Source organism: Rosa chinensis, chromosome 2, assembly GCF_002994745.2.
Source record: "Rosa chinensis cultivar Old Blush chromosome 2, RchiOBHm-V2, whole genome shotgun sequence".
Taxonomy (NCBI): Eukaryota; Viridiplantae; Streptophyta; class Magnoliopsida; order Rosales; family Rosaceae; genus Rosa; species Rosa chinensis.
In genome coordinates, this window is record NC_037089.1 from 30,476,567 (window position 1) to 30,608,385 (window position 131,819).

The 131,819-nt window shown below is 38.8% G+C and overlaps 10 protein-coding genes and 7 non-coding genes across 33 annotated transcripts; 4 read left to right on the forward strand and 13 right to left on the reverse strand.

Annotated features, from left to right (window-relative positions):
- Positions 1 to 11,521: 11,521 nt before the first annotated feature.
- LOC112187575 lies at positions 11,522 to 18,007 on the reverse strand. 4 transcript variants are annotated; one of them, XM_024326431.2, is made up of 6 exons: positions 17,225 to 18,003; positions 16,946 to 17,080; positions 16,623 to 16,705; positions 13,829 to 13,922; positions 13,591 to 13,690; positions 11,522 to 12,002 (listed from the first exon to the last, which is right to left on the reverse strand). In XM_024326431.2, exons 1-5 carry the CDS (start codon positions 17,399 to 17,401, stop codon positions 13,601 to 13,603), a joined length of 579 nt encoding a protein of 192 aa, XP_024182199.1. In that variant the 5' UTR covers positions 17,402 to 18,003; the 3' UTR covers positions 11,522 to 12,002; positions 13,591 to 13,600. The 4 variants fall into 4 exon arrangements, 3 of the variants coding, with proteins under 3 accessions (XP_024182199.1, XP_024182201.1, XP_040370422.1); XR_002931133.2 differs by lacking the exon at positions 13,829 to 13,922 and having other exon boundaries at positions 17,225 to 18,006; XM_040514488.1 differs by lacking the exon at positions 11,522 to 12,002 and having other exon boundaries at positions 13,829 to 13,951; positions 17,225 to 18,007.
- Positions 18,008 to 33,014: 15,007 nt separating this feature from the next.
- LOC112184096 (protein ALP1-like) lies at positions 33,015 to 35,889 on the reverse strand. Its single transcript, XM_040513363.1, has 6 exons — positions 35,467 to 35,889; positions 34,623 to 35,368; positions 33,962 to 34,510; positions 33,794 to 33,850; positions 33,625 to 33,721; positions 33,015 to 33,523 (listed from the first exon to the last, which is right to left on the reverse strand). Exons 2-6 carry the CDS (start codon positions 34,677 to 34,679, stop codon positions 33,015 to 33,017), a joined length of 1,269 nt encoding a protein of 422 aa, XP_040369297.1. The 5' UTR covers positions 34,680 to 35,368; positions 35,467 to 35,889.
- On the reverse strand, positions 34,748 to 35,808 carry LOC112187574 (uncharacterized protein At2g29880-like). Its single transcript, XM_024326430.2, has 2 exons — positions 35,467 to 35,808; positions 34,748 to 35,368 (listed from the first exon to the last, which is right to left on the reverse strand). Exons 1-2 carry the CDS (start codon positions 35,806 to 35,808, stop codon positions 34,748 to 34,750), a joined length of 963 nt encoding a protein of 320 aa, XP_024182198.2.
- Positions 35,890 to 39,251: 3,362 nt separating the features above from the next.
- LOC112187572 lies at positions 39,252 to 44,410 on the reverse strand. 6 transcript variants are annotated; one of them, XM_024326425.2, is made up of 9 exons: positions 44,037 to 44,405; positions 43,843 to 43,944; positions 43,617 to 43,776; positions 43,344 to 43,523; positions 43,062 to 43,196; positions 42,735 to 42,817; positions 41,476 to 41,569; positions 41,239 to 41,338; positions 39,252 to 39,788 (listed from the first exon to the last, which is right to left on the reverse strand). In XM_024326425.2, exons 1-8 carry the CDS (start codon positions 44,303 to 44,305, stop codon positions 41,249 to 41,251), a joined length of 1,113 nt encoding a protein of 370 aa, XP_024182193.1. In that variant the 5' UTR covers positions 44,306 to 44,405; the 3' UTR covers positions 39,252 to 39,788; positions 41,239 to 41,248. The 6 variants fall into 6 exon arrangements, with proteins under 6 accessions (XP_024182193.1, XP_024182196.1, XP_024182194.1 ...); XM_024326426.2 differs by lacking the exon at positions 39,252 to 39,788 and adding an exon at positions 42,334 to 42,416 and having other exon boundaries at positions 39,796 to 41,338; positions 41,476 to 41,568; positions 44,037 to 44,410; XM_040514486.1 differs by lacking the exon at positions 39,252 to 39,788 and having other exon boundaries at positions 39,796 to 41,338; positions 41,476 to 41,561; positions 44,037 to 44,408.
- A 3,371-nt stretch (positions 44,411 to 47,781) lies between these two features.
- Positions 47,782 to 47,904, reverse strand: LOC112191090. The gene has a single exon (XR_002932808.1). It is a non-coding gene; the product is annotated as a small nucleolar RNA SNORD14 (small nucleolar RNA).
- Positions 47,905 to 47,981: 77 nt separating this feature from the next.
- LOC112191048 lies at positions 47,982 to 48,084 on the reverse strand. The gene has a single exon (XR_002932764.1). It is a non-coding gene; the product is annotated as a small nucleolar RNA Z103 (small nucleolar RNA).
- Positions 48,085 to 48,154: 70 nt separating this feature from the next.
- On the reverse strand, positions 48,155 to 48,278 carry LOC112191055. The gene has a single exon (XR_002932771.1). It is a non-coding gene; the product is annotated as a small nucleolar RNA SNORD14 (small nucleolar RNA).
- Positions 48,279 to 48,381: 103 nt separating this feature from the next.
- Positions 48,382 to 48,481, reverse strand: LOC112191047. Its single transcript, XR_002932763.1, has one exon. It is a non-coding gene; the product is annotated as a small nucleolar RNA Z103 (small nucleolar RNA).
- Positions 48,482 to 48,607: 126 nt separating this feature from the next.
- Positions 48,608 to 48,732, reverse strand: LOC112191079. Its single transcript, XR_002932795.1, has one exon. It is a non-coding gene; the product is annotated as a small nucleolar RNA SNORD14 (small nucleolar RNA).
- An 86-nt stretch (positions 48,733 to 48,818) lies between these two features.
- Positions 48,819 to 48,930, reverse strand: LOC112191087. The gene has a single exon (XR_002932805.1). It is a non-coding gene; the product is annotated as a small nucleolar RNA snoR99 (small nucleolar RNA).
- A 120-nt stretch (positions 48,931 to 49,050) lies between these two features.
- On the reverse strand, positions 49,051 to 49,175 carry LOC112191068. Its single transcript, XR_002932782.1, has one exon. It is a non-coding gene; the product is annotated as a small nucleolar RNA SNORD14 (small nucleolar RNA).
- A 1,574-nt stretch (positions 49,176 to 50,749) lies between these two features.
- Positions 50,750 to 57,724, forward strand: LOC112190602 (26S proteasome non-ATPase regulatory subunit 12 homolog A). 2 transcript variants are annotated; one of them, XM_040515631.1, is made up of 13 exons: positions 50,750 to 50,916; positions 51,379 to 51,440; positions 51,549 to 51,743; positions 53,255 to 53,362; positions 53,451 to 53,462; positions 53,499 to 53,555; positions 53,658 to 53,714; positions 53,822 to 54,018; positions 55,134 to 55,233; positions 55,982 to 56,094; positions 56,219 to 56,372; positions 56,467 to 56,544; positions 57,208 to 57,724. In XM_040515631.1, the coding sequence occupies exons 2-13, from the start codon at positions 51,438 to 51,440 to the stop codon at positions 57,424 to 57,426; spliced, it is 1,293 nt and encodes a 430-aa protein (XP_040371565.1). In that variant the 5' UTR covers positions 50,750 to 50,916; positions 51,379 to 51,437; the 3' UTR covers positions 57,427 to 57,724. The 2 variants fall into 2 exon arrangements, with proteins under 2 accessions (XP_040371565.1, XP_024185820.1); XM_024330052.2 differs by having other exon boundaries at positions 50,751 to 50,916; positions 53,451 to 53,555.
- Positions 57,725 to 65,589: 7,865 nt separating this feature from the next.
- LOC112187601 (ethylene-responsive transcription factor ABR1) lies at positions 65,590 to 67,227 on the reverse strand. The gene is made up of 2 exons (XM_024326468.2): positions 66,860 to 67,227; positions 65,590 to 66,423 (listed from the first exon to the last, which is right to left on the reverse strand). The coding sequence occupies exons 1-2, from the start codon at positions 67,134 to 67,136 to the stop codon at positions 65,732 to 65,734; spliced, it is 969 nt and encodes a 322-aa protein (XP_024182236.1). The 5' UTR covers positions 67,137 to 67,227; the 3' UTR covers positions 65,590 to 65,731.
- Positions 67,228 to 69,635: 2,408 nt separating this feature from the next.
- LOC112186617 lies at positions 69,636 to 83,761 on the forward strand. 6 transcript variants are annotated; one of them, XR_005805856.1, is made up of 12 exons: positions 69,636 to 70,364; positions 70,727 to 72,500; positions 72,682 to 74,079; positions 74,261 to 74,607; positions 75,126 to 76,852; positions 77,167 to 77,605; positions 77,871 to 78,033; positions 81,494 to 81,597; positions 82,182 to 82,273; positions 82,346 to 82,440; positions 82,562 to 82,651; positions 82,747 to 83,761. XR_005805856.1 is itself a non-coding variant. In XM_040513894.1 (11 exons), the coding sequence occupies exons 1-10, from the start codon at positions 70,117 to 70,119 to the stop codon at positions 82,420 to 82,422; spliced, it is 6,369 nt and encodes a 2,122-aa protein (XP_040369828.1). In that variant the 5' UTR covers positions 69,636 to 70,116; the 3' UTR covers positions 82,423 to 82,440; positions 82,747 to 83,761. The 6 variants fall into 6 exon arrangements, 3 of the variants coding, with proteins under 3 accessions (XP_040369828.1, XP_024180853.1, XP_040369829.1); XR_005805855.1 differs by having other exon boundaries at positions 82,346 to 82,651; XM_040513894.1 differs by lacking the exon at positions 82,562 to 82,651.
- An 851-nt stretch (positions 83,762 to 84,612) lies between these two features.
- LOC112186618 (26S proteasome non-ATPase regulatory subunit 12 homolog A) lies at positions 84,613 to 89,417 on the forward strand. The gene is made up of 5 exons (XM_040513896.1): positions 84,613 to 84,714; positions 87,602 to 87,714; positions 87,838 to 87,991; positions 88,086 to 88,163; positions 88,870 to 89,417. The coding sequence occupies exons 2-5, from the start codon at positions 87,650 to 87,652 to the stop codon at positions 89,086 to 89,088; spliced, it is 516 nt and encodes a 171-aa protein (XP_040369830.1). The 5' UTR covers positions 84,613 to 84,714; positions 87,602 to 87,649; the 3' UTR covers positions 89,089 to 89,417.
- Positions 89,418 to 107,968: 18,551 nt separating this feature from the next.
- LOC112187519 (ethylene-responsive transcription factor ERF110) lies at positions 107,969 to 110,130 on the reverse strand. 3 transcript variants are annotated; one of them, XM_024326360.2, is made up of 3 exons: positions 109,787 to 110,124; positions 109,249 to 109,691; positions 107,969 to 108,805 (listed from the first exon to the last, which is right to left on the reverse strand). In XM_024326360.2, exons 2-3 carry the CDS (start codon positions 109,502 to 109,504, stop codon positions 108,114 to 108,116), a joined length of 948 nt encoding a protein of 315 aa, XP_024182128.1. In that variant the 5' UTR covers positions 109,505 to 109,691; positions 109,787 to 110,124; the 3' UTR covers positions 107,969 to 108,113. The 3 variants fall into 3 exon arrangements, with proteins under 3 accessions (XP_024182128.1, XP_040371510.1, XP_024182127.1); XM_040515576.1 differs by having other exon boundaries at positions 109,249 to 109,708; XM_024326359.2 differs by having other exon boundaries at positions 109,249 to 110,130.
- Positions 110,131 to 121,947: 11,817 nt separating this feature from the next.
- On the forward strand, positions 121,948 to 124,103 carry LOC112187959 (UPF0235 protein C15orf40 homolog). Its single transcript, XM_024326942.2, has 3 exons — positions 121,948 to 122,199; positions 122,297 to 122,385; positions 123,788 to 124,103. The coding sequence occupies exons 1-3, from the start codon at positions 122,031 to 122,033 to the stop codon at positions 123,920 to 123,922; spliced, it is 393 nt and encodes a 130-aa protein (XP_024182710.1). The 5' UTR covers positions 121,948 to 122,030; the 3' UTR covers positions 123,923 to 124,103.
- Positions 124,104 to 131,819: the final 7,716 nt, after the last annotated feature.

The following is a 131,819-nucleotide window of genomic DNA, read 5'->3' on the forward strand; positions in this document are numbered from 1 at the left end:
AGGTGTATTAAGATTGCAATTGTGCATGACGTTGCAGAAGGTATCTTTTGCCTCCTTGATCTTTCACAATGTTTTGAATTTCTAATGGTCTAGTTGGAAGAATGTAGTTCAAGGGGAGTCTGTATGGTGCCCAGAGTATTTCTCTGGGTGGCCAAATAATTTTTTTTTTTAGAAAAGTGTAGGCAGAAAGAAAAAAGAAAAAAGAAAAAGTTTTATACAATTTGTTCTTATTCTACACATGCAGAGCTTTGAAAAAAATTTCATCATCTAATTTGGTCTTGTTTACTTTATACAATCTGTTCTTTTCTTCTTCTTTTATTTGGCAAAATGGAGGCAGAAGGCCCGGAAAGAAAGAAAAATGAAGAAAAAGAATTCTATTGGGGAGCAATAGGCCCCTATTGGGGGGCAATAGACGTTTTTAAATTGATATAATTTCTTCGTTTTTTTCTTTAAACAAAGTTTTATTTGTCTAAATTTAGGGAGATTAGTTCATATTCTGACAACCGAAAGTTCTATTAGAGGACAATAGTCATCTATTGGGGGGCAATAGATGTATATTGAGGGGCAATACATGACTGATAGTCATCTATTGGGGGGCAATAGTCGTCTATTGGGGGGCAATACATGGCTGATAGTCGTCTATTGGGGGGCAATAGACGTCTATTGGGGGCAAAAAAACTTTCCGGTGAGATTTTCAGCAAATTCCGGTGGGTGGCAGCCGGTGACAGGAATCCGGCGGCCGATGACCGGATTTCGGCGAAGTCTCCCATGGTTTCTCTCTCTTCCATTTTCTCTATCTCTCTCTCTAAGTAACAAAGGGGTGAGGGGTAAAATGGTATTAAAAAAATTAAAACAAAAAAAAAATCTTAATGGGGTATTAGGGAAGACTCCCTTAGAGTGTATTGGGTAAGAGAGAATTAAAAAAACTTAATGGGGTAAGTGGGAAAAAAAATCCCTAGAAATGGGGTAAATGGACAAAATCCCTATTTTAAAAGCCTACACAACTACAAATCTCAGCGTACACTAAGAAAACTACCTTGAATCTCCCTTTATCAATGCAAATTGTGGTACTCCAGGAGATTCATTAACTTGGTGTAAAAAGAAGCCATAGCTGTGTAAACTAAAGCCCACTAAAAAGCAAGCCTAAAGCTAGGCCTAAACCCACTATCTTTCCCAAACACATTAGGGAGTTATATATTGGAATTTAAGAACTAAACTTTAAAAACCTTAAAGCCCAAAAGAAAACCCTAGCCCTAGGTCTAACCCGTGGCCCAACCCAACCTAGTCCAGTCATCTCTCCCTGTGTAGAGACGCCATATGCACCAAAATGAGCCACCGCAACCACCACCCCGCCACGAGCAAGCCAAAGCCACGAAGCCTAAAGGAACCGCCACCAGAAAGCATCGATGAAGCCTGAGCTACGATGCCTGAAGGAACCGCCACCAGAAAGCATTAATGAAGCCCGAATAAGTCATCCCCACCGCCGCCGACTGGACATGATCTGAACACAACACACGCCATGAATCCCTTCGAGGTGATGCCCATGACCTCTATGCCTTAGAAAAGAAAGAAAAACCGAACTACGTCGCCACCATAGGCAAACCTTAAAGCCAGCAACAATAGGGTATTAACACAACCATTCCTGTCTGGAAAACGATACAACAACAGCGAAGCAGAAACCGCCAATGTTGTTGTTGACCGCTGCCGGATGAGGGGAAAGATCACGAGATTCCTCTTTGCCTCCTTGCTGTCATCGGGATTCCTTCTTCTATTGAAATATCATTATGCTTTAGTAATTTGGCTAAGCAAAGGTTGGGAGTTCATATCTGCTCTGAATTCTTTAGTGGCGCAAAGTATTAATTAATGCCAAACCTAGTTCTCCTTTTTGTTTTCTCATCCTTGTTCCAAAGAACCAACTTCATTTTCTTCATTGCGCTAGTACAAGTAAAGCTCAAGAATTCCTCATGCCTTGATAATTACCATATATAAAAAAAAAAATTGCTTGCTTTACCTGGATTTCAAATTCTGTATCATTGCCTCCATCCATTGCAGTCAACTTTAGTGTAGCAATCAATTTTCCAACATCAAAGTCTCGACGCCAACAATAGTTGTTGTCTTTCAAGTAAGATTTTCTTTCTTGAACTTTGGAGGAAGCCTCCTTTTACCTAGCACAATGATATCTTCTTTTACCCATAAATTAATATCATTTAACCATTCAATATCCTTCATTGAGATTTATAAAAGCAAGAGGGCTGATGATAATAAAATGAAATCCAACAATACCCGAGCAATCAAGTTAACACTCGGATTACTATTCATTTAGAATTAAGGTTAACGCCCGGAGCTGGCTATCCCAAATCATCCTGGCTGACTTATGGTGTCACCTCTAAAGAAACAAAAGTAGGAAGGCCTCTGGGGGCTAAGAATGGATGAAGATCCGGTAATGGCTGAAGTTGTGGTGGAGGAAGACACATGTCACAGCCTAGTTTGCATAACAAGATATTGTCCACTATGGGCCTCTTCCTCATGGTTTTGTTCTTAGGCTCCCACCCAAAACGCCTCTTACTATGCCTCTTACTATGGAGAGGTGAGTCTGCACGTGTAAGACACAACACCTCCTCTCTCTTGGGCTGGGCGATGTGTGATTTCACAATCCACCCCCCTTAGGGGCCCAACGCCCTCATTGGCACACTTATGGCCAGGGAGTGGCTCTGATACCATTCTATCACAACCTAGTCCACATAGCAAGATATTGTTCGCTTTGAGTCTCGCCCTTACGGTTTTGTTCTTGGGTTCCCACCTAAAAGGCATCTTACTATGGAAAGGTGAGTTTGCATATATAAGGCACATCACCTCCTCTCCCTTGGGCGATGTGGGATTTCACAACACCTCTATGGGTCTTTTTACTGTGGAATCTGGGGAAACCCCCATTGCATAGGTAGGTGCTAGGTTTCGGTGAATAAGTTAGGGCACCTTTCTCTTCTTTGCCTTAACATTGTCTAGGTTTGACTCTTTGGTGTTGTTACTATGGTAATTTCATTTATGTTGCTTTAGGGTAGCCTTGCATGGCTTAATATTGGCGTGGCCCTTGTGGGTAAGTCATATTTATTTTTACATACCATTGGTTCTATAAAAGGCTTGACATTCTATTCTTTAAAAAATAAAAAATAAAAATAAAAACACATACTCTCTTCTCTGGGGTATCAACAGTGTTGTGTCATACCAAAGCTAAAACTACATCATTAAGGGTTTTTATTACTTAAAATTGTATAAGGTATGAAATAGTTCTCTATTAGTAACAACTAAGTTTTATGATAAGAAAAAAAAAGTTTCATAATTTCAGTTAAGTTACATTGTATTTATACACAAAAAATAGTTTTACGAAAATGCGGAACATTTTCAAAATGTTGAGTATGACAACAAAAATGGTTTCATGAAAATCTGAAACATATTTACCAATGTTAAGTTTGATGACAAAAACGGTTTCATGAAAATCTGAAACATTTTCAAATGTTAAGTTTGACAACAAAAACGGTTTCAGATTTGAATTCCTTATTGCATAACATGTCTTTTGGCTGAAATATGGAGATAAATACTAAGAGATTTCAAAGATATATTCCCATATTCATTATTGGATTCTACTTGGTCCTAAAAGAATTATATTTGTTGAATGATGCAGAAGAGATGACATAGAATGATTATATTGGCTCTTGTTATGTAATGAATTAATTAATTTCTTGAATTACCAAAATGAAGTAGAGTTGAAAAAAAAATGCTAGCACGTCGTCCCATGTATAAGGATGCTATTCTCAATGTTAATTTACCATTCAACATCCTATCCTCTCTCACAAAAGCAAAAATTCCTTTCTAGCTTCCATAGTTCTACGTTTTCAACCAAGGAGGAGAAGAAGCTGTGCAATACATCATCATCCTAGCCATCCTTCCCCTTTGCGCCGCCACCTTGGAGTTGTTTGCTTTCAAGATCTTCAAGCCAACATCTCAAAGTGTTGTTCTTCATCCCTTCATGGGATATTTCATCTTTTTCTTTAAAAACTCTTTAGTTTTTCCTTTATTCAATTTGTCAACTATGTGTAGTTAGTAAACATGACGTTAGGGGAAAAATTTAAAGCTCCACTTATGTGGTTGATAGTATAGTTATGTTTTCTAAATCTTAATTGCTATGTTGCTTTTATGAGACTGTTGAATTTGAAGCAGTAAAGGAACTAAAGCAAGCAACCATGTCTTGAGCAATTCTTTCCAAAAACAAAATAGTTTGATCAAAACGGATGTGACCTGGCTTATCACAAAAAAATACTTAGTTTCCTTTGATAATACATATACGCTGATAAGATTATCAAAGCTCTTTACATGGCGGATGAAAAGTAGAAGAGAGTGAGCAGAGTCCTGGGATGCGACTTGAAGGTTTAAGCCATTAAGCAAAGAGGATGAAAACCTTCGGGATAACCAAGTAGAAGTGTCCCTCGTAATCAATGCATTTCACTAGCCATAGAATGAAATCGAACTCTGATCCGGTCAGTGAACGAGCTACCGAAAGGGCTGAATTATAGTCTTCAAACTCTCTCAATGTCCCAGATACTGGCATATTTTCCATGACTTCATAAATTATGTATTTGTAAGGCCACTTGACATTCGACATCACTTTATAGTGAAAATGCTCAATCTCATGGAATTGATATGGTTGATTTCTAAGCATCTCGCGTCTTTGTTTTAGTTCCTCTACGATTTCTTCAGTGGGATCCATGGGAAAAAGAAGCTGCAAGGTTGGAGGAAGTGAGGCTGGAATGGGGAGTAATTAGAGGTTTTTTGTTTTCATTATAATCTTTTTCTTTCATAAAAAAAAAAAATTAAAAAGAGAAAAAAAAACATACAGATCGTGTATAGTACGTGAATAATACTTTTGACTTTAAAAATATAAAAAATTTAATGAGTTCATTTAAAAAACAATGTAAGTATGTATTTTATTGGTCTGGATCCTAGGACACCATATTTTACACATCTTGTGAGCCGTTGGATTTAAGAACGTGACATTACACATTTTCAAAACACAACACCAAGTGATGTGGAAATGACATGACATTACACATTTTCAATCAAAAAAATTATAATAGATAAAATTTTCTTTATTAAACGAAAAAAAAAATCAAAATTTGAGGAATACTGTTCTTATCAAAACTACAAATATGTTTACCCAGTCAGTTACATAACAAGAAAATTATGCTCAACCACCCTAGGATGTAAATACAATGGTGGAGAGAATTACTATTAAGTTGAGTTGTTTTGTTTTCTACCTTTGAATTTACATCCAAAGGTGAATGAACGTAGTTTCTTTGGTCAGCAACTGACCATGTGAATACCACTGTTAGTAACTATGGATATCAATAATATTTACTGGGTTAGTTACTGATCAAGAAAATTATGCTCAACCACCCTAGGATGTAAATCCAATGGTGAAGAGAATTATTATTAAGTTGACTTGTTTTGTTTTCCAAATTTGAATTTATATCTAAAGGTGATTGACCATATTTTCTTTGGTCAGTAACTGACCATGTGAACACCACTGTTTAGAACTATACACGGTCAAAAGTTAAAGAAGAATAAGAATAGTAGAAGAACAAAGAAAAAAGAAAAGGGAAGAGCAACTTGCTTTTAGGAATGTTTCAGTTTGTAAATGAAGTGGAACTCCTATTTTTCTTTCGGATGTTTGAGATTCTGAACTTTGTAATCCTTGAGTTCTCTTATTGAATAAAGGAAGAACTTCTCAAAAAAGAAAAGAAAAAAATGAAGAGCAGAAGAACAAACACCAAATGCTGAAAAAAAAAAAAAAAAAAAAAAAAAAAAGAGAAGGTCTTCTCCAACTCCAGACTTTCATCTGTCTCCTCCTAACTATTTTAAACACATCTTCATGTTGTTCTAGTTATATTTATACGAATATTGGTGGTTGGTTTTGTAGTTTTGAGGGTATATGCCATTTGATTTTAGAGAAAAGGTATTGCATCTTAAAATGTTTATCTCATCTTTGATGGTCCCCGCGTAGGTACTGCCACTAAAAATGGATACCATACAAATAAGAAGGACAAAGAGAAATAATCATGATTAACATACATGGTCAATTTCTGCAGGAATTGCTTTGTTTTTTCCCTTCTTCCTGGAAATGTAAGATGATGTTTGTGATAAAAATTGGGGACGATAATATGTGACTGAGGATGTGTTGAAGTTTGGATCCAGTAGTCTAAATTGGATCGTCTCTTAGAAAGCAAGCTCATGCATAACCTCTAATTGTATGTCATATTTTAGACATATTACAGAGAATAATACCACTAATATATATTGGGTTGTAGTTGGTAGCGTGAGATTTTTGGATTGTATTTCACATGTTACTTAGGATAGCAAATTGACAATTATGCCTTTGAATTTTGGTTAAATTTTCGAAGCTCAAATTGCATTATCACTTCGTACTTTATTTTTTTATTTATATTTTATTTTGAGTTGAACCACTTTTTTCTGAAAAAAATATAAATTTCATTAACTCATGCCAAGATGGTCATTACATATCCTTCTACTGCCTTCAACTAGACAGATCAAGAAGTTTTAGTAAGAGATCTACTGTGATACATAGAAACAGACCATCTATATTCGAACTAATCGCTCACTTATTGAAAGTGAGCCTATAAATTATGGAGAATAGTAAGACATAGTAAATAGACCCCTACCTCACCTACCTATATTTTTTCCTTGACCTTCAAGCTAGGGCTTAGGGGTTTACCTAAATACAGAACAGTCAAGATCTCTTAAGCAGATACTTTCTTCGACTTAGAAATTTTGTTCTTGGAGCCCAAAGGCCTACCTCTCTTCTTCTTAGCACTTGGCAGCTCCTTTGCAGGCTTAGGCATCATGACTTCAGCAGGCACCAACATGCCTCTAGGAGTTTCAACAAGACCTAAAGACTTGGCACTGAACTTAAGAGGAAAATTCAAGCATTTTTACCTTTTTTGTGGGAGCTACCAGACTTGTTTTCCCTTTGAGAAAATCAGACATCATGAACTTTAATTTTTTTTAGGGAGGAAAACAGCGTATCCCGCTTAGCATGACTCTCAGCCTCAACCAGTACTAGACAAGGGTGTCATTATCAATGACCGGCCTTGCTTCTGCGCTTCGAATGACCACCGATCATTGTGGTTTGCTTGATTCAGCTCCAGCAATTAAATAGTGTGCAACCCATTAGTGGTCATGGAACCGAAATGTGCCCTCCTTGAACTGATGACCTTTCAAGCCCAGAAACGGGCAAGTAAGGACCAATTTGCGAGCCACAGGCTAATTTGTTCCCTTCACTGCTGATGATGCAGCAGCTAGATTGCAGGCACCATTTTCATGGAAAACTTGATCACATATGCTGCACTTGCCCACCAAGTTTTTGAAGAAGAAGTGGATCGACTTCTTGCTCAACACCCTTAGCAAACTTTAGGGTTTTCTTCATAAAAAATGGTTTCGGGATTGAATGAGAAACTCGAACCCTAATTTCCGTTGTTGCATCAAACAACTTCCGATCTATATCCAGATATTTTTCGGCCACCGAAGCGACATCAGCAATTGTTTTCCTCTATTCATATGCAGGTGGCATATTGGTTATTCGCACCCAGAAGAAGAGATCTTGAATCTCCATTGACTACAGAGGTGAAATCCCATCATAAGGTTGCAACACCATTAAAGCCATATTAAAGCTCCAAGGACCACCCATCAAAACCTTTATTCAATCACTTCGGATATCGAAGGAGAACAGCAAGCAGCTTGGAGTACACTGCTGGACGTTGAAGCCTTGATTGAAGACCTAATCTCGGCGAAAGTGTTGCATCAAATCCATTGCCATAGTTGGCTTTGTGGTCAGAGGCCATGCAAGGAGGTACGATTGGGAATTTCACTACGCACCTCCCTCAGACATGCGAGAGATGTCCATGACCTCATTACTTGCAATTCCAAGTAAGCTGGCAAAGCTTTTGGTGACAGAATCGATGGTTGACATGATGGACGGGGAACTAGTGCATAGGCAGAGAAATTTGGAGGCAAAATGACCTATACAAGAGGTCAGATTTGGATTCTAGGGTTTTGCTAGCATTCGTGCAGCTTGAGAGCCTTTAGGGCATTTTTTGCTAATTAATCTTTTTGCTGGGTTGAACAACTTCCTACCATATAAAGCTAAAGAATACTTTGACTTTTTTTTTATTTTAGTTTTTTTTTTTTTTTATAAGAGTGTTTTTTTTCTAGTCAAATGAAAAGCTTAAATTAAGTTTTTACTTTTTTAAATCAAGGAAATAACTTCATATATTAAAATTTAATGGATTTGATTACAATCATATTGTAACGCAACCAAAAAACATTATGGAGCATTATCAAACTAAGAAGAACTTGTGCTAGCCTCAATCTAGAATAGTCATTACGTGTTCGACTTAACCGTTGGGAATCTAAGAGTTCTTAATCAATTGATCGATCTGATCCGACTGAGAGATTGGCTTAATTGGGTGTTCGCCGAAAACATCAGCGCTGAAGGGCTAAAGGCAGCCTGCAAAACGTGAAGAGAATACCTCCATTTAAAAGGGGAAGTTGACGTCGGCTGCCATGAGAGAGAACCCAAGCGAGGCGGCTAGGTTTTGGACCATCGTAGATTTCGTTTAGTTTGCTTGGTTAAGCTTTTACTTTTTCTTTATTTTTTTGAACTGGGGATAGCAGCCCCATTAGATGTTATTATTCATAGCATTGTACGACGAGGGGGATGTGGTGCGTAAACCCCGTGTACTAATACAACCATCCTCAAAGAGAACATCCTCAATAATAGAGGGTGTCTCCAATCCAAACATCATCATAATAAGAATAACTAGCAAAGTGTGCTAAACGATGAGCAACACTATTTGCTTCACGATAGATATGGTGTACCGAGATGAAAGAAAAAACATCCATATACTCCTTACAATCATCCACAATCCTACCAATTTCAGAGAAGTCCTCATTAGAAGTGGCTAGTGCAAAAGCTAGACTAGCACTGTCAGTCTCCAATTCAACCTCGGACCATCCCTCGTGTATGGATAAAAGCAGCCCAGCTCTAACAGATTCAGCCTCAACATGCAATGCAGAAGTAGCATTAGGTATATGATGGGCCATTGCTGCCACACACACTGCATCACAATCTCTTACCACCACCCCTAGGCCATTATGTTCAGTGCCCAATTTAAAAGCACCATCCACATTTATCTTCAGCCTTCCACTAGGTGGACAAACCCATCTTGACAGAGGACGGTTCGTGGCCTTTGATGCTACTGGGTGCAGTTTTCGGAATTCTTCCGAGTGATGAGCAGCCCACCTAGCCATGCACAAAGGATTATAAACCCCTCCTCTCCATGTAATTCTATTACATTCATACCAAATTACCCACAAGCACACCAAAAACTTATCCACCTGGGCCCTAGATACCGAACCCACAACATCTCTAATCCACCATTGAAACATATCTCCTGGCTGTTTTCTAGGTATAAAACCAACCTCACTAGCATGCCAAAACACATCAAGTGCTTCACAATCTTTAAACACATGCACATCCCTTTTCTACACGTTTGTCACAGAACAGACAATTGGTATCCAAAATGCATACCTTTTTCTGTAACGCATCGCGTGTAGGTAGGATACCCCTCAGGAGCCTCCAAACAAATGAAAACCTTGGGTGGGACTCTCGCTCTCCAAATCGCACTCCAAACCTCACTAGCCTCACTATTCACTCCATCAGAGGAAGAGGCCGCCGTAGTATGAGTTGCCAGTACTCGTGCTACATTATAGCCACCCTTAACACTGAACACACCCTTCTTGCCATAATGCCAAACAAATCGATCCGCTGCTGGACGTATACTTGAGGGATACGTTGTATTACTTGTATAATATCCACCTCCACATCTATAAATAGCTCCTCGATCACCGGCTTAGCCCACTCCTTCTGTTCTTGATCGATCAAATCACAAACCCTCTAGTCTTCTGTACCTTCCATAGGTGATGAGAACGGCTTGAAATTATATGGCAGCGGCAGCCATGCATCCCCCCACACCGACACATCTCTACCATCCCCAATTTGCACTCTCAACCCCCTAGCCAACGTCTCTCTACCAGCCAGGATGCTACGTCAAGTAAAAAAAATGTCCTGTCCAACCTCAGCATGCAGAAAATCTGAGTTTGGAAAATATTTCGCTTTAAAAAGCTTAGCCGCAATGGAATCCGGCTTGGTTAATATATGCCAACCTTGTTTTGGAAGAAGTGACAAATTGAATGAGACCAAGTTCCTAAATCCCATGCCCCCTTCACTCTTACGCACACACATCTTTTCCCAATTCAACCAATGGATCTTCTTATCATCCTCCTTCGACCCCTACCAAAATTTTGCCATTAATTGATGAATATCATGACATATCTGCAGAGGCAATTGGAAGCAACTCATAACATATGTGGGAACTGATTGTACCACAAATTTCGAGAGGACTTCCTTGCCCGCGGAGCTCAAAGTCTTTTCTCTCCACCCCTGTAATTTCTTCTTCACCTTCTCCTTTAAGAAACTGAATGCCTCCATCTTAGAGTAACTCACATCCATAGGCAGCCCTAAATAAGTCTCATGTTTGTCCACCCTCTATACTCCAATAACAGACGCTAGAGTTCCCTGTTTCTCCACAGGCACATTACGACTAAAAGCAGCACTACTCTTGTCAAAATTTATTTTTTGTCCAGATGCTTCCTCATAGCTCACAAATATACTCCTCAAGTTCTCATAGTCCTCCATCTCCGCCTTAAAGAAAATAAAGGAGTCGTCCGCAAAGAACAAATGGCTTATACTTGGAGCCTCTCTACAAATTTTTAGGCCATGTAGAGCGCCCTTTTCCTCCGCCTTCAAAATCAATCTCGATAACACCTCAGTGCACATAAGGAAAATAAAGGGTGAAATGGAATCCCCTTGTCTCAAGCCCCTCATTGGAATAATCTTACCTCGAGGTTCACCATTAATCATGAAAGAGTAGCTCACCGTACGTACACACCTCATAATCCAACCCACCCATCGTGCATGGAAGCCCATCCGGTGCATCACCGCTTCAAGAAACGGCGAGTACCCGGTCGTACTACGCCTTGCTCATATCGAGCTTAAGGCCCCAGAGCCAACCTTACCATCCCTTCATCTCTTCAGAAAATGAGCAATTTCATAGGCCATCAGTGTGTTGTCCGATATGAGACGCCCAAGCATGAATGCGCTCTGAAAAGGTGAAATAAAATTTTGAAGAAAAGGCTTCAGTCTGTTCGCCAATACCTTGGAACCAATCTTGTACAGCACATTACATAAACTAATAGGTCTCAGTTGACTGGTTAAGCTTTTACTTACGTGTGCTAAATATAAATAAATTTAAACTAAAATGATAAAATGGTACTTAAGGTGGATATAGAAAAATTAAAAGTGGACACCAGAGCCCCGGTGAATAAGAAAATCAACCATAGAAGTGCAGTTACTTCTACCAACTCTTCGTTTCGCATACACATATGTCAAATCAATAGTTATCTTCGATCCATTGCAACATAAAAGTGGATATAATCTACTTTCAACATATTCCAGTTGAATACTTTAACAATTTCAGAAGATATTTTGATACATGCGATCCCTCGGGCATATATTTTTGCAATGTATGCTTAAGTCGATAGAACATCTCTTCTTGCTAGTACCATCAACCTTGTGGAAGCATATTGGCTGCTGAACTCCATCCACGCTTGAATGATCCTCAGACATGCCCAGGTGACCAAGTCTACCCTGATGCATCATGCATCTGTGATCTAGGGTTTAGCGAGACGTTTCGACCCTTGGAAACTAAGGTGCCATGACGAGGTTCTTCCTTGGGAGGTACAGTAGGACTATTTGTAAAGAAGCCTACGTCCAGTCCATATATGCCAGCAGCAACAGCATTGAATCACAATTCCTACAGTATAGTCAAAGCAATTGTGTGGGAATGAGTGTAACTTCATTCTCTTGTTGACAAGCACAGAACAGAAACAACAAGTGTAATAATATTAAATGAATCTAACAAAGAAGAGGAGGCTTTTATGGGTCCTAAGATCAAGATAACTACTTTGAGCCCTGCAATCTAACCTACATTTAACAGGCCACCAACCATATCCCACACCCTGAGATTGACAACCACTTAGGAAAAATAAATTAAAACTAGTTACCAGAACCAATTAGACTCACAAGACTTAACCAGAACTACTGATGAAAATGTCCTCAGAAATCAAATTTTGTTTGTGTGAGAATAAGTGAAATTTCTCGTGCAGGGTAGAGAGGCAGGAAAGAAAGACGACTTAATCAATTGGCTCTGGTGGCTAAAAGTAAGCAGAATGGGGATCTTCGAAAGAAACAAGGCCTTGCTTGAGGAGTGATTGTGGAAATACCTTTTGGAGGAGGCACCTTTGTGGCATAGGGTGATAGGAGTAAATATGGACTAAATGTCAATGGCTGGGATGGCTAGACCCATGTTAAAGGTTCAAGTCAAAGCATGTGAAAAGACATACCTACTGGAGTTTTTTTCCTTTTTGGAGTGTTGTAAGTTAGTGGTGGCTGATTGGAAGGGGAAAAAAAAAAAAAAAAGAGGGCATTGTTTCCCAGATCATAGAGGCTGTCAATCAGGGACAATCAGAAACTGCGAGGTTTGTAGATTTTAAGTCTTAAGTCAAAGCATGTGAAAAGACATACCTACTGGAGTTTTTTCCTTTTTGGAGTGTTTGTAAGTTGGTGGTGGCTTGGAGAGGGATGCTAAGGGCTTGAATTTAGAAATTTCAGGGACATTTATATGTAGTTCTTATAAGTTTTCTTCTGATTTCATCCAGCTGATCAAATTTGAAAGCATTCGTTCTAAGGTTCAAGTGCTTACTTGGTTGGCGGCTCATGGGAAAGTTAGTACTTGTGACAATATCCTTGAGGTATTGTCAAAGATGGAGGCCATTCCTTCATGTTAATCCTCAATTGTCTGTTGTTTTCAAGGTAGGGGAGAGGGTGGTGACCATTCCAAGCGGGTGTTGAGTTTCTAGGTAGGCATTTAAGGGTACAAGAAGAGGCAAGAAGATCAAAAGGTGAATGAGGGATGTTGGCAGTTTCTTGGGTTATTTGGATGAGCGAAATCGGGATGGGTGTGTAAAAGCTGTGGGATCCAATTAGTCGGTGCTCTATGGGCATGAGTCTCTATAGAGTTAGACATTATATCTATCAGAATTATTGTTACACTGGAAAACTACAGGTAGGTGATAAACTGATGTCATCTTGGAAATGTGTATTTCCTTGATAGTATTGTTTTATTTTGGAATGTATCATCTACTGGATTTTCTGTCTTCACTAATAGAATTTCAGTTTCTTCTCCAAAAAAGAATAACTCAAAAGTGGGTGCAGGAATATATGATAATGCCAGAGTGAAAAATGACATAGGAATTTATAGCAGTATAGACTATTAGTATCAATGAGAGAAGGTCAGGTAATTCAACAACATGGAAAATCAGCTTTGTGATGGTGTTTCACACCTTGAAATGTTCATCTTGAATTTCCTGATACCCACTGATTGTACTCATCCATCCTTATAATAAAGGAACTACAACTTGGGGTGCCTCCTCCTCCATATGCCTTCACATATTGTCACCGACATTATTAGACATGATGAAAAGCACCAACAACAACAACAACAAAATTCTAATTTATTGAAACAAAACAGAACCAAAGACAATTACTGATCACACTAATAATGGAGCATTGAAGCCACACCTTTGCGACTTCAGAGGTATCGGTAGCAATATCAATACTCCTTAAGCACATTTTGAGGTTTTTCCGTTGCATGTATATAACAGCTCCAATAGGCCTTGCATCAAGAATGAATTTACTCTTGGGCTCCATTTGATGGAAAGATTTCAAAAGAAGGATTAAGACTTCAAAACATTCAATATAATGGATTTGATTATGACATGAATTTTCTTTTTTCTTTTCATCTTTTAGTTTAGAAACATACTTTCATTAAAAAAAGAAAAGAAAAAACACACATGAAAGTCAGGAAATAGGGGAAAAGGAGTTCACTGGACTGTCTGGGCAGAATAAAAATTAATTGGAAACTAAAGAGATATGACTAGATGCAACTGGGGAAGGAGTAATTTAAAAATTCTTTCATTTCTTCTTCTTACTCAATTATAACATAGTCTAAACAAGCAATTTAACCTTATAAAATCTCTAATTTGGACACTTTATCCATATGGCCTTAAGGAAATGATGATTATTCCTGAAAACCTACATGGTGGTAAATCCTCCATTAAATATTTAGTAACATGTAAACTATAAAAGGTAAATAAAAGCAAATAAAGAGCCATCCAACTTTCAGGAATAGCATATATGAGGCCAAGAAACATTTCAAATGGAAATCTAAACTCCAATCACCCAAAGCGTATGCATGGAAAACCATAAGAGTACATGATATGCCATCATTTTACGTTCACAAATGACTAATGTATGCAAATGCCAGTAGTTTCTATCTGACAAGTTTCAAGAAGCTAAACCCCCTTTAAAATGCTTTTGTTTCATCTCAAAAAATTAATACTCAACCAAAAGTCTGTTAATAACACCATGAAACATAAAAATTTTATCTCTGCCACTACCATTGCTTCCTAACTAGAGGCAGATCTTAGTCTGGATGATGACTTTAGATTGTAAAAATTGAAGTGAAATGAATTAGAGAAGTTGATTCCAGACCCAAAAAGGAATTTAATGCAGCAGAAAAGAGGAGAAAGTAAATGAGACATCAGTGAGCCAAGCCCTTCAATAGAGCTTCAGTTCTACTCATCAGATTTTGTTGGCAAGAAATTAGGCTCCAAGAGAACTGACCCAAAAACTCGTAGAAATACAAAACTTGCTCAGAGAAAATTTAATAGACAAGCTTCTCCAAGACCCAATACATTGACTCACATTAAGACTTGACACCACCTTTAAATCAAGTCCTAGAATTACTGATTTATTGTTTTGTTTCTTACTGATTATCTTCTCCACTAACACAGGTATGTCACTCTGGACCAAAAAAGGCCTCCTTGTTAGATATGAACCAACATCACAACATGGTCACTCTTGGGGTCATAATATGGATAATTATTCTCCAACCAAATTGTTCGGATAAGAAACAATCAATTGAGCAATGATCGAATCATTATTCACAGTGTGTTTTTAAAGAGGAAAGAGACTAGCTGTCCTCTTTGAGACTTGAATGGATTGGTATAAAATATCAAAAATAAATAGAAAAGAGAACCTAAGGGTTAATGTTAAATATTATCAGGAACTATGTGTCTGTGTTTAAAAAAAAAAATCAATGTTTGTCATCTAAAACTATCAGCTGCTTCTTTGAGATGGATGCAGAACTCTTGAATTCCACTTCAAACCTTCAAGAAGGCATCCGTAAAAATACATTGATCCGATTTATGAGCTGGAAGACCAAAAAGAACTTGAATTTCCTTTCAAAATTGCAAACTTATTTAATGAAATGGATGTGTTTTTCTCGGCTATAGTTCTATTTCACTTGAATTACTACTATTTACCATCCTGCACTTCCAGTCTTTCTACGTAGGTCTTCTTCCTCCTTTCACAAACAACCTTGAGTAAAAACTGGTGTTGACATTCTCATCCCTTGCCCATTCAACTATGGCTCTCTGCCTATACCTCATTTCTTCCTTGAAGGCCAAATTTCCCAAACGGAAGTAGTTAGGACTTCCTACTCCCTGCCTTTTATCAATATCTAAGACCTCTTACCTTTCCTGAAAGGTTAGCTCCTCTATTTTGCCTCCACCATCCTTTTTTCTCTTTCCTGACATTGTCAAACACCTCTTCACTCCACGACCACAATACCCACCCCAATCCATTCCAACCCCCCAAAAAAGCTGTTAACATCCTAATAAACTTGTAATCAGCAATTAGGATAGCCAACAATGATTTTATTCTCTTAAATTCCTTTCTAACTAAGTTGCTGCTGCTTTAGCAAATTCCAACAATAACTGACAGAAGTACTATAAAAACAACCCTGACATCAGAAATCGAGCATGTGGACAGGGCATCAGGCTCGGTGTTGGGCAGGCAAAGAGGATTTTTAACCTCGCTACTGTGATAATGCATGACAGCACTACTAAAAATGCATCCTTGCATCAGTAAAAATGTGACCTTCAGAGCTGTTTGAAAATGTTAATAGAATCAATCCTGCCATAGCTCAGGAACTTCTAAACTGTCTCAACATTCTAACTATGAAACCTAAATGAAATGCTCGACGTATCTTATTGAAAGCCTTGATGGCAAAGAAATGAATATAAAGTTGCATGGCTCAGAAAAAAAAAAGTGTAAAAGGGCCAATCCAATTAAAACATCCAGTTAACTAGTACTGTGCATATTGTGGGACCAGATAATGACATCAGTCCATGAAAGACCCGTAAACCATTTCAACATTTGATGTATTAGTGAGCAACTGAGCATCACGTGTAGAAATCATTTGTGTAAAAAATGTATGAAATGGAAATACAAAGTACTTTCTCTTAGTTACCTAAGACCAGCAGCGGCACTTTTCACACTAAGCTGCTTGCCAATTTCAACGCTTAACTCGGAATTCCCATCAGCTCTCACTCCCTACAATGAATAAATATGTGCTTAGTTATTCACAGGATCATCTAGAGAAAAAAGTGAAGGATTCAGGAAGAAAGTAGTAGTTCTTAATCCCATTAAAATAAATGGCACAAAATAATTGCATGTCAAGCAGACAGACACTAGAGACTGTCCTAGCATACCAATATCGAGTACAAAAATCATAAGAAAGTAGCACCTGCAGAAAAAGAAAAAATGACTTGAAAAGGAGGAAAAAAAATTCACCAGACACTCCCCGTAAAATCCTCTGCCCAACCTTATTTTGAGAGCTTTATCCAGTAACTTATTTGCAGCCTTTTGGTGAGCAGAAATGTACGACTTTTCCTTAGCAATAACATCCGTAGCACTTATCTCCAGTAACTGCATCAAGATTGATTTTAAACAAGTCAACAGTCAGAACTGAATGAGAAAAACTGCAAGCAAGTGATGGATATTTCAGGAGGAAGGGTGTGTGTGTTTGTGTTCAAAATCAAATAACCATCCCAACAGCACTACATTCCAAACCTGTTCATACATGTATGGCTTAGTAAAGCAATTCAACTTTGAGCGCCATTCACTAAGTCCAATATTAAAGGCCCTAATATCCGGTAAGCTCCAGCGACGGAGATCTCCATCCTCAATGTACTTGAGCACCATTTCCACACGATCCCTCTCCTCAACTTGTAACAAAGTTGCATCCATTCCCTAATTTCAAAATGTGAGATTGTCCGGGCAATCCTCTTCGGAAAACTCACTCGAAAGCAATCACCCTAATCAAAACTCGAAACATGAATCATTTCGAAACATCACAACCACAAGTACAGAGTCCAAGAAAATCAAGGAAATAGCACCACTCCAGCCCTCGAGTACACTGTAAAACCCTAAGAATAGAGTTGAAAGGGCATTTATGGATGATGAGAAAGTTAGAGAGAGAGGGATTGGATGGGATCTGAAAAAGGGAGGGCGAGGAGAGGGAGGTTGAGGCGAGAGTGGAAGAGGTGACCGAAGAGAGCGGAGAAGGCGCCGGAGAAACAAGGGTAGTTGTAGAGAAGCAAGCTGGGGACTTTTTCGTCGGAGGCTTTGGCTAGAGCCTCTAAGTACGAGCCATTGCTGCTGCTGCTGAGACAAAGTACGGTTCTCCTCCATTTTCCAACACGAGAAACAGTTGCCATTCACGGACTATAAATTGCCAAATTGGAAATCAAAACAGTCTTGCTTTGCAGCACTAAAAGTTCTTTTTTTTTTTTTTTTTTGGAGCGGCCCAAACAAAAGAAAAAGAACTAATGTTACGGCTACTCCCGGTTGTTGTAGGTGTTTTAGAGACTTTAGCTTGTGTAGCGTGAACAGGAGGCTCTTCAAAAGCAAGGAGGCCAAGATGATTCTCAATTGTATCATTAGAGCATCTCCAACAACAGCTCATATAGAGAAGTAAAAATTAAAATCTCCAAAAAAATTTTTGCTCAAACTCCAACAGATTCTCTATTTTACAGATTCCATAATTATTCCCTAAAATCATTCCCTTGTTCAAGTAAATCTCTATTTGTGTGTCTGGCCCAAACCATAGGTTACTTGATCTAATGGTAATATGGTTTAATTAGAAGAATCTTTTTTTGAGGGAAAGGAGGTTTAATTAGAAGAATCTAGATATTCATATTCAATGTATGATTATCTTTTCTTGTATGATTCGGATTCTATGCATTGTAATCCTCCATATAAAGAGGCTCCTATTATCAATGAGAATACACAGCGATTTTCTCTCAATTCCCGTTTCTCTAAAACACGTTATCAGCACGAAGTCCTAACCCTGAAAACTCTAATTTCGTAGCCCTCAAATTCCCCTTTTTGAAGTTTTTCATTATTTTCTTCTTTTTCTCAGGGACTTGCAACTTCCATTCTTCTATCCACCTTTCTTCTTCATAGGGAAGACCAAAAGCCAAACTGTGGGGGGTTCGTGCTCACTCCAAACTTGGAGCTTGTAGAGTCCTCCAAACTTAGAGTTTGTTGAGAAGAAAACGATCGACCACAAACATCGTTCTTTCGATCTAATCCAAAACCCCTCTTGGAATCGGATTTTCTTAGAAGCGACTACGCTTAGAAATTTTATAGTTTTTCGTGGTAGCCTTTTTCGCTCTGAAACTAACCCTAATCTTGTGTTGTTTTTCAGGATGAGTAACCTGAACAAGTTAAACTTTGTTCCACTGGAGACAACTGGCACAGGATACCATAGTTGGGTCCGAGATGTGCGCCAACATCTTAAGGCTGATGGACTTCTGGAAACCATCCAAAAGCCAAGTCAGGACGTGCTTACTCCTCAACAAGATGCTGCTTTTGAAGCAAATAGAGCTATGAGAGAGCAAAATGAAGCCAAAGCCATCATTCTCATGACAAGGCACATGAATGACGCGCTCCAAAGTAAATACCTCAATAAGGAAAACCCCAGAAAACTATAGGTGGAACTTGAGCAGAGATTTGGCAACGTTCGTGACTCACTGCTTCCTGATTTAGAAGTGAGATGACATAGCCTCCGCTTCTGTGATTTCAAGTATGTACTTGATTATAACTCAGAAGTCCTTCGTATCAAGTCTTTGACGGAGTTTTGTGGCAAAACCATAACTGATACGATGTTGATCGAGAAAACTCTCTCTACCTTCCCTGTCTCTGCATTGATGATTTCTAAGAATTATCATATTGATGTGAATGCAGGACGTATCATAAGGTTTCATGAGCTTATTAGTGCCATGAACGTAGCTGAGAAGCACGACAATACCCTTATGAAGAACTATAACGCTAGACCTGTGGGAATCAAGTCTATTCCGGAGTCTAACTATAGTCGCACCCCCAAAGGAGGACGCAAGGATCGAAACCCTAAGAAAAGGGACAATTATGGACGTTCTGGTCCATATACTCGCCCCAAAGAGAGGTGTGCACGGAATCGTGGAGGTCAACGTGTGAAGAGAGAGAGAAAGGCGGAGCCTCCGACCATGGTGGTGACGCCACCAAGGGCAATGTTTGTCCAAATGGCGCCCCAAAGGCGCCTCGATCAAGGGAGCTAGCCTGACCATAATGATGTTTTTCTTCGATGTGGATCAACTGGACATTGGGCCAAAGCATGTAGAGTATCCCAGAATGTTGCAGACGCATACAAGGCATATCGTGAAGCAAGGGAGGCGCACTACATGGAGCAAGAAGATCAAGAGGATGACGTTGCTCTTAGGGTGGACAACTTCAAGGGCCAGAAACTGGCGATTTTGATTAAGTCCTTTTTATTTTCCAAGAGATGTAGGCAATTGCCATATTATTTTTGTAGTAGGTGCCAATGGTTTAATCTTTCTTCAAAGTAAGCGTACTCAATAAAAATGTGATGTCTAGGAAGGTTTTGAGATTAGTGGTAGTTACGAGAGCCTTGCTCTACCGACATCTCTCTACTCACCTAGTCACATTTACATTGGAATTACCAAAAAAAGTTAGACGACTACCATTGTTTTGCATTAGCTAGTTTTTGGATTAGATTTTCTCTAGTGAAAGAGACAATGATGTAATCTTGTTGGCTTATTAATAAAAGTTGAGTTCCTTAATTTCTTTATGACTCCTTTTTAATTATGAGCTTTTCTTTTAGGAATGGATTCTGGAGAACTACAATGTCTTGCGGATAGTGCGACTATGCACACCATTCTACGCCATAGGCAATTATTCTTAGAGATGTTGCCTACATATTCCTATGTGACTACGATGGCTGGGCCATCAGGTTTTGTTTAAGGACATGGAATGGCTCAATTCCTATTGCCTAATGGCACCTTGATTAAAGTTAAAGAAGCTCTCTTTGCTCCTAAGGTAAATCGAACCTTATTGAGCTTTAAAGATATAAGAGCCAATAGATTCCATGCGGAAACACATACTGAGAACGGAAAAGAAATGCAAAAACCCGATGCATGCAACAATTAAAGAAAATAATCCAAATGATATTCAGCTCATGAAAGCCGACTAGTCCTGCTAGTCACAAATACCCAAGTAAAAAGATTGAAATTTTGATGCTCAAGAAAATATGACCAGCCTGCTGGTTAAATGAAATCGAACCGGCCCGGCTAGTCAAATAACAGTAGTGTATGGGCGAGCATAAAGTAAGCGGAGAGGAGTACTAATAGGCTAGCTAGCAATAATATAAATAAGACGACCCAGGTATGGTGGATTAAAATCAAGTGAAAATCGAAAAATCAATAAGGCTTCCTCAATATCTCGCAAATGAAATATGATAGGAGCATTTTAATGTGACGTTTTAACTGCTATTTCCCTACATCTCCTGCGTTATTTCCTTAAAGAAACCATGTTTAGGAAAGTTTCCATTCTTAGATTCGGAAAGTTCCTAATTGTAGAAAGTTTCCGTTTTGTAGTTTCTATTTTTCATTTTTAGAAAGTTTCCCATTTTAGTTTAGGAAAGTTGTCGTTTCTTGTTTTAAGAAAGTTTCTATTTTTGGTAACAGTTTCTATTTTCAGGTCCTTGGAATAAATGAGTTGAAATGAGCTCATAAATGGAAACAGGAGCTAGCCAACGTTGGAGGGAGTAAAGACAAGACACAAAGGGTTGCATAAATGAGCAGAAATGAAGAAAAGGAGTTTTCCTGTTTCAACCAGGAAATCCTGTCCAGAAGAGGAAACCCTGCCAAAACGAGACATTTGAGTCAACCAAGAAGGGAAATCAGAAAAGTGAAGTGTCATGGAGTGAGAGAAGCTTCTTGAAGACCTTAGAAGATGACGTGGCAAAGAGGTGATGCAAGAAGGCCCAAGAACTCTCAAGAAACTTTGGAGTTTTGGCAAAATGGATCAAGGCCCATGGAATTAGGGTTTGTGACGGATAAGAGAAGAATAATATGCGTTTTCCGTGATATGCTAAGAGAGAAACGAGGAGAAGGCGTGAAAATAAAGAGGAGAATAAAAGATTATGCCAAGAGATTTTCTAGGGAGATTTTTAAGGAATGAAATATTCTTGGAGGAGTTAATTTTGTGTGATTGCAGTGAAAAGAGAGAGAGAAAGGAGGAAGCCAATGTGAAAATCAGAAAAATATCAAGGGATAGACGTTGGGAGAAGAAATAGGGAGAAGTTTAAGGAAAGAAGAAGTGTGTGCAAGAAGAAAGAAGTCCAAAACAAGTCTAGGTGCATCCCTAAATTCCCTAAAGGAATTTTGGCCAAAATTCATGAAGAAAATCAGAAAATCCTTATATAATTTCGGCAAGGATATATATTAAAGGAATTTAGACTTATTTTGGAATTTTGTGATTGGTTGGAAGACACACTAAAGCTTACTTGGCGAATTCTCATTGGTGGAAGCTATGTGGAATTTTGTTGTAATTTCGTGGAAATTAATAGAAGAATCAAGAAGCTTGGAGAACCCTAGCCGTGCCCCTATATATACTCCTTCATATTTGACATGGGAGACACACACTACACTTTAGAAATTCAGAAAAATTCTCTCCATAAACGTCTAGCCCCCCTCTCCATTCTCTAGTTCATTTTTGGCGTTTCAAGCAAGGCAAGGAATTAGGAAGAAGAAGCCGTGAGCATCGCTCCACCATCCACCTTGGAGCCGTGAAGCTTGAAGATTTGCTTTCAAAGTTCAAGTTCAACGTTCAAGTTCTTCATTCCCATTTCCATTCACGGTGTAATTCAACCTTGGCCCTTGTAATCACTTTTGATTTTTCCTTGCTTGAATTCGTTGGTTATGTTCTAGTTAACAATAACATTTGAAATAAGAGTTTAATTCCGAATTCTAAGTTTGAATAAATTTCAGATTCCTAATTTGTGATTCTTAAGTTGCTTTTGTGAGATTGTTTAATTAAATTTGTTTAATCGAAATCCTTTATGTGTTAATCTTGTGGGCTTCAAAACATATAGGGTTGATACATAATTGTTGCTAGATTTAAGAACATGATTCAACTTATTGTTTTGTGAACTTGAATCAAAAGTAGTAAAGGTTTTGGACAAAAACCGAGTTTGATTAAAAAGGATTGCAATTAGATGGACTCTTTCATGCTAAGTTGTACACTTGAGTTGATAGCCTTTCTATGTGTTCTTCATGCGTCTAACATGTTATGATTGTCTAGCTTTCTAGAGCTTGAATGCATGTTTGATATGATTAATCTTTGTGCTTTCACTTAGGTTAATTAGCATTGGAAAGTAAAAGATGAGAAATTATTTGCTTCGAATATTTCACATGATCAACTCTTTCTCATGACTTAAGATGAACAATATTAGGGTTGAGTCGAATTTGATTATGAATTTGGTTTTGATCTTTGTTTCATATGTTCCATTCTTGTATTTGTGTTTATATATTTTCTTTACTTTGTTTCTTTTAATTTTTGAAAACCAAAAACCCCCCTTAATTCGTAAATATGTTTATACGTTATTTTATTTTTGTAAATAATTTACTTTGTACTTATGTTAATTCTTTATTTGTCCTACTATGACATGCATGTGTATCCTCAATCTCCGGAATAGAACGATCCCTACTTGCTTATACTACTAATGATATTTTTAGGGTTAAATTATATGCTTGCTTTGAGCGTATCAAAATACAATTCCCAACCATACTTGGAAAATCTCAAAAGAAAACAAATGAATCAACGACGTGTCCCACAAGCCAAGATATTCTAGAATCCATAAACCAATAAACCAGAAATGATAGATAGATATAATTCCATTAAAAAAAAAATCATATTTTCGGAAATCCTCCAGAAATCACAAAATCGACGAATAAAGATATACTTAATTTTGAAAATCATATCAGAAAATAACTCGTCAAAAATCATCATAAATCATAAATCTAAGTCCGACCATCGTGAACTCCTATCCAAAAATCATGGTGGAAAACCAATCAATAAACCAAATTATAATCCGAAACCAATTCATTTCTTAAATCAATTTATAATCCGAGATCAAATTATATACTCGATAATTGAAACGATAAATGAATCAATCAATAATTCAGAAAAATAATTGCATGCATCATTTAAATCAAAGGTCCACTCACAGTATCCAGCTAACATGGCCAAGTGTAAGGATTCTCGTCGAGTAATCGGTCGGTACCTCATCTTGTACAAAATTATATTCCATAAACAACAAATCGGCAATTAATTATGATTCTAAAACAAAACCGAAAAACCCCACGTAAACTAACATCTCCATTTCTTTCCGGATTTAACCCAAACTTCACCACTGATATCAATCTATTGATTAAAGTATTCCATCACAGGAACAAGGGAAATCCGAAGGTCGGATTCCCATAAATCGACATCCGAAACTCTAAACTTCAGAAATTCACAATCGATAACAAGTTTTTCCCATTTCTACCAAAATCACATTTACAAGTTCTACATGTTACAAGTAACTTATCCAGCTAAAAACCGAAGCCTGCCCATGCGCCTCCATGCACAACCTCCACCTTTGGCTACCAAATTTCTTGTACAACATCATCTCAACATTTCCAACAAGTTTCTCAATTGTGACAAAGTCAGAAAATACCTTGAAGTGGCCGAAAACCAAGCAACCAAAAACTCTTATTTGCACATTCAAATATTCCAGCCGTGATTTCTTCCTCCACGCTTCAATTCGCTGCAAGACATTTGAAGAGCATGAAGGGTGGCTCAAGGCGCTTCCAAACAACCTAGTTTGGTTGCTTGTGGGGGCCGAAAATGGAAGAAAATGACGTTGACCTCCAAGTTGCAATAGTAAAGTTCTTGGTTTGATTTCTCACTTCTCCAGTCAAATCGTCATGAATTCCAACTATGGGCTTGTAGAGGAGGAGGACATGAACTCAAATACACCAGTGGCGCGCCAGTTGGATGTCGGATGGCGGAGAAATGCCAGAAAAACTAGAAACCCGAAGAGGGAGAGGGAGAGGGAGAAAGTCGGGGGGGGGGGAGTAGGTTTCCTGAATTGAAAACTTACCTTGGTAAAAATCCTATATATAGAAAAGTTATCATGAACAGTAGCTTTCATATATTAGGCCATAACTTTCGCATACGAACTCCGATTTTTAAGTATCATATGTCTACGGATTCGGTTTAACGTTCTCTACGACTTTCATGAAGAAAATTTTCTCAAAAACTGATCCAAACAAAAAGTCAATTTTTAGGGCTACTGAAAATATCAAACAAAGTAAAAGGTGAAAATAATTGTCGTTTACTGCCCAAATGACTAGTAAACCGATAAATTTAGGATTCGGGATGTAACATTGTCTTTATTGGTTTATGGTGTTTGCAGTTTTTAGATATGCATGTACAATCCTTTTTTTTTTTTCCTTTCTAATGAACGATTCATTTATTCTTTTAGTGCTCTAGAGGTTTTTATGATATTTAGTCCAGAACAGAAGGGACGGTCAATGATAATATTTGAGATTGTAACTAGTAAGTAGTAATATTGGTGTACGCATTTCTTATACTCGATTGAATTCCTTGTATCATTTGTTTGGTGTCTGAGTATGATAGTTTCAAGCTTCATCAAATTGAGTTATAACGTGATACAAGATTACAAAGAGATTAGTACCACATAGTGTTGGTAAATCTTACCACATTTATACGTATCACATAATGATGTAATATTAAAGGTGTAAAGCCTTAGAAGTATGTCATTTCTCATTGGCTGAAACTCACACCTCACAGATCACTAGCGTGGGCCGCAAGGCAATCTCCTAAAGCAAGACCTCAACTTTTCCCAAAGCCCAAAACCAAGAGCTGTAGTCTCCTAAAGTTTGAGCGACAATTTAACCAACGGAAAGTCTTCAGTAGACGGCTGTGTATAAGGTCTGTACTGCCGTGTATGTAAGAATTTTTGTTTAACCACTCTCTCACTGTAATTAATCAGGAATATTAGTCTGAATCTTCACCACCTTCAGAAAGAGACTAGAGTTTGAGCTGCTTTACAGCAGCCAAAAAAAAAAAAGGCATCATCCAGCAAAATATTATTTGACCTCAATCTGAAACTATTTTAATCTTTCATTCAGACTAAAGTAGAGTCGTCACTAGACTCTCCATTATCACCGTTCTCATTATTCTTCCAGAGTTGTTTCTAACACAACACTGTCCTGGTAATCCATGCAATCATAAGTGATGAGAATAGATCTGCTTTCTCATCCTCAATCATAGTCAAAAACCCAATCGAACTACTAGTCCATGTCTTCAGCGCACTTTGCTCCAAAGTCAAAATAAGCTTCTCAATCCCAGAGTCCCTAAGCCAGTTCTCAATCTCATGCATCAAAATCTTGCACAAGTGCTCAAACCCGGTTGCCATAAGTGGCAGTTCTGCCACCACACCATGAATCCTCATATTAGCAGCAGTGATAGTCAAATATAATGAAAAACAAGAGATAATTTTGACTAAATAACTCAGATATCTCATTCACCTTACAAGAAGGAATTATATACAAATTACAATTGTGCCTAATAAGAAAAGTACTACTCCTAAGGCAAGTAGTAAACCTAATAATACTATAGATATTACAGAATATTACAAAATATCCACATAAATAAGATAAGTATGACTCACGCCAACACTCCCCCTCAAGTTGGCGCATACAGATCACGAATGCCCAACTTGTCAAGTGAGTTATGAAATTACTCGATATTGCCTTCGTGAGAAAATCAGTTAACTGTTCTTCTGAGTGGACAAAAGGAAAAGAGATAAGCTTAGCATCGAGCTTCTCTTTAATGAAATGTCTGTTAACCTCAACATGCTTAGTTCTGTCATGTTGAACTGGGTTGTGAGCAATATCCACCACTACCTTATTATCACAATACAAATTCATGGCTCGTTTGGGTTTAAATCCCAAATCACGAAGTAAATTTCTCAACCAAAGTAATTCACAAACTCTATGAGCCATACCTCTATACTCTGCTTCAACACTTGACCTAGCCACAACCTTTTGTTTCTTACTTCTCCAAGTAACAAGATTACCACCTACAAAAGTGAAGTAACCAGAAGTAGATTTTCTATCCGTAACACAACCTACCCAGTCTGCATCTGTATAACCACTAATATCCAGATGATTATGCTTTGAAAACATCAAGCCTTTTCCAGGTGTAGACTTTAAATACCTCAGAATACGGATCACAGCTTCCATATGAGTTTCACTTGGATTATACATGAATTGACTCACAGCACTAACTGCATATGCAATGTCTGGCCGAGTATGTGAGAGATAGATTAATCTACCAACTAACCTCTGATAGTGAGTCTTCTCTGTAGGAGTTTGAATAGGGTACTCAGCCGGGTTATAATTTTGCTCAATGGGAGTATCAGCAGGTCTACATCCTAGCATTCCTGTCTCTGTCAACAAATCAAGCACATATTTTCTCTGGCATAAGAAAATTCTTGAACTCCCCCTGGCGACCACAATCCCCAAAAAATATTTAAGAGAACTAAGATCTTTCATCTTAAACTCTTATGCAAGTAGATCTTTTAATCTTTCAACCTTCTCTGAATTATCACCAATAATTATCATATCATCAACATAAATAATAAAGGCAGTTAATTTACCTTCACAGCGTTTCAGAAACAATGTATGGTCAGAGTTGCTCTACTTGTACCCAAAATGACGCATAGCTTGAGAGAATCTTCCAAACCAAGCTCGTGGTGATTGTTTGAGTCCATACAAGGACTTATTTAACTTACACACAAATCTACCTCCTGTGCTTGCATCATATCCTGGTGGTAGATCCATATAGACTTCTTTAGATAGCTCTCCATGTAAAAAGGCATTCTTCACATCAAACTATTGCAAAGGCCAATCTAGATTAGCTACTAGAGACATCAACACTCGAACAGTATTAATCTTTGCTACTGGAGCAAAGGTCTCCTCATAATCCACGCCATATGTTTGAGTATATCCTTTTGCAACAAGTCTTGCTTTATACCTGTTTACTGAACCATCTGCATTATTTGATAGTGTACACCCATCTACATCCAACAACTCTCTTTCCTTGTGGAGGTGGCACCAACTCCCAAGTATTATTCTTCTCCAATGCCTCCATCTCTTCATTCATCGCTTGAGACCATTTGGGATCCTTGAGAGGATCCTGCACTTTACTGGGAACACATACAGAGGATATTTGATTCACAAAGGAAGCATGGGATTTGGATAATCGGTGGGTGGATACAAAGTTAGCTATGGCATACTTAGACTTAACATCTAAACTTGGTTCATATTGATGAGGTGGTTTACCATGGGTGGACCTAGGAGGCAAAACATACACACTATCACCAATATCAGAGTTAGAAGAAACACCACTAACCTCAAGATTGGGACTCTCTTCAGGGATTGGTTGACAAGGGTTATCTATATCTAAGAGGGGTGGAGGAGCTTGGCCTTCTTAGAGGGTAGACCATTCGGCAATTGTCTCTTCTGTTTCAGAACTCGCAATGCTCTGTTCGGCAGTTGCATGGCGAAGGGTAGACGATTCAGCAATTGCCTTTTCTGTTTTGGAACTCGCAATGCTTTGTTTGGCAGTTGCATGGTGAAGGGTAGACGATTCAGCAATTGCATTTTCTGTTTCGGAACTCGCAATGCTCTATTTGGCAATTGCCTTTTCTATTTCTGCAGGAGTGTCATTGGCTTCAATGGGCTGAATTTTAATCTCACAAGACTTCTCTTCCAAAAAAGTGTGTTTCTCCCCCTGAAGTGAAGGATTGATGGGAGAAAAATAACATGCATCCTCATAAAAGGTGACGTCTATGGCAACAAAAACTTTATGTGCAAGAGGATGAAAACACTTGTAGCCCTTCTGATTAACACCATAGCCCACAAAAACACACTTTAATGCCCTGGCATCGAGTTTGGACATTTAATTCTTAGGAACATGGACGAACACAACACACCCAAAGACACGAGTAGGGAGATTAGAAAACGAAGGGACAGACACATGATTTGAAAGAGCAGCATAAGGGGTTTGACCATTGAGAACAGAGGAATGTAGCCTATTGATGAGATGACAAGCAGTGAGAATTGCATCTCCCCAAAGATACTTAGGCATATGAGCACTAAATAAAAGAGACTGGGCTATGTCAAGAACATGACGATTCTTTCTTTCTGACACCCCATTTTGTTCAAGGGGTTTGAGGGCAAGTAGTTTGATGAATGATCCCATGAGAATGAAAGAATTGGTGAAACTGAGAATTGACAAACTTCCCCCCATTATCAGAACGAAAGACTTTAATATTGGCTCCAAATTGATTTTGAACAAGAGCAAAAAATTCTTGGAAAGCAGAGAAGACTTCATATTTGTGTTTCAATAAAGCGACCCAGGTAAGATGGGTATAATCATCAATAAACAAAACAAACCAATATTTACCAGACAAGGTTGACTCACGGGAAAGTCCCCATAAATCAGAATGAATAAGCTCAAAAGGAAAAGAACTCCTAGTAATACTCAAAGGATAACTAGTACGATGACTTTTAGCTAAGACACATGACTCACAAAGCAACTTAGACTCATCAATGCCCAGAAACAAGGATGGCATAGATTTCTTCATGACACTAAAGGAAGGATGTCCCAATCTCCGATGCCATAGCCATAATTCTTCAACTTGATTAGTAACCCTAGTTGAAATCAAAGCTGCTTGGACTGCCTTCTCCAGCTTCAATTCGGCGAACATGCAATCCAGATGAAATAGTCGACCCCTCAGATAATCCCTGTCGATTATTTCCCTAGTGAGGAGGTCCTGAAAAATCACATACAAAAAAAAAATGTTACAGAACACTGAGATTGAGTATTAAGCTGAGGCAAAGATATAAGATGATGAGAGAGATCAGGGACATAAAGAACATCATGTAGTGTCAAAGAAGGGGTGAGACGAACATACCCTATTCCTAAAATAGGAAAAGAATCACCATTAGCATTGACAACAGAGGAAATAGAGGGTGGATTGAGAAAAAGAAAGAGACTACGATCATAGGTCATATGGTCAGATGCTACAGAATCAATTATCTAAATATTGCCACCAGTAAAGCTAGAAATTTTTAAACCAACTCCAACCTTACCATTACCACCGCAACTTACGGATGCGGTATCCTTACCAGCAAAGTTGGTGTGATCTTTTGTCACCGCATAGGAATCTTGGTCTTGAACAAGATGAACAGCAGCCTTTCCCTTGAGTTTGTTGTCCTGAGGTCGAAGCCTATGAAAGTAGCTTGCTGGAAAACCAACCAACCTGTAACAATTTGCTTTGATGTGGCCTGGATTCTTGCAGTAGTTACAAGTCAGATTTGAGGAGAACTTGGGAGAAATGTCTTGATCTTTCACCATGGTGAATACGCAGCGGAAGGAAAAACAACAAAGTACTTGGAAATATAAGAAGGCAACGGTGATGAAAGGATCAAAGGACAAGGAACAAATCCAAGCACAAAGAACAAGGGTCAATGATCAAAGAACAATGAGTCAGAGTCCAGGATCGGATCTCTGCTTTGATACCAAGTCAAATATAACGAAAAACAAGAGATAATTTTGACTAAGTAACTGAGATATCTCATCACCTTACAAGAAGAAATTATTTACAAATTACAATTGTGCCTAATAAGAAAAGTACTACTCCGATCCTAAGGCAAGTAGTAAACCTAATAATACTACAGATATTACAGATCATGGAATATTATAGAATTTCTACATAAATAAGGTAAGTATGACTCACGCCAACAGTGATCACCTTGTCTTGCTGCTCCAAAATGATGGTCTAGGTTATCACCACATTATCTATAACCTCTTAACCGAGGATCTAGCTTAAGTGATGATAATCATCAATGGTCCCTCGGTTAAGCGGTGATATGAATGGTTCAGGTTCAATTTCGGTCTCCTATAAATAGTTAGAGAAGGTGGTAGGGTTTGCACTCCTCTAAGGAAAGGGAAAAAAATATTTTGGGTTTGCTCCAACAAGTGCAATGGATATGGATATGCCGACTTACCTCCAGTTTAGGGCTTGATATGTTCTAATTTAATTAGGTTTATTACTAACGTTATTCTTGCATATGCTATTTCTACTTTAATTAGGTTTATCACTTTCCTAATTTTCCTTATTGTAAGAGGATTGTATGATTATATAGTGTGTTCTCCTCGGGAGAAGAACATACGCGCAATAATATTATTCTCTCACATACGTATTCTTTTTCATATTGTTTGACTGTTCGATGGATAGGCCGATCTACCTAGAGTTTTTGGTCCGTGAGGATGAGCAGGTTCGGAATCGGTGGTATGTGATTGAGGAGAGAGGTGGTGAAGAAGAAACAGCAGCAGATGAGTTGGAGGGCTGGGTCCGTAAAAGTGAAACAGATAGAGTCAGACAATTGCATCTTCCCCATTTAGATTATGAGCTCCAGTCTAACAGTTTCGCCGTCGCTGAATCCCGTTTATTCCTCATCGGTGGCTATTTTCAACCTTACGACACATCTGATCCCGAACTATTTGGCAGAAGTGAAGCCGTCGGATTTCACTACATTGACTTGAATCGGAGCGACCCCACTTGGCAATTCACGATGTTGGACGAAGCATATTTCGCCGGTGCGAATGAGGGAGCGATTTCCAAGGACGGTTGGATGTACACGGTGGGAAAACATCTGGGCCGCTTCCGTTGGGATGACTTCTCCACCTGGGAAAATTTTTGCTTGCCCTTTAATCCGTCATATGCAAAGGTGCTTGCTGTTACTGAGACCGAGATTTACCTGTTTTGCCCTTCATTCGGGGGTGGCGGTAGTATAGCCCGCGGTGATCTGAAATCTAACTGTTGGAAGACCCTTAATCTGAATTCTCCGTGTTCCCGTTGGTCCTCCGGCGTGGTAGTGGGAAACAATTATTTGGTTTCCTTTGGAGTTCTGGAGCGCGACAGCAGGCAGTACCTGGATTATCTTCCGGGTGTATATATTTATGATATTCATAACGAAACATGGCTCTCCGAACCAGTTCAGGGCCTCCCAAATGATGGGATCATCCTCCCCACCCTAGGCCTAAGAGAAGATGGTGAAAGTGTTTTTCACTCATCCCTGATGCAAGTCCGGAGAGATGAACTGAAATTGGCTTTGGTTTGGTCCCATGAGGTGCCCAGCGAACAGACTCATGTTCATTGGTCCAAATTCATACTCCACAGCAACAACAACCACGGTGCCCCAGACTTCTATGCTGAACTCTTATCTCATGGAGTCTGTTTCGGTGGTGACACCCTTTTGCTCAATAGCACAACAGGATAGGATTATAAGCACCTTAATTACCTCCATCACTTTTCAATTCTCTTTGCAGCAATTCTCTTAGTTGCCTACAAACATCAGCTTCTTTACAATTTGCTGGTTGCCTTTCGCTTTGGTTGTGTATTATCTTTTTTTTTTGGAAAGTTTTTGTTGTGTATTATCTAAAAGAAAGAAACTGTTTTATGGTTTTTGCATGGTCTGTGCTTATGTTCTGCGCAGTGTATGCAAGTGGGGCTCTAAATAACTTTCATATCCCCCTCGTTCCATATGGAAGTTTTTGGGCCTGTTGACTCTATTCAAGATAATTAAAACCAGTTTAATGCCGATCAAAAATATAGGAAATATCCTCGCATTTATGTCTTCATTAATATGTCTGCAATTAGCGTTGCGACAAATCATCATCACAAAGCAGTTAGTGTGATTATTCAACACTCAGATGAACCCTTTATAGTTCTGTAATCAGTTTCCGATTACATTTTTGTTTATGTAGATTGATTGAAATATACAAGAAGTAATCGAGTTCAATATTAGGTTGAGTTCAAATTTGGCTAGCTTGGTTATCATCATTTTGCTGTGTGGTCGATTGTGGTTGTAGTTGATAGTTAATTGATACCATGGAGAACAATTTGTGACATTAAGGGGGGTGTATTGTATTTGGATTTGTGTGGAGTTTTTTTAAATGATAGACTTTTTCAAAAGTCCATGGATTCTATAAAAAGTTCATAGACTTTTATTGATTTTTTAAAAACCATTGACTTTTACTGATTTTTAGCACAGATTTTTACTGATTTGTAAAAATCTACAGACTTTATATGAATGACTTATGTAGATTTCACAATACTTATAAAAAAGAAAAACCAAGCTAGTTTATTAGGCAGAGAATAAAATACGATGCCATAGCTATGTTAACTAATGACCATTAGCGTAGGAATCAGAGAATCTCAAATAATGTCATGAAACAAACATATAAGAAAATAAAGGAAAAGCCTCCGAATATAATCAACCAAACCAAAAGATATCCAAAAAAGAGAAGGAAAAAAAAAACACATTGATGAAGTTTCATGCCAAATAAGCAGACGTCTTTGAAATACTGATATGATTTATTCTTCTCCCTCATTTTCACTTTCTTGATTGTCATTGTTTTCATTGTTGGCATTTGGTTGGGCATCTGTCCACATATGAGTAGCAATACTCATTCTCCATTCATTAGCATTCTCTCTTTGCTGATCTTGGGTTTGAAAATCATCCCATTCAAAATTATCTTCGTGATTGTCTATCGGATCTTCTTCTGGTTCAGGAGGAAATTCATCTGAACGACATTCCTGTCGAAGAAAATTGTGCAGTCCTGCACAAGCCAAAACTAGTTCTGCTTGTGTCTTATATAAAAATGGTGGTGCTGATTTGAAGATTGTGAAACGCGACTTAAATGTTCCAAATATTCTCTCAATTACGTTCCTCAAGGAAGCATGGCGAAGATTGAATAACTCAATTGCATTGACAGGATGATTTCCTTCACCACCAAAATCTTTGAGGTGATATCGAGTACCTCGAAATGGAGCTAGGAACCGACGTCGATTTGGGAATCCACAGTCCCCTAAGTAATATTTACCTAATAATAAAAAACATGTGCAATTAGTATGTTATATATATGTTATATGACATAAATTGTAATAAGTACTCTGAATTTTTTTTATGCACGTAAAACTATACCTGGTGGCACTTTGAGTCCATTTAGTCTAGAAATCGCATCATTCAACACTTTTGAATCATGAGCGGAACCCTCCCATCCACTAATCACATATATGAACTGTAAATCAAAGTTACAAGCTGCTAATACATTTTGTGATATCTTCCCATGGCGATTTCGATATCTGCTTACCTCACGTCCAACTACCGTTGCAGGAATATGCGTGCCATCTATAGCTCCGACACAATCCTAAAATAATGAAAAAAGATATCAATAGCTGAAAAGAAAAAATGAAATAATATCTTCATTACTGTACAATGAAATAAATAATTAACCATCCATAAAAGTTGCATTGCTTACCTTAAAGTAAGGATAGAACCTTGTACTTTCTCTTATGTTAGGTGGTATGGATTCAGGTTTAGCCATAAACTGTGGTGCTATTGTATTCAAGGCCTTCAAGACTTTGTTGAAACTTCTGCTAACAGCAAAATGAGATCGCTCAAATATCAGCCGAGCTTCACTGTATCGATTATTTTGGCCGACAACTAGTAAAAAGGTTGCAAGCATTTCTTCAACACAAATGTGTCTTGTATCCCGTAAAGGTGTTTTCGCTTTTAGGATGCTACATAATTTTCGAAACACGTCAGGATACATTCTATACACATCTCTAAAGATTTGAGGGTCTCTGTCCAATATGTTGTGCATATATATGTATCCACTTGATGTCACTGGTCGACGAGTCAGCGGACGTCTAATATGTTCACCACGTATGCTGAACACAAGTTCGTATAACACATAAATCACTGCTTGTATTGCCATTAATAATATCTTAACAGCCTCGTAAAACTGCTCTTCCTCTTCATCAGCTCCATACATGTCCATTTCAGACATTGCTAATAGAGAAAGCACCTAAACATATTTATAAAAAAAATATATCACTATTCATATTAACATTCATTCAAAAGCAAATCAAAAATCATAAATATTCAAACAAAAAATCAAATTGTAATTCATAACATACCAGTTTAAAATCATTCAAAACAAGCTGCAATTCAAACAAAATAAAATCAAACTCCATAACTTAAAATTAATAATAGAACATAGCCTATTGCTTATTAGGTGTCGCTAGTGGAGATTGACCCACACCTATTGCATTTGTTTATAGGTGATCCAATTATGTCGTTGTTCAGGAGTCATCTTCAAGAAGAAATCTTGCTTTGCTTTAGTATTAAGCAAATCAAGAGCCATAAAGCAAGCCTCATCAGTTAATCCTGGGGTCTCGTTCATAGCATCCAAAAGATCACTCTCTCTTGATTCTCTCTTCTCCATTAAGCCACAAATTTTATCAAAACTTGTGACAATTTTACCAATGCCACTTGATAAGTTTTCTAAAACCTCAGCCTGACTAGTTGCCCCCTTTGAGCCGCTATTATTTTCATAGTCAGTCCTACTCCGTTTTCCTTGAGTCCTGCTATGTGGTGGAGCATCTACATTGGTACCTTGGGAGGGTTGTTGTGAAAGAGATGGCGAGTTTTCTTGGTGTGATGACTCATTTTCACTTTGCACGAACATGTTAGTATTTCGATCAAAAACTAATCCATCAATTCCCCAAGGTCCGTTTTCTTCCGCTCCAAATGTAGAGGCATCTGTATCATCACCTAAACTGATTGAGCCCATTCCAGTTGCAGTTCCATTTCCAACTGCAATTTTCAAGTCCTCATAGTCTGGAAAAGTTTCTGACCGAAAGTGCCCATGCGTTGGATGTGACTAGTAGGGAAAAAAAAATACACGTGTCAATATGATGATAACCATTTGAAATAACTATAAATCTAAATTAGAATAAAATGAAAAAGCAATAAGCTCACCTTCAAATAATCTGCCCATACTTCATCATCAGCAGTGAATCTCTTTGTGATCGGATCCCACCCAAATCCAGAACTATGACGCATAAGTTGAGAGTAATTGGTGTATTGTTTCTTAAACCATTTCACTCTACTTTGGTAATGACTAAAACTTATTTCACAACCAAGTTTTTCCTTCAGTTTAGGAAGTAGCTTCGCCTCTACTGTTTGTTTGCTTATCACACCATTAATATCACGCAATCCAAGTTTGGCGCCTTCAACCATAAGTTGAAGCAAAACATTGCTCTCTTCAGCATTCCAAGTTTTGTAATCTTTTCTTTTACCATTCCCTTGTGAATCTCCCATCTATACGATTGCGTAAAAGTAATCATACATGCAACTTTTATCAATCAAAACATTATAATTCAGAACAATATAAACATAAGGGAAGTATAGACTGGAAAAAAAAAAATTAGAAGTCCAAGGTACATGGCTCCACAAAGAAACAAGAAAGATATTAGACCCCAAATGACAACCCTTCTGTTATCAAGACGCACAACTATCAGGTGTGTATATCAATATAAACATGCACCAATATCCTGTTTTCATACTCTCCTAAATTGCTTTCTGACACAACAAAATAATAAAGTAAAGAAGAGTTGCTGGTATCCTTCATCAGCTTGAATCTATTCATATTAAGAGCAATGATTTTGGCTACTAGGGATAAGGAATCATTCTGGTAAGAAGCATTACTTCAAAACGTATGCAAGGTTTTTTTTTTTTTTTCTTCTTTTCTTTAAACATGCATTAAGCATACAAAAGGAACCAACTCAGACAATTGGGTGCAGAGACAAAAATAGCAAATTTTGATACATTGTTCATATTGATTATTACCTAGCCAACTTCTCTTTGATTAATTTTTCTTTGTTTCATAATTCATTCAATTACATTTTGATCCACACTTGTTTGTTTTTTATAGCATGCCATACAATATGATTATAAACAGTACTCATAAATTGCACAAATCAGACTCTCATAACCCCAAAACTTGATCACGATCTGTTTCCATGGGAATTTGAAGGAGAAAATAAAAAGAATCTGAATCCTAAAGAAATTGAGGTCCATAAAGATGACAAAACTGAATCAAGGTACCAGACAACTGTCATCATGGCAATTTGCCCAACCAACATGAATCAAAACTCCAGAACAATATTCCTATCTCTCAGTTGACTACAAACTTAGCTGAATTAACTCTTTGAAGATTCAGTGATCCTATTTACTCAACCTACTACTCTGTAATCCCAAAGTAAAATTTCTAACATTAAAGCTCTGCTCAACATACACATAATATTCTCAAAGCATAAAAAAGAACACTAAAATTTTAGAAAAAGAAAATAAATAACCTGACATAATTTTATCAGCCATTGCCGACTTTAGTGGTGGCCAACATTGGCTTCAAATTGAAGGGTTAAAGCAAAATTTGAATGAAAATTAATAACTCTGTATAGATTCACCCAAAGCTTGAACCAAATCGCACCTCTGACATTACTATCATTTTAAGAAAGTTGACATGAGATTGTCAACATAAGTCCTATCTCAATGCAGGGTAAAATCACACACACTATTAGGTATAGAAAAGAAGTTCTGGCATGAAGGAAAAAAAAAAAAAACCACCCACCGTTTGGCTAATCTACCCGAACTTAAGAGCCACAAGGGCAAAGCAGTAGCAAAAAAAAGAGAACCATGCCATATAGGACAGCAACAAATACAAAAGAAACAGAAAACCTAGCGAGAAAAACAAAGAAGAAGAAACATACGCAGCAAACAAGCGACAACAATAGCAATAACCGCAATAGTATGCAGGACTATGATCGAACCGTAAAAGCATTAGGCATATACATTATTTGGCTTTGTTTTAGGAGTTGATGATAATATTAGGGTTCCAAGCATCACAATTGAAAAAAAAAAAAAAAATCAAATTCAACAACAACAATGAACATGTTAGGTATTAGAGGTTGATATCACAAAATAATAGAGAAAAGAAAAAAGAAATCATGAAAGAGAGATGATGGAGGACCAACCTTGAACGCGCAGAGAGAAGAACTTTGACAGACTTTTCCACGCTCAAAATCTTTGCTCTGGTGGCTGGAAAAATATTGGAATTTGGTATTTATACTTAACACTACAAAGTCCATGATTTTCCATGATTTTCTAATTCCGTATGTATGAATGATATTTTGAATACCCCTAAACTTCTATTCATTTTTAAAAGTCCTAATTGAATACCCCTAGACTTTGGTGGAATTCATAAAGATTTTTTAAAATCCTAATTGAATACACCCAGACTTTTATGGACTGTTAAAAGTCTCTATTGAATACACCCAGACTTTTAAATTCCATGGATTTATTTAAAAGTGCCAGTAATTCCATATACAATACACCCCCCTAAGTCTGCAACTGTCTCGATTAATGTGATAAACAATGTGGTCTTTTGTCAGAAAAAAAATAATTCCTATCTCCTTTGTGACAATCATCATTAACTTGATGCCTATGACTAATAGCCATATTGCGAGCTGAGATATTATTTACCTTTTTGAAGGTGAAGGGGAAAAAAAATACAAGTAAACATGAATTTTTCATCTATTATTTTCGATTGGTTGAAAACTATAGAAGTTCCTCCAGATATGTACAAATCAACCACAAATAGTAACATCTTTGGCCACAGATTCTTGATCTGGAATTAGCGTGCATATCACAAAAACTACAATAATTTATGTCAACTCTATCGAAATTATGTACTCGATCAACGTGCTCTACATCAGAATATATTAATTTGTATCTGATTCCAAGTTATTCAAGAGATGTCGTGGAAGTCAATTTAAAGGTTTTCTTTTGATTTTATGGCAGTGGAACTGCTAAATGAAGGGGCGGCTCTAGTAGATGGACTAGGAGAACTTGATGATGTGGCTCAAGAGGGAATTGCACGATCAAGGCATGATGAGTGGTTTGTGCCATCCATTCACATAATGTCACAATAGGAGCGGGAATCAGCTAGCGGGATATGTAGATTGGTAGAAAAAAAGACGGCAGAAAATAAAACACAAAAGGGTGTGTGAATATCATATCTCAAAAAAAAAGGCGCATAGTTCATTGTTTACGGAAGTGTAGAGCTGCAAGACAGGTTTGGAAGCATAGCTTTTTAGCTGAGGTGCAAGGTTTGGCAGTAAGCTGGTTTCATTGATTTGTTTGATCATGTAGCAGAGTTTGCTAAGGAGGCATCACATAGTGAAGTAATTTAATTTTGGAAAGAACCAGGGCCTCTTTGGCTCAATGATGTAGTACTGATGATTTGTCCAGTTGACCGTTAAGGCGTGGTACTCTTTTTCACTTGAGCCCTTGGATGTATTGTCCACAGACTATTAATGAAATTCATTTTCTCGATCAAAAGAAGAAAAGGAAGGGAGGTGATATTCACTGATAAAGTTTTCTAAGCTAGGATTGTTGTCCAAAGTTAATCTTTTCGATAAGTCACAGACAAAGTGATTGCACAACATTTCAGGGATAGTGATCCAGATTGTCCAAAATTTTGAAAATAAAATTCCTTTTCTTCCTAGTTGTAGTTTGCTCGAGCATTTTGTGCTCATAAAATTTCCTCCTCACGGTACAAGTTTTTGAGTTCATGATTTAAGATCATTATTACTATGCTGCAAATAAACAAAAAAAGGGACAGGCATCAATTGTTGTTGAATTATATTGTCTTGTAGATCTTTAAACTTTTTGAAAAGATTACCAAAGACATCCTTATTCCATAAATTAAAAACAAAAGCAAATTTATTGCATAAAGTGACAAAATTCTTAGGGTCATTGTCATCAACTCTTGCCAGGTTTCAATAACAAAAGGTTTTGAAGCCCTAGCTTCAAACTTGAAAGACGAGCACTGTTAGCCTTGCTCTAAGAGAAACACAGATAGGTCCCTGATCTGAACCGATAATAGGTAGATTTTCGATTACCATATCAGGAAAGAGATTAATCCAGCTGGCATTAGCACAAGATCTGTCTAGATTTTCATAAACAACTCTTCTTGCTGGTACCATCAATCTTGTGGAAGCATAGTGGCTGCTGAACTCCATCCATGCTTGAATAAACCTCGTCATATGGTTCCAAGACAGCCCAGGTGACCAAGTCGGCCCTGATGCATCTGTGATCTTGGGTTTGGCAAGACATTTGGAACCCTTGGAGACTAAGGTGCAAAGAAGAGGTTCTTCCTTGGGAGGTACAGTAGGACCATTTGTAAAGCAGCCTTCTTCCAGTCCATATATGCCACCAACAGCATCAAATTACAATTCCTGCAGTATAGTCAAAGCAATTGTGTGGGAGTGAATGTGACTTCATTCTCTTTTTGACAAGCACAGAACAAAAACAACAAGTATAAGAATATTAAATGTATCGAACAGAGAAAAGGAGGCTTTTATGTGTCCTAAGATTAAGATGATTCCCTGACTACTATAAATGCATAACCAGTATAGATATATCTAAATCCTTTTATCAAATTACCTACGGTTAAATTCTTTTGTTAACTATCAATGAGAACTGAGCACTTGAAAAGAATTCTAAGACCCGCAGTATCTTACCAATGGGGAACCTATTCACTCAGAGCCCTCATATATAACCTCAACTTGTGGTACTTGAATGATATGCAACCAATCTCATTTTCCACAGTTTGATATTTATGATCTAACCCATATTCTGACGAGCCACTCACCATGTCCCACACCTTGTTATTGACAACCACATGAAACATTGAAATTAAAGTATTTACCCATTATACTCACTAGATTTAACCAAAACAGACTGCTATTCTAGTGATGGAGATGTTTTATGAATCAAATTTTTGTTTGTGTGAGAAAGAATCAGATTTCGGAGGGTAGAGAGGCAGGAAAGAAAGAAAACTTGATAAAATAGCAGAAGGGGTCTAGGAGTGGATGACTTGGTTGAAAGACCGTGCTTGTAAGTGATTATGGAAATACTCTTTGGAGCAAATATGGACTACAAAGAATAGAGTGCTAGACCCATGTTAAAGGCTCCAGTCCAAGTGTGTGAAAAGACATATCTACTGGAATTTTTCCTGTTTGGTGTGTTGTAATTTGAGAGCATTCGTCCTAGGTTCAAGTGCTTACTTGGTTGGCAGCTCATGGGAAAGTACTTGTGACAGTTGAAAAACGAAGGCCATTACTTCATATTAATCCCCAAGGGTGTATCGTTTTCAAGGCAGGGAAGAGGGTGCTACCATTCCAAGCAGGTGTTATCAGTTTATAAGTACGTATTTAAGGGTACGGGAAGAAATAAGAAGATGAAAAGGTGGATGAGGAAATTGGCAATTTCTTGGGTTTTTCGGATGGAGTGAATAGGACTTTTATCACATAATAGCAGATGGGTGTATGAAAGCTCTATGGTGTCAGTTCCTGTAGAGTTTAGACATTGATTCTATCAAAATTATTGTTAAATCAGAAAGCTACAGATAGGTGCTAAAGTGATGTTATCTTGGAACTGTATATTTCCTTGATGGTACTGTTTTCACTTGGAAAGAGATGCGTGCTCTATTGGATTTGGCTTCACTAATACTGTATCAGTTTCTTCTCCAAAAGAGAATAACTCAAAAGTGGATGCAGGTATATATGAAATTGCCCGTGTGAAAAATGACCCAGGAATTTATAGCAGTAATAGAATCAATGAGAAACTAAGAAGATCAGGTAATTCAACAACTTGGGGAATTCACACTATGATACTGGTTCACACCTTGACATGTTCATCTTGAGTTTCCTGAAACCCACTGATTGTACTCATCCATCCTTATAATAAAGGAACTCGAACTTGGGGTGCCCCCTCCTCCATATGCCTTCACATATTAAGTTAGAAGTTCCATTGTTAGATATGATAAACAGCAACAACAACAAATAGTCAAATACCCTTATATTTATTGAAACAAAACAAAACCATAGACAATATGTCATCACACTGACACTGAAGTCACACCTTTGCAACTTCACAGGTATCAGTAGCAGTATCAGTACTCCTTAAGCACATTTTGAGGTTTCTCCGTTGCATGAATATAACAGCTCCTATAGGCCTTGCATTGAGAATGGAGTTACTATTAGGTCCGTTTGGATGGAGTCATTTCAAAAGAAGGATAGGTATATGAGAACAAAGCTACAATTTATTAAAAAAGACTACAGAACATTAAATACAATGTATTTGATTATTGACATGACTTCTCTTTGTTCTGTTCATTTTTTTAAATTAGAAACATACTTTCATTAAGAACAGTTGGAAGTTAGGAAATAGAAGACAAGGAATTCACTTGACAGACAATGAAAATATTCCATAAAAGCTACATGGTATCTTAACATTTGATGAGTTGTAAACTATAAGTGGTAATTGATAGCAAATAAAGAGCAACCAACTTACAGGCAATAGCATATAAGAGGCCAAGAAACATTTCAAATGGAACTCTAAAATCCAATTACCCAAAGTGCATGGAAAACCAAGATTACATGTTAAGCTATCAGTTTTACTCGTAAATGACTATTATATGAAAATGCAATTAATTTCTTTGGGTCAATAACCAATACGATTTGAACAAGTTTCAAGAATGAAAATTAACGTGCTTGCATTTCATCTCAAAAGTTACTAAACCAAAAGTCTGTTAATGACACAGTGATACATGAAAGTTTCTCTGCCAGTACCATTGTTTCCTAATAACTTCAAAATGTAGAAATTTAAGTGAAATGAATGAGAGAAGCTGATTCCAGAACAAAACAAGAATTAGAGAACCTAAAGGTTATCTGTAAGTGCTATCAAGAACAATGCATGACACAACTACTAAAAGATCACCCTGGCATGAGAAAATGAGTGAGCTCCAGAGCTGTTTGAAAATGTTTGTAGAATCAATTCTGATATAATGAGGGCCTCCAAAACTGTCTCAACAAAAGTCTAACTATATGAATGCCTAAATGAAACGCCACACATATCTTATTGCAAGCGTTGACAACAAAGAAACGAACATAAAGATCATTCTAGTTGTATGGCTCTAGAGCCATCTGATTAGAGATATCCAGTCAACTAGTAGAGTGCATAGTGTGGGGCTCGATAACCACATACACTCCAAGTCCATGGAAGATCGATCCATAAACCAATTCAACACTTAATGTATTAATGGGCATCTAAATGTATGTGCAGAAATCATTTTATATCAAAAATGGAAACACAGGAGCACTTTCTCTTAGTTGATTTACCTTAGGCCAGCAGCGGCACTTTTTACACTAAGTTGCTTGCCAATTTCATCACTTAACTCGGAATTCCCATCAGCTCTCACTCCCTACAATGAATAAACATGTGCTTAGATATTCACAGGATCATCTAGAGAAAAGAGTGATGGATTCAGGAAGAAAGTAGTAGTTCTTAATCCCATTAAAATAAATGGCACGAAATAATTGCATGTCTAGCAGACAAACACTAGAGACTGTCCTAGCATACCAATATTGAGTACAAAAATCATAAGAAAGTAGCACCTGCAGAAAAAGGGAAAAAAAATGACTTGAAAAGGACAAAAAAAATATTACCAGACACTCCCCATAAAATCCTCTGCCCAACCTTATTTTCAGAGCTTTGTCCAGTAACTTATTTGCAGCCTTTTGGCGAGCAGATATATATGACTTTCCCTTAGCAATAACATCCGTAGCACTTATCTCCAGTAACTGCAGCAAGATTGATTTTAAACAAGTCAACAGTCAGAACTGAATGAGAAAAACTGCAAGCAAGTGATGGGTATTTCAGGAGGATGGGTGTGTGTACTTGTGTTCAAAAACCAAAAATAACCATCCCGACTGCATTACATTCCAAACCTGTTCACACATGTATGGATTAGTAAAGCAATTCAACTTTGAGCGCCATTCACTAAGTCCAATATTAAACGCCCTAATATCCGGTAAGCTCCAGCGACGGAGATCTCCATCCTCAATGTACTTAAGCACCATCTCCACACGATCCCTGTCCTCAACTTGTAACAAACTTGCATCCATTCCCTAATTTCAAACAAAACCAAACCGAAACATTATCTTAACATCCCATTGACCTACACCTAAATTACAAGTGAAACACTCAAAACTACAACTTACATTATGACATTCAACATCAGCAAGCTTAGCAGAGAAGTAATCATACACAGCACTAGAGCTACTCTTTTCAGTATTCACTCGAAATGTGAGATTGTCCGGGCAATCCTCATCCGAGGGCATCTCCGGTAGTACAGATTTTCGATGATCGAAAGCAATTACCCTAATTAGAACTCGAAACATCAATCATCACAACCATAAGTAGAGAGTCCAAGTACCGGAAACTCACTCGCACGAAGCTCTCCTTGCAAACTCGACCGCAAATCCTTTGGGGCCAAGAAAATCAAGGAAGTAGCACCTCTCCAGTCCTCGAGTACACAAATCATCGACCCTGTAAAAGCAAAGTAAATAAGAATGAGTTGAAAGGGCATTTCAGGATGATGAGAAAAGATAGAGAGAGGGATTGGCTTGGATTGGATGGACCTGAAGGGTTCGACGGAAGAGAAAGGGAGAGAGAGGAGCGGTAGGTTAAGGCGAGAGTGGAAGAGGTGAGCAAAGAGAGCGGAGAAGGCGCCGGAGAAACAAGGGTAGTTGTAGAGAAGCAAGTAGGGGACGTTTTCGTCGGAGGCTTTGGATAGAGCTTCTAAGGCGGCGTCTGATCGGAAGCTTCGGGTATGTGATAGAGGAAGAGGAGCCATTGCTGCTGAGACTGCTATGCTTCTCCTCCATTTTCCAACGGACGAAACAGCCATTCACGAGAGACTCAGAGTGAACAGGGCCAAACTTCTCCAGTCCCTGCTTTATACCAAACCTTACGAAGTCGATAGTTTTTCTTTTTTTTTAGCTCAAAAGCCCCAAACTTTCGACTTGTAAAAGCGTCTGGCCCTACACCTGCGTTCGAATCCCGTCAACATTGACTGAAGTTAAATCTCGATCTATTATCGGTGATCAGCGAAGAGAAAACGTTCTAGCATGATCCTCTAACATGCTTAGTCTCTTTTTTATTTTTATTTTTTTTGAATAAATAGGGACCAACCGACCCAACAACAAAGAATAGAAAAAATACACTCTAGGAACTACTGTCCTATATCTAGGATATTCACACAAGTCATCCAACAAGAAGGAAGTAACTTGTGCAGGAGGTTGCTCTATAACATGCACTCCAATCTCAACATCCGCTCCAGATTTAGAAAGCACATCAGCAACCTGATTAATCTCACGATATATGTGGCTAACTTCACAGTGAGGAAACTGTCTAATCAAAAATTGCAGCAGTCAATAAGAGTTTTAGAATGATGTAAATCATTCACACCCTGCTTGATCATGTTAACTAGAACTTCAGAATCACTTTCAACCATCAGATATAGGCATGAAAGATTATGAGCCAATCTTAATCTAAGAAGAAGACCCTAAATTTCAGCATTAAGAATAGATCCACACCCCAAATTAGCACTAAATCCAGAAATCCAATTACCGTAGTGATCCCTCAAAACTCCACCAGCTCCGATTTGTCCATTCCGATTTCGGGCACCATCAACATTAAGTTTGTAAAAGTTGACTGGAGGTTTACTCCACACCATGCTAATATTGATTCTACCATCAGAATTGGCCTTGGTCACATTAGTAGAGGTCCATTCTTTGATAGCATCAATGATCAATTTGCTAGGATTATATGGAAAATGGAATTCAGGATCAAAAACCAATTTGTTTCTCCATTTCCATAGAAACCAACAAGTGTAAACAAAAACTGAACACCATTTTAATCCACCATAACAATCTCTCTTACAGTGAACATTTGCAGAAATCCAAGCAGACCAATCAAGATCCTTGGTTCTAGCAATGATATCCAAGCATATAATACCATTCCAAACCGCTTGAGCCACAAGACAATCACAAAATAAGTGGAGTAAAGTTTCAGATTGTCTTTGACAAGCCGGGCAAGATGAAGAGCCATAAAAAATACTTCAATTTAGGAGGGACGGGCAATTTCCACAAGAAAAACCAAGGAAACTTGGCAAGATTTTCCTCCTGGATGATGATAGAGTAAGTTGATTTCACAGTAAAGTGGCCATTGCTAGTACCATTCCAAATAACTTTATCCTAACCACAGCCCACAAAACCTGGAGACACTTTAACGATCTGATTAACAATATCATCACTCAACTGGGATTTGAGGAATACCAAATTCCAGCTATCACCACTCCAACAATCCTTGATTTTCAAATCATTATTAATAGTAGCAGCATTAGAGGCATATGGACTTAGGGGACCAATAGATAGCCGGGTATCATTCCAAAAATTGACAGAACAACCATCACCAATTCTCCAAATTAAGCCTTTCTTTAAAAGCTACACTCCATGAACAATACTGCGCCAAGTACTTGAGCTGCCAGAGGGATACCTATACTGGGGGTGAAACAGAGGAAGCTTCTTAACATACTTTTGAAAGAGAACTTGACTCCATAGACCTGAATCGTCTCAAAACATCCTCCAACCCACTTTAGCAAGCATGGCTTGATTCATTTGTCTAATTCCTTTAATTCCTAAACCACCATACTCCTTAGGTCTACATACCAAATCCCAATTCTCAAGTTGAGTTTTCTTCTTGCCATCACAATCTCCCCATAGAAAATCTCTGTTTTAACTTTTCAATAAAATCACACAAAGAGGCTGGAATTTTTATTGTTTGCATGGCATAAACAGGCATAGAGGAGGTGACTGAATTGATGAGGGTTGCTCTACCTGCAAGATTCAACAGCTTACTCTTCCAACCTGCAAGTCTGCATTGAACTTTATCAATTATAGAAGCATAGGTACGTTTAACAACTTTGGAGTGAATTAAAGGCATTCCTAAATACTTCCCCAAGTTATTGGTGAGAGCAGAGCCACAAATTTGACTAATATGACTGGCTAGAGTCTTGCTTGTGTTGGGAGAGCAAAAAAGCACAGATTTGTTGTAGCTAACTTCTTGCCCAAAAATTTCAAAAACACATATCAAGACAATTTTTTAGAACCTTGGCTTGTTCACAAGTGGCTTCAGCAAATAGGATCAGATCATCTGCAAAAAATAGGTGGGAGATAAAAGGTCCAGAGCCAGAAGCACGAACAGATTTCCATTGCCCAGCCATAAGATGTGAAAGTTTTTCCATACAAAGGACAAAAAGGTAGGGAGACAAGGGATCACCTTGCCTAATAGCCCTGCTAGCCTTGAACTTGATGGAAAGTTCACCATTGAGACAAACCTGGAAACTTGTAGAATTCGCACAATCCATTATTAGTCTGACCATTTCATCAGGGAAATGCGCCTCATACAAAACAGATTCAATAAGGTTCCAATTCAGTCTATCGTAGGCTTTGGAGAGATCAATTTTCCATGCCAAAAAGCCTTTTTTACCAGAAGCTAACAAGCTTAGTCTTTGAACATAGAGAACCTCTGACATGATCCTCTGACATCTTGATCATATTGATGCTACTTTTAATATTGCGCTCACCAAAGATATGCGAACTCTGTTTTAGCGGGAAAAAAAAAATTAAGGCAGTCAACAATTAGAGCCAAAAGGGTGTAGAGTAAGGTCAGGTTTTTGCATCAATTGGACAGGATGGATCAATCGATTCAATCTCTAGATTTGAGACCCCCGTTTGCTAGGGTCTAATTTCCCTTTTTTGTCACTATGTTACTAAGGTTTTTCTTTTCTCAGCCTGAATTGGGTTCAAAAAGAAAATTTTTATTCTTTTTTCTTTTTTTTTCAAAAAAAATTTCTAGTCTTCATTGATAACAAGCAATGAGCTAAACGAGTTTTTTTTTTTCATCCAGAATCTCACAATTCCCGAACATTTGGCAACAATGAGTCTTTTACTACCAGAAAGCAACAGTAAATTGATCAGTTGTGGGAGATGAAAGAGATGATCTCAAATTGACAAATTGGATAACCATTGCATTTGCATTTAAGACATAAATTACAATATTTTCTGCCAGGAATCTGGATTACATGAATCAAGCATCTAGGTTCTAGTGTGAAGATCAATTACAATAACTGTTGCTCTGTCATTTGTGAAGATCAATTACAATAACTGTTGCTCTGTCATTTGCTGCTTCTGAATCCCAATCAAAAATGCACTTGATAGGTACTCTTATGGCCACCCTCAACTTCATAGCCTGAGAAGATATGAAACTCAAATATTCCAACAACGTTAACATACATAAAAAAGCATATATATTCAAAAAATCAGCATCAGACATCCAAGGAAGGATAAAAGCAGCATAAACTCTCAAGCCTGGCGAAGGCGAAAGCTCTTAGGCGGCCACTGCGAATGTTTTGAGAAACAAGCCTTAGAGTTTGTCATCATTGCTGAATGATTGGTAAAACTATTAAACTATTAAGACCACAAATTCTAAAGTTTTTAAAAAACAAAGCTTGTCAATTGCAGATGGATCAGAAACACCTGGCTTGGTATCTCTGTGTAAAACAGAGATGTAAATAGCTCAGTTTGTTCAGCTTCGATCATCTGGGGAAATAGTCATCACTTCCATCTGTATTGTAATATTGAACTTTAAAAAAAAAAAAATTGAAACCAAAGCATGTAGGGGAATTAGGAAAAGCAATCTCAGACATCCAAGGAAGGATAAAGCAGCATAAGCTCTCAAGCCTGGCGAAGGCGAAAGCTCTCAGGCGGCAACTGCGAATGTTCTTGAGAAACAAGCCTTAGAATTTGTCATCATCAATAGCAATTCAATTAAACCATCAAAACCCAAAGTGGCACCTAAAGAAATACAGTTCTAACAGTCAAAAGAGAGCAATTCAAATTTTCAAAACCGATTATATACTAGATGGATCAGATACACCTGGCTTGGTATCTCTGTGTAACAGAGATGTAATAGCACAGTTTGTTCAGCTTCGATCATCTGGGGAAATAGTCATCACTTCCATCTCACATACAATATTTACCAATGAAAATTGAAAACCTAAACATATTTTGAAAAAAAAAAAGGACTGAAATTAGGAATAACAAAGATCAAACATCAAAATTGGAAACAGCAGAAGTGGAATAAAACCAATCTCAGACATCCAAGGAAGGATAAAAGCAGCATTAGCTCTCAAGCCTGGCGTAGGCGAAAGCTCTCAGGCGGCCACTGCGAATGTTCTTGAGAAACAAGCCTTAGAATTTGTCATCATCGATAGCAATTCAATTGAACTTCAAAGACCCAAGTGGCAAAATTCAAAATTACCAAAACAAAATGCAAAATCGAAGCTCATTATAGAATTAACCTATACCATCCAACAATGATCAGCAAGACACAAAAAAAATAAAAGATAGCTGACAAAGTGAAAAAGGATGGAGTAAGATTAATTTGGGGACCTGTTCAACCCTAAAGCACCCAAATCAATGCTAGAGGAGCAGACATAAAGTCCCCAACAATTCAAATCCCCTAAACCTTAACCCTAATTGAACAATTAGATATACAAACCAAAAAAAAAAAATGGTGAAGGGAAAGAGTAGTCTCAGACATCCAAGGAAGGAAAGAGCAGCATTAGCTCTCAAGCCCGGCGAAAGGCGAAAGCTCTTAGGCGGCCACTGCGAATGTTCATGAGAAACAAGCCTTTGGATTTATCATCATAGACTCAATTGTACAAAATCTAGAAAACTAAACCACTAAACAATTCAAAAACACATAGCAACAAGCAAGCATGAAATTCACGGCGGCAGATTATCGAATCTATATGATGAATTACGAATGAGGAGGCAAACCCATTGAGACGATTAGAACGATATAGCTTCAGGAGGTGGTGCCTTAGGGTCTAGGGTTTTGCGGGATTAGAAGGCTGGGTCTGGAAGTGGTGTAGTGAAAGAGGGGTGTATTTATAGGGGGAGCGGGGGTTTAGGGTTTTGCCGGATCGGACGGCTAGGAATGGGTTCATGGAAGTGTCTGGATTATTTGAGAACTTGGGCTACACCGAAGTCAGCTTGTCATTGGGCCAATATATCCAAATTCCAAAGGGTATGTTGAGACATACCCGAGTCCGACTACATATCCAAATTCCGAAAGGTTCGAGCTATAGTTTTTCTTTTATTTTGTTAATAGAAAAATTAATTGCAACGTTTTCACGACTGTAAGGATCAAAAATAAATTTTCTCATATTTTATCCTACATGGCAAAATATCATGTTTATATGGATACGGTCGCATCATGAATGTTTTAAGTATAGTTGAATGTTTTTGTTATGTCTCGCATGGTCGTATTATATCATCTATGCCGCTTAGATTGATACTTGTCTTCAAAAAAAAAAATTGGCCAGATGCGACTGCACTTAATCATAGAGATTTAGGTCCATTTGGTACGCAAGCTTAACAAATAAAATTGGCAGTATAAAATTTTCAACCCAAGATCTCTTATATAAATTTGAACTCATTCTACAATTGAATACATTTGCCTTAGAAATACAACTATTTCTTCAAAAATAATTGCAATCAAAAGATCTCATAGGTCAGTCTGATCGGCGAATTTGTTGTCTCCACAACATCTCAGGCTCTTAGTTACTCCTGAAGTTTTTGAGTATCAATCTTCGGTTAGGTCGCTTCTCCAATATTTCGGATCACAATCACTTTCTCCCAAGGATAATAAGTAGCATAGTTAGTAATTTTTCGTATTATATGCAAATAAAATATATACTTATGTTTTTTTCAAAAATATTTCCGTACTTCTCGTATTTTTGAAGTCAAAATTATTATACACGTATTATATATGATTTCAAAGTTCTTTCTGTATTTTACTCATATTATTGAACGAAAATGAATATAAATTAATATTTTAAAATTAAAAATTTTAATTATTTAATTATTAAAAATATTTTGCTGAACTTTTCAACAAATTATTTAATAAAATGTCTGAATAATACACGTACATATTTTTCAAGTATTATACACGTCCCGTTTTTTACTAACTATAGTAAGTAGGTTATGAAATTTGATGGTGAGTATAACAAACACGTGACGAATGCAAAGCATCGACGGTTAATGTCTTTTGATGCCTCAACTATATTGAGAAAATCGCATATTTTTGAGACTAGAACAGCTTTTGCAAATACTCGATATTTCAAATACTTTGTTGTATTTTCTAAAAAAAAGTGCTTTGTTGTAAAACAAAAATAAAAATAACAACTTAATCATACCCAAAAAAAAAATACCTTTCGTGTTCAAGAGGTTGTTTTGGTTTAAAAACCAAAACCACCGGCTCTCCCGTCAGAACACAACGGTGCTCAACAACGAAAAAAAAACAGGACCGAGGCAGCAGAACGATAGCTACAAAACCCAGATTCAAACCAACATAGAAATTCGCTCAAGTATTTGCTTTACGGAACTAGAGGTATGCTTCATCTCTCATTCTTGTTTTTTGGCCGAATTGAGATGAAATTAGCTATTTCAATTTCCTAAAATTGGAGAACTAGAATCAACTTGTGTACTTGAGCTGAGCGGGTCTTGAGAATTTCGGCGATTTGAATTAGAGTTTCATGAACTGGATTTGGTTTTCTGTGGTAGTCTGGTTCTTGGAAAATTCAAAGCAACTGAATTGCTTACAATTGCTTCAGTCTTGTGTTACTACAATCACACTTAAAACCGGTTATATTTTAGTTTTTTTTCTTTAATTTTTGCTGATTATTTGTTATTTTATTCAGAAATTAGGGCTACTTTATCAGTTTTCTAGGGATATAATCATAATGCAATGTGTTTGACTGTTTGTTTTAATTTTTGATCTTGTCATTGGATCATACTCTATTGGCTTGTTGTACTTTGTCACTAATTGATGCTCTTCACTTGTTTCTTTCAGGTAAGAGCTTCTCCTGGAAGGCGTCTGCGAAGGTTTCGTTCACCGCTTGATCTCGAACAATGGTAAGGCAGTTAGCCCCTTTTTCTGCAGAGCTGAAAAATGGAAGTTTTAAAATTTGTTGCTGTTGATCCTGAGTTGTTATCGTTTCTGTGAAATTTTTGAACTTTCAGGAAGGAGGAAGTGACTTAGATGCCCAAATAGAGAAATTGCTGAATGTGGAGAAACAAATGAGACTCTCTGGTGATGTGGCGGGAACCAGGAAGGCTGTCACTGACATTCTTGAGCTTTGCTTTAAAGCAGGTGCTTGGAAGACCCTCAATGACCAGATTCTGGTCTTGTCCAAACGCCGTGGTCAGCTCAAGCAGGTGCCTATTTAGTAAAACTTTGATTGTTTGGCATCTATGCTGTTTAGTTTTGTGAAGTTTAAGGTTGTATTAGTACCTAGCTAGTTACAATGTCTCTTTAGGTTTCATCCGGGCATTGAGCCCAACAAACAACTATCACAATACCTCTAGGTGTAGGAAGACCAAAAGATCATCAAACAACTAGAACTGCGGTAGAAAGGAAATAGGGGGAGTAGTAATGCCTTGAATACCCAGTTCAAGCGAATGACCTAGATGGGGCATGCCCATCTCCAGAAGCCTTTAAATATGCTGCACGACCAAATCCAACATTTGCGTTAGTCTACATTTAGAAAGTAGAGTTCTTCCATTGCCCAAACAAGAGGTTGACCACAAGTTTAGATTCAATCGCTGTACCAATGTACCCTAACGTTCAGGTACTCAAATTCCCCCTCCTAAGCCAACTTAAGCCTATAGTCTAACCAACAGCCAAGCTTTAAGTACTTCACCAGCTCCCAAATCAACAGAAACAAGGAATCCAATCCCCAATATCTAAGCAATCCTCCAGCTACAGTATAACCAGAAGTATCAATTCTGGATCCATCTACCTTCTGTTTAAACAAAACCAGTTGGGGGAGGCTTCCAATTAATAAAAACTTGCTTGCAAGGGGGCTTGCTAGAAGATGACTCATTGCCATCCACCCGGACTACCAGTTGGAAAACAGGGAAGTTAAATTCAGATTCAAATACCCAACTGCATCCTATTTTCAGATTAGCACTCAGAAAAGTACTTGAAGTGCTTCTTTAAGGAAGCACATGCCAAATACTTGTATGACTCAAATAGAACTTCTAACATTTTTTGGCAAACGCTGCCAAAAGCTCTTTTGATAGTCTGAAAGCGCTTTAGCCCATTTTAGAAGCAATCCCAAAGGGAGTCAATGCCTTTCAATTGCTAGAAGCAGGACTAGAAGAATCAAGCATCCACATCACAACCAGAGCCTTTAGATACGAAACATATTGGCCCGCTGATTGGATTTGGATCCCTTCAGCTTGTAAAAAAAAAGAGGTTCCTTTCAGCTGGCCTTTCAGTATAAGCTTTATTCATCACATAAGATATCTTAATCCTAAGATCACCAAACTGCTTAGCTAGAAGTCTATCTCATGCAAGTATGGTTATGAGAAAGAGAATCCCACTTAAAATATTTTAATTAATCTCTCAATGGCACAAATCCCAGTTTCTTCTTATCTTTAGAGAAGAATATTCTGTGCATATGTATTTATTATTGTGTAAATACACGTTTTTGATCTAGTGGTTAGAGACTTCATATTAAATCCGAAGACTATTTGGAATGTAGTTATCTGTGGTCTCGTCTTATCTAGTATTCTTAATAATCCTGTATTGGTAATTGTGTAGTGTATAACTTAATAGTTCTGATTGTATGTTACTAGTTTTCATGGATAATATAGTATATTAAAATAAGTTTATAAGTTTATGTGCTATGATTGTTATTGTGATCGGGTTTGTTTCTATGCAGGCCGTAACTGCATTGGTCCAGCAAGCAATGCAATATATTGATCAGACACCTGATCTTGAAACTCGTATAGAGCTGATTAAAACACTAAATAATGTTTCTGCTGGGAAGGTAAACAAGTGCTGGGATGTTTCTTGTTTTGTAATATGTAATTATGTAACTTGACTTTATGTAATGTGTGAGCTTTATTGTTCTCTAGATATATGTTGAAATTGAGAGAGCACGGTTAATCAAAAGACTTGCAAAGATCAAGGAAGAGCAAGGGCTTATTGCTGAAGCTGCTGATTTGATGCAAGAAACTGCGGTCAGTGCAGATATACATAATTTATCCCCCCCCCCCCAAAACCCCAGAAAAAGAAAAGAAAATCATTTTCTAGCAGTCATATTAAATCATTAAGCTTTGCAGGTGGAAACATTTGGTGCTATGGCAAAAACTGAGAAGATTGCATTCATTCTTGAACAAGTATGGTCCAATTTCCTTTTGATTTACTCATTAATTCGAAGAACAGCTGTTTAGATTTTTGTTTTTGTTAGAAATACGAGTCATTTGTTAATTCTTCAATTTTGTAGGTTCGTTTGTGTGAAGACCGTCAGGATTATGTTCGTGCTCAAATACTGTCGAGGAAGATTAGTCCAAGGGTGTTTGATGTTGATACTTCAAAAGAAAAGAAAAAACCCAAGGAAGGTGATAATGTTGTTGAAGAAGCTCCTGCTGATGTACCATCGCTCTTGGAGTTGAAGCGGATCTACTATGAATTAATGATACGGTATGTTAGTATTTGTTTTATCCCTATTCAATGCGTTTATTCTCTTTTTCTTATTACAATATTTTCCCTACAGTTTGCTAAAGCTTCACAAATGGTTCTGTGTGAATGAAATAGATTATAATGGAATTACTCATTATTGAAATTTGGTTATTTTGGGTGTTGATACCTTTAAGGCAGTGTTTGTTTAACTGCTTTGATACTTGAAAATGGCGATGAGATTGACACAATGGATGTTTTCTATTTCAAAAGGGCAAGTCCCAATGCATTCCTTGTTTTAACTCTATACATAATTATAATGATGACCATCCCTCGGGCCTTATCTTTAGGCTACAAAAACAAAAACTTAAACTTCATTGATGCTCTGAAGAAGCATTTCCATCTTATAATTTCCAAACACTGGCTGGGAACTGTGGATTCCATGGGTTTCCAAAAGCACCATTCCAGAAAATGAGATGGAATTCGTAGAATCTGATCCCTCGAAATAAATAAATGAAATAAATAAAAACTTTGGCTAGGGTGAACTTGTATTTATTTCTGTCCCAGCTCCATGCAAACCACAGCAGTTTGAAAGGACTAAATGTTTGCTATTGTGAACTAGGTATTGTCAATAATGCATTTACCAAGTGATATGTAGTTCAGTAATAGTTTGATGATTTTATCTCTGTAGAATTAGGTATGAGATGATGACTCCATGTTTCTTGTTTTGAGTCCCAGATGCTAGAAGTTAAATAGTCTCTAAATGTTCAATTTTATCTGGAGTCAAAATGTATTAGTTTCTTGGGCAAGACTATACGTTGGATTACTTCACAAACACATTGGATCACCTAAATAGTCTCTCAATGTTCAAATTTATTCAAAGTCAAAATGTATTAGTTTCTTGGGCAACACTACATGTTGGATTACCTAAATAGTCTCTAAATGTATAAATATCACTGAACATATGGTGTATGAAAAGTTGAAAACCAGTTCAATGTCAAATCTGATAGTTTGCAGGTGTTTGAAGTTAATGCTATTTTTGGTGTATGGTCTCTTTAGATCATCTGGATTGATGATACCTCATATTTTCGGTGTTTTTATTTACTGTAATCATGTTTTCTTCACTATTGTGTCGGCAGGTATTATTCTCATAACAATGATTACCTTGAGATTTGCCGTTGCTATAAGGCGATATACGAGATCCCTTCTGTTAAAGAGGATCCAGCTCAGTGGATACCGGTAAAGATCTTATTTATACTATTATAGCCTCTCAACATGCTCTAATCTCTTAAAAGTAAAATTATGTTAACAAATGTATAGAAATTACATAGCAGATAACCTGAGTTAAACATATGGAAAACCTAGATCTCCATTTGTGACTCTGTCTGCCTCTTGATCCTCTATTGCATCTTTTTTATCAGTCTTCTTGTAAGGGCTTCTTTGCCAACACAAGAAACCAAAACGCCAAGTAATGCATCTTTCCCATTAAGTAAGGAATATAATATGGGTGACTGCATTTACAAAAGAAGAAAGCCATAGAAAAATACCTGAGAACACTTGTCTTTCTCTGATGATTTCTATTGCCTATTAGGAATTTGGTTTGTATATTGAAGCAATTAAATAGTTATAGAAGGAGGATAAAATCCATCTGCAAAATTGCTCTTTATAAAGAAACTATCTGAATCGGTAAATGTGGGTGGGATAATGGGAAGCTTGTGGAGAAGTGGTTCCTTTGATGCATAATTACAACTGAGTTCAGGGAAATGTAGCCTTTATTTTTTACTTTTTTGAAATTACCCCATTGTTTCTTTTTGCATTATCCTTTACACATTTTTGTTTCACATTGAGAATTTGTGTTGAAAAAAGGCTATATTTTGAGTAAACAAAACTTCAGTGAAACCTGTGACACCAAATGACCAGTTTTAGAGAGAAACTCTCATTATTTGTGTTTACTTGTTTAACTAATATAACATTCTCTTCATTGTAGATATTGAGGAAAATCTGTTGGTACTTGGTTCTGTCACCATACGATCCAATGCAGTCAAGCCTTCTTAATTCCACCCTGGAGGATAAGAATCTTTCAGAGATTCCAAATTTTAGGTATTTTCAACATTAGCATCTGTGGCACTAGCTCTTCTTTTGGTCATATGACTCTATGACTCGTATCTTTTAATACATGCTCTTAGCATGACATATGAGCCCTGCCTTTGTTATTCCCTTTTAGGTTACTTTTGAAACAAGTGGTAACCATGGAGGTCATACAATGGACCACACTCTGGAATAAGTTCAAGGATGAGTTTGAGAATGAGAAGAACATGCTTGGAGGTTCTTTGGGTGACAAAGCAGCTGAAGATCTAAAGCAGAGGATAATTGAACATGTAGGTTTGCCCTAGACATCACACGTTTACTTATCTGCCCTTTATTTAACTGTTTGGTCCACAACTACTTTTATGACATGTGATGCTTTTGCAGAACATTCTAGTTGTTTCAAAGTATTACTCGAGGGTTACTTTGAAGAGACTTGCAGAGCTGCTCTGTCTAAGTATCCAGGTTTGTGGATACTAATTTGTATTTATTCCTATTGTAGATAACATTATTTTTTTTATTTTTTGGCTTGTCAAGCATTCCAAGTGATTGTGTCTGGATAAGTTTTCCTACCTATTTCAAAGAATAATTGGTTAACCAAAGGAACACGGAAAGTGGGGGGAGGAGTTGGGAGAAGGAGAATAACCCTATGGATGATTAATTAAGCTGATTCTGGACACTGTGTTAATGTTTGAGATTCAGCAGTAGCCGAATCTTGTTTAACGCACTAGTTTAGTTGACACGGATGCATAAGACTATATTACTTGAGTAATAAATGCAAAAAGATCCTCTACTCCCTTTCTTCAAGTTTATTTTAAAAAATCAAAGAAATTAGAATTATAATAATTATACGAAGTGAGGGAAGCAATCTGGAGTTAACATTACCATGATTATCCCTATTGTACTGCGATCATACCATGTGCTGGTGTAACAGATCGCCCACGGCCTTGGTAGCCTAGGTTGGAATAGGAAAAGAATATAAGTTTCTAAGGTTTTATGATTGGTTTTAGTATGTCGTTTGCTGATGTGCCTTTTGCATTCAATCACAGTTTTTGCGATGCACACTTGAAATCTGCTAATATATTTTCAGTCTAGCTTTACCAATAGTTTGTTTTTTTTACTATTCAGGAAGCTGAGAAGCATCTTTCAGAAATGGTTGTGTCCAAGGCGCTGGTGGCCAAGATTGACAGGCCAATAGGCATAATTTGTTTCCGAACTGCGAAAGATAGTAACAACGTTCTTAATTCGTGGGCTACAAACTTGGAGAAGCTGCTTGATCTTGTTGAGAAGAGCTGCCACCAAATACACAAAGAAACAATGGTTCACAAGACAGCTCTGAAGGTGTGAGAAGGCTTATGTCGCACGTCTTCAGTCTTTTCGTGACCAATGATGCTCTTAAACCATTGTCGCGGTTTCTATTCCATGGACTAAAGAGTTATCGGATTCTAGTAATCAATATTTGGAAGACTGGGCTTTTCTTCTATTAGGGAAGAGGGTTGGTAAAGTATGTGTATCAAGTTGTTTGTTTTATTAGAACTAAATTCTTTGTTGTATACTCGCACATACCTTTGGTGTGCCAGCAGGCAACAACTGCAAGAAATCGTTTTTTCTTTTCTCGTAAAATTGATTTGTTTATTGGTTATATTCATAGCGTGTTGTAATTAGTTAAGAGTTCTTTTAATGAGGACCACTAAAATAAAGATTAGTTAAAAAATTTCTAATCAACAGTACAGGAGATCAATTTTTCGAAGTACATTATGACAAATCAACCGTTAGATATTTATGCATGCATTAGTAGATTACTTTTAAAAAAAAATTTCTAAATTTCTAATCGTTAAGTTACTGAACTAAATCTGTCAAACATGAACTATTCAGGTTCATAACTGACAAATCACGATTATAAATATCTTAACGATTTTTAATTTGGTTGAAAATTTACATAAATGATCTACACATAAATATCTAAATATCTAAAGGTTTATTTATGAAAATGTAATCGAAAAATAAGTTTAACACAAAAATCTTCAACTAGTGCTCATTAAAAGGGGCTCCCGTAATTAGTTATCTATGGTTGTCAACAATCATTTCATGATTTCAACTCATACTTTACTACAGAAGCATTTCAACTTGTTTTTGGCAAAATGAACTTGCTACATTTGAACTTGATCAGTCTACTTAGTGTAACCACCCCGTCTTTTTTTTTTGGCAAAGATTGAAGGTTTTGAAACGCCATTATAAATCAAATAATGAATTCCGTTTTTGACTAATTTTACATACCACGCATAAAATTGCTGGAAAGTGAAAATGACTCTTTTTGACGCTGTCCAATACAGATTCACTGTTTCCTCTCTGTACTATAATGGGTTGACATCATTTCCATACATAAAAAAGTGACGTCTTATTAGTTATTATTATTATTATTATTATTTTTTATCAAATTGAGACGTACCAATAATATGCTCCGTTCATAGATTAAGAAATAGTACAAAGACTATTCCAATAAAATAATTATGCTTTGAGTAATCTATGCCACATACAAATACCTCGTTTTGCAGGCAATCTATTCTACCTAGTCTCACACGCCGAGCACGCAATTTCTCATGCAAACAACTCGACTCTACTGGGAATAAAGTATAGAGCTTTTTGATGCGATTATTCTTTAGTATTCTTTGTACTTCTATTCAACGCGACTCTGATGGATGAGGCCTCCATATCTCCATCCTTTCCCCCTTTTTTTTGTTTTGTTTTGTTTTATTATTTTTTTTTTTTTTTTTGGGGGTGGGGCTTGGGGGCCCCAAGTCCCGTGAGACCCCACACGAACAATAGCAAATACATGGCTTCTAGTTAGGGCTGCCACTTGGTTTGGTAATTACCAAACCGACCGAATACCAACCGATGTTTTAAGTTTGGTAAACCGACTTTTTGATAACCGAGACCGATAAAACCGAAATCGAAAATTACCGAAAAAATTGGTTTGATTTTGGTAAATACCGAATCTACCGATTATCTAAATATTAGATTTATATGCTACAGTTTTCAATACACAGACATGTATATTAAGAAATAAACATAAAAACTTTTATAATAGTATGAACATTACTACATATACTACATTAATAGTATATGTAATTTAAGTAACCTAATCAACGATGGTTAAATAACCTATTTTTATTGAAAATTGCCAAAACTTGATGTCATATATACAAAAGAAAGCTATAATTAGTAGATGAATACAAAGTTTACAACTATAAAATTCAAAAACCTAGTTTTGTTCATTCTAATTTATATTATAAAAAATTAGTTGTTCTAAAGTTGGTAATACCGAAAACTGAAATACCGAATTTGGTAGATATAATTAACAACCGAAAATTTTGGTTGGTAATTGGTAACTCAGTTTTGAAACCGAAAGCTTTGGTTTTGAAGTTGGTAATACCTATAACCGATTCGAACCGACCGAGTGACAGCCCTACTTCTAGTCTTCTAGGGGCTGGGGCCAAGAAGAGAGGAGTAACAACAGCAAAACTTGTGAGCCCTATTGTATGTGGGCTATGCAATGCACCCTCAAAAGTCCCTCGATGGAAGTGGAACTTTAGGAGATGGAGTTGCAATCACTGGCCTCACCATATAGAAGAGGCACCGGCTCTAGCTACCATCATCACCTATAGGGGAGGTCCCTGAAAACCTATAGCTCCGTGCACAAACGAATCACACACATAAAAGTCCAAGCACATTCACATACTCAAAATCCAATTCCTTGGCAATATACCTATGAAAATGGAGGAACGGTTAGTCCACATCCATAACCACAAAGAAACTAGACAGTTTGATTACATTGAATTCGACGCTCATCCACATGCACCACCTGTTTCAAAACAAATCCGACCTTCCCAGCCCAAGGAAGAGTTGTAAACGTCAGTGGTAAATCTTGATCTGAACCCAAATCGGAATTTGATTTAGGGGCACCTCTGTAACCTAGCCAATCCCATCGTAATCAGCAAGGATAATCGTAGTCAATAATACCCTCTACTTGTCACCAGAGTTGATGAAATGAAAGAAAAAATGCTCATTAGGTTGCGGACCAAGATTGGCCTAACTTGGGTTATTTGGAATATATATCGGTGATGTGGGATAATAGTTGGATTAGAGGTAATCGGGTGACCCACTAGGTAATGATGGATGGGCTCTACTGTATGGTCAATCTCAAGCCTCGACAATGCACCATCTCCTTGAAGAGCCAACGACGCTGATAAAGGAGAGGTCACGTCCTCGATAGCCACCATTGGATTTGGATATGAGGGAGGAAATTAGTAAAGAAGAGGGAAGAAGAAGCTGTGACATTGAAAGAGTAGGAGCTTAACAGTCATCACCTATGCATAAGATCATGGTATGATTCTGCATTTCCTTGAGCACCTAGAAATTAACAGTCACAACAAAGATTTTGGTATGTTAACATTTCTGATACATGTCTACTTTTTACCGAAGAAGATTCAGAGCATTGACATGCACTTGTACAAGGTTGCTTGCAGCATTACAAGTGCAGCCCCTAACACTATGCAATGCACCCTCAAAAGTCCCGCGATGGAAGTGGAACTTTAGGAGATGGAGTTGCAATCACTGGCCTCACCATATAGAAGAGGCACCGGCTCTGGCTACCATCGCCACCTATAGGGGAGGTCCCTGAAAACCTATAGCTCCATGCACAAACGAATCACACACAAAAGTCCAAGCACATTCACATACTCAAAATCCAATTCCTTGGCAATATATATACCTATGAAAATGGAGGAACGGCTTGTCCACATCCATAACCACAAAGAAACCGGACAGTTTGATTGCATTGAATTCTACGCTCATCCACATGCACCACCTGTTTCAAAACAAATCCGACCTTCCCAGCCCAAGGAAGAGTTGTAAACGTCTTGATATGAAACCAAATCGAAATTTGATTTAGAGGCACCTCTGTAACCTAGCCAATCCCATCGTAATCAGCAAGGACAATCGTAGTCAATAATACCCTCTACTTGTCACTAGAGTTGATGAAATGAAAGAAAAAATGCTCATTAGGTTGCGTACCAAGATTGGCCTAATTTGGGTTATTTGGAACATATATCGGTGATGTGGGATAATAGTTGGATCGGAGGTAATCGGGTGACCCACTAGGTAATGATGGGTGGGCTCTACTGTATGGTCAATCTCAAGCCTCGACAATGCACCATCTCCTTGAAGAGCCAACGACGCTGATAAAGGAGAGGTCACGTCCTCGATAGCCACCATTGGATTTGGACATGAGGGAGGAAATTAGTATGTTAACATTTCTGATACATGTCTACATTTTGCAGAGGAAGATTCAGAGCATTGACATGCACTTGTACCAACATGAATGGACAGCTGGATTTACATTAAATATACTTTTTGTTTATTAAAAAAAAAAAGTAGATTATAATTTATAATCGAGTTGAGGTAAACTTATAAGAGTTGAGTCACTTATGCCGTCAGTATATAGGTAAATAAGATCCTCATTAGAGTAAAATAAATTATCCATTGAGTAATTAAAATATAAAAATGATAATAATATATACGTCATATGTGAACATACTATAAAATTTTAGGAAAATATCACAAATGTTCACTCAATTTTTACCTATTTGACACTTTGGTCACTCAGCTTTTAAATATATCACTTTGGTCACTCAACTTTAACTCTGTTATTCACTTTGGTCACTTAGGGCATCTCCAACAGACTAGCTATTTCAACAAAAAGTTATAAATTTGGCTAATTTGAGATAGTTTAGCACTCCAACAGAATTGCTCTATGAAAGTCAAATTTAGCTTTTGCTAAAATCTCTAGCTAAATTTAGCTAGGGAAGAGAGAGAAAATAACAAAAAGCTAAACACTCCATGTTCAATTTTTTTAGTTTAGCTAACACTGCTGGAGGAAAAGCTAGAAATTTACTACCTAAATTTAACTTTTAGATAATTTAGCTAAAAAAATAGCTTTTACTATTGGAGATTGTTACGTCCCGAACCTAAATTTACTGATTTACTAATCATTAGGACGGTAAACGACATTTACTTTCACTTTTACTATCATTTCAGTACTTTTAGGGGGCCCTAAAATATGACTTTTTGTTCGGGTCAAAATTTGAGAAAATGTTCTTCATGGAAGTTGTAGAGGACGTTAAACCGAGCGCGTGCATATATGGTACGTAAAAATCGGAGTTCGTATGCGAAAGTTATGGCCAAAATACTAAAGTTACTGTTTATGGTAAGTTTCTATAAATAGCCGAGTTACTGTGGTAAGTTTCCATTTTCGGAAACTTACCGAGCCTCTCCCTTCTCTCTCCCCGATTCTCTCTTCTTCTCCGACCTCTTCACCTTCTTCCGGCCATAACTCCTCCATCCGGCGACGGATTTTGACGTGTAAGATGTCGTTGGAAGGCTCTCTTCCCTCTCTTCATTTCTGGGTGTGTTTCGTAGCTTAATATGAACTGTGGAAGGTGCAGCAATGAGAAGAAGAGGACGGTCACTGTAGCAGTTTTGATTCAACGCCTATATTTTCCGATTCCGGCAGTCTCCGGCCACCAAATTGGCGTCGAAGGTTCGGTTTTTGACATAGATCATTTCCCCTAAGGTCTTTCATTTCAATTTGCAGTGTAGAGGTCGAATTAACAATTTCAATTTCTAGGGTTCTTGGAATTTCTGGAAAATTTTCACCGGCCAAATTGGAGCTCTTCCAGGTAAAATTGGAACTTGTTGTAGTTGAGAAAGAGGTTGGGTTTGTTGAGTAGATGGTGCTTCCAAATTTTGGTGGCCATCGGAGGTGGTTGTCGCCGGCGCGTGGGGCCCACGCGCTGCCACTGTTGGTGGCGAGTGGAGGCGTGTAGGGCAGTGTTTTAATTCCGATTTTTAGCCCATTAAATCCTATAAATTGTGTAGAGGTTGTATGTGAAGTTTGGTAATTTTTGGAGAAACTTGAAATTAATTATGAATTTTTGAAGTTTAGGGTTTCGATTATCGAATTACGAGAATCCGACTGTCGGATATCTCTCGGTTCTGCCTTGGAACCTTTAAATTAACGAATTGGTATTAGTGGTATAATTTGGGCTAAATCCGAGGAGAATTGGGAGGTGAAATTATGAGGAATTGATTTTAGGAATTGTATTAAATTATTGAAGAATTATTCACGGAATATAATTGTGTACAGGACGACGTACCGAGCTATTGCTCGATGACGGAACACGAATGCGTGATCGTCGGAATAGTACTGTGAGTGGACTTTTGTTTTAAATAGCGATGCATGCATTTATTTTCTTAAAATAATGCTCTAGTGATTATTCATATTACTTTTTGAGGAAATGAATTAATTTTCGAAAATTGATTTTGAATTATATCATGGATTTGTTTTCAATAATGAGTTTCAAAGGTTGGTTTTGATTTATAATATTAGTTGATGAATTCCTTATTTCCGAGGTAAATTTTCGGAATTAAGCATATCCCTAATCACCGAGTTAAGCTCCTGGAAGATTTTTAAGATGAGTTTCAATGGAGTTGGATATTCTCAATTGTTTATTGACTTTCGATTTTGGCATCGGGAATGCCTAATTAAGGATTTTGGATTTGGTTGGCTTCTTGGAGATTTTGAGAGATTTTTGGAAATGAGATTTACTTATACTAATTTCCGGTTTTGGTTACGGATTTGAGAATATTTGGGCGTGTGGGACACGCCGTCGATTTATTCCTATTTCTCACTTATCCATTTTGAGATTGAAAGTAATCTTGGCGTGCGGGGTCACGTCGTTGAATACATGGTTTCTATCTCGTGAGAAATGTGGGGAAGCTACATGGATTTACTGGTTTTCGATGATTTTTCCTCACCATACGCGGGTTATGTGATTAGGTCTCCTCCTCACTGACTTTGTGTTGGTGAGTGGCAGTTGAGGTAGCTTGTTCTCCTCCTCACCTACTTTGTGTTGGTGAGTGGCAGTAGAGGTGATTTATTCTCCTCCTCACGTGGGTGGCAGTCGAGGTTATTTGGTCTCCTCCTCGCACAATCTATGTGTGAGTGGAAGTTGAGGTTATTAGTTCTCCTCCTCGCACAATCTATGTGTGAGTGGCAGTTGAGGGTAGGTAGAGCCTGGGAGGCTCCATTTCCCGTATGGTGATATCTCTTTCCCATATCCTATCATTTCTCGACTAGCGGGGCCTAATCTGATTTCCGTGTAACCAGCGGGGCTGGTCTTATCCTGTTGAGTATCGGAGTTTTGATCTTTCCTCTCAGTTGTTTGTGACTAGCGGGGCTAATCGGTTTTTCTTGAGCGGAGCTTCTCGTGATTTGTTTTCTAAATCGTTGCATGCATCGAGAGTTTTTAAGGAAATAAATGTGGGAAAGTATAAAATCCATTTGGTTTAAAAATTGTTTATTTTTGTCCACTCACGCTAACGTATTTTATGTACTTTCCCCTGGGCCCTTCGGTTTCAAATGCCCAGTTTGCAGGCGAATTGGTTGAGGTTGGGCGTACACGGAGTTGAGGCATAGTCAACAGCATGGCTTCCGCATCTGCCTTTGAATTAGGTTTTCCTGTTATACCTTTCTGTTAGAATTGCTCTGATTACCTATGTGATTTATGCTACTCGAGTTGAGATGTGTGTTTTGTGAATTTGAGACTGATGTTGATTTGGGGAGCAGGGTGGCTCCAGGAGCATAAGGATGAATTGATTGAGGAGTGTAAATTTTCTTTCTACAGGTTTTGGGTAGTTCATTTTAGGGGAAGTTCTGCCAAATTTTTGGAAGAATTTCTTCTAAGGTGGACCCCGCATGGCCACTTCGGATTTCAGGGTGAAATCCGGGGCGGGACCTGTCAGAGATGCTCTTAGTTAATTTTTTTTATTAAAACAAAATTATTTGCCACAATATTAATGATATTTACGTCCAACCAATTGTGAAAAATTGATAAATATGTATTAGAATGATTGAGAGAAGTGATCCAAGTGAGATAAAATGCTCCTTAGGTGACTAAAGTGATTGACAGTGTAATAGTTGAATGACCAAAATGTCGAATGAGTCATAGTTAAGTGATAATTTGTGAAATTCTCCCTAAAATTTGTCAGCGTGCAACTTTTTATATCAAACTTGAATTAGCAGCCCCAAGTCAAATATTTTATCGGATGTCCCCAAAGGGACAGCAACCCCAAGTCAAAGATTTTTAGATGATCATTGCACACAGGTACTAAGTACTAACCGCCTAGTAACCTTAATGAGAAATTCTTAGGTAGGGGCTTCCCCACCACATGGATATAGGGCAAACCAATCAGACATCAAATTTTTTTTCCTTGTTCCAAAATTGCCACTACTTTTTAAAAGTGCAATACCCAAAAGACCCCCTGCTTGAGAGTTAATTGGTCAGTCCTATATCCATGTGAGGTGGGGTGCCCCACGCAAGTCTCTCTTAACCTTAATTAGTATAGATTTTTCAATAGTTGGTCAAAAGGAAATGAATAAGACTAAGGATAGAATACAAAATAAAATTTTATTTATGAGTAGGGCTAAGGAAATGATGCAGCAACTAACGAGAACGGATTTCACAACCGGAAAAAATGTCATGTTTAATGGAGAAAAGAAAGAAGCGAAAAAAAAAATGATCAAATCGATCATCTAGGAAGTACTGTAATGACCGGAGCTCGTTGACCATTGCTGCTGCACTGAAAAATCAGCTCCGCCAGTCTGATCACCGGTAGCTTGTCTGAGCTGAACCGGTGACGTTGCCTGAGCACTAAAAAGTGAGGAAAAGGCAGGCGGTGGTGGCGAAGAAGAAGCAGAGGAAACAGAGGAGGCGAGTGTAGAAGAAGAAGTAGCTGATGGAGATGAAGACGAAGATAACAAAACCATCTGATCATAAAGACTCATAGGCCGTTGTTGTTGGAATGAAGCAGCTGCTTGGGAGTGAACAATAGGTTCGGTGGATGTAGGAATAGACAGGAGGGCATTCGAAGAACCCGAAACTGTAGGTTGCGTCGTCATTGGATTTTCTGCAGCTGATGATGGTAGTGATCGGAGTCTGACGTTTTCCGGAAAGTTGAGTTTTGCCTTGTTGCCTCGGAAGCGCAGGGCGGCTGTGTCGTAGGCTTGCGCGGCGGCTTCTGCTGTGTCGAATGTGCCTAGCCAGACTCTGGCAGCCTTGAACGGGTCTCTGATCTCAGCCGCCCATTTTCCCCATGGCCTCTGCCTCACTCCTCTGTATTTTCTCCTTATTGGTTGTTCTGATAATTGAGGTGCACTATATTCATATGCTGTTTGTACAGGTGGTGTGGTGCTAGTAGTCCTTCGAGTTCTTGTGATCGAGTTCTCTATGGAATTCATCAGAACAAATGTTAAAAGAGCTGATAGAACGTGCTTAGAAATGTTACGATCTCTTTTCTTTTCTCCTATATATTGGTTTCAAATACAATGGTAGACTAGCTTTATGCAACTATATCATTTTCATTGAAAGAAAACTTTAGACTCTACTCAAAAGTCAGGAATTACACTCTTAGCTACGGATATTTATTTGGATAATTCTACGATACATGCCTATTTAGTTTTAAAATTAATTTAAATGTATTTTTCCGTCAATCTTGTGAGCCAAGACGAAGAGAACATCTTCCTAAATTTGGACTATTCAAAGTACCAACTTCATCTTGAAGCAATTGAATGCGCGCACGATTTTTCTTCCCATCAACAACTAGAACTAGATAATTACGTGAAAAATTAGCAGTAAAATGGCACCAAAAAAAAAAAAAAAACCTGGAAAAACAGAGGAGGATGAAGGTGAGCCCTGTTGTGGAAAATCACCAAATGTTCTGCAAAGCCTTGAAACCGACTCAAACATGTTCTGTCCACCACCACCTCCTTCCTCTTCTCTTTCTCTCTTACTTCCAACGGCACCGCACAAACCATTCCCCGCCGGCGAATCCGAACCGTTAACCACATCAAACCTACTCTGCTCCTCTCCTGTCACCACATGCGTCAGAGCCGAAACCATAGCCGACATCTCCCTCTCCCTATCCAACCACAACAGCATTGACGACGAAGCTAATATTCCTCCAGCACCACCACCACCACTACTACCACCACCGCCACGTCGTTGTTGCTGAGAAAAAAGCAGGGGCTCAAATAGCGCAATGAGACTGACATAACAAAAAAGATATGATATCTATTGTCTAAACCATTTTCCAACATCACATATGTATAATTTCAAAACCTTTCACACAACATTTAAATGTCATATAAACCTACACTAGAACGACACTTAATTGTCCTCTGATGCGCTTTACGACCACAGATAATTGTTGTTTAAAGTCAATTTGCACAACATTTAATTGTTGTTGTATGCCAGAAGACACTACATATGAGTCTTCATATTTCTTACTTTAGGACATTCAGACCACACAAATAAGTCTTGCAAATATGCTTCACACAATAGTATTTAAAAAATACTGTGGTTGTTTTGTTTATCAGACAATACAAAACTGTTGTTTGAATGCTTTTAAAGATACAGATCACAATGTTCCCAAAATGCAAAACTCATCAGACAACACAAGACTTTTATTTTTTTTTATGTCGTCTGAAAAATCAGACGACAGAACACTTCTGTCATCTGATGCCCCCAAGAGACGACACCGTACTAGACGACACATTTTTCTTCGTTCAGACGACAGAACAGTTCTATCGTCTGAAGGCCTTTTTGGCATAGTGACAAGTGGGATTCATAACAGGAATCAGACAGTCTCAAGCTAACATATTTGATATATCTAGTATATATAGGAGTTTTCGAATGAATTTGAAATTGTTGAGATTTTTGAGAGTGATATGTACCAAACGACTCTCTTCATTATTTGAGATTTGAAAAGTGGCCGGTGCAGATTATCAGTACGTAGCTTTAGATTTGGGATGAAGATTATGTGTACCTTATCGATTCTTGCCGAAGTTGCAGAGATTTTCCTATAATAGCAAAGGGTTTTGTGCAAGTAGAAACGCAATGGTCTATAAAAACCAAGGAGATAGATATGAGGTTTTAGTACGTAAATATAATCCTTAAATGTACAATCATTTATAGAAGCATGCATGTACTATAGTTTGGCATATCGTATTGGTCTATGGGACTGTTTACAATATGGAGTATTTATAGTAATCTTGTCTGGGCATGGTCATTTGCACACATGATGTATATGTGGTTTCTATTATTTATACGCTTCACTGTACTACAATGTACAATGTCGTATTTCTGCGAGATGAAGAGTTTTTACATTTTAGGGTTCTTCGATCAATAATATCAATATTGAAGTCATGTCACTGAATGTAACAAAATAGAGTTGCGACGGTTAAAATTAAGGGTGAAAATTAATTTGTGTTCATGGTATTCGTGGTCTCAATTTACTTTATATAATAGATGGAGAAATTCATGTCAAAGCGATTATCTAATCTTATCAAACAACACAATTAAGTATAAGTGACAGTAAATAGCTTATGTAACCTGTTTATTCAGCAATTCATCATGACACGAAACATAATTTGGTCTCTAGGTTGAGATATCATGTCATGTAGAAGGCAAGGCGAGGCAAAGAGATTGGAATAATTTTGGTATTTCCACATATAAACTAAAGAAGATTTGTGATATATAATTTTCCACACTTATGTATTCTTATCAGTTGGTTGACAACCCAAACCGGTCGGGTTGATGGTGATGTCAGAAATTGTCATCCCTCATTTTTAATTTTTTTGAGATTTCTAAATTCTTTGTTGGTGTTTTATACCAATACGACATCGTTCGGTTCCACAATTGCCAATGCCAAGCTGCAACTAAAACCGCAAAGTAGGGGTGGGCTCGCGAAACCTAAAACCGAAAAAAACCGCACTGATCACGGAACCGCAGCTGAAAAAAACCGCACCGAATAGCAGAAAACCGCACCGCACCGAATCTGGTCGGTTCCGAACCGAAAAACCGAACTGTTCACGAAACGACGTCGTTTCGTATATGTTTAATCGGAAACCCTAAAAATTGACTCCGCCTCTCTCCCAGTCAGAGCCGACTTAGAGCAAGTGCAACATGAGCAACAGAACAGGGCCCCCAAATTTTGGGGCCCTACTTCAAGTTCTAAGAAGCTTTAACACATATAGAGAAGGGCCTCAATGCATAATCTAGTTGTTGTTCAGGTGGCACTGAACCTTTGTTTTTCCTCCTCACCCCCCCCCCCCCCCCCCCATTGCATGTCTCTTGCTTCAATTTTTTTTTCTTTCCTTCTCCCCTTTACCCTTTTTTTGTTTTTTGTTTTCCTTCTCCTTCCCTTGCCATACTTTCCTGGTTTTATTTTTTGGTGGATACTGCAGGGACCATACTGTATTTATCTTTGATAATTCAATTGTAATGTTGCTTATTTTAATGAAATTTTTGTAACAAGCTTTAGTCTGAATTTTTCTTTTCAAGAAGTGAAAAGGTAATATAAGATAAAAGATTTTTTTAATCTAAAAAATAATTTTGTATAATATTTTCTCTATATAACAAAAATTTTCAATGGCATATTCATACACGACCGCAAAAAGAGAGCCTCACTTTTTAATTTTGCACAGGGCCTCGAAAACTTTTGAGACGGCTCTGCTCCCAGTCCCTCATCTCTCCCAGTCCCTCACTCTATCGACTCCTCTCTATCTCATTCCGCCTCCCAGTCCGGCAGTCCCTCACTCTGTCCCGATCGCAATTCGACCTCAGCGGCTCAGCCCGACAGCCCCGACACCGGTCGTGATTCGACCTCATCCCGACAGCCCCGACCCCGATCGCTATTCGATCGCTCTCTGTGCTTCCTGCATCGCTGATCGATCTCCAGGTTTGATCTCCACCTTGGGCTTTCATTTATGCTTGTATTATACCAATACGACATCGTTCGGTTCCACAATTGCCAATGCCAAGCTGCAACTAAAACCGCAAAGGCGCAAAGTCCCTATACCCTTTTTTCAAAACCTCCAAACAAAAACCCACGGTAACACTTGAGCTCAAGAATCCAACCATGGCCGATTCTGGAGCTAACCCTAAACAGAGACAACCCAAGAAGAACAAGAAGAAGAGAAAGCAGAGCGGACCCCAAGAATCTGAAAGGCCACCCAAGACTAACCGCACCAATTCATCAGAGAACGAGAATGAACCACAAGACCAAAACTTTGAAGTTGGAAAAGCTGAAAAACCCAATCAAGGTGGTCCATGGAGGAACCTGGAGTTAATTCTGTCAATCCAGAACAGAGAGCTTGATCTTCACAAGTTAGTATACTCTTCTTCATCCCCCATTTTGTAGTTTTTGTTGTTGCTTTCATTCGTTTAAGTCTGTTTGGATACATGGGGATTTAGTTTTGAGTTTAATTCAAATTGGGTATGAAGAAAGTTTGGTTCTTGACTAAGAAAGTTAGAATCTTGATGAACAATAGGACTTATAGCCCAATTTAAGCAAAGTGTGAGTTGAATTAGACTCAATCTCTTGGGATTATTTTGTACTTGAGTTATTATGTATTGGTGTGCGTGTGTGTGTGAAAACGAAGACTTTTAAGCTTCATGTTGTCTGCATTGACTTGTGATCAAAAGGAGGATTAATGTTGAGTTGTGATGAATGAGGGATATAAATGCAGGAAGGTGGAACTAGCTCATGGTTTTGTGATGTCGAGGGTGAAGGAAGAAGGAGGCAGCAGTGATGAGGATAATCAAGCAGTGAACATGTCACGTTTAGTAATTTTTGTCAGTGATTGGATCCAGTCATTGTTGATTTCCGAAGGAAATAAAGTTGAGAGTGGTGGAGAGAAGCATCAAGCTGAAGTTATTTATACGTATTTGGATTTAAGATGCTGGGAGATTTTCAAATTCTGTTTGGAGGAGTCTCTGAAATTAAATGTTTTGTTAAGTTTCTCACGGAACCTTTTACGCTCTATATGTTGGATTGCAAGGAGCGCACTGTCCTTATTGAACAAAAAAATTATTGGTGAAGGGTTACAATTGTACACTACTGTGCTTGATTGTATTTCTTTGGTATTTTCATCCCAAGAAGGCTTCTCAAATGAAAATTTAGACATGTGGATTATAACTGTAAGTTCAGTTCTTGACCTTGGACACAAATTTTACAGTGAAGCTCCCGTTGGTGGCAATGAGGGTGTATTTGTTTTCCGATTCTTGTGCTTGGTGCTTGAGCCATTTGCCAGGTTTTTAAGGGCTCACGCAGCTCGGAAAGATGGATTTCGTGATTTTAGTAATAAGCTCCTTGAGCCTCTGTTGCACCTCTTGGGTCTCTTGCATCTCCAGATTGGTGGAAGTAATCCTGGTTGGAGAAGAAACTTACTGAAGCTTGTTGAAGATGTATTATCTCATGGGCTTTATCACCCGCTCCACATTGATGGGTTTTTGAGCTTATGCAGTACTGAAAAAGACACCACATCCAATGAGAGGACTGTGTCGGTTGTAAGAGATGTGAATCCGCCTGTCCCCGAATCCGGCTGCTGGTGCGGGCTTATACCTGGCTGGATGGGACTTTCTAAATGCGGGACGAAATCCGGAAACCAATTGCTGGCTCTGAATAACCAGCCGTTCAATTCAATTCTTCGGAAGTCAAAAGATTCCAAAACAATCAACCAGAGTTATCATAGACATTTATTTGATAAAGTGGAAGGAATTTTAGCTGCAAAGAATGCATTTGCAGTAGAAAGCATAGGAGTATTGTTTCACTTGCTTATTGATCAAGTTAAAAAGCTAAAGAGGGATTCAGCGCTGACTGCCAGTACCAAAATGATGGGGAAGAGTGAAGGTTCAAGACAGTTAGAAGATTGTTCATTGGGTCAAACGTCTATGATGTCTTCTGAGAGTCGTATTGTTGAAAAGAATTATTGCTCAACTAGTTTCAATCCAGGAACACGAAAGTCACTTCACGATTTTTTTGTACTGATTATGGAGCCTCTTTTGCTTGAGATCAATGGCTTTCTTGAAACTAAACTGAAAGTGGGCCCTGAATTGTTGGATATTCATTGCACACTTAAAGCTATAAATAATGTACTTTCGGTCTTTATGCATGAAAAGATTTACGTGAGAACAGAGGATGCCTCTGAGGGAGCTTCTCGTAATTTCTTGAAGAAGGTTTATAATATTATCATCTCATTGTCCTCAGATTTAATTCAGTTGTCAGTTACACACTTAGATAGTTTTACTCTAATAGCAAGTGAGGTACTTTCTGCTGTTGGCTATCTTTTGGAAATTGAGTATGATGTTCTGGAGAATGATCTAGTAAGCTTGTGGTTAATGATCCTCTCTTACTGGGCCATTGGGCTTTCTTTGGTGGATTCTCCGGATAGATGCACATTATTCTCCAAGATAACAGCTATTGGATGCCAATTAATTATGCTCTATAGTCAACTTCGCCAGGTTAGTAAAATGCTCTTTGATCAAGGATTTTCCAGCTTTTAACTGTATATTTTTAATTATGTTTTATATATGGAAGTCTTCAGTTTAGTTTCTTCTGATAGTTTGTTTTGTTCTTTCAAAGTTTTCTTGTACTTGTGATTGTGATTGTAATCCCATTGGTTCTCCTATTGCACCATTGCAGGTGAATAATACTATCTTTGCATTGTGTAAAGCAATAAGGGTTATTAATTTACATAATAGTGATGGTGAACTGAACTATACTAGATTTGTCATTCCTTTTCATGGTGAAGAATATGCAAAAGCTGTGGAAATGCTATTATCTGCACATGAATTCAAAATTGCAATCCATAAAGCAATGAAGTCTATACCAGAAGGACAAGCAAGTCGGTGTATTCGGCAGTTAACATTGGATATATCAGAATCTGTAGAGTGGATGAAAGTTAGTTGTTCGGAGGCTGATGAAAAAGAATTCTCTGAATGCCATCTAAGTAGCTTGCACAGTTTTAATCTGGAAGCTGAACTTTTCGGGAGAGGGTTGTCAGAAATATATGCATTATTCCTAGAGTCATTGATTGTCACAACCGGAAACTGTAACCTTCTTGGCGCTTCTATAAAGGAATTAATTAGAGTGATTTTCCCTTGCATGAGCAATCTGGTTGGACCACAGCAGGAGGATGCTGTAAACAAATTCCTATGGTCTGTCGCGGTAAAAGATTCTGACAATGTGATCGCTAGAAACAAAAACAAATATCTGATATTTGGAGTCTCCACTTATTGGGTAGTTTTGTTCTTCTTTCGATTGTATACCTCCAGCCGATGCTTATATAGGCAAGCAGCAATCCTTATGCCTCCAGATTTATCAAGAAAGATGTCTGCAGAAATGGGAGATTCGTTCTCCTCATTCTCTGGCAGGGATTGGATGGAAATGTCTGATTGGATCAATGGGGGATTTTTCTCTTGGATTGTACAACCTTCAGCTTCTCTTCTTTCTGTTATTCAATCTGTTTCAAACATCTTTTGTAAGGACCGTGCAGCCGATTCTTGTCCTTTAACTTATGTAATGCATGCTATTGCTTGTGAAAGGCTTGTGGATTTGAATAGTCGTATAAAGTCTTTTGAATATTTGATTAAAAATGGTGACAATCTGGTGCAAATTGCGGAGATCTCTTCTTTGAGGCAAGAGGCAGCAGGACTCACGGGATTCATGATGGAGCACCTCTCATTAGTGTCTGAAGATCAACAGCAAATATTCATTTCTGCTGATACGACTAATAATAAGATGGTTAACTATGAAAGTGATGAATGGGATTTCAGTATTTGCTCTGTGAACAAGAAGTCATTGCCAACTGCACTTTGGTGGGTTGTTTGCCAAAATATTAATGCATGGTGCCCTCATGCCTCTAAAAAGGATTTGAAGAGATTCCTTTCTCTTTTAATCCATACTTCAATTCCCTATGAAAGAAGCAGCTTTGGGGTGGTTATAGAGCACAAGAACCATGAAGCTGACAGGCTGAAGATTGTGGCATTGCATCAAATCTCATCACAGTGCTTTATTGATTCCAGTCTGTATGAGCAAAGAGTAAGCATCTTTCAAAGATCAAATGGTGCTTCCCCTGACCCTCACGTGATGTACATGCACACACACAAAGTTGTATCTTGCAAAATATTTTTATTTATATCTTTTTGGGGATTCTTTTTGTTTCACACTTTTCATTTACTGTTAATCTCAATCAGGGTATTTATTTTATCTCTTGTATTAGTTTGTCCGCAGGTATTTTGCAAAGAGGTTCTGCCGTGCATTGGAGAAATCTACATTACCATTCATCAGCGACTTTCCATCCGGCAATGTTAAATTCAAATCATCACCTAATTGGCCGAATGTCTTAAGTGATTTAGAGAACTCATCATTGGCTATTTCCTGCAACAAACTCAATGTATTTGATTGTTCCTCAGCCTCAAGTTGCACGGGACAAAACTCCCAACCATCTACCATCATGAAATTTACTGCTTGTCAGAGTTTGCTTAATCTTTTGAGTTGTATGCCAAAAGGTCATTTGGACACGAGATCATTTTCACGTTATGTGACTTCTATTCTGAACCTCGAAAGGTATGAGCTTTCATGGGTTTGATGTATGGTCCAACAATCAATACAGTTCTTGTTGCTTAAAAGAAGTAAAAGATAAGAAATCTTCTATACTGAGTAATTATCATTCCCAAGTCGGAATAGTCAATAAAATGAAATATTCAATTAGTTGAGCGGGTTCTAAGATTAAAATGGTTGCCCAGTTCAGTTATGTTTTCTTTCTGTTTCTGTTTTTGTTGTTTCATTTTTTGAACATAGTTCCATAAAATGTATGCAAAAGAGAGGAATTTGGTTAGACTCCTGTTTGTTTCAATTTGTATGTAAAAGTGCATGCACAACTGCTTATTCTTGATACACTTTCTAATTCTGATATTTTTTCTAATACTTCATGGGTGAAGATAATAGTACCTCATTATGTATATGTGAACCTTTTTCCCCAGCAGTCTCAAGAATTCATATCTAATGAAAAGTAATATTGAAGTTAATATCTGTATCCATTCAATCAAGGCATTTGTTAATATAACCAGTTCTGTGTTTTTCAGGATTATTGTTGGCGGCTTATTAGATTATCAGAATGCTTCATACTCAACTTATTATTATGAGCTCTTCAGATTGTTTGTGTCCTGTCGGAAGGCCTTAAGATGTATAATTACTGCTTGTGAGGAGACAGTAGCCAGTCGAACCTCAGACACTGTACTCTTTGAGGATTTATTTCCAGTTTCATGGCTTTACAAGTCAGTGCATATGGTTGCTGGGCTTCAAGAATCATTCTCAAAAGATATTTATCATCAAGTCCATGATATGATCTTGGCATTAATGGATCACACATTTTATGTGTTTCTGACATTAAATAAATATCAATCCAATCATGCTGTTCGTTTCCTTGAGGTTGCTGAGCTGAATTTTGGATGTGCCCAAGAACAGAGAAGTTTATTGAATTCGTCCAATTATTTTGAAGCCTGGAAAAGTGTAAACATTGTTGCTAAGATGTTGAAGGAACAGATGCAGATCTTACTTGTAAATGTGAAGAATGGCATTTGTAATGGAAAAGAGGAAGTTTCTGTTGATGCTTTAAATTTGAACAAGTTTGCTTCCATAATTTCGTGTTTTAGTGGGTTTTTATGGGGCCTAGCTTGCGTTGTGATCGACACAGATGGGAGAAATAGTGATGAGAAAGCTAAGTTGTCGAGGTGGAAACTTGAACCAATCTCCGAACTCAACCTCTGTATAAAGGTTTTTGAAGAAATTTCTAGTCTTCTACTACAAATGTTTATTCTTGACGATAATCAGCAGTCCACAGCTATATGTCATGCCTATAATCTTCAGAAGTCAGGCTACAATGTAGATTTGTTGGGTGCAGAGAAGATTTTTCCGGATGGCAGTGATACTGACACTGATATGGCATGTGGTGGACTGCAGGATGAATCTGCAGTTGCAGTGACGTGCTCAGCATCATCTGACATCTGTGATGACTCTGTAATTGGTAGTGTTCATAGAAGAAGACCGTGCTTGAAAGATGCAAATAGTGTTGTTAGTGTTCTCACTGCTGTTGATTCATTTGAACTGCAATTTTTAAATAAGCCTTTGTTTAGAAGCATGCTAAAAGGTGATTTCCCCAACGCAGCATTTTTACTCAGGCAGTTGTTAATCGCCTCTTCTGCTATTTTGAGGCTAAATTTGCATATTAAGAGCGCTCCCATGTTGTCAAGCTTGGTGCATAAGTTTGCTGGCATTATGCAAGTCTTGTTATTGGAATCAGCGGACCCAATTCAGGTGCCACACGTCTACTATTTTGTGTGTTTAGATGGTGTTCTGAAGTATCTGGAAGAATTAGGGAATCATTTTCCTTTGTCTAATCCTGCCTCATCCAGAGATTTGTTTGACAAGATGGTTCAGCTACAGTTACGGGCCCTAGGGAAATGCATAACTTTACAAGGGAAAAGAGCAACTCTTGCATCTCATGAAACAAGCACCAACACACCCATAGGAGAAAGGAGATTTTCTGAAGCATCATCTTTTTCTGTCTGGGAATATTTATTGGATGAATTCAAAGCTAGGTTGAGGTCATCATTCGCCGTGTTCATAAAGAAATCAACAGAGTTGCATCTCCAATCTGCAGTTCAAGCTATCGAAAGAGCCCTAGTTGGTGTGCGGGAAGGGTGCACAGTGAGGTATGACATATGTGCTGGAAATGAAGATGGAGGAAAGGTTTCTTCAATTGTTGCATCTGGCATTGATTGCTTGGATTTGGTTCTGGAATTTGTTTCAGGTAATATTATATCACACATTTATAGAGCGTATGAAATGGTTCTACTACATTAATGCCCTATTTAGCTATGCATAAGTTAAGCTACCGCATTGATGAATGGAACTGTATGTCTATAGCAATTGCTTCACATAAGAACCTCTTTTAGCTACTTATCCTATGACTTGTGTTCTAGCCATACAGAAGTGTGAATTAAATGCAAGGATATATATTACCACATTGGAAGAAAAGTGTAATTCCCTTCAGCAATTATATGGATTCAAGTGTATATAATTGAAGTTCTTTGGACAGGCTCTGACCTTTTATTTGTGTTTCAGGACGCAATTTGATTGTGGTTAAAAAATACATTCAGAGGTTAATTGCCTGCATGTTCAATGTTATTCTGCATCTGCAGAGTCCACTAATCTTCTACGAGAGATTCACTCAGAGTAAAGATGATAGTAATCCGGATCCAGGAACAGTCATTCTTATGTGTGTTGACGTACTGGCAAGAATTTCTGGCAAGCATGCAATATACAAAATGGATCTCTGGCATGTAGCACACTCGTTACGTATACCTTCAGCACTTTTTCAAGATTTCCATCTGTTAAAAGATTCTAAACGTCCTGTTCCAAATGATTCTTCAGCAAGTCTAAATAACCAACCATCCGACCCAGTAGCAAGTGTGCATGTCTCTGGTATAGATAGGCAATACTCAATCGGCCTATATTCTGCTTGCTGCCGATTATTGCATAATGTTGTGAAGCATCACAAAAGGTATATATATATATATATTCATTTGGTATTAAAAATTTCATAGTAAAGACTTGCGAAGCGTGCAATAGACTATTAAGCTTAGGCCAAAACTGAAAACATAAAGATCAGGTGGGAAGAGGTATAGTATGCATTGGAACTTTAAACTTTTGATATTCATCTTTTGCAAATTGATTGTCAAAGATGTTTGAAATGGTCTATATTACTTGTACATTACTCATCAAGTAGACTGTGCTAAGAATTGCAGTAATTCTTTTGTAATTTCTAGTGAATGCGAGGGGTATGTTGCTCTACTTCAAGCTTCTGTTCGTGTTCTTCTTTATTGTTTGGAGACATTGGATGCTGTTGTGGTAGCCAGGGAAGGCTTCTTTTCATGGGAAGTAGAAGAAGGAGTCAAATGTGCATGTTTTCTCAGAAGGATTTATGAAGAGGTAGGTGCTCACAGGTAGTATCATTCTAATTTAGATTATAGTTTTTTTTTTTTGAAGAGAAACAGCTTTTTATTGAAAAAGCAAGAAAACAAAACAAGGAGGCGGACAAGGAGTCCGCTTTAAAGTCTAAAGTAGCAGATAGGTTGCCTAATAAAACTATCAAAGCTTACGGTCTTATACTACAACTGCTTGCCAGTTAAGAATGATGGATGAGAGATTATAATCCTTGAGCTCCTTAGAGATAGAAGCCCATAAGGATGCCCAGAACTTGACTCTCTCCCACATGTCTTCCCTCTCCACTCCTCCATAATTTTCAAATAGTCTTTTGTTTCTTTCCATCCAGATCACCCAAATTATAGCTAGCACCCCACAGCCCCAAAGAGTTCTGGCCTTTTTCCCTTTGCCAAAAGCTAGAGGGTTTTCTCTTAGCAGAACGCTTCTCTCTAATGGAATTGTGCAGTCCACTCTTGCCTCCCTAAATATCTTATTCCATAAGAAAATAGCCACTTGACAACGCACAAACACATGATCAGCACTCTCCTCGTGGTTTTTGCATAAGATGCACCAGTGGGGAGACAGACAACTTCCTGGTCTTCTCTTTTGAAGGACATCACATGTATTCGTCTTCCCCAGAGCCACAAGCCAACCCAAAATCTTCACCTTAGTAGGAACCTTGATGCTCCAAATAAACTTTGCAGGAGCAAAAATTGGGTCTGATCCACCACTAGTTAAGAAGCAGTGGAAGGATTTACAAGAGAATTTCCCAGTAGGCTCAAGCTGCCATCTCCTTTCATCCGGTTTTGACTCCACTAATCGGACATTTTCTAGCTTACCCACCAACGAGGCAAACTCATCAATCTCATGGTCGTTTAAATTTCTCCTGAACCCAAAATCCCAGCTCATCGGATAAGTGAGAGTGGTGGCTAACCTTTCCACTGAGTAGTTGTTGTATCTTGACAATCTGAACATCCTTGGAAGCTGGAATTTCAAGGGCTGATCATCTAGCCAAGAATCTTCCCAGAACCTCACTCTTTTGCCATTGCCTACAATTAGTTTATGACCAAGGGAAAATTTGCTTATTCCTGCTGAAATATCCTTCCAAGGACTTCTACTTGATCCACCTGAGATTGGCTTTGAGTCCCACCCATTCACGTCATGTCCATATTTGCTCCTAATTACAGCATGCCATAGGGAGTCTCTCTCCAAAGGAAATCTCCAAAGCCATTTCCCTAGAAAAGACTTATTTCTTGATATTAGGTTCCCAATTCCCAGCCCTCCTTTTTCTTTGCTCTTTGACACTATCTCCCAGCGGACTAGATGGGTCTTCTTACCCTCTCCTACTCCATTCCAAAATTTTTTTTTCAAGAGAGATTCTAACCTCTTTGCCACTCCCACCGGAATTTGGAATAGAGATAAATAGTATGTTGGAAGGCTACTCAGAACTGCTTGGATCAGTGTTAGTCTACCACCTCTTGACAAAAATGCTTTTTTCCACCCCTCCAATCTCTTCTCAATTTTTTCTTCAACTGGATTCCAGAAGGAAACTTGCTTTGGATTACCACCTAAGGGCAGGCCCAGGTAATTCATAGGCCGAGCTCCAATCTCACAGCCTTGTTGATCAGCCAACCATTCTAATCTCCCAGCTTCGGTATTTATTCCTGCTACAGAGCATTTTGCTTTGTTGATTTTCAGCCCTGAGAGCAGACAGAAGCTTTCTAGTACCATGTTTAAATTATTCCAATTCCGGTCATCGTCCTTCAAAAAGAAAATTGTATCGTCAGCGAATTGTAGATGAGTGATTTCAACCTCTTCCCTCCCAACTTTCAGGCCTTCGATAAGGCTACAAACTCTTGCTCTCTCCATAAGTCTATTCAAGACATCGACCACTATAGTAAAGAGGAAAGGTGATAAGGGGTCACCTTGCCTTAATCCCCGGGAGGCACCAAATTTTCCTCTTGGTCTCCCATTTATCAAGATAGAGAAATTTGCTGATCTCAGACATCCCCCTACCCATTTTCTCCATCTATCTCCAAAGCCTTTACTCTCCATAACGTAGTCCAGGAAGTTCCACTCTACATGATCATACGCTTTCTCAAAGTCAATTTTGAACAGCAGCCCCTTCTTCTTCTTCTTTCTTGTCTCATCAACCACTTCATTAGCCACCAGCACTGCATCTAATATTTGTCTCCCTTTTATGAAAGCACCCTGTACCCAGAAATGGTGTTGCTTAAAACCTCTCTCAATCTCCAAGCTAAAACTTTTGCAATGATTTTGTATAAGCTTGTTATCAAACTTATAGGTCTGTAGTCCCCCACCTTTAGAGAGTTTACTTTCTTTGGTATAAGGCAGATGTATGTCTCATTTGTCGCCTTATTCACAACTCCATTTGTGTGAAATTCTGCCATCACATCTAGTACCTCTCTTTTGACAACTTCCCAATTTCTTTGTAGAACCGAGAATGTGAATCCGTCTGGACCCGGAGATTTGTTCGTGTCACAATCGAATACTGCTCTTTTAACCTCTTCTTCTTCAAATGGTCTCTCCAGCCACCTTGCCTTCTCTTCAGTTATTGGACTCCAGTGTAGTCCATCAATTCCAAGATTCACTTCCTTTTTGCTTGTATAAAGATTCTTGTAAAAGCAGATGATCTCTTCCTCTATCAAGGCTTCATCTTCAACTACAATACCATTGCTTAATTCCTGCTTTTCAATCATATTTCTCTTTCTTCTGCCATTGACTAGCTTATGGAAGAAGCTTGTGTTGTTATCTCCTTCTTTGGCCCATGTTAACTTGGCTCTTTGCCTCCAGAAAATCTCTTCTTTTAGGGCTAATTCCTCCAACCGCCCTCTTAAAACTTCCCTCTCCCTTTTTTTGACCACACAAATACTTGCACTTCTTTCTTCCTCATCTAGCTCGTTTATTCTTGCTGCCACCTCTTTCTTTTCTTTCCCCATGTCACCAAAATTCTCTCTACTCCATGTCTTTAAATTTTCTTTCACATTTTTGAGCTTTCTCATGAATCTGAAACCTGTCCAGCCATCGCAGCTTCCTTCATCCCACCAGTTTCTAAATTTCTCTTTGAAGGAAGGGTGCTCCAGCCACATGTTTTCAAATCTGAACAGTGCAGGGCCCCATTTAACACTAATTGTGTCAAGTAAAATCGGGAAGTGATCCGAGGTGACTCTCGTAAGAGCTAGTTGTCTTGAGTTTGGGAACATGGACTCCCAATCTGTAGAGTATAAAAACCTGTCAAGTCTTCACCATATGGCATTCTCCCTTAAGTTGGACCATGTGAACTCTGCTCTAAGAAGACTTGGATCACAGAGACTTGTTTCCCTAATGAAGTCATTGAATGCCTGCATGCTACTGGTTTGTTCCATTAAGTTTTGACTTTAATGTGACTGAATACCAAAAAGAGAAAATAACTTCATCACCTGGTTTTATCATATCTGTTTTGCAGCTAAGACATCAAAAAGAAGTCTTTGGTCCACACTGTTACCACTTTTTAGCTTATTACATACGGGTTTATTCCGGATATGGCCCCCGTAAAACAGGCATCAAAAGGTAATTTTTGCTACCTTGCAATATATTTTTTGTTTTGCAGTGAACATAAAAGGCATAGCAGATTAATTAGTTAAAACTGATAATGGTGCCTTATTCTAAATTAAGATTAATGCTGGCCTTTGATTGGTGGAGAAGGGTCGAGGTTGGTGTAGACCTATGTTCTTATCATATATTCTTTTTCCCAATCTTCAGAAACTTGAGTATGAAATGATGCCGTCCGTTCCAATTTCTATGAAATGAATGATGTGGAACCGAATGGCAGATTTGAGAATTTTAGAGAAAGGTTCAGAAGGGAAGATTAGGTTTAAGAGAGGAGAAACAATGGGAAGAGATACACCAGAGACAACAAGGATATTATCAATGGGAGATAACCAACAGCTGAGATATCACTCTAATTTTTAATGTTCCTAAGATTAACCCAAAATAAAGTATTTTAATCATTTGATCTTATTCTGCATCAGTCGGAGGACTGTATCACTTGAAATAAGTTTGTGTAAATGTACCAATTACAATCTCCAGAAATCAATATTTTTTTTTTTGAAGTGTCCCTTATATGTAGTCTGAACTATCCTATGGACTTGCAGGGAAATAGATGAAGCTCTAAGACCAGGTGTATATGCGCTGATAGATGTTTGCTCACCTGATGATCTTCAACGTCTTCATACCACATTTGGAGGTAAACAATTTTGACTTGATAAAAGATATGATTGAAAGGAATTGATTTCTCATTTTCTTCTTGTTTGTGTAGAGGGTCCTTGCAGAAACACTTTGGCAACCTTGAAGCACGATTACGAACTCAATTTCCAGTACCAGGGAAAAGTCTAAGCGAAGCTTATTTCTGTGGTAGGATATACCCGCATCATAATTTGAATCTGCCTATGTGACTCTTTTACCATGTTAGAAATAGTGTAACATCTTACCTATGTGATAATATTTTTGTTGTGATATCTTTCTTACCCATTAGGCTAACGATTTGGACGTGAAAATAACAAAGCTGCTTGTTATCACTAAATTGGATAACCCGAAGTCATGTTGTCAGTAAACTACCTAAAAGGTGACCTTTTGAGTGTATGAGGGAATCAACATTTCTTATGAAGTGCAATTTGTCCACATTTGGTATCATTGTATGATGAGATATTTTATTTTCAGTGTCTTATTGTGGTATGCTGTAGCTGTAATCACATTGTGAGTCTGAACCATTGATCGGATAGAATTGACTCAGCTAGATTGCAAGAATGGTATGCCAACAAGAGTCTTCTACCTAATGTGTAAGATCCTAACCCTCCAATTGTGAGTCACTGAAAATGACCTCTACCCGACTATGGATTTTTCTGTAAAATGCCTTGTCCACCCAGTACCCTCTTCAGCCGGCCGTGTCATTTGGATCACTTAGTGATAATATTCCTTATGGTATCATTAGGCTGGTATGATAACGATTGATTGAGATTCTGAGCAACCACCAAATTCTAAAACTCCAAATGTACCAAACGTAAATACTTGTGCGGTCTAGATTAGACTTGGATGTAGAAGTCTCTTTATATATGTTGGTTTCAAGTTCTACCTATTTTTCTTCTGAAATAAAAACTCATTGAGAAAGGACGGTCATTGAATCTTGATGGGTCATCATTGTTATAGACCAGAAGCCCCTTCTTCATACCCAGTTCTGGTCTTCTTGGCAGTGACTGTTGTACTTCTTCTCTTGTCAACTTTGATCTCGTCTTTTGAGGTCGCAGCCCCCAAATTTGAGATCAATTTGGGTCTCATAGCCGCACCATTGCTGTTGCTTGCCATTGTTCACTGGTTGTCATCAATGGAAACGAAGAAGCCCTATATGATGCCACCATGTTGGAAGTGCAGGCATGCTTGTAAGTGTGGCTACTACTGAAACGATCATTTCCTGCTGTATTTATCAAAATTCATAAGAGCTGGTTTGTCTAGTACCCGGTTAAGATAAAAGAGGGTTTATGTGTTTATTGGTTTCTTTATGTCATGTACTGGGTTGAATTCAAATTTGGGTACTCTGATTGTTGTACCATGACAAAATGATTGTAAAAGTTGTGTTTTTCATTTTGTTGTATTAGAAGGGTTAACCCCAGCTCTATCTCGAATCCTATTTCCTTTCCTACTCTTCCTCACTACAAGGGTTCCACTTGAGGATCTCAAATTTCTTTCTTCTCTGGCTTTCGTTAATTTGTTGCATAGTAGAAACCAAACAAATGCCAACTTTCCTGGTCTGTGTATCCCCAGAGATTCAGAATCTCATGAAAATTAGCTGCTAGTGCAGCTCCATGACTAGCCAGGGAACCCATGTATTGTCTTTAACTAAAAGGTGGGATGTCTCTGATTAGAATATCACAGATGCAAATTCTGCAATACTTTCTATCCAAACACATCCATTGTTTTTCTGAAAAAAAAAAAAAAATTATTTTCATTATGCATCATAAATCAACCACTCATATTTTTATACAACTCTTTAACGATCATGAGATAGTTTCTTCATCCAATTATATCAAATAAATAGATGATTGTTATGAAAATGTCAACTTTCATCAAAATCGTTTATTAATTTGATATAATTAGATGATCAAATGATTTCTGATTTGATTGATTTTTTTTTAATAAAGATGTATTTCAAAGAAAGCAGATAATTAGAATTATAACAAATTACATCTAAGTTATTGACAGAATATTGTTTGACAAATACATCCTTAAAAGATGAGGTTGTTTTGGTTTAAAAACCAAAACCACCGGCTCTCCCGTCAGAACACAACGGTGCTCAACAACGAAAAAAAAAAGAGAAATTTAGAAAAATAGCCTCGTTTAGGACCTTGAATTGATTTATAACCCAACTTCAAAAAATAGTTGAATTCTGACCTTTTTAAAGTGTCAAAAGACACAAATACCCCACAGTTTATGAGCTAATGCAGAATTCTCTTAATTCTCATCACTTCAATCTTTATCTTCATCGTATGGTTTTGTTTGAACACTACTTAAAAGCAATTTTTTTTTTGCCCTTTTCAGAAGTTCGGCTGAAGAATTTGATGATAGGTCGGGTCGAAGAAGGATCCGAGCGGCGGAGGGGGTCGAAGATGCAGGTTGGGTCGCCGGAATCGGAAGGTACTTTGACTTTCTTCTTGAGTATGGTACGGGTACTGATTAGATGACGAACAAAATTTGTTCCTAGTATCTTATGGTATGAGCTTCTGCTCAATCTTTGAGCAAAAACCTTGGTTATAGGTGATGGGTAAATTAAAGAAACAAAGCTCTTCTGTTGAGGGTATTTCTGGGGTATTGAACTCGTGTGAGCAAGAGATTGACTGCAATTTTGATTGATTGATATGATTCTGGTATGGGTGTGGTTTGGAGTGGTCAAAAAGAATCAAGCCAATTTGATTCTTTTATGGGTAATTGGTATGATGAGCAAGGTTTCTGGGTAAGAGCACGTGCTTGATGTTCAAGCACAAGTTGGGAATGATCTGGGTTTGGCAAGAAAAGGATCAAGATCAGTTTTTGATCAATTTTTTTTCTTCTAAGAATATGGGTATAGAGAAGAACATAGAATTGAAGCTTCTTCTCTATGGTAAATGGTACTGGTTGTTTGGGTACTTTCTGAGTTTCTAGGTACTGGGTTTGGATATGAAAGCAAGCTGGAGCTTCAGCTACTTCCATGGCCTCCAAGATGTTCTTCACCGTTCCCATTTTCACCTGCAGTTTTGATTATTTTTTGGCATGATTTTCAAAAGCAACGTTGAATGTGGCTCTGGGTATTTTGCCGGCAAAGTTGTATTGAAGCAAGAATGAGCAATAAAGGAGAATCAAATTCGGATGTGAAAGTCCTATTCGACGTGAGCAGCTTGCATAATCGTGGGAATTGAGAAAGATGGGAAGAAAAGATGCGAGTTACAGATCTAAATAGGGGTAGTTAAGACTTTTGATTCATTAATATGGTCATTTTTCAACTCTTTAAAAAAACATGGTTAAAAATCAATTCAAGGTCATAAAAGAGGTTATTTATCAAAATTTCCGAGGCAGCAGAACGATAGCTACAAAGCCCAGATTCAAACCAACATAGAAATTCGCTCAAGTATTTGCTTTACGGAACTAGAGGTATGCTTCATCTCTCATTCTTGTTTTTTGGCCGAATTGAGATGAAATTAGCTATTCAGTTTGCTAAAATTCGGAGAACTAGAATCAACTTGTGTACTTGAGCTGAGCGGGTCTAGAGAATTTCGGCGATTTGAATTAGAGTTTAATGAACTGGATTTGGTTTTCTGTGGTAGTCTGGTTCGTGGAAAATTCAAAGCAAACTCTATATATAATTATAATGATGACCATCCCTTGGGCCTTATCTTTAGGCTTCAAAAACAACTTCATTGATGCTCTGAAGAAGCATTTCCATCTTATAATTTCCAAACACTGGCTGGGAACTGTGGATTCCATGGGTTTCCAAAAGCACCATTCCAGAAAATGAGATGGAATTCGTAGAATCTGATCCCTCAAATAAATAAATGAAATAAATAAAAAATTGGCTAGGGTGAACTTGTATTTATTTCTGTCCCAGCTCCATTCAAACCACAGCAGTTTGAAAGGACTAAATGTTTGCTATTGTGAACTAGGTATTATCAATAATGCATTTACCAAGTGATATGTAGTTCAGTAATAGTTTCATGATTTTATCTCTGTAGAATTAGGTATGAGATGATGACTCCATGTTTCTTGTTTTGAGTTCCAGATGCTAGAAGTTAAATAGTCTCTAAATGTTCAATTTCATTTGGAGTCAAAATGTATTAGTTTCTTGGGCAAGACTATACGTTGGATTACTTCACAAACACATTGGATCACCTAAATAGTCTCTCAATGTTCAAATTTATTCAAAGGCAAAATGTATTAGTTTCTTGGGCAACACTACATGTTGGATTACCTAAATAGTCTCTAAATGTATATATATCACTGAACATATGGTGTATGAAAAGTTGAAAACCAGTTCAATGTCAAATCTGATAGTTTGCAGGTGTTTGAAGTTAATGCTATTTTTGGTGTATGGTCTCTTTAGATCATCTGGATTGATGATACCTCATATTTTGGGTGTTTTTATTTACTGTAATCATGTTTTCTTCACTATTGTGTCAGCAGGTATTATTCTCATAACAATGATTACCTTGAGATTTGCCGTTGCTATAAGGCGATATACGAGATCCCTTCTGTTAAAGAGGATCCAGCTCAGTGGATACCAGTAAAGATCTTATTTATACTATTATAGCCTCTCAACATGCTTGTGAAATATTACAGACATGCTCCAATCTCTTAAAAGTAAAATTATGTTAACAAATGTATAGAAATTACATAGCAGATAACCTGAGTTAAAACATATGGAAAACCTAGATCTCCATTTGTGACTCTGTCTGCCTTTTGATCCTCTATTGCATCTTTTTTATCAGTCTTCTTGAAAGGGCTTCTTTGCCAACACAAGAAACCAAAAACGCCAAGTAAAGCATCTTTCCCATTAAGTAGGGAATATAATATGGGTGACTGCATTTACAAAGGAAGATAGCAATAGAAAAATACCTGAGAACCCTTGTCTTTCTCTGATGATTTCTATCGCCTATAAGGAATTTGGCTTGTATATTGAAGCAATTAAATTGTTATAGAAGGAGGATAAAATCCATCTGCAAAATTGCTCTTTATAAAGAAACTATCTGAATCGGTAAATGTGGGTGGGATAATGGGAAGCTTGTGGAGAAGTGGTTCCTTTGATGCATAATTACAACTGAGTTCAGGGAAATGTAGCCTTTTTTTTTACTTTTTTGAAATTACCCCATTGTTTCTTTTTGCGTTATCCTTTACACATTTTTGTTTCACATTGAGAATTTGTGTTGAAAAAAGGCTATATTTTGAGTAAACAAAACTTTAGTGAAACCTGTGACACCAAATGACCAGTTTTAGAGAGAAACTCTCATTATTTGTGTTTATTTGTTTAACTAATATAAGATTCTCTTCATTGTAGATATTGAGGAAAATCTGTTGGTACTTGGTTCTGTCACCATACGATCCAATGCAGTCAAGCCTTCTTAATTCCACCCTGGAGGATAAGAATCTTTCAGAGATTCCAAATTTTAGGTATTTTCAACATTAGCATCTGTGGAACTAGCTCTTCTTTTGGTCATATGACTCTATGATTCATATCTTTAATACATGCTTTTAGTATGACATATGAGCCCTGCCTTTGTTATTCCCTTTTAGGTTACTTTTGAAACAAGTGGTAACCATGGAGGTCATACAATGGACCACACTCTGGAATAAGTTCAACGATGAGTTTGAGAATGAGAAGAACATGCTTGGAGGCTCTTTGGGTGACAAAGCAGCTGAAGATCTAAAGCAGAGGATAATTGAACATGTAGGTTTGCCCTAGACATCACACGTTTACTTATCTGCCCTTTATTTAACTGTTTGGTCCACAACTACTTTTATGACATGTGATGCTTTTGCAGAATATTCTAGTTGTTTCAAAGTATTACTCGAGGGTTACTTTGAAGAGACTTGCAGAGCTGCTCTGTCTAAGTATCCAGGTTTGTGGATGCTAATTTGTATTTATTCCTATTGTAGATAACATTATTATTATTATTTTTTTTGCTTGTCATGTATTCCAAGTGATTGTGTCTGGATAAGTTTTCCTACCTATTTCAATTACCTGGGATGAAAAAAGGGGTTTTATCAAAGTTGCTAAAAGAATAATTGGTTAACCAAAGGAACACGGAAAGTGGGGGGAGGAGTTGAGAGAAGGAGAATAACCCTATAGGTGATTAATTAAGCTGATTCTGGCCACTGTGTTAATGTTTGAGATTCAGCAGTAGCCGAATCTTGTTTAACGTACTAGTTTAGTTGACATGGATGCATAAGACTATATTACTTGAGTAATAAATGCAAAAAGATCCTCTTCTCCCTTTCTTCAAGTTTATTTTTAAAAATCAAAGAAATTAGAATTATAATAATTATACGAAGTGAGGGAAGCAATCTGGAGTTAACATTACCATGATTATCCCTATTGTACTGCGATCATACCATGTGCTGGTGTAACAGATCGCCCACGGCCTTGGTAGCCTTGGTTGGAATAGGAAAAGAATATAAGTTTCTAAGGTTTTATGATTGGTTTTAGTACGTCATTTGCTGATATGCCTTTTGCATTCAATCACAGTTTTTGCGATGCACACTTGAAATCTGCTAATATATTTTCAGTCTAGCTTTACCAATAGTTTGTTTTTTTTTACTATTCAGGAAGCTGAGAAGCATCTTTCAGAAATGGTTGTGTCCAAGGCGCTGGTGGCCAAGATTGACAGGCCAATAGGCATAATTTGTTTCCGAACTGCGAAAGATAGTAACAACGTTCTTAATTCGTGGGCTACAAACTTGGAGAAGCTGCTTGATCTTGTTGAGAAGAGCTGCCACCAAATACACAAAGAAACAATGGTTCACAAGGCAGCTCTGAAGGTGTGAGAAGGCTTATGTCGCACGTCTTCAGTCTTTTCGTGACCAATGATGCTCTTAAACCATTGTCGCGGTTTCTATTCCATGGACTAAAGAGTTATCGGATTCTAGTAATCAATCTTTGGAAGACTGGGCTTTTCTCTATTAGGGAAGAGGGTTGGTAAAGTATATGTATCAAGTTGTTTGTTTTATTAGAACTAAATTCCTCGTTGTATACTCGCACATACCTTTGGTGTGCCAGCAGGCAACAAAAAGATTTCTTGTAGTTTTCTTTTCTCGTAAAATTGATAGGATTAGTTAAGGACTTTCTAATAAACGGTATGGGAGATCAATTTTTTAAAGTACATTATGACAAATCAACCGTTAGATATTTATGCATGCATTAGTAGATCACTTCTAAAAAATTTCTTCTAAATTGCTAATCGTTAAGTTACTGAACTAAATTTGTCAAACATGAACTGTTCAGGTTCATAACTGACAAATCACGATTATAAATGTCTTAACGATTTTTAATTTGATTGAAAATTTACATAAATGATCTATACATAAATATCTAAACATCTAAGGGTTTATTTATGAAAATGTAATCGAAAAGTAAGTTTAACACAAATCTTCAACTAGTGCTCATTAGAAGGGGCTCCCGTAATTAGTTATCTAATATCTATGGTTGTCAACAATCATTTCAACTCATACTTTACTACAGAAGCATTTCAACTTGTCTTTGGCAAAATGAACTTCCTACATTTGAACTTGATCAGTTTACTTAGTGTAACCAACCGTCTTTTTTTTTTTTTTTTGGGCAAAGATTGAAGGTTTTGAAACGCCATTGTAAAAAGCAAATAATGAATTCCGTTTTTGACTGATTTTACATACCACGGATAAAATTGCTGGAAAGTGAAAATGACTCTTTTTGACGTTGTCCAATACAGATTGTCACTGTTTCCTCTCTGTACTATAATGGGTTGACAACATTTCCATACATAAAAAAGTGACGTCTTATTAGTTATTAGTTTATTACTTTTTTTTTATATATCAAATTGAGACATACCAATAATATGCTCCGTTCGTAGATTAAGAAATAGTACAAAGACTACTCCAATAAAATAATCATGCTTTGAGTAGTCTATGCCACATACAAACACCTCGCTTTGCAGGCAATCTATTCTACCTAGTCTCACACACCGAGCACACAATTGTGGTATGCTAAAACTAAGTACTTTCATAAGACTCATAGAGGTATCTCTATCAGCATAGACAATAGTAACTAGGATCAACCTATCAAACAACTATTGGCTCCTTACCCTTTGATGGGTTGGAACCATGAACTGTCTCCAACACGGTGAATTCCGATAATCCATTCACCAATTTCTCCTCCTTCCTAGGAGTCTTGAGCTTTTTTGCCAGTGACTTCTTCATAGGTGAAGCATGCACAACCTTAAGTTCCTTTGCCTTATTCTTTGCCCTCTTTGGCCTTTCCAGCCTCTTCTTGTATACTTCCTTGACAGCTTTCACATAACACAATCTCATTGTCATAACATCCAAGTTTGTCCTGCCTACTGCTAGACTCAACCGCAACTTCTTTAGAGAGATGCCATCTTCATCCACACGTTTCCTACGCATACCACAACTAGGAGCTGCTTCCATCAACTCCTTCTCAGTAGAATTACCACTACAAAAAAGAATTCAATTGGTTTCTCTTGTTTGTGTCGGCGTGTAATAGCAGTCGCGAATGATAGATATTTTGCTTCGGCAAAACAACCCCGTCGCAAAAACAACAATCGGATACGACGGCAAAACATCCCTCTGTCACCATAATACCAATTGTTTGCTACTACATAACTACGCCGTCGCATATTCTGATATGAATTGCTACCACCAATGTGTCGTCGCGTGTACTTAGTTCTAAACTCTATGTTAGAGGGCAAAAGAGAATTAAACTTTGAAAAATGTCTCTTTGGGTCAGCCTCTCTTCCGCTCTCAACCCGTTTCTCTTGTGCATCAGATCAATTAGAAACTAGTGTGGCGTTTGGGTATTTCAGAATACCAAAGTCCCAAATACATGCATCTTGTCTCTGGGTCAGATCGACTATAACCTAGATCTCGTCATTTCAATATAATCCATCACAGATCTGGTATTTCTTTCTTCTCCAGATTCTTCGCTCTATTTAAGCTAGATTTTGATACAGAGAGCTTCTTTTTGGAGAGTGAGAAACAGAGACGAGAGATGGGTTTTGGTTCGAAATTGGAAGGCACATAAGCTCGCCGATACGGCAAGACCCGTAAGAAGTCTTGAGTGTTTCTAGGGATTCGAAGTCATTCAACTCATAAGGAAATTAAAAAGGCGTATCGGAAAGTCCCTCTCAAGTAAGTTTAATTTCCGATTCGAAATCCACCCATTTCATTGTTTTAGATTATCTTGTTTGCTTTTGTGTAATTTCTTGTTGGGTTATGCTGCTAGTTAGTATATGAGGATAGTATTGCAGCAATAGAGATTGATGCTGTGAATTTCAGGCGCCGCCATTGTTTCTCCTCTCTCGAACTCGTACTACTCGCTTCCTTCTCTCTTATATCTGTATCTATTGTCTGCATATATGCAATTTGCAATGCTTGATTTGATTTTTAGGAAGGAAAAAGTATTTTCAGGAAGTGGGTTTTGCGATTTATGTGGTTTTTCTTGTTTTGGTTAAGCATATTGGGATTAATGATTGTAGTTCTGTGGATTTGAGCAAGTGCTTTTGAGTTTTGGCTTTTGATTGTGGGATTTGTTGGAATAGAGATTGATTCTGTGTTAATTTTTGCAAAGGGATTCTGGGTTTTGTTAGTTTGAGTGAGATATTTTGTGTTTGACTACCTGAGGATCTTTGTCAGTTCCTTCGTTTCCAGTATAATAACTATATGATTGTTCAGCAACCGCCGTAACCTTCCCTTGTGAAAATGAGCAAACAGAAGTCAAAATTATGAATGGGGGAAGAAATATGAAAGGAAAAGAAAAGGGAAATTGAAGAGGCATATTGATCGGTTTCTATAACCATAATAACCATAATTATAATGCAGCAATGCTTCTTGCCAGGAAATATGCTCTTGATTGCAATGTGAGTGTTTTCTGCCACTTAGTATCAACTTTCCCTTGCCCTAGTGAAGTTGAATCCCTTAATACGAAGTTTGATGTAGAAATATTCAAATGGCAGTTCATGATTGCTGGACCAGATGACAGAGTATAGAGCCGGCTGAGTTTTGCAAATGTGTGTACAATCAAGTCTTACAGCTTGAGTGTGTATTTGTGTGTATGTGTGATTGCATGTGTGTATTTGTTTGTCATGAATCATGATGAGAGTAAAATGTATGTTATAGTAATTAATTGGGTGCCTACTAATCTAGGTTGCATCATTTAGGCAGTGTTTTTGTTTGCCTAATTAGCATCAGATTGTAACAAGTCTCTTTCTCTATTCTTTGTTTTGTTGGTAAGAGGTTGTAACGAGTTTTCAATTCATTATTAATTGGTTCTGTGTGGCTGAAAAAATAGTAGCAAGTATTTTTTTTTTTTTTTTAAATCCCAGCCTTTAATTGACTGAAGCTTAAAGACCATTAAAAAAAAAAAAAATTAAAAATGGGTAAATGGGTGGGTATGGGTTTTCCTGTTTAAAAATGGGTTGGGTAAATACCCGTACCCGTGAATGCTATTTGAAACACTGCAGGACACTAAATCAGTAATGCTTTACAATATGTTCAGATTACAATAGTTAAGTTTCTTCATATGGAAAATCAATTGAAGAAGGCAAGAGTTTTGGCGATGCTTTTGAAATGCAAGTAAATTGACCCTCTTTCATTTCGTTGATGTCTTGTGGGGGATTAAGAAGTTTATGAATGTAGGATCAGAAGCTCTCTAAAGGAAGAATACCAAAATCGTTGATGATTTCTTGTATAAGTTAATCCACACAAAAATTGAGCAAATGAAGAAAAAGGATTAACTCTTCTGAGACTCTGAGCTCGTGACAATACTAGTTACAAGTTTCTGATTTTGCAGGCTCAAATCTATGTTGATCCATTTTGGATATGAAAAAGATTTCTCAAAATTGGTTCTGAAGCCACCCTTATCAATTTTGCATTACTTTGCTGTCATTCTTGCTGTGTGTCTGTGTTTATGAGAGTGAGAACGAGATCATTTCCTCTGATACTTGGTATCAAATCATCATCTCATAATATGAATATTATTTTGGATGGAGCCATGTGGTCCATCAGATATTTGTGGCAACATGTATTGGGGATTGTCTTGCATGATGTTTCTCTTCTCTCTACCTTCTAATCCTATGTCTGCTACATGTTTCATAGAATGACAAGGAGGACATACTGTCGCGGTTTCTATCGAAGAGTGAGAAGAATCCGGAAGAGATGAATGATAAATATCTAAGTGAAATAATTCTGAACTTCATGATTTCTAGGAAAGATACCAGTGCAAATTCACTCTTATGGTTCTTCTACATGCTCAGCAAGAACCCTCTAACATGATTTATTATTGTTCGAACAAGCTTCTATTGCTTGCCCTCTTTTGTGCCCCTTTTAGATTTGATTGCTCTTTAGAATATTGGGACATTTGGTTTAAATTTCAGTTGGCATTCTTCTGTCATCTCTCTGACCTTGTTTTTGTGTCAATGATGATTCCTTCAACTTTCTTGGTTTGGGATATCAAGTGAACTGGCCCATCAGCTTTGTTTTGACTCTTGGTGCATTGAAAATATATGCCGAGATATTCAGTTTTTTGATACTAGTGAAACTGGCTTTGTTTTCATTTACTGATGTGTGGCGCCAATTGAAGGTGTGGATTTTTTTTAGTTGATTTTTTATTTATTTTTCAGGTAGAGTGCTTGACTGCTTGTTAGAGTTCCTTTTCAATATGTTTTTCTAGGTGTTGGCATTAAGACTGCATAAATCCTATTCTCTGAGATGCGTTTGATTGAATTCCTATTCTCTGTGGCAGGGTTGGTGAGGTATGAAATGATAATCCACCAAGCAAAGCTGTAGTTTCTAGTGTAGTTCTCTAATCTCTGAGATCGCAGTCCCACTTTCACTTTCTCATATCCCTATTCTACTTTCACAAGGCTTTCTCTATCACCATTGTCATGCTCTTCAAATAGTTCCTTTACTTTCGCAAACACATCTCTGCAAATTCTTTGAGTTTTGAAATCTCTCACGACCTGAAGAAACATATATGTCTCTTTGGTCAGAAAACTAAAGGGTAAGAGTATGTCAGTTTAGGACCTAAAGGAGAGTAATGAAATTAAGGTTCTTTTCTTTCTTAAGGTCAGTGATCAGCTTACTATTTTATCTGTTTTTTCGTGTACCAGTTTCATCTCAGCAGAGAAATTGAAGCTTTAGATGTGTTCACTCGAGGTTGTCATTAGCTGGGATGAGCGAGAGCAAGATAGGAGAAAGAAGTTGTGCATTTTTTGTATTTTGAACAATGACAAAGATGTATGAATCATTGAATAACAATATTGTGAAAGAGTATACAAGCTTCTCATTTGTATTTTTGCACAGAACGTGATTTGTATGGGTTTTGCAAAAAAAAAAAAGATTTTTTTTTATTGGTGATTCATATCTTGCGACAACCAGGGGCGTAGCTACAGTAGGGCGAGAAAGGTCAATTGACTCTTCTCAATTTTCCAAACTGAGCCATGGTTGGTCGAAATATGTGATAGTGACTTTTTAATCCAATAATTGACCCTTCTGATAAAGAAAAAAAACGTTTGCTTTTAATTATTATCATGATCAACTTGGACGGTTCTCCTACAGTCCTATTCCTAGTATCCCACAATCTCCAATATTTTAATATATTTTCCTAATCAAAATTGTCCCAATTTGGACAGAAAACGGTCTCCCACATTCTTTTAATATTTTAATATATTTTCTTAATTAATGATTATTTTCTCCTATGTATGGCTATATATATTTAGACTTGTATAGCTTTTTTTGGTCTCTTGCTCATTCTCTTAAGTCGTTTCCTCTTATAATTTCGTCTTTTATCTCTCTCAGATTTTGTCTCTCCGAACAGCAAGTTGAAATCTTCGTAATTGAAAATTTGGAATATGAAAGCCTTTTTAGAGAGGTATTATAAGAGAAAAGCAACAGAACAGTTGACACCACCTGAAGCTCCTCAAATAAGAAATACATCAAATGATCAAATGATGATATTTCAGAAATGAGTAATTGTCGTGGACAACTATAATTATTTTAGATAGACTTGTTATTTTTAAGTATTGTGATGATTTATAATTTTTATATTATTTGATGAAGTTTATGTTTGTTTAATATTATAATTTAAATTTTGACCCTCTTAACTAAGATTTCTAGCTACGCCACTGGCGACAACATTGTTTCCGATGCAGATGACCTTCAGCGACGGCAAAAAATTTCATTGCAGTAGGTGGCGTCGCTATTGCTCTTTGCGACGACATAGTAGCCGTCGCCATAATTCATGCGATGGCGTAATTGCCGTCGCAAATAGCAATGGCGACGCCCTCAATGACAACGGCTATTTTGTCGTCGTCTAGCCGTCGCCGTTGGTCTTTGGTGATGGCAATTTGGCTTTTCACGACTGCATTGCGCCGTGGCTATTTGATTTTTTTTTTTTGTAGTTTACCACTCCCAATCAGCTCTTGCCCTGAACCTCCCGGAGATGTTTCATTACCATTCTTCACCTGCTCGTTCAGAGGTGCAGTGTGCACCCCAAAACTTCCTTCACCACTGCCGGTAACAAGCTTACGCCTGAATTCCTTCCTCCCCTTTTGTTTAGCTACTGACAGGAATCTCTCCTGCCCGACTTGTGGACTTGGTTGTGCTCCAAACACCATCGACGGCCCAACATGAGGAGATAACTCCACACGGTTCAATACCCTTTCAAGATTTCGCCTTGCCGGCAATTGTTCAATCATGGCCTCTGTTGGAAGTGGCGTCCCAGCACATGGTAATCCTACATGAGTAATCAAACCACACTCTTGACATCTCCCATAGAGATTTTCAAAGAAAAAGTCCTGATCCACATCAACCCCATCATCCACCGTGAAGCTCGGTCAGAAAATCACAGGCTGCAGAAGATCCATCTCAACTCGGATTCGAATCCTTCCTTCTCCAAACTCTGTTGTGTCTTTCTGCACATACCGCCCCAAGAAATGATTAGTATGGAAATCTGGTGGCAGACCACGTACCTTGATCCAGAAAGCTAAGGTAGAGAGTGAAACATCCTTGATCGCTCCCACCCCATCATAGGGTGCTAGGACAACCGGAGCTCTATCAAAACCCCAAGGACCACCTCAAAGGATCCAATTACGATCTGTTGGATCCGTCAAGGTGAACAGAAAGCAATCTCCATGTTCCTGAGCGATGTATCTTCCATTCAACCTCCATGCACGCCTGAACATACCCATGAACGATCTTTTGTTGAAAGCCCTAGCCGTCAACAACTTCCCCACCAAATATGTCTGAGAACGACGCAAACCCTCTCCATGAGTCGGACGAAGATCCACTAGCCTGCGAACATCTGCCAGTCCAAGAGAAGCAGCCAGTCGAACAACCATCTCATCCACCTCTTCCATACAGTCAAACTTAGAGATTTTCGAAGCTAGGGGTTTCCTTCCCTCTCTCTCGCGTCAGTGGCTAGGTTTTTATTATTAGTTTATTACTGGTGTGAGAAAGCTCTTGTAAATTATCTAGCTTTAGTTTGATATTTTCTTTTTTGCATTATATATATATATATATATATATATAGTAGAAACGAGAACAAATGTTAATACTACACTAATAAATGTGGTCCAGAGAAAGTAAATTCCTCACTCATTTTTCTTTTTGAATTGAAGGAGATCAACCAATTTTATAATTCAACAAGCAGTACTAGAAACGACACATTCATGAGGGGCCAACAGAAAGAGCCATCATTTATGACATACAAAGGATCTATTCTAACAAAACAGAACCTCGCACTCCGGTGTATACCCACCTTTTAAGGAAATTTATGCACCTTGATTCTAACAAAACCTTGAAACTCAAAAGCAAGTTAAATAAATGTAATAACCGAGCAAACTAGATTTTGCGACCCAAATGAAATTAAGCAAAATTTGGGTTAGAGGATGACCAATCATCCTCCACTCCCCTAACTAAAGAGGCCCAGGACCCAAAACACTGAGTCCAACCCACAGGCCAGAACAAAGCCCAGATGGCCCAAGTAGTAATTTCTACGGGCACCCTGTCCTGCTCCTGTTCACCAAAGACACTGACCTGCACAACCCCGCTGCAGCAGTAGCCTCCTTCGCCGAGAGGGCCAGACCAGTTGACGACACCGCCTGTATACGAGGATTGAAAGCTACCACAACCACGAGCGTTCTTGTCCGTCAACCACAACCCAACGTCATCGTTCATAGCCAACGTCACAGGTGAAAAAGCTAACGCAACAGAGCCGTTCCCCCTCACACCTAACCCAATATGAGAATCCAAGGGCGAGGCTCCAATCCTGACACCAGCCGCACGAGACTAGAAGCCCGTCATAGTCTCCTCCATCTTTACACGACCATCATCACCAAAATCATCAAGCTCACCACCGGCAAGCTCACCCAAGATATCCCCACCACGTCCATCCTTGTCTCTATACATCATTTCGCAAAGCCAGAGGTCCTAAGGCAGATCTGGTCGAAATCTATTGATCCACTTCACCGATGTAGGCGGTGACCAAAAGAGTGCCAGAGACGATCCTACTGTCAAGTCAATAGTGTATGCCAAGAGGCAAGCAGCCACAAGGCCAAGAATGGCATCAGCCATCGAGTTGGGGTTATTTGAAAGATTTTCTCGAAAAAAGGTTTTCAACTAGAAACCCTAGGAGAGAGCGGCTAGGTCAGAATTAGCTTGTAAATTCCTCACACATAATACTACACTAATAAATAATTAGCCATCCCAAATACACTCATTAATAAAAGTACAGAGAAAACTAAAAAATAACAGCATCAATAAGCTCTATATTATACTTCTCTGTGGAGTATCTTTCTATTTAAGATCCTTTGAATGAGTTTTCTCATGCAAACAACTCGGCTCTACTGGGAATAAAGTATAGAGCCTTTTGATGCGATTATTCTTTAGTATTCTTTGTACTTCTATTTAGTGCGACTTTGATGGATGAGGCTGTTTGAGCCCAAAAGCAATTTTAGGCAAAATCCTTTAGTGGATTCGAACCAGCGGGCCGATACCTGCGGCCCAAAAATAAAACCACTCGGGTTTGGGTTATAGCTTCGCCCATTCCGTGTTTCGTAAGGAGACGAAACCTTATTGAAATCGAGTAGTAGAGACTAAACAGGAAACTTCAATTAAGAGTCCTTCTGAGGCAAGGAGCAGTCGAAACCCTAGGGTATAAATACAGGGCTAAACGGCGAAATCACGGACCTCTCTCGAATTAATCAATCCTAGCGATTACAAAGCCTCCTTGGAGCAAACCTTCAACCTCGTTGAAACCCGGTGACCGCTCGCCAGTCCTAGTCTCCTCGCGAGCCGACTGTCAGCATCACCAGAACAACCCGGCGACCGTGCTTCCAGTCCTAGTCTCCTCGCGAGCCGACTGCCAGTACTACTACCACCGATACAACCAGCGAAGCAAGGGTAACGCCCTCGCAAACCAGCGAAGCTAAAGTCACGCTTTAGCAAAACCCGTGCTTTCTCCAACTTCCCAGTGATTGCTCTGCTCATCCTTCAACGTTGAGTATCGATACGGTGAACGCAAAGAGACCACAACCAAAGCCCTTAACCGCGTAAGGCAAGAAGTCCTTTTCCGAAAGGCAAGAGAAGAACCCTGTGACGAGGTTGGTGCTCTCCTCGTCCACAGCGCTTGAAGAAGAAGTCAGGTCAAGGGACTACCCCAACGACTGCACCCCGCGGTGCTGGCACGCCTGCGCAATCACTCTCCCAAAAGAGACAGTTTGCAAGCCAACTGGTTTTGGAGCCAAACATTTTGGCACGCCCAGTGGGACGCCACAACGCCGTATGCACTTATGTTCGGTCATGACGCTATCTTACCGTTAGAAATTAACGTTCATTCTCTACGCGTGCAAGAACAGCATCATTTGATTGGCGAGGATTACGTTCAAGCAATATGGCAGGAGCACGAAGATTTAAGCGAGCAGCGCTTGGCAGCTTTGGACAATTTGGTGATGGAAAAACAACGTATCGCTCGCGCCTATGATAAGCGGAGGCGTGGTCGTAGTTACAAAGAAGGCGACCTCGTCTGGAAGGCCATTTTACCCTTGGGTGAAAAGTTAACCGGTCGCGGTAAATGGACACCGCGATGGGAGGGACCCTTTGTTATCCACAGGATCTTGGAGCGCGGAGCTTTTCACCTCAGAGACGTCGATGGCGACATCCATCACAACCCTATTAACGGCCGTTTCCTGAAGAAATATTACCCAAGTGTCTGGGAGTTCGAAGATCCACCTGATCTTGTTCTTGCCCAGGCTGGGGGGCAACTTTAATCTTCATCGGCTCGCATCATTCGGCCTTTTCTCTGTGGCCTATAGTTCTTGTCTCTGCTTCCCCGATGAACATTGGGGGGCAACTCCATATCTAATAGGCCTTATCTGAGGCTTTATTATGTAACAGCCTATACATGAGGCTTTGTTTTATCATTATTGTATTCATTATCCAAGTTATCCCAGTTAACCTCAATTTTTTCAATTCAATTTGAAAGCGTTCTTGACAAAGTGTGTGAAGAATAGATGTGAAAAGCCTATACAAGAGGCTTTGTTTTAAACTAACAAATTTTTTGCATATTTCTGTTTAAAGCAGGAATTTCATACATAAAGTGGCTTTGCGGCCAGAAGCATACAACAGAATAGAGCAATACAATTTCACATGTAATTACAAGGCCAAAAGTGGCTCTGACAGGAACGTAAAGTTTAAAAGTGACCGGATCTGGTTGCAAGGAGAAGGATCTGGGCGCTACCTCAGAGCACTCTTCCCCCCTTTACTCAGATCCTCTTCCGATCTGAGTCGCCACTGCTGTCATCGGTACTAGAGGAAAGGGGAAGGAAACAATCCATCATCTTCCTTCCTTGAGCCTTTCTTCCAGGCATGAGTTGGGGTCCGGAGCGAGCGCGACTCACAACCACATCTACCTCCTGGGGAAAAACAGAAGCCTCGTACCCAGGCTCCGGAGGTAGACCGCGAGAGAAGAACAGGCGGCCTCAACGTGGCCTTCCGCCCTTCTGCCCCATGCTCCTCGCGGACAGTCTGAAGAGACAGCCTCTTCAGAATCTGATTCTGCCGCATTAGGAGTGTGGCGTGTTCTTCGGTTTAACTGAGACTGGCAAGTTCATCCAGATTTTCAGAAACCAAAGACATGCCACTGGACCTGAGATTAGGCCATGAGGCCTACCCAGGTCTTGAGATTAAGCCATGAAGCCTAAGAATTTGTGGCTATGGTTGAAATCATGGAGGGAAGATTTTAGAAACTGAAGAAAGAGCAATAGGTCTTGCGAGGGTATCTGTGGGAAAGACATGGTGGTTTGGTTATCGTTGTTTTGTGGAAACCGGTATTTATAGGACCAACTCTACACCGCGCGACAAGCAGTTGAGGCACTTTCAACACCATCAATAAGAGAATCAATGCAGTTAAATGCTATAATCTCGGAAATGGAAGATATTGGAAATGCGTGGGAAGCAGGGCAGTCTCCAAGGAGGTAACCGCCCAAATTGGGGTTATCTTTTCAACGATTTTACTTATCATTAATTGTCAGACTGTAAGTGATATTTGGGCCGAGCGAAGCGGGCTAAATATTAAACATTAAATATTAAGTTCGTTCATACAAAGCAAAATGGGCCTGAAGTAAGAGGCCTAAAGTTTACGACCCGCATGGGTCAAGCGAAGTAAGTGTTCATCTAGACGAAAGCTAGTGTCAGCAGCAGCTCACTCTGCTTGTCGGACTGCTTCGCGTGCTTGAGCCAAGTTCTGAGTCATCGCTTCGAAGGCTGCTAAGGGTTGCTATATCTGAGGTTCCTTTTGCTCAAGTTGGGCTGTCACCACCACCAACTGGGCCTTTGCTTCGATCAGTTGGGCTTGGAGGTCCTGAATGTGGGTCCGAAGGTGGTTCTGCGAGATCCGTAGGTCCCTAACACGAATAGCTCGATCACCTAAGGAGTCGCGAGATGCCTCTGCTTGTTGTGCAACGCCGCGATAGTGAGCCTGAGCCTGCCTAGCTTGCGCGGTCGCGGCTTTCTCTCATTAATCCGCGCAGGGAGATTTTGTAGGAGCTCGTATATCTCAACAAATTCAGCTTCGGTGATAGTGCGCTCGCGGCGAAGCACCATCAAATATTCTTGAGCTCTGGCAGGCGCGCCCGGTAGTAAAATGTCAGGACCCAGAAGTTGCTGCAGACCGTCCCTCGCTTCGTCTATGACTCCTGGAGGAGCCACTTCGAGTACGCGAACAAGCCTTTCCAGCCTGTTAGGAGGTTCGGGATGAGGGACATCGACAATAGCAGTAGCGTCAACAGCGGCCTCGGCAGGGACTTCTTGGGGCTCGACGATTTGGGCCGCGACTGGTTCCGGTGCTACAATTATCTCAGCTCCTACTTCTAGAACCTGGGGGGCAGGTTCTTGAGCCACCATGCTTTCACCAGCGGGCTCAGCGGGATCAGCGACAGCGACCTCCTCAGCAGGGACGTTACTCTACGATTGGGGAAAGTTTATCAGGATATACAGAGTCAATCAAAAGATGAGGCATGGATTTTGGAATGGGGGTTACCTGTGCAGCTGGAGGCTCGTCTGTAGTTGGTATTTTTGCAGGGTCTTCAACTGCCGCGGTGGGATCAAGATTGAGCGATACGTCTTCCGGGGGTTGTACAGCGATCGGCTCCTCCGGCGGTGCATCTGGCAGGGGTGCATTCTCTTCCGGCTCGGGTGAACTGTCCTCTATGATCTGCACAGGAATTGAGGCCGAGTCGCCAACGGTGTTGATAGGAGGTGGAAGGTTTTCAGGGCCCACGGGCGCCGGCGCTTGTGAAGCAGTTGTTCCTTGACTAGCAGCTGAAGAGCCCTCCCCAGCGGTTCCAGACCGCCGGCGACGAACCTGCAAAAGAGAAGGTTATGGAAGTTTGGGCGAAGGTGTGGATAATGCTTAGTATGAGCTTATCGCTTCTTACCAATCGGTCAGCCGGTGGTTCATCTTCTGCCCAGGGGTCAACGCGAGGGTCCGAGCGACTGCGCTTGCGAGCTAGAGCAGCTGCGACCTGTCAAAATCAAGGAGTTAGGACTTAACCCACAGAACGTGATCCTAAGGACAGAGGATTTCTTACGGTTTGTGGATCGTCGTCATCAGAAGAAGAAGAATCTTCGGCTGCAGGTTCAGCGAGCACTGCCTTCTGTTTTCCAGATTGTCGCGACTGGGGAAGCACTGGTTGTGCGGCGGCCAGGGCGCGGCGCACTCCCCTAGTAAAAAGAAGTGTGAGTAAACGAAGTGAATAGTGAAGGAACTTGCAGAGGGTAAAGTTATAATACTTACCTCCGGCGGAGGTTCGCGAATTACGATTCCAGCCTGGGCCGGGCGAGGAACTCGCGCCGGTCGGATCACTTGAAGGGGTCGGGGCCCAGTAATGTCTTCAGAGAAGCGAGCGAGCATGTCAACATCGACAGGATAAGGATTCCTCAGCTCGCCAAAGATAGTTGCAAAGAGTTTGTCGTCTGGTGGGGTCCAGCAATTGACGGAGACTTCTGCCCACCAAATCTCATATCCTTCTTCAGTTCCTTCTACAGCGTCGATGACCTGGGCCCAATCAGGGAGATCGACTAGCGCGAGCGTGCTCTGTGTCGGCGGGGGCCCTAAGGGGGGCCCGAATCTGCGCTAAGAGGTGTTGTAGTTCCAAGCGTCGTATAGAGGAACTGGTACCAATTGGACAAGGCCGAACTGACGGGCAAAGTGATTAGGAGCATAGAGTTCGTAGTTGAGTTCTTCGGCGGCGATCCTGATATCTGAACAGGAGACCGGGTGGCGAAAAGCCAGGCTAGCGCGGTTGGAATAGCGAGGATCGCTAGGAAGAAAACCATATTCGAGCAAAGATGGGAATCTTCTGCTCAGAATTAGGTCACAGTACGGCATATCATCTAGCAAGTACAGATAAGAAAAACATTCAGAATAAGGGGGAGATGAGTACTTGTCCTCTCGGCAGAACCATCGACCTAAGAGTTGGTCGGCCGGTGGAAGTAGCGGGATATCTTCGCGGCGGAAGAGTTGAAAGTAAGTCTGGATCCAAAAATCTAAAATCCAGAAAGGACCAGATATGTTGGTCTCAAATGGATGCATCGTCGCTTGGTACAGCATGCGATAGAGGGCTCCCAGTACCGGTTGTCTGAGCCCAATGTTGCGGTCGTTGTAGAGGGTCGTTGCTAAGAAGGTCCAGGTGCCAGTGGGCTTACAAGAAGAGGTGCAAAATATGAATTTACACAGCCAATACTCAAGAAAAGCGATTCCACCGGTCGCGTTGTGTTCCCGGCTGTAGTACGCCAACCATCGTGGGTAGGAGCCACTGTGAGCGCTGCGACCGTGTTGGGCCATAGTTGAGGTGAAGTTGACAGAGTCAAATTGGCCGTGCACATAAGGCTCGCCATCGATAGGCAAGCCAGTGATGGCGAGGATATCCAACAGAGTGATGCTCATTTGACCAAATCTAAAGTCAAATGTGTTGGTGGCGGTATTCCAAAAACAGAGGAAAGCAGCGAGCGGCGAGCGATTACCACCGCGAGGAAGATGGAAACACAAATCGATAGTGTGGGTGATACCTGCTGCGTTCCAGCGAGCTAGATCTCGTGCCCGCGTCTCGCGATACCAGGAAATCTCCTGTGCACTAATGGAAGATGGCCAATTCCCTATCTTGGCTCGATGGTTCTGGGCACCCCAACCGCTAAAGTCTCCAGGAGTCCTTCGGAGGACTGGAATGGGCCGGCGAATAGGAAGGCCGTATAGAGCGATGGCGTCGTCCGGAATAATGCCTTGCGGTGCTGGGCCCAACCCGACGTGATGGTCGGGAAAACGAAGGAGTAGGGGTCGATGAATTGAGGTTTCAAGATGAATGCGAGCACCGATGCTGGTACCCCAAGTCCGAGTGGCATTTTCATTTAGTTCTTCTTCCTGATCGATGATGATTTTCTTAGGGGGAGCCATTTCTGGTTAGTTTGCAGAGAAGATGTTGGCAGAAATGGTTTTTCTGGGCTTAAGAGACTGGAAGGGTTTCTGAAGTGACAAGGTTGCGGCTGTGAGTTTAAATAAAGGATTTTGTGAGGGAAACGATGCGACAGAAAGCGTTTCACAAACGAAAGGACGCGATCTTCATTGATGGCATCGTTTCAAGCGGCCGGCACGTCTTTCTAAGTCCCCTTCAATCAGTTACACCCCAGCGGGCCTGATTTCGCGGCCTGGGGGGCAATGTTTGAGCCCAAAAGTAATTTTAGGCAAAATCCTTTAGTGTATTCGAACCAGCGGGCCGATACCTGCGGCCCAAAAATAAAACCACTCGGGTTTGGGTTATAGCTTCGCCCATTCCGTGCTTCGTAAGAAGACGAAACCTTATTGAAATCGAGTAGTAGAGACTAAACAGGAAACTTCAATTAAGAGTCCTTCTGAGGCAAGGAGCAGTCGAAACCCTAGGGTATAAATACAGGGCTAAACGACGAAATCACGGACCTCTCTCGAATCAATCAATCCTAGCGATTACAAAGCCTCCTCGGAGCAAACCTTCAACCTCGTTGAAACCCGGTGACCGCCCGCCAGTCCTAGTCTCCTCGCGAGCCGACTGTTAGCATCACCAGAACAACCCGGCGACCGTGCTTCCAGTCCTAGTCTCCTCGCGAGCCGACTGCCAGTACTACTGCCACCGATACAACCAGCGAAGCAAGGGTAACGCCCTCACAAACCAGCGAAGCTAAAGTCACGCTTTAGCAAAACCCGTGCTTTCTCCAACTTCCCAGTGATTGCTCTGCTCATCCTTCAACGTTGAGTATCGATACGGTGAACGCAAAGAGACCACAACCAAAGCCCTTAACCGCGTAAGGCAAGAAGTCCTTTTCCGAAAGGCAAGAGAAGAACCCTGTGACGAGGTTGGTGCTCTCCTCGTCCACAGCGCTTGAAGAAGAAGTCAGGTCAAGGGACTACCCCAACGACTGCACCCCGCGGTGCTGGCACGCCTGCGCAATCACTCGCCCAAAAGAGACAGTTTGCAAGCCAACTGGTTTTGGAGCCAAACAGAGGCCTCCATATCTCCATCCTTTCCCCTTTTTGTTTTGTTTTGTTTTGTTTTTTGGGGGGTGGTTGGTGGGTGGGGCTTGGGGGGAAGAGGTCCGGTGAGACCCCACACGAACAATAGCAATACATGGCTTCTAGTCTTCTAGGGGCTGGGGCCAAGAAGAGAGGAGTAACAATAGCAAAACTGATGAGCCCTATTGTATGTAGGCTATGCAATGCACCCTCAAAAGTCCCGCGATGGAAGTGGAACTTTAGGAGATGGAGTTGCAATCACTGGCCTCACCATATAGAAGAGGCACCGGCTCTAGCTACCATCGCCACCTATAGGGGAGGTCCCTGAAAACCTATAGCTCCATGCACAAACGAATCACACACAAAAGTCCAAGCACATTCACATACTCAAAATCCAATTCCTTGGCAATATATATACCTATGAAAATGGAGGAACGGCTTGTCCACATCCATAACCACAAAGAAACCGGACAGTTTGATTGCATTGAATTCTACGCTCATCCACATGCACCACCTGTTTCAAAACAAATCCGACCTTCCCAGCCCAAGGAAGAGTTATTAAACCAAATCGAAATTTGATTTAGAGGCACCTCTGTAACCTAGCCAATCCCATCGTAATCAGCAAGGACAATCGTAGTCAATAATACCCTCTACTTGTCACTAGAGTTGATGAAATGAAAGAAAAAATGCTCATTAGGTTGCGTACCAAGATTGGCCTAATTTAGGTTATTTGGAACATATATCGGTGATGTGGGATAATAGTTGGACCGGAGGTAATCGGGTGACCCACTAGGTAATGATGGGTGGGCTCTACTGTATGGTCAATCTCAAGCCTCGACAATGCACCATCTCCTTGAAGAGCCAACGACGCTGATAAAGGAGAGGTCACGTCCTCGATAGCCACCATTGGATTTGGACATGAGGGAGGAAATTAGTATGTTAACATTTCTGATACATGTCTACATTTTGCAGAGGAAGATTCAGAGCATTGACATGCACTTGTACCAACATGAATGGACAGCTAGATTTACATTAAATATACTTTTTGTTTATTAAAAAAAAAAGTAGATTATAATTTATAATCGAGTTGAGGTAAACTTATAAGAGTTGAGTCACTTATGCCGTCAGTATATAGGTAAATAAGATCCTCATTAGAGTAAAATAAATTATCCATTGAGTAATTAAAATATAAAAATGATAATAATATATACGTCATATGTGAACATACTATAAAATTTTAGGAAAATATCACAAATGTTCACTCAATTTTTACCTATTCGACACTTTAGTCACTCAGCTTTTAAATATATCACTTTGGTCACTCAACTTTAACTCTGTTATTCATTTTGGTCACTTCGTTAATTTTTTTCATTAAAACAAAATTATTTGCCACAATATTAATGATATTTACGTCCAACCAATTGTGAAAAATTGAGAAATATGTATTATAATGATTTGGAGAAGTGATCCAAGTGAGATAAAATGCCCCTTAGGTGACTAAAGTGATTGACAGTGTAATAGTTGAATGACCAAAGTGATATATTTGAAACTTTTTTTTTTTTGATCAAATAAGAACTTCATTAATAATGAACTGCTTACAACGAGTTTTTGGCGACATCTCTTACTCAGAGATGGCCACTTGACTTCCCACTGGGAACTCAATATACTGACTCTAAACTTGCACTACAACTGTATGACAAAGACAATAAACGTAGGAGCAGTAAATCCTTGACATCGCGCCTCTCGTCCAGCCAGTAAGAACTCTAAGACTAGACAACTCACTTGTGTCAACACAAACGCACCAACCAGAGTCCTCCTGACCAGCTTTTGATCGACCAAGCCAACACTCGTTGTGACCTAAACTCGACCAAAAGGATTGCCGGACATTCAAACCTGGGACTAAAGAAAACCCAACACCATCACCACCTAATTGTCGACACCATCCATCCACCACTGCTCCAACACGCCATCGCCTCCAACCCGAGATCAAACAAGAACATTCCCACTAGAAGGCCAAGGATGGTTGTCTATGCCAGTATGCCACCGCCAGACAATTTCGTCACCGCTGCTGACCTAACTCCAGAACAGGAACGACCTCTAGACCGCCAAATAGAAGATTGTCTATGCCAAAAATTGCAGTGATATATTTGAAACTTGAGTGACTAAAGTGTCGAATGAGTCATAGTTAAGTGACCATTTGTGAAATTCTCCATAAAATTTTTCCACAACTTTTATATCAAACTTGAATTAGCAGTCCCAAGTCAAATATTTTATCGGATGTCCCCAAAGGGACAGTAGCCCCAAGTCAAAGATCTTTAGATGATCATTGCACACAGGTACTAAGTACTAACTACCTAGTAACCTTAATGAGAAATTATTAGGTAGGGGCTTTCCCACCACGTGGATATAGGGCAAGCCAATCAGACATCAAATTTTTTTTCCTTGTTTCAAAACTATCCCTGCTTTTTAAAAGTGCAATATAAAAAAAAAAACCCTGCTGAGAGGTGATTAGTCAGCCCTATATCTACGTGAGGCGGGTGCCCCACGCAAGTCTCTCTTAAGCTTAATTAGTATAGATTTTTCAATAGTTGGTCAAACGGAAATGAATAAGACTAAGGATAGAATACAAAATAAAATTTTATTTATGAGTATGGCTAAGGAAATGATGCAGCAACTAACGAGAACGGATTTCACAACCGAAAAAAATGTCATGTTTAATGGAAAAAAGAAAGAAGCGGGAAAAAAAAATGATCAAATCGATCATCTAGGAAGTACTGTAATGACCGGAGCTCGTTGACCATTGCTGCTGCACTGAAAAATCAGCTCCGCCACTCTGATCACCGGTAGGTTGTCTGAGCTGAACCGGTGACGTTGCCTGAGCACTAAAAAGTGAGGAAAAGGCAGGCGGTGGTGGCGAAGAAGAAGCAGAGGAAACAGAGGAGGCGAGTGTAGAAGAAGAAGTAGCTGATGGAGATGAAGACGAAGATAACAAAACCATCTGATCATAAAGATTCATAGGCCGTTGTTGTTGGAATGAAGCAGCTGCTTGGGAGTGAACAATAGGTTCGGTGGATGTAGGAATAGACAGGAGGGCATTCGAAGAACCCGAAACTGTAGGTTGCGTCGTCATTGGATTTTCTGCAGCTGATGATGGTAGTGATCGGAGTCTGACGTTTTCCGGAAAGTTGAGTTTTGCCTTGTTGCCTCGGAAGCGCAGGGCGGCTGTGTCGTAGGCTTGCGCGGCGGCTTCTGCTGTGTCGAATGTGCCTAGCCAGACTCTGGCAGCCTTGAACGGGTCTCTGATCTCAGCCGCCCATTTTCCCCATGGCCTCTGCCTCACTCCTCTGTATTTTCTCCTTATTGGTTGTTCTGATAATTGAGGTGCACTATATTCATATGCTGTTTGTACAGGTGGTGTGGTGCTAGTAGTCCTTCGAGTTCTTGTGATCGAGTTCTCTATGGAATTCATCAGAACAAATGTTAAAAGAGTTGATAGAACGTGCTTAGAAATGTTACGCGCGATCTCTTTTCTTTTCTCCTATATATTGGTTTCAAATACAATGGTAGACTAGCTTTATGCAACTATATCATTTTCGTTGAAAGAAAACTTTAGACTCTACTCAAAAGTCAGGAATTACACTCTTACCTACGGATATTTATTTGGATAATTCTACGATACATGCCTATTTAGTTTTAAAATCAATTTTAATGTATTTTTCCGTCAATCTTGTGAGCCAAGACGAAGAGAACATCTTCCTAAATTTGGACTATTCAAAGTACCAACTTCATCTTGAAGCAATTGAATGCGTGCACGATTTTTCTTCCCATCAACAACTAGAACTAGATAATTACGTGAAAAATTAGCAGTAAAAAATGACACCCAAGAAAAAAAAAAAAACCTGGAAAAACAGAGGAGGATGAAGGTGAGCCCTGTTGTGGAAGCCTTGAAACCGACTCAGACATGTTCTGTCCACCACCACCTCCTTCCTCTTCTCTTTCTCTCTTACTTCCAACGCCACCGCACAAACCATTCCCCGCCGGCGAATCCGAACCGTTAACCACATCAAACCTAGTCTGCTCCTCTCCTGTCACCACATGCGTCAGAGCCGAAACCATTGCCGACATCTCCCTCTCCCTATCCAACCGCAACAGCATTGACGACGAAGCTAATATTCCTCCAGCACCACCACCACCACTACTACCACCAGCACCACGTCGTTGTTGCTGAGAAAAAAGCAGGGGCTCAAATAGCAGCCACTCTTCGATAAGGTCTCTCTGTTCATGAGTTTGGTCGGTCTCATTTCCTTGCCCCGCCGCGGCGGCGCGCTCGTCGTCTCTGTCTCTGCTCGGATTCGCCACCTTTAGAAAACACATATATTTCACAACGAAAAACGGTGAACTACTAAGACTTCAACCTAGGGTTATTAATTTACGTACGTGGTCGAAACACGACTAGGCCCTCAGTAGGTAGCTGCAACTAGTTTGGGTTTGAACCGGCGTCGAAATATATATGCAACACACCAAGTTGTAGAGGTGGTGGAATAGATGGGATTAGTTTAACGCCGCCATGGGAGTGTACGTTGAATTGACAACGGTCGGTCCCTGTTGCTGGGCTGTCAGAACCTTAATTCAGGACGAAGCAATTCGTCGAATTAAAATATAACAGATAAAACATCTTCTTCTTATTTTTGTTGCATCGAAATGAAATATATGGGGTTGGGGGAAATTCGCTTGTGTGTGAATTAAGAGATGATGAGGTAACCATTGAGCTAAGAAAGGAAAGAGAATCTGTGGGGATATTAATTATAAGGATACATTCGATTGGATAGGAATTAATTAAGTGTGAACGTGCAAAATAATTGTGATTTAGTTGCAGAGAACCAAAAAAACATGACGACTTCTTCAGTGCACACCATAATTTAATCAGTCGGTGTTGAGGAACAAGGGCCGACATGAAGAGCCAGCCGTATTTTGATGTGAAGCTGTGAAAATCTTGTGGGAAGCAGATTAGTTATATAGCGATCTGGCTCCTCTAAGTGTGTAAGGAATGCAGTGTGTGTTAGATTCTCTGTGTATGTTATACGTGTGTGTAATAGAAATTTTGTTGTAGTTTAACTTAAAAATACATTTATTATGTACTTTTTTCACACAAGAAAATATAAATTTATATAATTTTTGTTTTGAGGAAAGATATTCTATCTTCAATATAGTCTGCAAATACAACGTCAATTAAATTATCTTGACATGTCTTAAATAAGTATGAAGGATAAGAGAATGATTTATCTATCATTCTTGCTCCCTTCTCCTTCATTATAATTATCTCCGAGGGTCCTACTCAATAATTAGTTGAATTAAACCAAATTAATACTAATCCTAATCTAGCTAATTTCCGACTCCCTACCACTTGTGGTGAATCCCAAAGACTTATTTGCCTCCTTGTTCCAAAAGAAAGAAAGAGTCATTACATCCGCAGACTCGCCAACAGCTACGCAAGATTAAAAAATGAATTAACTAACAGTTAGACACTTGAAGCGATACTGTTTTGTCCGATACACAAGTCGTTGCAGTGTTCTAGATTTACTTTACGACTCGTAATTGGGTTGACAAACTCGCCAAGTAACCAAAAGCTTCCAGACCTTTTAAGTGTCGTTCAAAACCAACTCCCCACCTCCTCACAGTGATGCTGACTAATTTGTTCCGTATAATAATAGGTTTGACACGGTCTTATGCCATAAAGAACATTTAGTGGGCATCCACCGTCTCTTTTTTGTTTCTGTGGTGATCATCATCATCATCATCACTACTTGCAGGTTCTAGGCTTGTAGCGATAGGAGGAGTAGAGTAGTTCGGTTTGGCTCTGCCGACCTCTATCTTTGTCGACGCGAACACTCCAAAATCCGGCATGACCCAAAAAAAGGACAGAACGACGGTGTTGATCACATCCCCTTGTCCCCCCCTGCCCTCCAACCCGGTCAACGTTGACTTCAGTCAAAACGCATTAACAACACCATCACCATCAAGCATTCGATTTCTTCTACGACATTATTTTGTGGGCCCCACACTGAGAGAGAGAGAGAGAGAGAGAACTAGTTCCGGGGGGAGGTTGTTTTTGATTTTATTGATTTGTACTTGTTTCGAGGAGAGGAGGAGAAGGATAAGGTTGACGCGGTTTTTGGTTTTTGGTTTTTGGTTTTGGAATGGAGGAATTGAAAAGGAGCGATGGGATTGGAAAGTGGGTGAGGTGGGGAAGGGTTTGAATGCACGCACCCAGATTGGAGCCTTTCATTACGAGATTTTGCAGCACCGGACAAGGAGAAAGTGAAAAGCGTGGGATGCATGCCCCAAATGGGAAACCTACGTCTTACACTTAAATGTACGGCCGGATAATAGATGCCATTCCATTTATTAATTAGAACACTTCCTTATCTCTCACGAATTAGAACACTTCTTTATCTCTCACAAACAACGTCGGGTGGGTTTTTTATTTTATTTTTTTTTTTTATGTTAAATTTAAGTCGAAGACTTGAATGTTCCATACTTTGTAAAAGTACTTATCATAATTTACAGTTAAATAACTGACACACCACTGTTCACGATATATATATTTTTTCAGCCGGTTAATTCTTTTTGATTTTATAGGTCTAACATGACTCGAAATTCATACACAATACGAGGTGTTGAATTCTTTTGTTTAGAAAAGAGATATTTGCGGGTCAAACCACTAAAATACGATTAATGAATGGGTGGGTTTAAAAATCACCATTCAAAATCTTTAATGACTGACATACAGACCGCGTTTGTTTTATTAACGGGTTAATGTTCAACTAACTTCAAGTGTTCATATGATTGCATTATGAGTGTTTAGACCTCCTATAGTAATTTTTGTCATCAAACTCCCACTTTTATCCTTTGTTTTCTGTCTTAACACCTCACCTCTTCCTACCTCTGCGACTCTAGGACTCTCACTATTGCAAGTTTTCTTCGAACTTAGCTAGAGAGAGACTTTCTTTGCATCAACATTCTTCTTGCTGTATCATAAATTGAACAAAAGCCAAACTAAAAAGAAAACGATGAGTACTCTTAAATATCAAAGCTTTTTGAAGAAAAGCAAGAGAAATTTCAATAGCGACATTCGCTCAACAAGATCTCGATCTACCCCAATCTTTTCAAACATACATGTTAGCTGCAAACATCATCTGTTATCCAAACATGTTATTAGAAATACATTCACCCCAAACCTAGCTCCTTTCTCATCCAAATTAACATTAACATGTTAATATATTTTGGCATATCGAGTACAATGATTTTTTTTATAGAAAAAAATTGTTGGTCCACCCTACCCTTACATATGTCAGTGAAAATCAAATTCATGACCTTTACAATGTTGGAATTATAACTTGCCAACAGATCACAACTCATCGAGTATAGTGAATTTGATATGTCTTGTAATTGTAGACCTTGGTTGTATACTTGACTACTTAAACAAAACATATGACTTACATACTACTGATTTTCAAGCCATCGAAGTATTTAAATCTGTGTGTGTGTTTGTGTGTAATTGAGAGGAGAGAAGAGAGAGGAGCCATGATGATGGAAGAGATTCAAAGTCTTAGTTTTTTTTTAGTTTGCTAGAAGGGAAAAATAGGATTTTAAAATGTTTAAAAATGAGAGGATATCCAAATAACAATATAAGATATACGAATAGAAACACTCTTTCATTATATTTTTTTTCCTTATACTATAAGCAGTCATAAGCAAAAATTTATACCGAATTAGAGTGTTATAATTCTCCAACACATTTATAATCGTATCTACTTTGACTCTACATATTTTGACGAAAATTATTCTATATACCGGTAATGCAAGTGACCCAGCACCTATTAGGTGATCTAAACTCTTGATATTTGTAGTCAATAATAACAAAACAAAAAAAATCCACGTAATATTGTCTGGCCGTCCATTCTATTGATGCAAGTGCACGTTGGTGCTCTGAATCCTTATATATATATATATAGTGGAGCTCCACTTTGAAATTAAAGTGTGGATTTAGAGTTTAGAGTCACTTTTTGGTCGCATATTCACACCTCGACCGTTCAGTTTTTAAGTACTAATGTATAGATCATCTCTGCAAATTTTCAGCCAAATTGGTGATCGTTAAGGCATTGATAACTGCCTTAAAGCTAGTATGGTTCAGGTTGGACAGATTCAGTTCTTCCATTGGTTTAAGCGAGTTAGATACCTTAATTTCAAAGCGGAGCTCCGCTCTGGATAGGATATATATATATATATATATAGACGATCAGGAGAGGACATTCGTCAAAAACTAAATTTGCAGACGAAGTCTTCTCATCCTTTGATTGGTTTAGATGAAAAGCAATGGCTCAGATCAAATGCTTCCAACAACAATTGTGGGTCGAGTCTTGTACTTCAAACCTGACTGTTGAATCTTCACTCCCAATGAAAAAACCAAAGTTTTTCTCCTTCTCCACCCAAAATCCATGTCTTCTCACCATTGATGCTTGAAACTCGTCTCAGGTTTCACGATTGTTGCAACCCAAGCTTTTTTTTTTCCCTCTCTCTCATGAAAATTGTCGCCGAACCTCGTCATCTCCTTAGTCCTCCTTACTGCTACCGTTTGGATTCGACGATGATGTGGTCGCCGGAGTTCATCAACGGTGAAGACCCTGATAAAGGTCCCCAGGTCACCGTATAAGGTAAAGCTTTGAGTTTTTTGAGTTTGAAAATTTGGGATTTTTCGGACCTCCCTAAACACAACTAGAGTATGGGTTCTCTCTCTTTTCTGATTTGTTTGATTTCCAATTACAAAAATTAGGGTTTTATCATATTTGGGACTTTTTCTTCTTTCTGTTTCTGGGTTTCTTCTTTCTTTCTTTTGTCGATGTTATGGTGTTTTCATTGATTGTCTTATGTATATTTTTTAGTTTTAGGCAGCAATGAAAAACATTCATGGGTAATTTTTTTATTGACATTGGTTGAATTTCTATCTTTTCTTTTTATTGGCACAGCTGACTGACAAATTTAGGTTGGGTGTATGTGTGCTTTTTAGTTTCAATTGAATGGAGTTAGAGGATGATCATGTTTATATTCCTCAAGTAAAAGCAGAGCTGATGCCTAAAATTACACTAAGAGTTTGAAACAATAGATGAGGTTGCTGCTTTGTACAATAGATATGCAAAAGAAGCAGGGTTTAGTATTAGAAGTCATTCTAGTGCAACCAACAAAGATAATACCCAACTTATGAGGAAGGAGTATGTCTGTTATAAGCAAGGAAATTCCAAAGTTCAAGGAGAAAAACGTAAGAGAGGATTACCGAAAGTGGGTTGTAAAGCAAGAATTGCAGCTGTGAGGAAGGAGTAGTTTGGAAGATATGCAATCTCTATATTTGTCGAGGGTCACAACCACCCATTAACAAGCCCGCCTATAGTACATTTGTTGAGATCTCACCGTCTTGTTTCAAAAGTTAACTCAGTTCTATCATAGCAACTAAGCTTGGTAAATGTTCAGAAACATAAACAGTTTGAATTCTTTGGTGTTGAGGTAGGTGGCATTCAAAATATTGGTTGTACACAGCGTGATCTGTATAATTATGGAAGAACTTGTCGTCAAGAGAAGAAGGGGCATGATGGAGATCTATTGTACATGCATTTTCAGAATGAGAAAGAAAAAGATTCTTCTTTTGCCTATATAATGGAGTTAGATGAGGAAAACAGAGTAACACGGCGCTTTTGGGCTGACTCAATTTCAAGATGAGCTTACAACTTTTATGGAGATGTAGTTATCTTTGATACTAAATACAACACAAATCAGTATGGAATGATTTTTGCACCATTCACTGGAGTTAATAATCATGGGCAGACAATCATCTTTGCTTGTGCATTCTTAAATGATGAGACAACCGGTTCTTTTTTTTGGTTATTCAAGGAATTTCTAAATTCTATGCCAGGAAGTGCCCCAGAAAATGCTTCCAAAATGATTATTACTGACCAAGATCCTACTATGACTAAAACCATTTCAGAAGCACTCCCACAAACATTTCATAGATATTGCAGTTGGCACATTCTAAATAAATTTTATGAGAAGCTAGATGCGATTAAATATCGGGATTACTACCAAGACTTTCATAGCTGCATACGAAATTCAAGTAGTAGAGAGGAGTTTGACTCAAGATGGACTGAAATTACTGAGAAGAGTGAGTTGAGTGGTAACAAGTGGTTGAAGTCAATATATGAAATTCGTTCATCATGGATACCAGCATATGTAAATCATGCCTTCTCAGCAGGAATGTCAAGTAGTCAAAGAGCAGAGAGTCAACATTCTTTTTTCAAGAATTATGTTTCTGGGTGGAATTCATTGGTGGAATTTATGGTTCAGTTTAAGAGGGGACTTCTTCACCAACACCATTATGAGTTAGAGGAGGATCAATTCTATAATTCTTGGGAATCATCAGTGCAGAGGCGGGGAAGGTAGAGAGAGTCTTCTTGACGAACATCGTATCAGTGATGTTCTTTCCACAGAACTCCATCAAAGATTTGATACGAAAGGCTTCTGAATTGTAGTCAAGTACATACTTGAAATCACAATAGCGGAGGCTATGCCATCTCACTTCTAAATCGGAAAGCAGGGAGTCATAAATGTTGCCAAAACACTGCTCGAGTTCTACCCATGGCTTTCTAGGGTTCTCTTCATTAAGGTACTCATTCTGGAGCGCGTCATTCATATGCCTTGTCATGAGAATGATGGCTTTAGCTTTATTTTCCTCCATAGTAGCTCTATTTGCTTCCAAAGTGGCAGCTTGTGCAGGAGTAAGCATATTCTGACTTGGCTCTTAGATCGTATTCCGGATCTCTTCAACCTTAAGATGCTGGAGCACATCTCGTACACATTTGAGGTATCCTGCGTCTGTTGTTTTTTTTTTTTTTTTTTGAAATGGGCTGGTGCAGCTGCCTTCAAGCCTTGATTAATGAAACTGCATAATACAGGGGGGGATGTAGAGGTTAAACCCCAAATTACAATAAGCATAAAGAGAACATCATGAAATAATACCAAGACTCTCCACAAAATCGATGTATTCTAACAAGCACCAAATAGCAAAGAGTGCACGAATGACTGCTTCATTTGTTTTGACATACCGGAAAGATAACTCTATGATGAAGAAGCATCATTACAAATAACACAACTTTCCCACTATGTTGCCACACATAAATAATTCTGGCGACACTCAATTTCATCCTGCCACTAGGAGGTTGCGTTCATTTGATCAAATAAATAGCTCGCCGCCTCGCTAGGCCAGACAAGGCACACTGAATGTGCATACGGGAACAATGCCCACGTTGCCCAAACACAAATCGGTAGAGACTCATTACTGGCATAAAGCCATGTCTAATTAAAAGAAAAACATAACATGAATAAAATATTAAAAAGCTTGGGCCCAAAGCAGTAGCCCAAGCCCACATAATCCTTAGCCCAAGCCCGAGTTGAGATCTGTGGATGCCACCGTACCTGCAGCTCGCATGGATTCCCACCGGCAACCTTCCACCCTCCACACCCCTACCTCCATCCTCCTCTACCCGGACCAACCACCTCAGCTCCGAGCCAGGACAAACAGGATCCGGTGCGCCACTGTGAACCACACCAAGACCAGACCAACAATGATCAGAACCCAAGCCCTCATCCCTCCTAATCTGGCCTCCTGGATCAATCATCTCTGACAAGCCCCCGAGACAATGGGCTTCAGGATCTTGCCCTGACCATGATCTGCTCTACCAACCAACAGACAACCGCCAAACCTTCCCGCCGTCCCATCTGAATCCCTGCAAATCAAAACCGGAAACTGGCAACACCCAAACCTCACTTCGGCTAGGTGTACTTGAGGACCATCTCTCGGCCCTTGTATTTAGAAAAGCTCGTCCAACAACGCCACCACGAAGGCATGCCGTCGGACAAGGCATGATCGAGCAGTGGAAACGGCCAAGAGAGTTTTAGGGTTTCAAAATTCTTGTGCCTGTTATCTCTAGTGGAGCAAAGTTCAATTTGTTCAGGTTACTCATCATGAAAAACAACAAGAAATTAGGGTTAGTTTTGGAGCGAAAAATGCTACCACAAAAACAATAAAAATTTCTGAACGGAATTGCTCTCAAGAAATTATGAATTTCTGAGCGTAATCGCTTCCAAGAAATTATGAATTTCTGAGCGTAGTCGCTCCTAAGAAATTCAATTCCAAAAGATATTGGATTAGCTCTAAACAATGATGTTTTTGTGGTCGATCATAACTTCTCAACAAACTCTACGTTTGGAGGACTCTACAAGCTCCCACCTTGGAGTGAGTGGTTCGGCTTTTGGTCTCCCCTATGAAGAAGAAAAGAGGGGTAGAAGAAGGGAGGTTGCAAGTCCCCGAGAAAAAGAAAAGAAATTGAAAGTACAGAAAAACAGAAGCAGAAATGTTTAAAAAATACTTTTTTTTTTGACTTTGACCGTGGGCCGCTTCCTTTTCTTCTTCTTCTCTTCTTCTGGCAATGTGGGCTGTTGTCCATTTTTTCTTTCTTTTCTTCTTCTTCTTGCAGTGGGCCGCGTCCTCCGCTTCTTTTTCTCTTCTTTTCTGGCACGTGGGACCGCTTTCTTCCTTCTTTTTTTCTTTGTCTTTTGCTAGCATGTGGGCTTCCTCTTTTTTTTTTTTTTTTTTTTTTCTTCTGGGCCCGCCTCTCTTTTGTTTTTCATCTCTTTCTTTTCTTCTTCTGAGCCCGCTCCCTCTCTTTTCTTTTTCTGGGCCGCTCATTCTTCCCTTTTTTTCTTTTTCTTTTTTCTTTCTTGTTAGGCTGGGCTGGCCTGAACTGAGGACAGGTGCAGCCATCTAGGAGTCCCAGCGGTTCAAGGACGTGTAGCGCTTCTGCAGGCCGATCCAGTAGCTTTCCGGCCAGTTTTGGGAGTTATGTTTTCGGTTCCCAGATTCTGGAGTTAAGGTGCTGTTTGTGACCAAATTTGACGGTAGATGGAAGTCTGAATCGTCGCGAACCGGGCAAGGGTCTTTTTCTCTTTTGAGGGCCGGTTCGGTACTTTTACAGTTTGTTACGGTGATTCTGCCGCCGATTTTGGGCTCCTGAGATTGGAGCTTCAAGGTGTGCTGCGGTGGTTGGTCGGATTTGATGGCTACAGAATTTGGGTTTTAGGGTTAGAACTTCGTGCTGATAACGTGTTTTAGGAAAACTGAAATTTGGAGAGAATTGAGTCATTTCTTCATTGATAATTGGGGCATTGTTATATAAAAGATTACAAGCATAGTGATAGAGTTGTATATGGAAACATAATCGTACATTGATTATATATCTATTAAGATTCTCCAAGATTATCTCTAATACGAACCCTATTACAACTATAATAAGTAACCTAGAGTTTGAGCCAGACACATATTCTGGATTTACTTAAGAATATAAAATTTATCCAGAGCGAGGCCTCGCTCGGAAATTAAAGTGTTAAGTTAGAGTTTAAAGTCACTTTTCAGTCTCATTTCCACATCTCGACAGTTCAGTTTTTAGGTACTAATGTATAGATCTTCTCTACAAAATTTCAGCCAAATTGATGGTCATTAAGGCATTGATAACTGCATTAAAACTAATATGGTTCAAGTTGGACAGATTCAGTTCGTCCATTGGTTTAAGCGAGTTAGATTTAAAGATTTGGTCTTTGACCCAAAGCACCAAAATGAGGGAAAATTATCCCACTTACCCCAGCAGGAGATTTTTGTTCTCATTAACACAATTTAAAGAGAAATGACAAATATACCCTCAACATAATTAATAAACTACAACAACTTCCATGAAATTCTCTCTCCTCTCTCTCCAGTCACGATTCACAGCTATCTCTCTCTCTCTCTCTCTCCCTGCTGGATTCCAAATCCGACCTCTACGATCAGCTTCTCTCTCTCTCTCTCCCCCCTGCCGGATTCTGAACCTGGCGAGAAAAATTCAAGCTCCGACCTTTATGATCAGCTTCCCTGCCGTTGTCTTATTGGAAGCCGTCTCCAGCGAGGCCGATCGTGAAGGTCGTGGCCCTGCCACATAAGAGGTTGGCGTCTGAGATCCGGTGTCGCCAGCGTCGAAGCCAGCCTTCCTTCCCAACGCTGGTTTCAGGTCAGGCTCGTCGGCTTTGAGTGCGGGAGCTTCTCCGAGATTTAATCAAGTTGGGCAATCTCTTCTCTCAACATGGGCACTGTCCAATTGTCCAGTTCAACCTCCAGCACACCCGCCCATGTCCCTGCAATCTGGTGACCAGTTCGACCTTGGCTTGAGAGATAGGTGGGTGCCCAGATCATTTTCTGGGTGCCCAAATCAATGTTTTTTTTTTTTTGGTAATGAGTACAGAAGGAAAGAAAAAAAAAGTTTTAAATGTCTATTAGGGGTAATAGACATCTATTGGAGGGCAATAGATGTTTTTGAATTGATACAATCTCTTCATTTTTTTTTTAATCAAAGTTTTTGGTCTAATTTTAGGAAAATTAGTTCTCATTCTGGCTACGGAAAGTTCTATTGGAGAGCAATAGACGTCTACGGGGGGCAATAGAGGTTTATTACCCCTCTATTGGAGGGCAATAGACGGCTATTGGGGGGCAATAGACGTTTTGAATTGATGTAATCTCCTTTTTTTTTTTTTTTTTTCCTGTAATTAAAGTTTTATTTGTTTAAATTTAGGGAGATTAGTTCCCATTCTGGCTATTGAAAGTCCTATTGGGGGGGCAATAGACGTATATTAAGGGGCAATAGATGTCTATTGGGGGCAAAAAAACCCTTTCCGGTGAGATTTTCAGTAAATTCAGGTGGGCGGCAGCTGGTGACCGGAATCCGGCGGTTGGTGACCGGGCTCCGGCGAAGTCTCATATGGTTTCTCTATCTTCCATTTTCTCTGTCTCTTTCTAAATAACAAAGGGGTGAGGGTAAAATGGTATTAAAAAAAAATAAAAAACAAAAAAAAAATCTTAATGGAGTATTAGGGAATATCTCCTTAGAGTGTTTTGGGTAAGAGAGAATTAAAAAAACTTAATGGGGTAAGTGGAAAAACAAAATCTAAAAATAGGATAAATGGACAAAAACCCTTAAAGATTATCAATTTTGCTGAAATTTTGTAGAGATGATCTATACATTAGCACATAAAAACTGAACGATCGAGATGTGAATATGCGATCGAAAAGTGACCATAAATTCTAAAAGCGCACTTTTATTTCAAAACGAGACATTGCTCTCGATATATATAATATATACTAGACTCCAAACACATCCTATGGGTGTGGATAATTTAGTGGGAAGTTACTCCATAGAATGTGGAGAAAATTGCTGCATATATTTTGTTTTTTATTTTTGATTTTTTTGGTTAAATTTATTTTGTTTTTCTTTTATTTGTGAATTGACCATTTTGTTTTTCTCAAATATTTCAGTTCAAATGTTTTTTAATATTTCAAGGATATTTTGGTAAAATTTTTCTATTTTGGCTAACAAATTCTCTTCTATTTTGAAGCAAGAAACAAGAAATGTATTTAAGATTAAGGGGGAGTACATTCTTGTTGCACAGGGTCCCGAATGCAGTCTGGAATATACTCAGACCACACAGTCCCTTGAGCAGATTCATAAGCCATACTGGCAAGTCTATGAGCTATTCTATTACAAGAACGAGAAGCAAAATTGATTTGGACACCCGGATTACTCTTCATTACAGCTTGAATGTTAACTATTAGACTGCCAAGGGAAGACAAGTTAAAACAAAGAGTGCGGCTATTACCACCCTACTATTTACTTAGTTTACCCTACAAACATTTAAATTATTGAAAGACTATACTACCCAAATGCAAAATGACTAATAAGTACACTAATTTTCTAAAATTTAAATCTATAAGGAAAATTATATACATAACCAATTAATTTAATACAAAGACTACTTAATTTCTTATTGGATAACATTAATCTTGATATTTTCCATCCAAATTTGAATTTATTACTATTATTTTTTTCTCTTTGTTGCCTCCTCATCGAATTCGTTATTCAATTCAGAAAACTATAAATGTTAATTTCATCAAATCTTTGCAATACTTTTTGTGAACACCAAAAGTAAAAAAATTTAAAACACACAAAAAATAAAAAACACAAAAAAAAATCAATTTATTCTTTTTCGCTTATAGTTGTTAAATTACTAATCTTTTAATATAGATTGAAATAGACGAACATTGATACTGAAAAAAAAATCAAGATGAAAGTAAATTAGATTATGATTTTATTAGGAACCTTTAGCATATTTTAGTTTTTTTTATTGATATAAATTAAATGAGAGATTTTAGTTAATTTTTTTTTAATTGGATATGTTATATAATGATACTTTTGGAAAGAAAAATGGGTTAGATAAGTAAATTTAATAATTGAAATTAAAACGTAAGTGTAATGAGCAAGTAAGGTGAACAAAGGAAATTGTAGGGTGACAATAGACGCACCCTAAGACAAATTCTCTTCTCTTAATAATAGTATAGATATAGATATATATATATATATATATATAATTTTTTTTTTTTACTCATATGCTTTGTTTGACGAGATCAGAAAATCGATTCGACACAGCAATTACCCGGGGTAATACGTAATTTAGCGCCGAAGCGGTGAGGTGCGAAGCGGGGGAGAAGAAAGAGGAGATGGCTCCAGCGAAGAAGGGAAAGGCCAAGGCCAAACCTGCCGCCGCCGCCGAGTCGACTCAGTCCTCCGCTACCAACAATTTCCCGGCATGTATTCGCTCCGTACCTCCCTCCTCCGTCGCCATCACCATCCACGCCAAGCCTGGCTCCAAACTCGCCTCCATCACTGGTCTCTCTCTCTCTCTCTCTCTCTCTCTTCCCTTTTTCAGTCTTCAATTTCATCATCTCTGCATTCCTGTAATCTTTGCTTTTCTTTTTGAATGAAGATTTCAGTGATGAGGCGTTGGGTGTGCAGATCGACGCCCCTGCAAAGGACGGCGAAGCTAACGCCGCCCTACTCGACTACATTAGTTCGGTAAGATTTTTTTTTTTTCCTTCATGTTTTTGATGCTCTGTAACTGTAGTTTTTGGTTATTTGGAGATCGTAAGAGAGATGATTGGCTTTGTAATTCATTCATGAAGGAAATGTGATGTAGTGTGGCTTAGCATAGCTCCAAGAAATTGTGCCTAGAATGGTTAAGCTCTAGACGAAGCTCCCGAGTGTTCTAAGTTGAAAAGAAACTTACTTTGAGAACAAATATAGTTGAGCTTTGTTTCTCTGAAGAGGAAAATTGTTTCCTTAGTGAATACTTGAGGAGAAGAACATCTGGTTTTTATTAGTGATATTTAGCAACTGAGACGGGAGAGTGGTGGGATTGAAATGCACTGCCAGAATGCTGGTCCTTTTGTGATGGAAGTGTAAGCGAAAGTATGAGTTTGTTTTGACTTCTTGTAATTAGAAATCTCAGCACAATCCACTGGCTTCAAAATTATGGTTACATATTTACAGGAATAATGATGACTAATAGGGAGGTTGTGTACTTGTTGACACGTATGTAGTGCAATAGGATGCTCGTTAGGTTAGTTTAAGGATAGGTTTTATAGATAAAGATATGCAGGTTAAGTTTATGGTGGAAACTGGCAAAGGGCTTGGTTAAGAAATAGTGAAATACTACTTCCCAAGTTTGAAGGGTACTTGTTCTCCTATTCAAGAAAAGTGGTTTTTAGTCGGAAAGCTCTAGTACCTGTAAGCAAACTTTGTTGGGAAAGTGATTTGAGGCATGCAGAGGGGATAAGTATTGCACTAGCAATAGATGTAAGTGGCATAAGTGGTGTTTTGAATGGTGAAACAAACTCCTTGGATGCGATTCTGCAAAGTCACATGGGTGGATGGAAGCTCTTGTCTTTCATTATGTTTCAGAATGTTGATTGTAGTCAAGTCCCCTTAAGATCATGTTAAGTGTGACTAAGAATGGCAACAATGTAGAGATGCGTTTCTCTTTGTTCCTAAGAATAAAGTTGAAATCTCTTCCCACGTCACTGAGTACTACTCCTCCAAAATTAGCTAGAAACCATTTGTAAGTTTAAGCGACTTAAGTATGGTTTTACTTGAAAATACGTAGTAGATCCCACACACACACGACACACAGACTTACACAAATACATGCATAACTTTATATTTTCCCACATAAAGGCAGACCAGATATTGAAGGAAGTTTGATGAGACATTCATATATGTTTCTTATCAAGAGAAGATCAATAATTTCTGTAATAGGTGGTGCAGAATGAAGCCTAAAATATCAACGGTCTGATGTTTATTATTATGTTTGTATCATAATGTAGTTTTCTAGTAAGTTTTCTATAAAATATTTGGTTCTCTATTTGGTCTAGTCATGCTGTCACATGTGAAAAGTTCATATATTCTTCTCAAATTACAGGTTTTAGGTGTAAAAAGAAGGCAGGTTTCTATTGGATGTGGCTCTAAATCAAGAGACAAGGTTGTTATTGTAGAGGAGATGACACTACAAAGTGTTTTTGACATTCTGGAGAGAGCTTCAAAGTGCAGCGCATAGAGTGAGAGATGTAAATATGATCTTTGAATTGGGTGTGAGCTTGTGAAGCTTGATATTAGCACCTAACCAAGTCATACTTGATTTGTCCAGTTCTATCTGTGTTTATAAAAAAGTTTCCCTACTGATGGTTTAGACGCTTTATAATTCATATTCTGTTGCCTGTTTATTACAAGAGATAATTACATATAAGTGCATCTTTAGATGTTTTTTTAGCCATAAGGCCACAAACTAATTTTTTCCCTCATAAGGCCACTAGATTAAAAATGGTATTAGATTTTGGATATAAAAATCAATATATTTACATAAATGCCACTAGAGTAAAAAGTGAACACTATTCTCTCTCTCCTCTCCGGTCAACTCCGGCGAGGTCTCCAACCAACTTCTGGCAAACTCCAGCTACCACAAAAGCTATTGTTACTAATACCAAAAACTACTATAGCTAGCAACAAAAGCTACTATGATGAGATTTCCGGCTACTTCCGGCAAGATCACAAAAGCTACTATCACTAGCAATTAAAGCTACTGTCACTAGAAACAAAAACTATGCTGGTGAGATTTTCGGTGAGGTCACAAAAGCTACTATCTCCAGCAACAAATGATATTGTCACAAACAAAAACTACGCTGGTGAGATTTTCAACGAGGTCAGAAAAGCTACTGTCACCTGCAACAAAAACTACTGTTACCACAAAAAAAGCTACTGTCACTAGCAACAAAAGTTACTGCTACCAACAAAAACTAGTGTCACTAGCAACAAAAGCTACTCTCATGAGATTTCCGGCAACCTCCGACAAGGTCACAAAAAGCCACTGTTACTAGCAATAAAAGCTACACTCCTCAAAACCAAAATCTACGATCCCCACCAACAAAAACTATTGTTATAAATACCAAAAGCTACTGTCATTAACAATAATAACTACTGTCATCAACACGAGAAAACTACTCTCACCAGTAACAAAAACTATTGTTACAAATACCAAAAGCTACTGTTAGACTGTATATTCCTTTGAAACATGCAGAAACTATATGGTCTCAACACACAAATCTACCAACAGAGAACACTAATCAGTACATGTCCATAAATGAACCACAAAATTTAGTGACAAAAGCCAACAATGCATCAAATCAGGCACAGGGAACAAATGAGTTTCTACCTTTTCCAAAAACAGTAACAATACAAAATTCAAACCACAATCTATACCAAAATCAAAAACTCAGCAAAATGAATGGCATTGAGGACAACTCGTCACCAGAAAGAAGCCGAACGAAATCGTGCTCTAGAGGAAATCAGGGACCGGTGCTGGAATCTCATTTTCAGATGCGAAGGACGGCGGCGTCAGCTACAATGCTCCCAGCTACGCGCTCAATATCGAGGACGACACCACATGCGTCGACGACATCCTCCTCCGATCGCAGCTGTCGGGCTTCGCCTCCTGGAGTCTGACCCCGCCGGAGAAGTCGACCACGAGCTGGCGTATTCTGGATGACGTTCTAGAGGAAGATGAGGACAACCGGAGCTGGAGGTCACCGACAAGGAACAAAGCTGGAGGTCACTGACGGCGAACAATCTGAAGGAGAAGCATCAGCGGTCTATGCGTCGACAGATCTCCCGAGCTAAGATTTGCTTCGAATCGGCGTTGAGATCAGAGAAAACGTAGGAGAAAGAGGAGGAGGTGGTGAAACGATGCCGTCTCGTTTCTCTCCGATCAGCAACAAGGCAACAAGGCTTCTCTCGGTCGAGATACTACGGCCAACGCTGAGCTTCTCTGCGCAATCGTCAATTGCTGCTGAGGAAGAGCTTCCGACGTCAGAGAGGTTATTCGTCGGCGACGCCATGTATGACAACCACGACGAGAAGTGAACAAGCTCCTCGGAGAAAGAGAATATTGAATCACTGGTGAGAGAGAGAAAAGAGAGAGATGGATCTGATTTCTTTTTTTTTTTTTAGGTGGCCTTATAGCTAATTTAAGTTTCAAAATGACACTTAAGAATAATTTTCTATTTATTTTACAAATAGTTACTTCTTTATCAAAGAAAATTATGCCTAAACTGAATCAATTAATAAAATGATTACATTTTAACTGTCTCAGATATTATTTTCTTCATAATTCATTCTTCATGATATTCTAATTTTGTTCCTTTATCTTGTGTACTGGTGTTAGATAGATTTTATAATACCTTACTACAGTATGTATCTTACTCAGTTCAAGAAAAAGTATTTTACACGTTTTCTTGGTGAATAAATATATGTACACATTATCTGCAATGTCTTCCTTGTTCTTGTTTTTTTTTTTTCCCTTAAATTTCAATGGTGGGTGCAACTTCTGTATTGGCCTCTTGTAGACCTGCTTTTTAAGGAATCTGAACTTCAAGGCATTATCATCGTTAAAGTTGGATAACCCTGTGGCTCTTGCACTCTCCAAGGCTCAAACCAATCTATTTGTGATGAAAGCATCTTGGTAAGTTATTTACCACACATTATAATCCCTTTTCCAAACCTTGCTAGGAGCAGGACATCAACAGATGTTGAATGTTTTCTATTTTTCCATTTTTCTTCACCAAAAACCATTTAGTTGAAATAGTTTTAATGTTTGCCTGCTGTCGAAAATCAAACAGCCATTCATCCTAGATGGGGTTGGCACAAATTTACAGGTGATTCCATTTGAATCCTCACAGATTCAGGTGTCCTTTAAAGATTTTTTTTTCCTTTTTTTTTTTGTAATGAAATTAGTTTTAATCTTTTCACATTTGAACATACCGTTTCTTATTTTCTTTCAAATTAAAAGAAAAAAATAATAAGGCCATGACCTTAGCTACTGATTAAATGCACCGTTGTGGTTCAGATCACACATGGGTGACTCTGCACATTAGATAGGTGCCTCTGACATGGCCTCATGGTTTAGAGGTAGGGATGGGAAACAAAAAGTTCTATTCTTTCTTTGCCTACAAGTGTGGTTGGAATGAACTAACTGATTTGTAGGTTCAAATAGCCTCGCCCCCAAATTGAATGTCCTTGAAGTTGGGTGGAGATTTTTCTAATCCTCCAACTCTATCTGCTTCGTCTAGTCTATTTTATTTTACATTCTAATTCTGGTTGCAATTAGGTCTTGACACATTCATTTTCTATAAATCGTTGCTGTTGACTTCGGATGTTTTTAGATCCTGAGAAATCAAATCTGGTTGGTTCGATGTTAAAAGCTTTCATCTGAGTTGTGCATTAATGCATATTGGATCTGTCATAACGTGTTCACCCCTTTTAGATTTGTTCATCTTCAGCCTAAAGTATTTTTAATTAAGCTGAAAAACTTGGATCCAGACCAACAATCTATGATGGTCAAATTATTCAGATTTTTCCATTCAACAAGACTTGAACCATTGTTGCATTACCAACAGCTTCCAGAGCCTCTTTGCTAGAAGTGATAGATGTGCTCCATTGGAGTTGTCTTCTATTTAGACATTCTGAACTTTGGAGCGAGTAACTCTCACAACTCCTAGGCTCAACGTAATCTCTGCAATAGATTCATTGAGCTTCTTGGTCCACCCAAGGATTGAAATATCTACGATATTTCTGATATGTCTCCCGATATCTTCTTTTTTGGAGGGACGGATATATTATAGGGGACAATATCTTATTTTTCACAGCTTCTGCGAAATATTTCCGATATCATCAAAAATCTTCGATATTTTAGATATTTGGGATATATTTCCGATAAAATGAAGAAATATTTGTAAAATCTGATTGAAAAAAAAATAGAAAAAAAAAACTTTGTTATTCATAGATAAACATACATTATGGAATATGGAGATTATATCAAGGTGTAAAATTTTAACAACTGTTTCTAGTCAGGATGTGGCCTAATAAAGAGGCATATTACCCTGTTTGGAAAAAATACCTCAAAGTGAAACCTCTGAAGGCAGATTTAAGTGAAGTGAAATCCTCTCAAGGAGAATTTGGGTGAGGAGAAGGCGATTCTAGGTAATAAGTAATTATCTAAATGCAAATCTGTATGAAGAGAGATCTCCTCAAGGCAAATCTAGGTTAGGAGAAATACCCTCAAGGCGATCTTGGGTGAGAAGTAATTCTCTAAATGCAGATCTGTGTGAGGAGAGATCTTCTTAAGGCAAATATGGGTGAGGAGAAATCTCCTCAAAGCGAATCTGGGTGAGGAGTATTCCATTCGAGAGAAATTCGAGTGAGAAGTGGAATCCAAATGAGGAGAAATTCCCTAAAGATGAATCTGGGCGAGGAGAATTCATGATAAAGCAATTTGAACTATATGGATCATATGTATTAGTCTGATTATTATATTTTTGTAAACCAGCGAGCGACTTTTCAACCACTTAGAGTCTCTTTTCTGATGTAGATGAAGTTGACATTCATATGTTAAATATATGTAATTTCAATAAATTGACTCTTTCAAAAAATATATATTTTTCCAGATATCCCTGATATTAGCAATATATCTCTTTTGTAAAATTCCGATAGTGTTTAAGGACACACTAGTTTGTATGTCTAGCCCAAACTCTGATTACTTGTATGAGTTGTAATAAGGTTAGTCTTACCGAATCTACGGAGATATCCTAATCATTGTACGATTTAGTTTCCTTGTAAGACTGATATTCTTTGCTTGTAATCCTTTATATAAAGAGGCCTCTATTATCAATGAAACCACAACTCATTCTCTCAATTCTCTATGATGTTCTCTCTGCATACCTTTTTCCTAAAACACGTTATCAGCACGAAGCCCTAACCCTAACCCTAAATCAAATAGCCAAAACTTAAATCTATATACAAAACCTTGAAACCTTTTTGCCTCTGCTACACATGTTGAAGCCCTCGACCCCAGGAGTCCAGAACAGGCGGCAAACCACTAGAACCGGCCTGAAACCTACCCAACCGTCCGCAAAAAATCTTCTGCCATTTCGCTGCCTTCCAGACCACCTACAACTACCAAACTCAGCCACCACTGGCGCCTCGAAGCCAGGATTCAGGAATCGGAAGCAGTGCCTCAAGAACTGGTCTAAAAGTGACTGAAACGGCTGCCTTAGTCACTAAATCGCAAGCACCAAACAGAAGCTATTTAGGGTAGTTTCAGCCAATTCCGGCCAAGTTTCGGCTACTGACCAGCAACTAGACCGACCTCTGGCGAACGTTTTCCGACCATATTCCAGCCAACTTTTCCAGCGACATATTTTCAGGATGAGTAACCTGAACTTTGCTCTAGTAGGAACAACTAGCTCTGGATATCACAAGTGGGTTCATGATGTCCTCCAGTATCTCAAGGCCCAAGGAATCCTAGGACATGCTAACTGTTGAGCAAGCTTAAGCTTTAGAAGCAAATGGAGCAGCCTTGGAGGCAAATAAGGCGAAAGTCATCATCCTAATGACTCGTCATATGGATGATTCGCTCCAGTACGAGTATATGAATGAAGAAGACCCCAGAAGGTTGTGGGTCTCACTCGAAGAATGCTTTGGCAACGTCTGTGACTCCCTACTTCCTAACCTAGAATTGAGATTGCATAATCTCCGCTTTGTGATTTCAAGATAGTTATTAATTACAACTCGGAAGCACTTCGCATTAAATCCTTAATGGAATTATGTGGTAAAAAGATCACATATGCGATGTTGATTGAGAGGACTCTCTCCACCTTCCCCATCTCTACTTTGATGGTTGCTAAAAACTATCGAATCGATGTTACTGTAAGACGGATCATAAGGTTTCATGTGCTCATTGGAGCCATGAATGTCGCTGAAAAGCATGACAACATCCTTGTGAAGAACTATAATTTGAGACCCATAGGAATAGAGTCTATTCTGGAGACCAATTATAGTCGCACCCTTAAGGGAGGGCGCCAAGAGCGAAACCTTAAATCTAGGGACATTTCTGAACATTCTGGTCCATATTCTCACTCTAATGAGGAAGGTAACCGCCAAAATAGGCGAACACGGAACCGAAGAGGTCAATGTGGGAAGAGAGAGGGAGGCAATGCCTCTGGCCATGTTGGTGACACCACCAACACTAAGAGCCATCCTAATGATGCTTTCAAAGCACCTCAATCAAGGGAGCATGAGCACAGAGTTGTATATTCTCGATGTGGAGCATCCAGTCATTGGACACACATTTGTAGAGCTCGTGAAGATATTATCGCCGCCTACAAAGCATATTGTGAAGCAAGAGAATCTCACTATGTGGAACAAGAAGATCCAGAAGGTGATCTAGAGTGAAGGGTTGAAGACTTAAAATCTGGCTGGGATCTATAGATCGCCAATTCTGTTTAAGTTTTTATTTTTCCAAGAGATGTAATAGGCAATTGCCATATATTTAGTTGTAAATGCCAATGATTTAATTTTTTTTTTTCAAACTAGGCTCATCCAAAGTAAATGTGATGTCTAGAAAGGTTTTGAGATTAGTGGTACTTAAGCGAGCTTTGCTCCACCGACATCTCTTTACGCACCTGGTCACATTTATTTTGGAGTTACCGAAAGAAGTCAAATGACTACCATTGTTTTGCATTAGCTAATATTTGGATTAGATTCTCTTAATAGTTAATAAACAATGATGTACTCCGTTGGCTTATGAATAAAATTTCGAGTCCTTTTCATTATGATTCCATTTGCAATTCTGAGCATATTACTTTGTGACTACGATGGCTGGGCCATCAGGATTAGTTTAAGGACATGGAATAGCCTAAATTCCGCTTGTCAAATGTCACCTTGACTACTATCACAGAAACTCTCTACGCACGTATGGAAAATCGAAAACTATTGAGCTATTCTAACCAGCGAATTCCATGTGAAAACGCATGAAGAGAACGGAAAAATGTTTCTTTTCATTTCCACTAATGATTGCAAATAAATGCGTATCTTAGAGAAACCTATGTGTCTCTCTAGTGGATTTTATGTCACCACTATTTGAGCTATTAAATCCAATAAAGTGATAAGAGTAGATCTGTTAGATTTAGACATATATTGGCTTTGTCACGATAGGATAGGTGATCCTAGTCATGATATGATGATCCGTCTATTAAAGACTTCACACGAACATCCATTCCTTCGAGCGAAACGAAGCAAAAATTAAAGGTTGATTCCTGGACTACGTGTGACCGCCGCCGCCACTGCCACTTGCGCTGACGCCGTCCACCGCAGGCCTAGGGTCGCCCATGTCCACTCTAATAACGCCATGGTAGGTGTCTTCTATGGTCATGATGCCATGGATGATGTTTCCCACGGCCATGACGCCATGGACGGTGATGTAATCACCAATTTTGCTTATGATAGCTGTTTCAAAGGCTTAGGCACAACCAAAATCCTCATTGGTTGCTTCTAAGGCCTCTTGCTCTTTCTACAAAGCCTGTTCCTTATGGAAATTAGGACTGGGACTTTCCTATGCAAAGGATACAAAAATACTCATTATGTTCTTACAGAATCCGAGAGGATTCTGTGGACCGTTTCAACCAACTTGCGGACGTTTAAATATTTCATTTTGTTGGTTGACACACAAACACGCTGGACACGTGTTGTACCATTGTCCACTTGTAATGCTGCTTATACTACTCTTCTAGCACAGATCATATGGCTACGAGCTCACTCCCCGGATCATCCCATTTAGTCAATTGGACTTGACAATGCTAAAGAGTTTACATCGAAAACTTTCGATGATTATTGCATATTACTGGGACTGATTTTGGACATCATATTCTCATGTACACACCCAAATGGTCTCACTGAAATGACTTCGATGGTAGCCTGGACATTGGTAATGCACACCAATCTCCCTATATCATTTACGATGCAATATTGCATACAGCTATGCTAATTCATCTACAACCTACTGCTATTTAATCTATCTCTACGTTACAACTAGTGACTAGGTACAAGTATCTTGTATTTATGCATAT

Coding starts and splice junctions, on each gene's coding strand:
- LOC112186617 (XM_040513894.1), top strand. CDS start 70,117: ATGGCCGATTCTGGAGCTAACCCTAAACAGAGACAACCCAAGAAGAAC. Junction 72,501..72,681: donor TCTATAGTCAACTTCGCCAG/GTTAGTAAAATG, acceptor GCACCATTGCAG/GTGAATAATACTATCTTTGC. Junction 82,274..82,345: donor TCTTCATACCACATTTGGAG/GTAAACAATTTT, acceptor TTGTTTGTGTAG/AGGGTCCTTGCAGAAACACT.
- LOC112187959 (XM_024326942.2), top strand. CDS start 122,031: ATGGCTCCAGCGAAGAAGGGAAAGGCCAAGGCCAAACCTGCCGCCGCC. Junction 122,200..122,296: donor CAAACTCGCCTCCATCACTG/GTCTCTCTCTCT, acceptor TTTTGAATGAAG/ATTTCAGTGATGAGGCGTTG. Junction 122,386..123,787: donor TACTCGACTACATTAGTTCG/GTAAGATTTTTT, acceptor CTCAAATTACAG/GTTTTAGGTGTAAAAAGAAG.
- LOC112187575 (XM_024326431.2), bottom strand. CDS start 17,401: ATGGATGCAACTTTGTTACAAGTTGAGGAGAGGGATCGTGTGGAAATG. Junction 17,081..17,224: donor AGCCATACATGTATGAACAG/GTTTGGAATGTA, acceptor ATCTTGATGCAG/TTACTGGAGATAAGTGCTAC. Junction 13,691..13,828: donor ATACCTCTGAAGTCGCAAAG/GTGTGGCTTCAA, acceptor CAATATGTGAAG/GCATATGGAGGAGGAGGCAC.
- LOC112187519 (XM_024326359.2), bottom strand. CDS start 109,723: ATGTGTTTTCTAAAGGTGGCGAATCCGAGCAGAGACAGAGACGACGAG. Junction 108,806..109,248: donor ATCCTCCTCTGTTTTTCCAG/GTTTTTTTTTTT, acceptor TGAATTCCATAG/AGAACTCGATCACAAGAACT.
- LOC112187601 (XM_024326468.2), bottom strand. CDS start 67,136: ATGCTGTTGTGGTTGGATAGGGAGAGGGAGATGTCGGCTATGGTTTCG. Junction 66,424..66,859: donor ATCCTCCTCTGTTTTTCCAG/GTTTTTTTTTTT, acceptor TGAATTCCATAG/AGAACTCGATCACAAGAACT.
- LOC112187574 (XM_024326430.2), bottom strand. CDS start 35,808: ATGGGAGATTCACAAGGGAATGGTAAAAGAAAAGATTACAAAACTTGG. Junction 35,369..35,466: donor TATGGGCAGATTATTTGAAG/GTGAGCTTATTG, acceptor TTTCCCTACTAG/TCACATCCAACGCATGGGCA.
- LOC112184096 (XM_040513363.1), bottom strand. CDS start 34,679: ATGGAGTTTGATTTTATTTTGTTTGAATTGCAGCTTGTTTTGAATGAT. Junction 34,511..34,622: donor TTTTGAATGATTTTAAACTG/GTATGTTATGAA, acceptor AAATATGTTTAG/GTGCTTTCTCTATTAGCAAT. Junction 33,851..33,961: donor GGTTCTATCCTTACTTTAAG/GTAAGCAATGCA, acceptor TCATTATTTTAG/GATTGTGTCGGAGCTATAGA.
- LOC112190602 (XM_024330052.2), top strand. Junction 53,715..53,821: donor TTGCATTCATTCTTGAACAA/GTATGGTCCAAT, acceptor TCAATTTTGTAG/GTTCGTTTGTGTGAAGACCG. Junction 56,373..56,466: donor AGCAGAGGATAATTGAACAT/GTAGGTTTGCCC, acceptor ATGCTTTTGCAG/AACATTCTAGTTGTTTCAAA.
- LOC112186618 (XM_040513896.1), top strand. CDS start 87,650: ATGCAGTCAAGCCTTCTTAATTCCACCCTGGAGGATAAGAATCTTTCA. Junction 87,715..87,837: donor TCAGAGATTCCAAATTTTAG/GTATTTTCAACA, acceptor ATTCCCTTTTAG/GTTACTTTTGAAACAAGTGG. Junction 87,992..88,085: donor AGCAGAGGATAATTGAACAT/GTAGGTTTGCCC, acceptor ATGCTTTTGCAG/AATATTCTAGTTGTTTCAAA.
- LOC112187572 (XM_024326425.2), bottom strand. CDS start 44,305: ATGGCTGTTTCGTCCGTTGGAAAATGGAGGAGAAGCATAGCAGTCTCA. Junction 43,777..43,842: donor GCAAGGAGAGCTTCGTGCGA/GTGAGTTTCCGG, acceptor AGTTCTAATTAG/GGTAATTGCTTTCGATCATC. Junction 42,818..43,061: donor GATTTTATGGGGAGTGTCTG/GTAATATTTTTT, acceptor TATTCATTGTAG/GGAGTGAGAGCTGATGGGAA.